This window comes from Canis lupus, chromosome 23 (genome assembly GCF_048164855.1).
Source record: "Canis lupus baileyi chromosome 23, mCanLup2.hap1, whole genome shotgun sequence".
Taxonomy (NCBI): Eukaryota; Metazoa; Chordata; class Mammalia; order Carnivora; family Canidae; genus Canis; species Canis lupus.
This window is the reverse complement of record NC_132860.1, coordinates 19,101,629-19,244,860: the sequence shown is the minus strand read 5'-3', so window position 1 is coordinate 19,244,860 and position 143,232 is coordinate 19,101,629. Positions and strand designations below refer to the sequence as shown.

Below are 143,232 nucleotides of genomic sequence, written 5' to 3'. Positions count from 1 at the left end.
TGGTATGGGTCCTGTGTTCCCCTTTTCAACACAGAGCCTCAAACCAGGTTGACTTTTTAGCCTAAAGAAAATCTCATAAAGAGAAAGATGGGAGGCATGGAGGTGCCACTTGAACTTACTTCAGAGGCTCTCAGGAAGGAGGAGGAGGAGGGGTGCAAGGAGTGAACCCCAAGGGGATGACTCTGCATATGACTCTCATGCAGGTTGAAGACTTCTGCTCATTGATCTTTTGCAGCTTGTGCATCTTGGGCGCTATGAGCTGATGAGCTTCTCCTTCCTACACCCATGGCCCATAGACCATCGAGGCTGCAAGAGTCCTTGAGCTCTCATTGCCCTTCTTTTACCGGCAAACTGAGGCCTTGGGGCAGGGTCACACTGCAAGTTCATGGCAGAGTCAGGACTAGAACCCAGGCCCCTACTCAAGGCTCTTTCTCTGCACTGCAGGCCAGGGCGCCAGCCTTGCTGTATGGGAGTGTGTGGTCTTTAGGTTATGACCTTGCTTTATGTGAATGGAGGCTCTGGGCACACTGTGACTGTACATCTACAGCTCCTGGGCCTCCTGGGTTTCTGGGATGACCCATTTCTGGGATCTGGTGCCTCTTACACGGGACTCTCCCCACCACTCTGGCTCTTCCATGTTTAAAGGTTTGCCAGTATCCCTTAAAAATTGTGTAATTCAAGATGGTGCCAACGATCATGACATTTCACCTGTAGCCAATCCTGTAAGGGCACACAGGCTGTAATTAGATGGACAAAGGAGGCAAGGAGCCAGGCAGCCTCAGGGATGAAGGCTGACTTATAAGGATATATCTCTGCAGGTTGGGAATAGTCATAATTAATGGCAAAGTCAGATGATCCAGCCATGCAGGGACTCAGATACAGCAAGAGAATCTTGTCACAGTGTTTTTATCCTAAGTTCTACCATCATACCAGGAGCTTCCATGTCTATGAAGACAGCTCCTCCAAATTCTGGTTTCTGAGTTACTTGCTGTCTTCAGCTCACTGACTGTCACCTTTACTTGGGCAACCCATTACCATGATGTTGTCATCATTTGAAACCATTCCACCTCTGAAGTTTTAATCTCCATGTACCTCCTATGTCTCTGTTTCCCTCGCCTCCACCATATCTGCTCATAGAGACCTTCAGGCTCCTGCCTCTAACTTTTTGCCCTCACCCTGCATCAACTCTTGTTCCCTTCCAATCTAGATGCTACTTGAACTGCTCACCATTCACCACCTGGCCCCTTAGCCTCCCACTCTACCCGTAGAACATGATAACTGCCTTCTCCAGTTCTGGCTAATTATAGGGCTGAGATGGGGGGTGGGAATCCCTTCATGAATTGACACTCATCCAGCTTCATGGTCCATGGCCTCAACTGCGCCCCCAACAGTGGCCAGCAGTCCTGTTGCCTATGTCTACTCCAACCCCCGCACCCTTGCCCAGCTATTTCAGAGCTCTCACATACCCCTCTACATTTCCATCACCACAGCTTCCCCACTCACTCCTAGCAGCTGACCTAGACTTTCTCTTTCTCTCTCAAGTAAAGGAAACTTGTCAGGAGGTAATTTCTTTAACCTCTGCCCTGGGCTCCAAACTGACCTGCATCCATGCGCATCCATGTCTCATACCCATCTATGCCTCTCGCCACCATTATTACACTGAGAGATAGGTGTAGCTCTTCCAGTTAGCCTCTCCACCAGATATCTGGTAACCTTCCCCTTGACCCCTGCCCGAGTACCTCCTCTGTTGCTCATTCCTTGTACCCTGTGTCTTCATCGTCTCCACTTTCCTGGCTCCTTCCATTGTAACCCAGTTAAGAAACAAACCAAAATATCTTGATTTTACCACCTCTGATTCTACTCTTCTCAGCCAAGCCTGTTGAAATAAAAATCCGTGTTTATTATCTCATCTCCTCAATTCCTGCTCAGTCCACTGACTTCTGTTCCCAGTATCCACCGGTGCTCCTCATGCCCATGTCTCCATTGATTCTTTCTATAAATCCTGCTGCAGCCTGTGAGGCCCTAGTTTATCTCAGCAGCATTTCATGTAGCTAAGCATTAGTCTGCCTTTTGAAGCACTCTTCCTCTGAGTTCCATGACCTCACACTCTTGCCTTTCTGCCTCCTATTCTGATAGTTATTTCTCTGTTTGCTTCTTGAGAGTTTTTTCTCTTCACCCTGGCAGTGTTGAAGTGGCCCAGCATTCTGTCCTGATCTCTTTTCTCCCTTACACCTGTTTCTGCTGATCAAACTGATTGCCTTGGCTTCAGCTTCCATCTCTAAGCTGATGACTACAGCTGCTGCCTAGGCATTTCTCTTTCGTTTCATTTTTTTCTTTTCAGGTCTGTCACCTTTTGCATCATGTATTTTGAAGCTCTCTTCTCAGGTGCATAAACATTTAAGGCTGTTGTCTCCTCTCAAGAAGTGAACCCATTCATTTATATGAAATGTTCTTTGTCTCTGGTAATATTTCTGATTGGTCTGTGTAATCACTCTGACTTTCTGTTGATTAGTGTTTGCATGACATATCTTTTTCTATCCTTGTACTTTTAATCTCTCTGACTTTATATTTTAAAAGGGTTTCTTTTAGATACCATGTCATTGTGTCATTGTGTCATTTCCAATCTGACAAATTTGACTTTTCAACAGGAGTGTTTAGACCATTTACATGTAATGTTATTATCAATATGGTTGAATTTAAAACCACCATCTTGCCATTGGTATTCTATTTGTCCTACTTGCTCTTTGTTCCTTTGTCTTCTTTTTTTTCCTTTCTTTTAGATTGGGTGCTTTTTAATGAGTTTTGTTTTATCTCCATTCTTAGCTCATTAGTAGTAATTCTTTTTTTGTTAGTTTTTATTAGTGGTTGCTCTAGAGTTTACATTATACATCTTCAACCTTAAGATAATGTTATACATACATGAATTACTAAGAACCTTACAATATACTTTATTTCTCTTTCCTTTCTTTTGAACTATTGTCATGCATTTTGCTTTTAGCTATGATATAAACCCAACAATACATTATTATTTTTTAAAACTTTAAACAGCCAATTATCTCTTTTTTTAAAAAAAATAACATCTTTCTTGGGATGTAATTCATATAGTATACAATTAATCCATATATATTGTACAGGTCAATGGGTTTTAGGTTGTGCAACCATCACTACAATCAGTCTTAGAACATTTTCATTATCTCCCCCCCACCCCGAAAAAAGCTGCAAGCCTGAAAAAAGCTGCAGTCACTCCCCTTTCTTCTACCCACCCCCAGGCCTAGGCAACTGCTATTTTCTCTACAGATTTGGCAATCGTGGACATTTCATATGAATGAAATCATATAATATGTGATCTTTTGTGACTGACTTCTTTCCTTAGCAGAAGGTTTTCAAAGTTCATCTATGTTGCTATATTCTCAATAGTTCATTTTTTTTCATTGCCAAATAATACTCCATTGTATGGACATACACATTTTGTTATCCATTCATCAATTGATGAATATTTATCTTCACCTTTTCACTGTTATAAATGATGCTACTGTGAAAATTTTGTGAACAAAATTCATTTCCAAGAGAAATAAAACCTAGGAGTAGAACTTTTGGGAATCTAATGTTCAGCATCTTGAGGAATAGTCAGACTGCTTTCCAAAGTGGCTGCACCATTTCACATTCCCACCAGCAATGTATGGGGTTTCTAATTTCTCTACATCCTTGCCAATAAATGTTTTATTTGTGGTTTTTATTATAGCTATCCTAGTGAGTGTGAAGTGGTATCTCATTGTGGTTCTGACTTCTATTTCCCTGATGACTAATAATGACAAATGATGTGCCTATAAGCCATTTGTATATCTTTGGAAAAGTGTCTATTCAGATCCTTTGTCCATTTTTATAATGGGTTGTCTTTTTATTACTGAGTTGTAACCATTTGTTAGGTATTCTAGATACAAGTCCTTTATCAGATAATGATTTGCTAATGTTTTATCAAATTCTGTGGCTTTTCACTTTCTCGATGTCCTTTGCAACACAAAAATTTTAAATTTTGATGAAGTCTAACTTACCTATTTTTGCTTTTGTTGCTTAGGCTTTGATGTCATATCTAAGAAATCATTGCTTAATCCAAGGTCACAAAGATTTATGCCTACATTTTCTTCTAAGAGTTTTATAGTTGTAGCACTTGCATTTTGGTCTTTGATTCATTTTGAGTTAGTTTTTGTATAGAGTGTGAGGTAGAGGGTGCCAACTCCTTCTCACTTTAGATATTCAGTTGTCCCAGTGCACCATTTGCTGAAAAAAACTTCTTTATTCTATCACATGGGCTTGGCATGCTTGCCAAAAATCGATTGTTTTAAAATGTGAGTTTATTCCTGGAGTCTCAATTTGCTGCCTTGATTTATATGTCTGTCCTTATACCAGTGCCACACTATCTTGATTATGGTAGCTTTGTTGTGCGTTTTTGAAGTCGGGAAATGAGAGCTCTCCAAATTTGTTCTTTTTATTTTTTTTTTAAGATTTTATTTATTTATTCACGAGACAGAGAGAGAGAGAGAGGCAGAGACACAGGCAGAGGGAGAAGCAGACTCCATGTAGGGAGCCTGATGTGGGACTCCATCCCGGGACTCCAGGATCACGCTCCAGGCCAAAGGCAGGCACTAAACTGCTGAGCCACCCAGGGATCTCAAATTTATTCTTTTTAAAGATTGTTTTGTCTCTGCGGGGTCCCTTGAATTTCTATAGGATTTTAGGATCAGCTTGTCAGTTTCTGCAGAGAAACCAGTTGGAAAAAAAGGGGGGGTGGATCCCTGGGTGGCTTTCGCGCCTACCTTCGGCCGGGGCACGATCCTGGAGTCCCGGGATCCCAGCATGGAGCCTGCTTCTCCCTCTGCCTGTCTCTCTCTCTCTCTCTCTCTCTCTCTCTCTGTGTCTATCATAAATAAATAAAAATAAATCTTTAAAAAAAAAGAAAAGAAACCAGTTGGTATCCTGATGCAGATTGTGTTTAATCTGTAGATAAATTTGGGAGTATTGTCATCTTAAAAATATTTAAACATAGAATGCCTTTTTATTTATTTGGGTAGTCTTTCATTTCTTTCAAAGAAGTTTGTAGTTTCCATTGTAAAGTCTTGCACTTCTTTTAAAAAATTTGTTCCTAAGTATTTTACTCTTTTTGATGCATTTATAAATTGTTTTCTTAATTTCATTTTTTGGATTGTTCACTGCAGGTGTAAAGAAGTATAACTAACCTTGTGTCCTGTAAGCTTGTGGAACTTGTTTATTAGCTCTAATAGGTTTTTGGGGTAGATACCTTAGATATTCTTTATAAAAAATTAAGTCATCTATGAATACAGATAGTTTTACTTCTTCCGTTTTAATCTGGATGCCTTTTATTTCATTGTCTTGCCTAATCATCTTGGCTAGAACCTCCAGTTTGATGTTGAACAGATTTGTCAAGAGCGAGTATCCTTGTCTTGAACTTAGGGGTGGGTAATGCATTCAGTCTTTCACTATTAAGTATGATTTCAGGGCAGCCTGGGTGGCTCAGCGGTTTAGCACTGCCTTCAAGCCCAGGGCTTGATCCTGGAGACCTGGGATCAAGTCCCACGTCGGGCTCTCTGCAGGGAGCCTGCTTCTCCCTTTGCCTGTGTCTCTGCTTCTCTCTGTGTCTCTCATGAATAAATAAATTTAAATAATAATAATAAGTAGGATTTCAGTTTTTGGTTTTTCCAGGTGCCCCTTACCAAGTTGAGGAAATGCCCTTCTATTCCTAGTTTGTTGAATGATTTTATCATGAAGAGGTATTGAATTTTTTCATCTACTAGACAATGATGTAGATTTTGTCCTTTCTTCAACTGATACTGTATATCATATTAAGACTAATTTTTAGATAAGGCAACTTTGCATACCTGGAATAACTCCTACTTGGTCAAGATATATTATTCTTTTGTATATATTTCTGAATTAACTTTTGTGGGTTTTTGATTCTTTGTGGTGTTTTTGTTTTTGTTTTTTAAGTTTTATTAGAGAGAGCATGCACAAGCTGCAAGGAGAGGCAGAGGCAGAGGGAGAGGGGGAAGCAGATTCTCCCCGAGCAGGGAGCCAAAGGTGGGGCTCAATCCCAGGACCCGGAGATCATGACTGGAGCCAAAGGAAGCAGCCCAACGGAATGAGCCACCCAGATGCCCCTTTTTGTGTGTTTTTTTTAGTGAGAAAAAAATTTTTCATAGGCACCTACATAGTTACCATTTCCAATCCTCTTCGTATGTATATGCAAATTATCCTGTAGCATCATTTTCTTTTTCCCTGAAGGACTTATTTTAACATTCCTTATAGTGCTGATCTGCTGGTGATGCATTCTCTCAGATTTTTTTTTCAAGATTTTATTTATTTATTCATTAAAGACACATGAAAAAAGGCAGAGACATAGGCAGAGGGAGAAGCAGGCTTCTCGTGGGGAGCCCGATGTGGGACTTGATCCCATGACGCTAGGATCACCACCTGAGCCGAAGGCAGATGTTCGACCACTGAGCCACTCAGGTGCCCTGCATTCTCTCAGATTTTATTTGTGTTTTACAGTCTTTATGTTTCTTTCATTTTTGAAATATACTTTGAACAGAAATAGAATTAAAATGGACTGGGCTTGTTTTCCCCAAGTACTATAAAGATATTGCTGCACTGTCTTCAGTTTAGTGTTGTTTCGTGAGATGTGTGTTGCCTTTCTTTTCTTTGTTCCTGTTTGCAGTGTGTCTTCCCTTCCCCTTTTCTGGCTGCTTTTAAGATTTTTTTCTTTATCACTGGTTTTCAACAATTTGATTATGAGGTGTCTCGGTGTTGTTTTCTATTTCTTCTGCTTGATGTAGTTTTCTTTATATTTCTTCTGCTTTATATTTCATCTTTGAAGTTGTTGGAACTATGGGTTTATAATTTTCATCCAATTTGAAAAGATTTGGGGCATTATTTCTTCCAATATTTTTTTTTTTTTTTGCGTCCCCTCCCCAGGTCCTTTTCTCTCCCCGGAATTCCAATTACATGTATATTGGACAACATGGTACTGTTCCACAGTTCACTGACAGCTTTTTCCTTCTGTCCTTTTTTCCTGAGTTTTATTTTGGAATATTTCTCTTGCTGTGCCTTTGAGTCCATAACCTTTTCTTCTGGGGTATCTAGTTCCACGCAGTGTTATCTTTTGTATTTGTATTTTTCAACTCGAAGTTTGATTTGGGTCTTAGCTGCATCTCCATTTCTCTCCTCATTGTAGCCCTATTTTTTTCTGCCTTCTTTCCTATGTGGAATATGTATATAACAGCTCTTTTCCCTTTCTGGTTTCTGCTACCGTTACCAACTTTGTCATCTCTTGGTATTCTCCTCGTGACTGGTTTTTCTTCTCATTATGTGTTTGATCCTCCTGCTTTTTTGCATGCCTGGTAATTTTTGATTAAAGGATGGATGCTGTGAATTTGACATTGTTGGGTGTTGGACTTTGTTTTATTCCTTTAAGGAGTGTTGCACTTGGATGCCTGTGTGGCTCAGCGGTTGAGCATCTGCCTTCAGCTTAGGTCCTGACCCTGGGGTCCTGGGATCGAGTCCTGCATCAGGCTCTCTGCAGGGAGCCTGCATCTCCTCTGCCTATGTCCCTGCCTCTCTCTGTGTGTCTCTCATGAATAAGTAAATAAAATCTGGAAAAAAAGTAGCATTTGGCTTTGTTCTGACACAGTCAGAGATTATTTAGAATTTGGATCCTTTTTGAGGTTTTCTTTTCATCTTTGTTGGGGTAGGTCCAGAGCAACCTTTAGCCAAGGACTAATTTAACCTCACCACCAAAGCAGTACTCTTGTGAGGACTCCATCTGATGTCCTGTGTATTAGGAGGTCTTTATACTCTGATAGGAACACAAAGTATTCCCAGCCTTCCATGAGTTTCCGGAATTCTTCTCCCTAGGCCTCTCTGGGAATTTGTTACCTAGCCTTACACAGTCTCCTTACATGCAGGTCAGCCACTCAGCCGAAGACTTGATCTCTTTCCCATCTGCACCCATCCTGCAAACTCAGGCTCTGTCTTCCGTTTTAGGGCTGTACCTGTGGTTCTTTCCATATCTTCACCTGGTAAACTCCCTATCATCCTCAGAACTTAGTGCCACCTCTGCCAGGAATCCTACTCACTCATCCTCAGTCACACTCTATGCTAAAAGTGCTAAACTCTATCGTAAGTCTTAGTCAACTTTATATCTAATCATGGGTTATATCTAAATGTGCTAGTTGGCTATGACTCTAAGGGTAAGGACCTGTCTTGCTTGGCTCATACCCTTAGTGGAGGGCCCTGCATAGAGTAGGTGCTCCATACAAGTGCAGTGAATGAATGAAAACTGGGTATGGAGGCATGGCTGGTGGAGACCCAAGGCCAGCTGCCTTCCAATAACTTGGATGTCTCCAGGGCTCTCGGGCTCAGAGCAGAGGGGCTTAGTGCAGCAGAGCCTTCCTTCCAGAGGTGGACAATACTGGACTTGAGGGTTTATACTATCTCTTTGCTCTGCTGTGTAGGGGTGTAGGGGCTAGACTTATGTGGGATTTCCAGTGGCTACATTTATACCTGCTTCAGAGAGAGCTCTGTGACATCATCCCCGCAAGTGTGAGCTAAGCCTCATGGAGAGCCTTAGGGAGACTAGACTTTTGGTTCCTCTTCAGAGAGTTCTCCTGCATGCCAGTCATAAACTGTGCCACAAGAAGCTTGATGTGTCACAGGAAATTCTTATTGGAGGGGATTTTTAGAACAGAGTGTGATGAAAGGCCTTGATGACTGGGATGTGCTGCCATAAAATGTAACTCTACCAGGAAAGGTTCCACTTGCTCAGCCACTTAAAAAAAAAGTATATAGTTTACTGTGATTCAGTTATATGCTCCATGAAGGCAGGGGCCATGTCTATCTCTTTTGTTGCTGTGTCCTCAGCTGGCAGTGTATACAGTAAGCACTCATAAATAACTGTTGAAGGGATAACAAGAGCTGAAGTTTACTGAGGACTCACAGCACACCAAGATGGTTCTAAGCCATTTACATGTGTCATGTGTTAACTCCTACGATAGTAACGACCTCCTTCCAAGGTGGATAATGTTACCATTCTCATTTTGCAAATGAAGAAACACTGGGACATGGAGTGGATAAGTAAGTTCTCCAAGGTCAAGATATCACATAAGCAGTAAGGCAAGTTTTCAAAGATTGTACTCTTAACTTCTGTTGATTGAATGAATGAATGAATTTTGATTTATAGCATCTGCAAAAGGAGACTGTAATGGATAAAAGTGTATTTCCTAAAACCATCATTAAAACATCAGATTTTCCATAACTTGGGCTATTCATACTCAATACATTTCTCTATACCAAATATATATGTCTGAACTGTTGCAGCTTCAGCTCCCCTTTGGTTTGTGTGTGTGTGTGTGTGTATACACACACACACACACATATAGTTATATAATTATATATAACATATAATATTATATAGTTATATGTAATATTAAACATACATATGTAGTAATACTATAAGTGTTGAATATTGCATAATCCTCACACATAGCATATATCATTACTGTTAACATTGTGCTGTTACTACATGCCAGGCTTTATATTAAGTATTTTACATACATTATCTTCTTTCATATTGGTAATTTTCTGAAATAGGTGTCAGAATTCCCGTGAGATAGCTAAGGCTCAGAGAGGTTAAGCCCAAGGTCACGGAGCTTATGACAGAGCAGGACCTGAGCCCTTGTCTATTTAACTCCATGTCTGTGATCCTAAGGGCTTTGCTATACCCCTGTCCTGTAGTCTGGCTCAAGCTGGGCTACCTTGGGCTTTCCGAGCTTTCTGCCTCTCCCAGGGAGCCCCCAGATCCTAGGGCATAGTCCTCATTTCCCATCCCTACCAAGGAGGACTGTGGGTGCCCATGCAGGCTTTCCCAGCTCCTGTCCAGTAGGGGGAGCTGAAGCTGCAACAGTTCAGACACTGTGGCGTCGTAGTCCCAGTATTTTAGAGCTTGAAGGATGGCATATTGGAGCCCATCCTAGACCAGCTGAATCCCAGTCTCTGGGAGCGGGGCCCCTGATTGGAATTTTTAAATAGCTACCCAGTTGACTCTGGTGTCCGGACAGATTTAGGAACCTTCTTGTCCAGGCCAACCTCACACCATTTTTAGAAGCATGGTGGCATCATGGGATATGAACACATATTGTAAAATAACATCAAAATATTTTTTAAAACATTGTAGTAAATTTGGAATACATGAAACAATATAAGAAAGAAAAATAAGAGTATCTATAATCTTCAACACCTAGAGATAACTCCTGTTAACTTTTTGATTTATTTCTATCTTTTAACCTTTTTTTTTTTTTTAAGATGTTATTTATTTATTCATGAGAGACACAGAGAGAGGCAGAGACACAGGCAGAGGGAGAAGCAGGCTCCATGCAGGGAGCCCGATGCGGGACTCGATCCCAGGACTCCAGGATCACACCCTGAGCAGAAGGCAGATGCTCAACCACTGAGCCACCCAGGCGTCCCTATCTATTAACTTTTTGAAGTAATATATAATATATAAAAGCACAGATTGGGGCACCTGACTGGCTCAGTCAGTGGAACACACAACTCTTAATCTCAGGGTCATGAGTTTGAGTCTCATGTTGAGCCTAGAGTTTACTTAAAATGAAAAATAATTTTTTTAAAAAAGCACAGATTTTTAGTGCACAGCTTATAATGTATTTTCACAACTGAATACAGTCATGTTAACAAAACCAATACTAAGAAACAGAATGTTGCCAGCACCCTAGAAGCTCCCTTTGAGCCTCTTCTGTTAATTGCCCCCTCCCAAAGCAGTTATCATGACTCCTAACATCATCGATTAATTTTGCTCGTGTTGAGGTTTTATATAAGTGGAATAATGAATTATTTGAGTGTGTCTTATGTTGCTCAGTATTATATTTGGGAGATCTACCTGTGTTAGGTATATAGTTACACTGTAGTTCACTTATTGCTACTGTATAGAATTTAATTGTGTGACTATAGCACAATTTATACATCCATCCTACTGTTGATGGCATTTTGAAATTTTAAAGCATTTAGCGATTGTGACCACGTGCTATTAGGAATAGACTTGTCCGTGTCCTTTGGTGCACACATGTGTGCCTTTCATGGGGCATGTACCCAGTAGTGCAATTGCTGAGTTTTATGTTCAGCTTTAGTACATGCTACCAGAGTTTTCCAAAGTGGTTCTACCAATACCTTTTCACCAGCAGTACCTAATGCTGGTTTTAGTCTTTTATTTGTACATCCACCCTGGTAACCCCTAGTTCATTAATAAAGAAAAAGAAAGAAAACAAGGTAAACCATAAAGCAAAAATGCCCAGGTGAAGTCCTATGCCATTTTCCCTTTCAGTAAAGTTTGTCATCTTAAAAGTCAATTCTATCTACCTTAGACTTTAAAGAAAGTATATGCTCTGCTGCTGTTCTTCTGTCTCTTAGCTCTTTCTTTCTATGCTTTTCTCACCCATTTAATTTTTACTTGTTCCATCAATAGCACTGATATTTTAGGGAAGGATGCGTTTTTAGGAACTTTGCATGAATGGTTTTCAAAGGAAGGCTGCTGTTACAGAGGAGAAGCTTCAACTCAGGGTCAGGAAGGAAGCCTCAGGTAGCTCGTGCCCAGAGCTTATCACTGGCGCTGTGCTGCTGGGAACGGTAGGGAGCTGCTGCACAGAGTAGAGTGGAGTTGTGAGCTCTGCAGAGTAGATGCCAAAAGTAAGGTTGTTTTGTGTTGTTACTTCAGAAAATTGTTCATTAGGAAAAAAATGGGTTTCAGGGGCGCCTGGGTGACTCACTTGGTTAAGTGTCTGACTCTTGATCTCAGCTCAGGTCTTGATCTCAGGGTTGTGAGTTCGAGCCCTTATTGGGCTCCATGCTGGGTGTGGAGCCTACTTAAAACAAAAATGGGTTTCAATTCTCATAAGGTAGTATTTTGGAAAAAAATCTCTTTGAGTGTTATCTGGAAAAATGTACAGTATGAATTTATTCACAGGTGGCAATGACATATGTTAGTGCATGCCTACCTTAACAAAGTTGTGTGGCTGTTTTGTTGTCTAAATTTTTCATGGAGCATTTTACATATCATTAAACATTGTTAGATGAATATTGTTTTAATGGCTATATATCATGGTTTTTTAATGGACTTATTGGAATTTGTTTAACCATTTTCCTATTTGGGTCATTTCAGTAATTTCAGAATCCTTCGCAATGAACGTCTTTGTACATAAATTTCTATACTCACCTGACAACTTCCTTAAAATAGCTTCAGAGAAGTGAAATTCTTGGCTCAAAACAAATGCCTCAAAGATATCCATTAAAGGTCTTTGGTGCGTTCCCAGGATCACATTTCCTTTCAGAAAGACTACCTATAAGAACACACCGCCCCCCCCACCCCACACACACACTGCCTCCCTCAGTGCTGTTTGCCACTTTTGCATTCAATTCCATTCACAGCATCTCTTGCCACACAGGAGACTGTTGTTTTTATTCTAATAAAATCTGTATGGCTTCTGGATTTAAGAACATCCTTAGGAAACCTCCTACACACAATTAGAAAAATATTCTCCAACATTTTCTACTTGAAGTCTTCTTGTTTTGTTTTGCTTTGTATAAAAAGTCTTTAATCCATCTGTTACGTGTTCTTGTGTGTGACATGAGGGAGGGATATAACTTTTGCCCCCCAGGTGGATAGCAAGTTGACCTGGAAAACATTTACTAAACAATGCAACGTTTCTTCAGCATTTTGTGAGGCCGTCTTTGTCATAACCCAATTTCTTGTGCAAATGTGGGTGCGTTTCTACATGGCATCGGTCTGTTGGTCAGTCCTGAGCCATTGCCACTGTTCTGATTATTTCAGGTTCATAGTACAATTTTATAGCTAATGCAGCAAGTCCTTATTCTTTTTCTCTTACCACATTTTCTTGGTTATCTTGGAGAATTGACTTATTTTTCCAGATGCATTTTGGAATAAATGTGTCCCGCTGAAAACAAACAAATCCTACTGCACTTGTGATTAGAATGACATGGAATCTGTAAATTCATTCAACAAAATTACAGTACCGTACGGGAACAGAGGGGGCGTCTCTTTATCGTAGCTGTTTGCATAGGTAAGATTTCTACTTTGTTTTATTAGCGTTTTTAGTGTTTTCGTGTCTGTCTGGGATGCTTCTTGTGAGGTTTTCCAGGATCTGTTCTTTCTCCTCTTGCTTTTGTGAGTAAGATCTCTTGTTGTTATCTTTTTAACTAGATGTTTCTGATATGTTGGAAGATTATTTAGAGTCCGTGTGTCAGAGCTGACAGGGCTAGAGTGTAGCCGTGCCCTCACTGAGCCCCGGGGACACCCACACCAAGGATGTGTCATGGCCAAGCCAAGTCTGGAGCCCAGACCTAGAGGCCCAGGCTTTGTCCCCTGGGGACTCCCCAAGCTAAACAGAGGGAAGGACTGGTAACTCATCAATCAGGGACCCAAGTGCTGTTGCCATGGAAACCTGGAAGCAGTGTCTTCTGGGAGGACCAGAATGAGGAGTCCAGAGGGAACATGCTGCACTAGGGTGGGGCCCATCTAGGATGGCCTGTCTCTAGGCCGTGTGTGTGTGTGTGTGTGTGTGTGTGTGTGTGTGTGTGTGAGAGAGAGACACAGAGACAGAGTCAGAGTGCAAGCGTGTGCACAAGAGCGAGAACAATCACACACTTTCTAAAGAGGAAGGTGCCCACCCCACTACCATCCTTTCAGGCCTGGTCCATTACTCCAGATCATTGCTGGGTGGTGCTGTAAGAAGGGGCAATGTGCCACTGAGATGGCTTCCCTGTGTCTATCAGGGCTGCTCTCAGGGTGAACTAGAATTGCTCTGGACAGAAGTGCTGGCATCTGCCTGTCATGGGCCTTGGAGCCCAGCTGGCATCTGCTGGACTCTGGCTCCTTCTCCCTCAGAGGATGAGGTGGTCCAGGAGAGAGGCCCCCAGCCCGGCCACATGGACAGTGGGGTTGACGGGAGCAAACACAGACCCCTCACCCAGGACTCATCTCTGCTGCTGATGGGCCAGGAGGCAGGGACAGAACAAGAGTATAGGATGGTGGCCAGAGAGACTGGATGGCTCCTAACCTCCAGATGGAGCTGGAAGTTGGGACAGCAAAGAACAGGATGTGCCTCTGCCACAGTCTCAGTCTGGCATGATACAGAAAGGGGTCATGCCCTGGGGTTCTGAGAGTATCTGTGGGGTTTGTAATTCAGAGCCTTGACTTCCCTGTTTGCCTTCCTACCAGCTGCTCTCCACCAGGACCCTGTGCCTCTTGCCTTCTGGTCCCTTCCACAAGCCCAGGAGAACTTGAGCTGAGCATTTACTGCACCCTGAACAAGGCCCACATATCCCCATAGAGGCCTCCTGTTGCTGGGTGTGAGAGGAACTTCCAGAAGCAGGGCGGCTTCTTTGTTTGAGAGTGGGGATTCTGGGAAAAGCAGCAATGGGGTGGACTGCTGGGGCCCCCCCCATGGTGCCTGAGGTTGGGCCTACAGGAAACCAGGGCATTTAGCTAGCAGGTCATGTCCCATTCCTCCTCCCCACCCCACCTCTCAGTCCTCTTATTTCCCCCTGGATCTCAGGCCAGAACCTGACCTCCAGGGAAGCAAGCTGTCACCCCAGGGAAGCTCACTCTAGCTCTCCCAACTCCTGCTACCTGGATCCCCCTCATGATCCTTGATCAGGGAGTAGGTTTAGGGGCCGGCAGAGGGTCTTCTGTCTTGGAACATGGGGGTAATATGGGAATGTGTTGAGTGTGAGAGCTCAGTGTATGGGGTGGCATGTGTGGATGCCTGTGTGATACATGAGTGTAGAGAGAAAGAGAGGTAGGTGGTGGTATACACGCATGCATGGCGTGTATGCATGTTTGTGGAAGGCAGGAACTCTGTGTGGTATGTCTGGAGTGATGGGAGCCATGTGCTGGGTAGGGTAAGGTGTCCGCTGATATGTGAAATGCCTTGAATTGAAGGGTGATAGGTACTTGGTGGGGGACGTGCATGTTTGAAGTATGTAAAGGAGTTTCAAGTACACATGCATGTGTGAATGTGTGTGGTGGTTTGGGTGGGTGAGTGTGAGATGCAGTTGGAAGCAAGTATGTTAGTGGAGTGTCTGGGGTAATATATGGGAGGGAGCTGTGTACATGTGAACTTGTCTGTGCCTGCTAGAGGAGGGGCTGATATGTTAGTGTATGTGCGTTCAAAACATGTGCATGGTATGTCTGAGGTGCTGTGTGTATTTGGGTAAGTGATGCAAACGAACTGGTGCATGAATGTACGGAGTATGTTGCAGAAGGGACATGTGGGCATAATCCTCCCCTACACCTTGAGAGTTGGTGGGCGTGATTTTCCCCCTAAAAGTTGAAGAACCTGAGGCTCATAGAGGGGACCCCAACTCTGGCGGCCCACAACCTAGACTCTAGAGGGCAGGGGTACGGAATTGACCTGCTGGTGGCTCAGTGGGTTAAAGCAGGTCGTGTTCAGTTCTTCTGGGTTCCTGGACTGAAGCTGGTCCGCATGGTCTCAGGGGCAGTAAAGAAAAGCTTTAGTGAGCCAGTTGTTAAATATAGCTGCTATTAGGAATTAAACTCTAGGGCAGCCCAGGTGGCTCAGCGGTTTAGCACTGCCTTCGGCCCAGGGTGATCCTGAAGACACAGGATCGAGTCCCACGTCAGGCTCCCTGCATGGAGCCTGCTTCTCCCTCTGCCTGTGTCTGTGCCTCTCTCTATCTCTGTGTCTCTCATGAATAAATAAAATCTTAAAAAAAATAAATAAAAATGATTTTTCAAAAAAGGAATTAAACTCTATAAACTTAAATTTATTTTTTAAATTTTTAAGATTTTATTTACTGGAGAGAGAGAGAGAGAGACAGAGAGAACATGAGCTTGGTGGGGAGGCAGAGAAGAGGGAGAAGCAGGCTCCTCGATGAGCAGGGGGCCTGATGTGGGGCTTGATCCCAGGACCCTGAGATCATGACCTGAGCCGAAGGCAGATGCTGAACTGGCTGAACCACCCAGAGACCCCTTAAATAAATTTAAAACAAAGGTAATAAATACACAAAACTCACTCACTTTTTTTTTTTTAAAACTACATTTGACTACGTCTGTGTTCTTGAGATGTTTCATGTCTGTTGTATCCGTGCGGTAGAAATACTCTTTCCAGCTCCATGTTGTGTCACACAACTGGCCAGAGAGGGTGTATTTATTCTGCCCTAGTCAGGAAATGCTACAAATCAAGACTTGATTTATTTTGTTAATTGTTTAGACAATAGTCGTACAGCTAAACTTCAAAGCTGGTCATGTCTGTGGCTGCTGTGTTGTGTTCACTTGTGTTCAGTGCAGCTCTCTAGCACAAAATATTGAAGAAATATTCTCCCAGTATGCAAAAGCTGTTAACCAAGTCAGCAAAGAAGTCACTCAGCTCACTGATGAATGAGTGAAGCTCTGACATATTTTCCTTGTTTTGCTTTCATCTTAAATGAAAATATCAACAAACGCTCAAGTTGGAACTACACTCATTTGTCATTGCAGCCGTAGGTGGGCTCCAGATAAACAGTGAGGCAAAAATCAATGAACACATTGATTGCTGGGACAGTTAATGGGCTATCTGGTATTTTTATTTGTAAATTATGTGCTATCCATTCTTCAGATTAGTAAAATTTATAATAAACCTGCATATGTATGACTGCAAACATTATTTGGAGAGCCGGGTATGAAGCATCACTGTTTCTTTCTTTTTTTTTTTTTTTAAGATTTTAATTTATTTATTAATGAGAGACAGAGAGAGACTATCAAAGACACAGGCAGAGGGAGAAGCAGGCTCCATGCAGGGAGCCTGATGTGGGACTTGATCCTGGGACTCCAGGATCACGCCCTCAGCCAAAGGCAGACACTCAACCACTGAGCCATCCAGGTGTCCTAGCATTACTGTTTCAAGCTCTCACTAGGCCCTAGTTACCCACAACTCCCGAAAGGTCTCCTTTATCCTGCAGGAGAGGAGGCAAAGGAGGGCAGGTACAACTTAGAGGCACGGGAGCAGCTTCTCAGATTTCCAGAAAAGCTGTGGCTTGTTACCCCAGCTCAGTTGCGACTTCCTCCCTGTCCCGGGCCAGGTGTGCAGGGCTCACTCTTCTCTGGGCCTGGTGCTATGGATTCATGGGTAGGGGAAGATGTGCTCACTGCCTGCATGGAACTCGTGGGCCAGAGGAGGAGACACCCAGTCACAGCCAGTTAATCCCTGGAGAGCGTGGGGCAGGCAGGAGATGCTTTGCCCAGCTGGAGAAGGAGGCAGGATGGGACAGAGACTTAGAATGGATGTTTTCCACCTGGAGCAGTCATCCTTGGCATTGAGTGTGCAGCCTCTTTGGGATCTCTGTTAAAATGCAGACTGTCTCCAGGCAGGGCAGTGCCCAGGAGTCTGCAGTATGCTAGGGGATGGGGAAGCAGGTGGCCCTCAGGCCACAGTTGGAGAAACACTGTTCCATCGAGATGAGAAAGATAATGAAGTTGCGTTGGGAGGTCAGGGCAGCTGGAGCAGAGTTGGGCCAGCCTGGTGGGTGGGCAGAGAGGAGCAGGTGGCGGAGGAAGGCGGCTCACACGGCCTCGCAGCCCTGGTGAAGGGGGTTGCATTCTATCCTGTGGAATGAGGGGCTGTCGAAGGATCCTTGTCAGCGGACAGATGATAGGTTCAGTTTGACTTTGGAAAGTGTGTGCCTTTGGAGAGGGCAGGACAGCACAGAGGAGCCTGGAAGAGGCTGGAGACACAGGGCCCCTAAAGCCAGACAGAGGTGGGGACAAAGGGAGGGGCCCAGAGAGGGGGCTGCAGGTCCAATAAACTGGGCTAGGAGGAAGGGGAGGTAGGGTGGATCTGGGCTTCTGGGCTAGTGACAGAGTGCATGGCGGGGCTGTAATGTTGCCAGAAACAGGAAGAAGAGCAGATCTGGAGTGAGAAACATTCTGGTTTAGACCTGGAGCCTTGGTGGTTCTGGAGGAGCCCAGAGGCCTTAGGAACTCAGGGGAGCCACCAGGAAGTAGATTTGGGAGCCCTTGCTGATAGGTGAGGGAGTTGTGGGGTGGACAGGTCACCTGGGAGAGCACAGAATGAGAAGCGTCTCAAACAGCTGTCCAGATTTGGTCCCAAAGGGCCAGGAACTCAGGTCTGTCTTGGTCTCATTTCTGGAAGGGGGGCCCAGTTGCCAGGTCCCTGCATGCAGGAGAGCCAGAGAGTGGGCTGGAGAGGGTCGAAGGAGTTCAGAACCACGGGCAGGCGGCGGGCTGCCTTCAGTGAAGAGCTGGAAGCCACGGTGGTTAGGAGTCATGGGGCCCCGTTTCTAGCTCCAGTCCTGGCTCTGCTACCAACTTGCTGTGTGACCTTTGACAGATCACTGCTCATTCTGGGCCTCCGCTTCTTCATCTGCAAAAGAGAAGGTTGGACCAGACCAGTGACTTTGAATTGACATTTAGAGTCCCAGGGTCACCCAGAAGTACCCCTGGGGAAGTGCTAGGCAGGGAGGGGTGCAGCCAAGGTTAGGGTCCTCCAGCCCCTGCCCCACCCCCAGCTTCATCCCAGCTGCTTGCTTGCTTTCTATGTTGGCTGCCGGGCTAAAAACCCCTGGGTCAGAGGATGCCAAGTCTGTGAAGCCTTGTCAGCATAGACACTGATGGAGACGGAAGAGTAATAAGACATAGTGAGGAAGCCAAGTGCCCTCCTGCAGACTCTCGTGGGCCTCAGTACTCCTTGCCCATGAGCTGAGTCCAGGGCAGACCCACAGTCACAGAGGACCCAGCTCTGCCTGCTTGTAGAGGATTTCAGTGGTTGTCACCGGTGGGTTCTGTGTGACATGTCCATGCTCCACTGCTCCCCGGGCACATGCAATGTGAGGCTGGCTGTAAGCAGCGAGTCAGCCTCCTACTCCCTTGACGTTCTCTGCCCGCGGTCTCTACAGAGACAGAGCAAAGGGTCTCAGAACAGGACATGAAACACATCAGTGTCTCAGTGATGATGCCCACTGTGTGCTGGAGGCCTTGGCAGGGTCACACCCTGGCTGCCCTCCAGCCCCACCAGGCTTCCGCCAAACATCCCTGACCCCTGACAGAGCCAGGCACTGTCCACACGCTAGAGGCACGGCTGCGTCTGGACCAGAGAGGGGAGGCCCCGAGGTGGGAGCAGGCCACCAGAGTGAAAACGGGACCTTTAGGCCTGGGTGACTTCACATCTGCAGGAAGCCCATGCCTGGTTCTCCTCCCTCTGGGTGGGACCTTGGAGCTGTGGGGGGACCGCCTTAGGGGGTGGGTAGCCGGCTCTGCCGTCCTGCCTCCTGCGATGAACTCACAGGGGCCACAGATCCCATGGCCACTTTGGCCCAAACTCATGTCCCACCATATATAACCCTCCCTTCACTCGGAAGGTGGCTCTGCCCCTGCCCTTCTCCCCATAAGGGATCCAGTTCCCTCAAACCAGGGCACATGGGGTCCCAAATCCCAGGTTTGAAGTGTGCCTTTGGGGAGCCCTAGGGTCTCTTGTGCCTTAGGAACAGTTTGGAGAAAGATCTCAGCAGAAGTGGCTCCCACCCTGTCCTCTCCCCAGTATCCTAGATGGGCTCAGAAAGTTTCTCCAAGGCTCCTGAGAGGAGCCCCCTCCAGGGGTCCCCCCCCCCCGTCCCCTCCTGTGCGCTGGGTTCCCCAGGACCGTAGAGGCCACATGGATCGGTTCTCACTTGGCAGGGTGTTTGCGTGGGGGCAGGGGTGACGACTCTCGGTGTTTCCTGACAACAGGCTGGGGGACTCAAGCACCAATGTGAAGCTGAAGAGTGTCGTGGAAACAGGGGGCGGTGACACCGAGTCTGCCCAGGCCATGCCCGTGGCCGGGGTGTGGCCCTGGGCCTGGGGAGGGTCGCTGTTTGAGAGGAGGACGCAGCTTTATAAAATGACTCCGTAAGTATGGCCTGGGCAGGCGGGCCCACAGGCCCCTACTGCTCCCCCCGGGACGCGGGCACAGACCAGGAGCACCTGCAGCAGGCCACCCTGCAGCGGGCAGTGGGGGACCCCGGAGAGCTGGGAGGCTACCGGTGCCAGGGAAACACAGGTGCTTGGGCCCAGGCAGAGGCTGGCTCTGGGCCTCTGGGGAATGAGGGACCTGTGCTCTTAGGGGCCCGTGGCAGACCCTCCCTGATATTCTAGGCCACCGGGCTGGGGTCTTCCCTTGAGCACTGTGTGTGTGTGTGTGTGTGTGTGTGTGTGTGTGTGTGTGCGCGCGCGCACACTCACAATGAGGGGCTGTGGTCTCTGCCATGATTACTGACTTCATTGGCCCAAATTAAGAACTCTGTGAACTCAGGAGCTCAGGAATGCAGACCCGTGTCTTCTTCCTTGGGCATCAATGTCTCTAGAAAAGTGATTTGTCTCATGTGAACCTCTGGGGAGATTTTAAAAATACATATTCCCAGGCCCGACCAGCAAAGAGTCTGGGATGGGGCCCAGGATTCTCTATTTTTAAAACCCCCTCATGATTTCGATAGATAGTTTAGCTGGGTGAGAACAGCATTGCTGTAGGGGGACGCCTACCCCGGGCCAGTCTTATTGTAGGCATGTGGAGGGCCAGAGGCCCCTGCCTGCAGTACCACCATTAGGCACTCATGCCTTGACCCTTCCAAATGGTTCTGACCATCCGGAATCTCATGCAAGGGGAAGACCCAATGTGCTCTGGGGCACGAGAGGAGAAAGAATGGTGAACCGGGTGGGCCCTTGAGGGAGAGACTCCGGAGGGAGAGGGATGCAGGCCTAGAAGCCTAAGGAGGAAGGGCCCTTGCACATCCCGGTGTATGGAATCCATGCACAGGCCTGTGGCTGAGTGCGAGGCAGCAGGAGCCACACCCACCCCCACACTACCCCATCCAGCCCCATGGGTGAGCCTGGCTTTTCTGTACACACGTCATGAGGAAGGAGAATAGGGGTCAGAGAGCGGACTTCTTGGAAGGCAGGCATGCCAAGGGTATTTGTTGATGGAGTTGCTTTTTAACATTTTTGATGTATTTTTTAAAGAAGGATCCACTTAATTTAAAATGACCCTAAAGGCCCTCATCATTACCACACAGGCTACTGATTTAACTGACCTGAAGTGACTGCGTGGGCCTTTATGCGATGCAGCTGGAGTCTGAGCTGGCCCGAGCCAGTTCCTTTCCAGTCCGGCTGGGCGCCCCTTCCCTCCGCCTCCTGGCTGTGGAGCATCCGCGGTGCTTGCTCGACCCAGTTCGCTGCATCAGTCCCCAAGTGCTGAACCTTTGGGCTCTTTCCAATTCCTTGCTATTATAAATATCACTGCTATGAATATCTCTGTACAAATTACTTTCTTAGTGTTTTACTGGGAAGCATTCCCCAAGTGGAATTACTAAGTCAAAGGGCATGAGCAATTTTATAGCTCTTGTCACATCTTACTAGATGGTTCTTCAGAAATGTTGAACCTGTTTACCATGACACCAGTTATGTACGGCTGTCCCTACAGCCCTCCAAGAGTAAGGTCCATTGTTTTTCTTTATTTGGAGCTGCATGATTTTGTTTTGACTTTTCCCATTGCCATGTTGGTCAGGAGTGGTGCTGTAAAGTTGTTTGCAGCGTGAGTTACTGTAATGACTGCTGAGGCTGAGTGTCCTCTGAAGGACTCCAAGAACCTGATGGGCATCATTTGCCCCATGAGGATTATGATGGGGTCAGCTCTGAGTCAGAGGGCTGGGCTGGCGCCAGGAAACAGAGTTTGGTACTATCAGCATCCTCAGTCCCTAGCCCCTGCAGTAGACCAGCACGCACCTGGGGCCACTGTCCCAAATGCTCTGATCCTGAGTGCACTTTGGAAGCAGAGGCACTTATCCAGGGGAGAAGGCTGAAATGAAGGAGAGAGGGAAACCCTGTGGCTCCTCACTCCTCCCTGGCCTGGCACACTCTGCTGGGGGACTCCATAGCCACCTGCCCAGCTGTGGCCTTCTGGGCACACAGATTAGCCATGCTGTGCTTGTGGCTGTGGACATTGAGGGAGCCCAGATTTGAGGCTTTGTAGTTGTCTTGATCCTGAAGATCATTAGGGTTGCTGCACCAAGAGTTTGCCCATTGCCTGTCAAACCAGGGCTTTGACTAGAGGCCAGCTGGGTCAGACCAGGAGTGTTTATTGAAGTCTGGGCCCTTGTGTCTTGCTGGGGTCCAAGCATGGGGAGTTTGGAACAAGAAGGGTGTTAAGGAACATTGCCTCAAGTCAGGACCCAACACAGTGGCCTGCAGATCATGCAGAGAGGGGCCAGCAATGCAGTCAGGGACTCGAGGCAAGTGGTTCAGGGACATGATACCCAGTCGTGAAACCTGGCTGCCACGGCTGTTGCAGGCAGGGCTCTGATCTCAGAAGAGACCGGCCAGATGAGGGAGGAGAGTGCAAGCAGACGTGGCTGGTGGGCAGGGGGAACCAGCAGAGCAGGAGCAGGCTGAGGTAACAGGGCCAAAGGACTCGGAAAACTTGAGAATGGAGAGGCAGATATGGACATTCTAGGGTGTTCTGGGCAGGATGGAGCAGTTTGTACAACCAAGGGGATTTAGACTTCTGTACCAAGAGCCTCTCTGTGTGGAAGCAGGCTGCTGGGGCAGGGGTGGGTCAGTATATGGTGCAGACAGGAGGGCTCAGCCTCTTGGAGGCGAATTGGCAGAAGGGGGTCAGGGGATCCACATTCCAGCCCAACAGCTGCATTTGGCCAGGGCTCGTGTGTGCGCGGAGGGCAAGCCCAGACCGAGGGCATCAGGCTGAAGGTGAAGCATGCATGTTGTTCGGTAATAGGGAGCTCTTATGGGCCCACCTAGGTCCCCCAGGCTTCAAGCAGGCAGCAGATCCCCTTTCCCTCACATTCCTGGCCTGCTGCTCACGGGGCCAGCTTGGGAAGGGCTGGGGCAGGTGGTCATGGACGGAGGAGACAGGGTAGATGCCCGAGGACCCCCAGACGGCAACTAGAGAGAGTTGAGAAGTGGCTTGGTGCAGCAGAAGCATGGGCTTGACATTCACACGACCTGGTCCCGTCCCGGTGCCACCTGTTACAGTGTGACCTCAGTGCAAACATCGCTGAGCCTCAGTTTCCTGTTCTATAAGATGGAGATACTCAGTGTAGCGTGGCCGAAAGATGAAGTTAGAAAAGAATATGGGAAAGCGCTCAGCAGAGTTAGCTGTTGCTCAGCAAACGCCAGTCTCCTTCCCTCTGCCTCCACAAGCGCCCAGAGCAGGGTCAAGCGTCCGTGTGCGCCCAGGTATCTTCCTCCCCGGGTCTCCACGGTCCCTGCGCTGGGGAGTAGGGGGGCAGCATGCCGTCTGCTAAGCTGGACTAGAACCTCACTGCTGGGTTAGTTTGACCTGAGGGTCCTGGTAGGTTCACCACACGGGAAGCAGCAAGTTGGTGAGTTAAATCCTAGCAAGTTTCTGAACCTCTGTTTCCTTACTTTAAAAAATGGGTATATTCAGCCTTCACTTCCAGAGGTTGTGTGAAGAATAGAGACTACATGGAAAGCACTAGCACCTCTCATGCACATACTCTTGTGACGGGGTGGTTTCTGTGGCTGCTGGCACCCCTGTTGACTGCGGAATCATATCCGCGTGGGGAGTTTCCCTCTGTGACCTCAGAGTCCAGCCTGGGGTTTCACAGACATGGAAAAGGGCATATGCTGTGGTTAGTGCTCTGGTTCAATCTGTGCCTGATGGTGTCATCCTAGAGTTGGCTGAGGAGGGAGGGCCCAGCAGGAAGCCACCCTGAGGGCCCTGGGACCTGTGGGTGTGTGCTGGGGACACTCAGTAGTTCTCCTTTCTTACACAGGGCCAGGGGGGTGTCGGACAGGGGCAGGTGCCTGCCAGTCTGCTCAGGCACCAGGCTGGATGGCTTTTTCCCTGCAGGAGCCATTACCAGAGGCAAAGAGATGAGAGATTCAGGGGGTGCCCAGCCCGGGTCAGAAGTGGGTGAGGATGGAGGGGCCTAGCAACTCCATGCAGTCTCAGGGGAGCTGGCTCCAGGTTCGGTCCCTGGACAGGTCAGCTGCCTGTGGCCCAGCCCTGATCCCAGACCTGATCCCTCACCATGCATAGGGGTTGGACCTTAACCCTCTCTGGGGGCAGGAGGACCATGCAAAGGATGCAGACACTGGGGTAGAGTCAGGCCCTAGCTGCTTCAGCCTTTCCCCAGGGCCACCTGCTCTGGGCACCATAGCTGTGGGCCCAGAGGCTTCTTGGGTTCTCAGTCCCATTTTGTCCCCTGCAAGCTGGAGACCTGAGCTACTCTAGCTTTCTGGAAAACGCCCTCATGTGTTAGGTGCTGTGCTTGTGCTAGGCGTGCAGCAGGGGGCAGAGTTGGACCTGTCCCATGGAGTTTGTGCTCTAGGAACTAGACTACTTGTTAACACCAATGATGCTGGGGGTGTTTGGGGACTTTAGCCATGGTTAGAGAACTACTCTGAGGAGGTGTAAAGCCACCTGCACAGGCCTCACCCCTGCCCGGCATACAGTCCTGCATCTTGCAAATGGCTGAGGACCACCCAGAGACACTGCCTGGATCCCCTGGGCAGCCCCCACCCCTCCCCAGCATGTGTACACCCATGCACACCCACACACTACCATCACAGTGTGAGGACGGGCCTCTTCACTCTCCTTCTGTTGCCAATGTCCGTTCTGGACCTCAAACCGCCACGATCTTTTCTCCCGCTTCATCTGCTCCCCATTCTTCCAGCAGCGGCCTCACAAGACACTGGTCTATCAGCAGCCCCACTGAGTCTGACACTAACTAGGTCCTGCTTCTCCGGCTCATGCTTCTGGCTTCTTCTTCCACCAACAAGATTAGTAACACTCACTCTTTACTGAGCACTGGGGCACTAGCACAGCAGGATTGTTGAGGAGCTGTTTTGTTTTTCATTTTTCCCAGTCTCCTTCCTGCTCAGCCAGTGTCAAGGAGAGCACCTCCAGGGATCACAGAGCCCTGGGTTCAGACCCTGGCTCTGCGCCTTACCAGCCATGTCAGAACTCCGGCAAGCTGTGACACCTTTTGGAACCTGTCTCCTCATCTGTAAAATGGGAACCTTCCCTGTAGGGCTGCCCTAAACATTAAACGAGACCTGGCACGTGCAGCTTTTAGCACATAATAGGTGTTCAGTACACGCTAGCTTCTGTTATTACTTTGTGCCTAATATTTGGAGTAGATGACTGCAAGAAAGATGCTTATTTATTCACTCAGCAAATTTGTATCAATCTTCTGCCTTGTTCCAGGCACCATCCCAGGTACAAGGGGACATAGCGGGGAGCAAAACAGGGGAAAGGCCTGACCTCGGGGACCTCAGATTCTTCTTGCTTCCACAGCTACAAACTCCAGCCTCTGCCGTGAGCCCTCCCCTCCTCCTAGTCTGCACCTTCCCTGCAGGACCCCTGAATTGCTGTCTCCTAACCCCTCCTCTCACTGAGCTCTGAGGGCCTGTTGAGTGTGTCCTAGGGAGGCTGGAACCTAGCACCACCGAGCAGGGATTCAAAGTGCCCCCCAGAGGGGGTCTCAGTGCCCTCCAGTTCCCCCCACCCCGCACAAGTGCAGCCACCCTGCATCACCGTCTTTACCACGGCATCACTGCTCTCACCGAACTCGAGCCCCGACAGGCACGGTTCTGAAGCCTTTCGTTTATTAATCTCTTGACATGCCTAAGAAATAGTTCCTTTTATTTGCATAGGAGGACACTGAGGCCAGGATGCTTAAATAAATACCAAAAGGCCCTGCCACAGCAAAGGGCAGAGCCAGGGCGAGAAGCCCAGGCAGTCTGGCCTCAGAAGCTGTCTCCAAAGGCTGTGCTCTCCCTGCCCCCGGGTACCCCTGCCTTGTGTCCTGTGGGCTCACCTGGACCCCTCACCCTATCCCCTTCTTTGCCATTGGCCTGGCCACCCTGGCCTGGGCTTCTGAGGAGCCCTCCTGCAGCATCCCTGCTCCAGGTGCTGCCTGTGAGCTCCTCCCTCACAGGGCGGGACCCTGTCCTTTCCCCAAAGCCAGCAACCCCAGGACTTCCCTTTGTTAGGAGATTCAAGGCCAAACACTCAGCCTGGCACCAGATGACCTCCCCTTCTTCCCCCCACTCAGTTCCTGCTCACTGGAGGGTCCCAGTCAGACCGCCCACCTCACATGCTCCTGCCTCCTGTGCCTCCCCCTGGACCTTTATAAACCAGTCCAGGCCTCGAATGCCAGCTCTGCTGCAGAGCCCTGCCCGACCCCCCACCCCCACCCCAGCCAGGCCAATCCCCACTGCCCTCTCCCCTGCACCCTCTCCCCTGCACTTCCAGGCTGAGTGAGCCTCAACACTGAAATGACCGGAGCCGGCCTACGATGTCACCTGGTGATTTGGGGCAGGAAAGGCCCAAATGTCTTGCTGTTCTCCCGTGTAGTCCTGCCGCAGGAACCAGAGGTGGGGAGTGAGTCCCGCACTGTCAGATCCCAGAATGACTGAGCTGAAGGGCCAGTGGAGGTCATCTACGTCAGTCCTTTATCTTTGAGGCATTGGATGGAGGCCCTGGGAGGGGAGAGCCCTGGCCGAGGAAAAGCCGAGACTGGAATTCAGACCCCAGCCTTGTGCCCAGAGTCTTTGTGTGGTCCCTGAACTGCTCTGTCTTCTCTTTGCTCTTTGTCTCCGTAAACTACGTGCTGGGGTAACAGTTACTGCAGATCAGCCCACGGGCTCCTCGCTGTGCGTCCTCCTCCTCTCCAGATCACTGTGTGCACACTCCACACCTTTGTGATCCCCGTTCTGCATTCTCATTTTCTTATTTAGCATTCTTTTTTGGTAATTGACATTTAAATTCAGTTCTTGTGGAGAATGGGGCATATTTCTGGGTCGCTTATTTTCTTCCCTCAATGTGTGATTCATGGCCATCACCACACAGTTTTAGTTGTGGTAGCTTTATAATATGTTTTACTGTCTGGTGGGACTGGTCCTCCTCTCACTAACCATCATTATCAGAATTTTCTTTGTTTTCTTACCTACTTTTGTTTTTTTCTTCCAGAATATCTTTACCTAGGTTACCTAGAGGAATGAAGGGCAGTGAATAGTTTATCCCAGGCTGCCCTTATCGTGGCTGTTGACATAGGTCAAAGGAATTGACCATTCTTAACTCCTGGCTCTGACAATGGAAGAGGCCCTTTGATGGGGTGAAATAGGCAAACAGGGAAGTAGTGTCACCAACTCTTCGTGCCCCCCCCCCCACCTCATCACTGTCCCCAGTTCTGCTGTCCTGGGACTGTGGCTTTCCTGAGACTAGGGCCCCTTGGGCAGCTTTGAGTGTAGGGGGCAATCGGGGAGCAGGCCTGGCTCACGGGTGCTCTGAACCGGCACCACTGTGCCTGCCACATTCCCTCCTGCCAGCAAGAACCCAGGCTTCCTAAGGAGTCTGTCTCCACCCCTAGATCTTTTTGCTTTGGTGGAAGAGTCTGCCTCTCATTGGCCACTCTCCCAGAGGGTTGTTACCTCAAAAATACCTTACCTCTTCTTAGCCCATTTACTCCTTAGAAACAGTTGAGATACAGAGTAGACACGTCATCACATCACTGACCCAACTACTCTGTGAGACAAAATTTAGGAACACTGTTGACTGATGTCTGCAAGTCAGGGTGGTGCCTTCGGCTTTCTTCTCTTAGAGCCCATGTTCACAGACCAACTTGTGCACCTCCTTTCTTTAGATCATCATCCCAGGGAACCTTATGAGATCCCTGTACTTTATCAAGTTTCAGAATCCCTGTGGTATTTTGCTTTGAACTAAATGGAATCTAATTTAGGAAGAATCACTGTCTTTAAAATAGTCTCCTTATCACATAGGAATATACTAGGAATCTCCACTTATTCAAGTTCTTTTTCTAAATCTCAAGTATTTTATCATCTTCATATGAATCACAAATAAGTCTCACTAAAATTATTTTAAAACACTTCACACATAGTCTTCCCATTGTAAGTGAGATATCTTCTTCATTTACATTCTGTAAAACATTATTATTTTATAATAATAACAGAAATGTTACCGGATAGCTCCTTTTTATCTTTTTATCTGGCAATTTCATTGAACTTTCTGATTCTAGAGATTTTCTCATTGATCCCCCTTATGTTTTCTCGATCCTCCATATAGTGAATCACTTATAATATAAATTGTGGCTCCTCCTTTCTACTATATATAGCAGACTACTGACTGTTCATCAGTGTTGGCCACAGGAACTTTTTAAAAATGCAGGTAGTGGCACCCATTCCATCCCCATGGAACTCCAGCAGTGGGCTCTGCATCAGGGCTGGGGACTGGGAGCAGCGGGGTGGGAGGTAGCTTCCAGACCAAGGAGATGGCACCTGCAGAGCTGGAGAGGGCGTGAGCATGCCTTGTCTGAAAGCAGACCAGTGGGGAAAACAACCTGATCGGCTTTGTAGACACTTAAAAATTTTTGGTCTATGAGCAAGTGAAGTTTTGAAGTAGCAGGTGCAATGGCAGATTTGCACGGTGAAAAGATCACTCTCGCTGCCATGTGAGAACAGACTGCTGGGCGGCCAGAGGGAAAGGGGGTGCACGTCATTATGTAACAACAGCTAAGTCATACACCTCCTTCTGGCGTACCAGGTGCTGTTGGCAGTGGCTCATGTATATTAACTAAGGAGGCCCCAGGCACACAGGTAGTTTGTGGTGGAGCCTGGCTTGGAACCAGCAGATCTGGCTCCAGAGGCCCCTCTGAAGCACCCTAGCTCATCCCATGCCACAGATGGAGTAGTTAGGAGCATGGTGTTGGCATTGGAGGTGGGGAGAAGGGGACCAATTAAAGATACACTTAGTCTTTAACAGGACCTGGCAATGGATTGGAAACCAGGATGGGGGAGAAATCAAGGTTCCCATTTTCCCACACATTTGTGGCCATTTGGAATTTCTCCAGGACTTGTCTCTTCCATTGGGCTGTTCATATGTGCACATCACCTCTATTCTTGTTCACATGGAAGGTGGAGGATACTTCAGACTCACCACTCAGGTGCATTCTGCACCTTCCATCTGTCCCCTGGGTGTGTGACTGGGTAAGGGATAGGTCTCTGCTCATCATACCTTTTGTTTGGGGTGTATGAGAGCAAGGTGAGCCTGATCCAAGCGTCTTCCACTCTGTTCTCCAAGGGCAGTTGGGGTAGGAGGTGTGCTTTTCATGTAGATTATCTGATAAGGCTCTAGATAATAGAACTCTAGTGATACTGGGGGCCCCAGACATTAACCCACCCCTCATCCTATAAAGTGAGACATTGAGCCCAAGAAAACTGGGGCAGGACTTGTCTATTGTCATGTAGGAGGCCAGGGACTGACACCTGGCTCTCAGGTTTCCCAACATCCAGACATTAGTGGCATCTTCAGTGCCAGGGAGGGTGTGGCCAGCAAGTGTCTGGCCTCCTGTCCTGGTGGGCCAGGGGAGGATCCTGCTGTGTGTCACAGCCCTGAGGTGGGGTAAAGCAGAGCTAAGAACAGGCTGGGGGAGCTAGAGGAAGGGGTACGGACAGATAGCTGAGTTTGGGGAGCTGGGGGATTTGGGAGCAGGAGGCTGAAGCAGAGTGGGTGAGTGACTGGGCATGCCCAGGGTCCCGGGCCCTGCAGAACGGAGGCCTCCGAAGTTCATCTGAAGAGTAGGCCCAGCTTGCCCATCTCCAGGGAGACCCCAGAAGTCCTGAGAAGCGTGAGGGCCAGAACAGGGCCAACTGGCCTCCGATGACCAGTTCGGAATCCAGGGCCTTGTCCTGCTGAACGGAACCCCTGTCCCCAAGGCACCCCTCACTGGCAGCCTCAAGGTGGCCCCAGGGAGGGTGGTGCCTGCAGAGGAGCCGTGCAGGAAGGTAGGCTGTGATGGGGACCAGGAATCAGAGAGATGCAGAGAGGTCTGAAGCAGCCCAGAGCTGGAGAAAGGCCCAAGTGGACCCCACCCCGCCCCACTTACCGGCCCAAGGCTCATCCGGGGAAACCCAGACCCGGCTCAGCAGGGCCTCCTCCCTGTGCCGGAGCTGGTGATCTCTACAGGGGGGCAGGCGGGCGTCCTCCCTCCTAGAGCCCAGGCAAGGCAGTGCCCATCCTCAGCCAAGACGGGACCCTCTGGCCGGGCCTGGGGAAATCCTGGCTGTGGGGGCCGGGGTGCTCCTGCCTCCTGCTGCCTACTGGCTCCGCAGGGCGCTGTGAGCGGTCAGTGAGATCACACTTAGCACAGTGCCCATGCCAGGCACCGCTCACCCGGTGGAGCTCCACTTGCTCATCCTGTCACCTCCGCGGTGCTCTGGACTTCCTACAGGGGGACACAGGTCCACACGCCCCCCTCTCAGTTCAGCCGCACACACCCCACATATTAGGCAAGATGCGCATTGTCCCCACTTAACAGGTGAGGAAACTGAGGCAAGTCTGGGCCAGTGGTCCCTGGCCACCTAGTGAGTTGGCAGCAGAGAACACAAGAGTTCAGCTCTCTTCTATTTAGCATGCTTTCACTCTTGTGTGTTTCTTCCAGAAAATACAAGACTTCTATCCTTATTTCGGATTTGAGCAAGCCGTAACTGTCTCTTATCTCCTAACAGCCCTGCTGTAAAGCCAAAATACCAGAGAAATTTAGTGCTGGGAGGGAGCCCTTAAGATGGTTCCACCCCCTGATTTCCATGAGACACAGAGGAGGCCACATCCTCACTCAAGGTCACACAGCAATTCGTGACAGAACCAGCCCTGGAACCTAGGCCTAGTGACCTTTCCTCTATACTGATGACTTAGAGGCCTTGGAACTTCTGTCCCCATTTCAGAGATGGGAAAAACTGAGCCAGAGAGGCAAACTATTGACTCCAGTCCCATAGCACTGCCTTTCAGGACGCTGCTTCCTCAGTGACCTGGTGGGTCTAGTGTGACGTTTATGAACCATCCTCAGCAAAAGGGAAGGCCAGGGAGCGAAATATTGGCATATTGGGAATAATAAACCTTGCAAACAGTTTGAATTGCATTTCAGGGTCTGATTCCTCTTGCTAGAGAGATTGGTTTATGAATTCAGAGTAGGATTGTTTAAAATGCATTTCACATTTTAAATAACCACGGTTTTCTTGGGTGAGGAAGAATAACAGGTCAAAAATGCACACTCATAGGCTTTTCTGAAAGGTTACAAAATAAAATGTTCTTTGCTGGAGGATATGAAGGCCCTGGCTCTCTGTTTGACAAAGGAGAGGACTCTGCTAGATAAATCCTGCATTATGAACAAATGAGAGCTCTGTCCCTCTCTTCCTGATCAGCTTAATTCCTTGTTGCTTATCTGCAAATCCAATAATGCTGGTAAAACAGACCCCTCCCGCAGGCTGAGCACAGGCCTGGCCGCCCATCCTCAGAAGCCTTTTTGTGTTTATAACCTCGGCCCCACTCCCTGGAGAGCAGGGCCTGGGAGCCTGGTCTGGAAGTGGGCGGGAGGACTCAGTCTGGGAGTGACAGCCTCTCCAGGACAGGGCCTCTGTGCTTTGGCACCGGGCCTCCCTGCCCCCAGTCCGGGGCCCTCCCACCTGAAACTGAGCAGATTCTAGAGTGGAGCCCACGAAGGGGGCGCAGGGCAGGTGTTAAGATTCAGCCAATGAATTATTGAACGCTACACCTGAAACTACTGATGTACTATATGTTGGCTAATTGAATTTAAATAGAGAAAAAAAGGTTCCCCCACATCCTTCCCCCACATCCCGTGTGCCCCTCCAAGGGGAATAACTTGGCCCCAAGTTGCAGGTGTTGTCCAGCTCCCGCACACGTTACAGCGTGGCCACTTGGGTATCGTCTGGGTGTCGTCTTGGTGATAGCTCACACTCCACTAGGTGACTAAAGATATTTCAACTGCACAGCCTTTACAATATTTATTTGCTTACTTTCAAAATCTGTACACAGCATTTGTTTGCTGGCCCTCTCCCCCGACCTGGGGTCAGGGGTGTGGTCTGGGCTCTTTAGGGGTTATTAGGCCCTCACAGGAGCCAAAAAGAAAGAGGAAGCCCAGCACCTAGAAGGAGATGCCACCTGCAGAGGGGATGTGGCCCTCGGGTGGTCTGGCTGATGACACTGAGCCATGTCTCCCTCATCCCAGGCAGCCTTTTATGAGACCACATGTGCATGTGCCAGCACGTCGGGCTTCTTGAGAGCACATTATTTCCAGCAATGTCGTATTCCAGCTCATAAACCTGCTCCTGCCTCGTTAAAACCTCCCCGTAAAGGATGCTTAATGATCCATCCTGTGAACACAGAATTCTTTACTTAAAACCACGTCCCAACAGATAGACATCCTGTACCCCCTACTCCTGCCGATTTCTCCGGCTAGAAATAAAGCGATGGGGATGATCTCTGTTCGTAAACTTCTGACTCTGTTGTGTATTTCCCTTGGTTAGATTTCTAGAACAGGAATTAATGAGTCAAAGGGCTAAGGCTCTCATCTGGTTTTCTCTAGAGGTTTGCAGTTAGGCCTGTGGCTAAAGAACTCTCTGGTGCCTGAGATTGAATTTGAACTCTCCCACTTATTGTCTGTGTGACTTTGAGCAGGTTATATAACCTCCCACTTCACCTGTAAAATGGGGGTAATAATAGTACCTACCTCATAGTGGTGTTGTGAGCAGAGCCGTGTGTAACTGTTAGGTTGAATAGGCATGACTCATGAGATATAATCATAAAGCAAACTTTATTTTTGTCTCCCATGGTCTCTTTCATTTTATTCTGTGGGGCTTTCTTCTACCCCCCACCCCCCAGACCTAGATGAAATTGAGGGGAAGTGCCAGAACTTCTTTGGCCATTTCCAGGTAACCAAAGTTTATCCTGTCAATAATTAATGTGTTTTGTCTATTGTAATAAAAAATCTTTAAATTTCAGAGTTATATCAACTCTTCTTGCCTATCATGGTGTGCTGTGAGCCAGCTGCCTGTGGGAGAGGGGCCAGCTTATAGTTCTGACCCTTTCCAGGGTCCAGTGTAAAGGGAAGGAGGGAGGGGAAGAAGAGAGGAGAAGAGTGGAAAAATCCTACCTCTCCAGTCATGTTGGTGCTTTTGAGGTTCTTGGAGACCACTCCATCACGTGGGGTATCTCCATAAGCTCCATTCCCTTGATGTGGGTGATGATTATTCTCCATAGGACACTGAACCCTGAGGCTCTCTCTAAAATTCTCAGGCCCTGGGAAGCCTGGGCTCATCTCCTCTGCCTACTGTCACCTCCGCCCACAATGATTGCTTCTGGGTTAAGATCTAAGATAACCACATCTAGCCCTAATGCTGGGACCCACATTGATCCAGAGGAAAAACTCACGTTTCTTTTGCTCACAGACCTGACCCTGAAACAGCCATCAAGGCGGCCACCTGCCACCTGCTCTTTGGATTTGTAGGCATGGATCCTTTGCCTGTGCCCTATGACCTCAGGACCATTGTGGCCACATATGGGCCACATATGGCCACATAAGCCATCCTAGGGGGTCTCTTTCAAGCCCCACTCTCTGGATTTGAGGCAAAGGCCATGTCCCCTTCCATGCTTCCACTGAGGGTCCACTGGACCCTGAGGCTCTCTCTAAAATTCCTCTTTAACCTCTAACAACCAGCAGTAGGTGCCTGGCACAGAGCATTTACTCAACAAGTGATGGTCACGTGTGATCCCATCCACAGCCCCCCACTTGCACTCACTCCATCATAATTATATTTGGCTTTAGCCCAATTTTATGTTTCCTTTAGACTAATGCTTGTTGTGGTGATGGTGGAGGTAGTGGAGATATACTTTTTTTATTTTTATTTTTTTAAGATTTTATTTATTTATTCATAAGAGACACAGACAGAAGAGAAGCAGGCTTCATGCAGGAAGCCTGATGTGGGACTCGATCCCGGGACTCCAGGATCACACCCTGGGCCAAAGGCAGGCTCCAAACTGCTGAGCCACCCAGGGATCCCCGGTAGTGGAGACTTTAATTTGCTATTATCTCCTGCAGTTATTTGGAAAATCGATGTATTGCTTTTAATTCTGCGAGTGCTTAGCCTACATTTTTTCAAATATATCAGTAAGCCTACTTATCTCACTTGAGTCATGTAGAAATGGGGCAGTGGTCTTTGTATTTTCTGCAGTTCTTTAAATGGGAATTTCACTGGGCACCGTCTGGCCACTGACACTTATGTTACCCTTTTGCCATCATGTCTGCTCCACAGCTTTGAAACAGCACTGAGCTCTGGCTTAGGGCCTGCTCATCTCTGTCCTGGACTTTTCCAAGAGCCAGCCAGCAGCTGTCAATATGTCTGGCCTTGTCTCCCTCTGTCCTCCATTTCGTTCCCTATTTATATCTTTCTACAAGTACATCTGGGCAGGTGACTCTTGGCTTGAAACCCTTTGGTGGTTCCCTGGTGGTTATAGATAAAAATCAGACTCTTCAGCCTGGTGTTCAGGGTGCTCTGTGATCTGGCCCTACCTTAACTTTCTAGGCCCTTCTGCCTCTTGGAACCATTCACCTACATGCTATCATATGGGTTTGCATTTTGGTTAGCAACTGCATTGGTCACTTGTTCTCATATCCCCATGGCTTGCTCACGGCATCTTCTCTGTCTAGAACGCCCTTGGGTAAGAGAGCCCAGCTTGGCACTGGGCCAGTTGTAGAATCTCAGTAACCGGTAAGCTTCCCTCTTCCTTTCTTATCAGTCTATTAAGATCCACTCATCCTTCAAGAACCAATTCCAATGTCGTCTTTGTCACTCTCAGGAGAGACCTGCCCTACCCTGACTTCTCTCCCTCTGGTACCACTAGCTGCGCCTCCTCTGTGCCCCCCAGCACGTTATACACCTGTGTCGTAACCCTAGCACCTTGGAGTTTTCCATCTCTCCTGCCAGGCTGAAGGCTCCCTGAGAGCAGAGCTGGGCCTGATGTCTGCCACAGCCCTGCACAGACCTGTGCGCCCAGGCTGGTCTAGTCCACGTCTGATTGACTTGAATCGCCTTCCTCAGCCTGCAGAGTTGCAACACTAGGCAACCAGGCAGGGCCTCTTGGGACTTGGTGCCCAATCTGAATAGATACTTATTATCCATATCCTGCTGCTTCCAAAATGGATTAGAGGTGGGCCACACTCAATAAAACTGTTAAATTAGAAACAGAAAAATCTAAGGCTCCACATGGAAGTAGCAAGGAGCCAAGAGAAGGTGCTAACCTCCTTCCTTGGGTGAAATAGTCTTGCTGAGAGGACCTCAGGCGTCCTCTAGCTGGGGTGGCGGATGTGAGGGTCTCTTTTGGGCTAAACTCTTGCACTCCCCTCACAAACTGTGATCATGTTTGAAAATGCTAAAAGGCAACAAGGAGAATTTAATTCACCCTTGGAGGATTTGGAGAGGTGGTGAGGCGGGCGTTGGGTTTGCCATGTGGCAGCACTTTGGTAAAGATCACCTCATTCTGCAGGCTAAATTTGAAAAGCTTAGGCCTTTTCTCAAGGGTCACCGCATAGCACAGCTGTATTTTAACCATGGCCTAGTACAGTATACCTCATGTGGCTTTCTGGAGTGACTTTTCGATGGACACCAAGGGCATACTCTTAAAATGTCAACCACGGAAGCTATTGGAGCAGGAAAACCCATCGCCAGTTCTGAGTTGAGTGGGAACACTTACACACCCCTAGAACTCATGGAAGCACATACTTAGATCCTCCCCATGCACACCAACACACCATCCAACAAATGTTCTTGTGCAGACCCATTCGGATGCAGGGACGCCCCTCACACACATGCTCATGGGTACATGGCACACAGTCCCAGTGGCTCTCACACATCCCATGGGCACGCGCAGCCTCTGCAGGAGGAGACATGGGGAGCTGTCTTATTTCTGCACCTCACTCTGCCTCCAGATTTTGCTCCCTTAGGACAGAGCCTAAAGTTTCTATTTAATAGATTCAATTACTTTAGGCTCCTGAGACCTTCCAACTTGATTCTGATTGCTTTAAGGTGTCAGATCATTTGGGAAGAATTGGGGAGAGCAGCCTCAAATTCTGGAAGGGGAAGTCTTCCAGGCTCTAGGTGTCACGGAAGTGGTAGCTGCTGACTGCAGTTTGGGGAAGGATGGTCTGGAGTGTGGACCAGCCTCTTGTTGCTAGGCCCTAAAGGACAGAGGCCCTGAGGGTAGTGCTTTGGCCTCCAAGGCAAGAACCAGTCCCTTTCTGCTGATCTTCCTGGGAACCCGACAAGTGGAACCAAGGCCCATGCCAAGTGTCCCAGCAGGCAAGGAAACAGCTCTGGTTTTCTGCCCTCTGCACCTCATTCTGGAGTGATTTCTTTGGTCTGCTCTCTGTCCCCTTGACAGTGATAGCTCTTGGAGGTTGATAAGTAATCTGAGGTAACAGCCTTCAGAGAGTATGGATGTTGTGCCAGGCAGAGGTGGATCTGTCCTGTCCTGAGCTCCGGAAACCTGCAGAATGAGACCGGGTGTGTGGCATGTGCACTATGTGAACCATGCTAGGCAGAAAGGAGGCTAAGGGCAGGGGCTGTGGGCCCAGACTGTGTGAATCTTAGCTTCACCATTGGACAGCTCTATGACTTTGGGCAAGATCTTTGCCTTCTCTGTGCCCCAGTTTCTTCTGCTATGAAATGGGTATGATAATAGCATCTACCTCCTAGGGTGGTTGTGAGGATGAAATGAGTTATAGTGTAGAGAGCACCTGGACTCAGCAAATGCTCCAAACATTTTGGTTATTGTTTTTACAGTTAATAGCAAAGGCCAGGTGGGAAGGCAGGGAGAGTCCTGGGGTGAGGAGTCCTGGCTGTGGATCTAGGGCAGCAGGATGGGGCCTTCCCTCAGCCCAGCTGGTTCTTCTCTCACCCTCTCCCACCCGGTCGTGCAGTCATGCTGGCCTATTTTGCACCAGAGTATCCCCACATGGACCCTCTCTGGCATGGTTGCAGGGGGCGCATGAGGACACACACCTGGAGCATGGGGACTGTGCCCCTCGGCAGACCCCTGGCCCGTTTCCTGTCCTCTCCTCCCCAGCTGGGGATTCTCTATCTCTCAGCTATCATCATGCCATAGCTTGCTTTAAAGTTGGTGTGAGTCACAGCCAAGACCTCCTTAGTACTCAGAGACTTTAAGATGACCTTTGTTAAGTTTTTTTTGCCTCCTTTTACGTATGGCCCCTAGAAAGCACTTTGGAGGACAGAGACCTTGGTTCCATTTCAGCTCCATCGCTTTGTAGCTTTAGGTCCTTGGGCATCTTAGCATTACTGACGCTTTATTCTCCGGAAGTAGGAATAAAATACATGCCTCTCAAGGCTGTTGTGGAGCTTAAATAATATGAATTTATGAGGGCTGGGAATTCAATAGACAGCGTATGTTATTCTTCTCTTGACTGCTACGGCTTAGGGGGGGAAAACCCGCTGCTGCGAGGAAGCAGCTCCCTTAACAAAAAAAAAAAAAAAAGCCAAAGGTTCCCCCGCCCCCCGGGCCCGTGAAGACGGGGGTGGGGGAGTGGAAGGGGCAGGGCGGGGAAGGCCAGCCCAGCCTCCAGGCTTCGGACCTGCAGGTTTCCCGGGACCTCTCTCCGGTTCCTTTCAGGCCTCAGCCCCTTTCCGCCCCGAAAGATCCCACCCCGCTGCCCCGGCCGTCCCCCATCTGAGCCGCGGTTCCCACCCCTCAGGGGAGCTAGGTAAGCCGGGGGGCAGGTAGGAGTTAGAAACAGCCCCGCTGGGCGGGGAAAGAAACTGGCTGGGCGGTCGGCGCGGCCGCAGGGGCCCAGGGTGGGCGCCGCGGGGTTTGGGGAGGGGGCGGTGCGGGGCGGGCCCAGCGCGGCCCGGGGGGTCTCGGCCGAAGGCGGGCAGGGGCGGGGCGGAAGCCATCCCGGGGGCGGGGCCTCCGCCGCCACGCAGCGCTCCGGCCCCTGGGCGCGGGCTCGAGCCCCTCCGGCGGCGCCGGGCGGTGCGGTGCGGTGCGGGCCGGGCCGGGCCGGGCCGCCTCCCGGGCCTCCCCGCCCCCCGCGCCCCCTGCAGCCCCCGCCCCCCGCGCCCCCTGCAGCCCCCGCCCCCACGCGCGCACACGCCGCCGCGGGCCCGCGCACTCCGCCGAGTCGCCCATCGCGCCGCGCAGGCAGCCGCTCGCCGAGCCCGCGGCCGGGGCCCTGGCGTGCAGTGCGGGCCTCGGCGGGGCCCAGCGCCCCGGCCCGGGAGGATGCGGCCCGGGGCGGCCCGGGAGCTGAGCAGGGCCCCCGCGCCGGCCCCCGCGGGCCCCGGCTTCCAGAGCCGCAGCCGCCGCCCCGGCCCCGGGAGACATGACTTCCAAGCCGCATTCCGACTGGATTCCCTACAGGTACGCGGGCGCCCGTCCCACCTCCCCTTGAGCTCCGGGGCGCGGGCTCGGGGCGCCTCCGCCCGCGCATCCCGCACATCCCGCACATCCCGCACTGCGGGCGCGGGCTCGGGGCGCTGGGCCTTCCCTCCCCAACTTTGGGCCCCGGGCGGACCGAGCCGGGCGCGCCCCCGCTCGTGGGCCGGGGTCGCCGGTGTGGGCCGCGCTGGGCCGGGCAGCGCCATGTGGCCGCCGGGGGGCCGCGCGCAGCCACGAGCCCCCCGGGCCCAGCGCGCCGGGCCACGCGCCAGTATAGCCGAGCGGCACCCTTGCGGCTGCAGGCGTGCACCCCCCAACCCCCGGGGGTGCGTTCGGGCCGGAGATGCGCCTGCTGGGCTGTTCACACCTCAAAGCATGAATTCCTGGAGACCGTTATTCTGAACCAAGGGCACGGGCTGCTCATACGCACATGCGCCCTGTACGCCCCCACAGACGCCCGGGCTCACACAGGTGTACTCCTACTCTCTGTGCACAGACACGACCTGTGTTTGGACAGCAGCTGACGCCCCTCCCCACTCACAGGTACCATTCACATCGGAGACTCCAGTCCCCTCCGTCTATCCCTGGACGCACACCAACTCCCCGCGCCAGACTGCCTGTACAAGCAGAGGAGCACTCACGAAAGCACCGCTGCCCTGTGTTCCCAGACTCTGTGACCTGTCCCAAGGATAGATGGGCCTTGCCAAGTGCCTGGGGGTCGGGGTGGGGGAGGGGTGTTGGGGGGCTTCTCACATAGGTGCAAGCCTTTTCCCCATCCACTCTTCATTCTCTCCATTACCCCTGGAATAGAGCTCATCGTCATGGCAGCACCAGATCCTTGGCCACCTATTGGCTCCTGGTTGCCACGGGCTACGGGGCTGTCGCTAGGCCTCCCAGAGAGGCATGTGTGTAAAATGGGTGCTGAACTGCTAAGGGCCACTATGTTATTGCCGGCAGAGGTGCACATGCCTGTGGGTTGTAGGAGCAGACCCTCAGGACCTGCCCTGTAACACAGCCAGCTCTTGGGAAGGGACCTGATTGTACTCACGGATGGAAAATACTTCTGACAGAGCTCCTTTAGGAGTCTGTCCAGACAGCATCCAAAATGGAAACCAGCCGAAACCGCCTGAAGCTTGTTAAAAGCAGATCCTTTTGCAAACAGGCACCTGCCACTGACCTGAGGATTCAGGGTTTCTCTTGAGAACTGTTGTCTCTAAGCTCTTTGGGGGTTTTAGGGCTTCCTAAGTTAGAATTCGTGGGTGCCCCTCCTGCCAACATACACACGTGCACACACACACGAGTTGCCCATAGGGTTTCCAGCAGACATCATGCAGTCACATCTCCGAGTCTCCCATAGATCAGGGAGGTATTCCCATCGGGAGACTGGGGCTTTGCTGACTCAGAAGAGCTGCTACCCTGCCCCCGGCATCCAGGGCTAGGGGCGCAGGTAGTTTCTGGAGCATCCTGGCTTGACACATCTGTGCTGAGGACCTCCTAGAAGACCGTGCAGCCCCATGGAGTTAACCTTTTCTAGCCACCCAGCAGAAGTGCCTGTGTGGCGCCTTTGGGCTGAGTAGCCTCCTATGCTGTGGAAGTGCAAGTGTGGGGGAACACGTGGCAGGGTGGTGGCCACAGACTGACTTAGAACAGAGGGAAGGGATGGCACTTGTGGCTGTAGATACGATGGCGTGTTTAGGATTTGGCACACTAGGGGCCGGGCCAGATCATGGTTCAAGGAAGCCTCTTCCAGGAGCCAAAGACCAAAACGATGTGTAGATTAAGTGCACAAGTCTTAGAGAAAGCCTTCCTCTAGGAAAGGGGTCCCTTGGGAGGTAGAGTGGTCTCTGAGAAATGGCTTTGTCCTTCAGAGGTGCCCAGTGTACTGGCATCCTTGAAGGAGGTGATTTGGCACTTGTCTCAGCCTAGGCCCAACCACCTTGTCCCCCCATTCCTTTCTTGGGCCCATACGTGCCCCCTGGAACACTGAATCTTATCACCATGGAAGCCCATCCCTGAGGAGCAGCTTGGCACCCTGTGATCCTACCTGCTTGCTTTCCCATTGCTGTCGCCCCTGCCTTCTTGCTCTATGGCAAGGAGGATGGTTCTCAAGCTGGGGGCAGGCCATGGTCCGAAGTTGCCAGAATCTCTCCTGCCTTGCTGGGGTCTTTCTGAGCCTGCACTGGACTTTGGGTGTAGACTTCCAGAGTGGGGAGACCTGCCTGAGCTGAGAAGAGGAGATGCAAATTGCCTCTCGCATGAACTGGGCTGCTGATTGCAGTATAAGCCACATGCCTATGTGATCACAGAAAACTGGGGCAGAAGACAGGCAAGGCCGTTTACTTGCAGCTGAGGGGGATGGGCACGTGTGCATGTGCTCTGGTATGAGGTGTCCCCAGTGTCCCAGCGTGTCAGAACTGGAATGTGGCATTTGGTTGAGGGGAGAGAGGTCGGTCGATTTCTCGTTAGCTCTCCTGGTGGGGATTTCCCTCCCTCTGGGGTGGCTGCACCTGCGTTCACTAGGCCTGGCTCATTTTCTTTGAAGCAACTGCCAGTTGGTGATAATCTTCTTAAGGGTAATTGTGGCTCAGTTTATAATGATCATGGATTAATCTCACATTCTGACTCAGAAGGGAGGCATTTAGTTTATAAAGTTGAACAAATGAAATTTTGTTTTGCCTTTTGTTTTTTTTTTCCTGTTATTACGACTGTTAATAATTTTCACTTTTGCCATTTTTCTCTTCATCCGAGTTCTTCTTGCGTGTTAAATGCCCCTCATTCCTGGCTTCACAACCATTTAGGATTTGCAGGTGGAGCGTTAAGAGCAAGGGAGTGACGGGCGGCCCTGTCCTCAGTGCTTTGTCTCCATGGTCCTGTGGCCATTGCCCCCCACCAGGCCCTGAACTCCTGGAGAGCAGGGACCCCTCTGGTCCTTGGCTATGTGCCTGGCGTGACCCAGCATAGACAAGATGCTTACTACTTTGAATCAAAGAGACATCCCCAGATAGCTTTAAGGGCTTTCTGGCTTTCCCGGCTCCACACCTGGGTTCTCAGCACACCCAAGGGATGTAGTACTCTGCCCTCAGAGAAAGGAGTACTGCTGGAAAAGCATGGCCCTCGTCAGAGAATGAGAATCTCAGCTCGAAGGGCCCTTCCAGGCCATCCAGGCCCCTGTGTGAATGCTCTCTTCCATCACATGGCTGTGACCATGAGGAAGCTCTTCCTTGGGGTGAGCCTCAGCATGCCTCCGGGTTTTCCCTCCTCTAGGCTCTTGTTAGGGTCCTCCCACCACTTCAGACTATGCTTTTGGGGAGTAGAAAGACTGCTGACCAAGCAAGACCTGGCTCTTTCAGTTCTGCTGTGTGGGAAACCTCGGGGTACCCTGGATGCAAGGCCAGCCGCTTCTCCTCTGGCAACAGGGAGGAGGAGCAGAATCACACTACTCACGTCCCAAGCCTGCTCCTTCCCGCAGGAGGAGCAGGAAACACAGGGTTGGTAGAGAGGCCTCGGGGAGCAGGGGCCCTGTGGGTACCCTCGGGTTGGTCTCTGCCCTTCTCAGGCACTGGTCTGGAGCCACATGCAGCATGGGTGGGGGGAGGGGGGGGCTATTACTTCCTTGCTTGGCTCCTGTTGTTGACCTTGAGTCCTCAGTGTCGGCTCACTGACTAGTCACCTTGAGGCCTCTGTAAACAGAACCCCAAAGCCTCATCAGGCTGATGTCAAGCCCTGTGTCCCCCACTCTGCCTGTGTAGGGAAGACCTGGGTTTGGGGATCCATATGTAAGACAATGACCTCCTCCTTTTAGGTTTCCATTGGCTAGACTCTGCTAGCTCTCCAGTGTCTTCTGAAGTTGTACTTTTCTCATGAATGGTGGTTTAGTATCACTTCTATTTCGTGTCACCTATAAGTCTGCTGAGAGACCTGCCTTGTCTTTAGGTGATCAATAAACACACTAAGCAAGGGTCGCTGGAAACCTCCGATTATGGCATGCTTTATTGTTGCAAAAACCTTTGAGCGTCATCTCATTGGAGGGGCGTGCCATTCACATTGCTTTATCTTGCCCACAAGTGAGTGTCACTGGTCCTTGCGATTCCCTATGGAAGCCTGGCCATGCTGTCCTCCCAGTTTCCCCAGAGAGGTGTGAGGGCGTGTACCTGGACTTGCTGGTGGACTGGGCTTGCTCCTGGGGACCACTGGGTCTTCTAGCTCTTCAGCTAACCTGTGTGATCTTACTTGGGGCCTACTAAGACTGGTTGATCTACAGGCTATGATTTCTTCCCCCATCCGAACAGAAGGCTGCATTTGCATACTTTCAACAACTCTCAAGTTTCCTTTTTGTTCCTTAGAGAGCACCAGCTGTGGCTCATGGTCCTCATTTGCATGACTGAACATTAAAATTATCTATGTTTCTGGCTTTAAAAGAGAAAGTGAGGTGAGGGATCAATTCTGGGATAACTTCCCTAGCAGTTCTGAGTCACCAAGTCAGGGCTGAGAGCCCAAAGCAGTTGTAATGCACTGGTTTGGGAGCCCGTGGCTGGAATGGGCTCATCTTGGGAGGCGGAGACTCCTTTCAGCACTGTGGGCTTCTCCCTTCTGGGGTGCTCCTGTTCCCACACCTGCTGTGTTCCCTGATGTTCCAAGCCGTCACTAGGCACAAATCTGGGCATGCTGGGGTGAGGAGGGGTCTGGCACAGGTATGGGGTTGGGCCTGACCCTCTGGGTGGCCTTCCCTGCTCTGACAGGACATTTGCTTGCCTCCCTGGGTCCAGCAGGGGCAGAATCTTCTGTGAGTGGAAAGAATGAGGGCATAAAAGGGCAGGGTGAATTGGGCATGAAGTCTGAGCCTGTCTCTAGGTAGCCTGGCCCCCAGGCCTCTGGTTGGTCAGCTCTGGTGGCCTAGCCGAGCTCACAGGGTGGAGTCTCGAGAGGCAGGGACCCGGCTTCCTAAATGTGTTGTCCGTGTCTGGCTTTTCCATCCCGGGAGAGGAGTGCCTCTGCTCTCATTTGTTTTCAAGCATGGTTTTCTCTCCAGACATCTGTTGGGCAACTTGGCGGAAGCAAGGGGATACGGAGGGGCTGTCTGCTTGGGAGGCCAAGGGGCCACCTCGTTGGCCCTGGGCAGGATGGCTGGATCGATGGACACAGCAGACGGAGTTTCTGTGACCCCCACAAGCCAGTGGCCGGTGCTTCCCTGGATCTCCCCGGTCTGGTCGCCAGCAGGAGGCGACTGTGATGAAGATGCCGCCAGGGTCAGCTGGAGGACCCATCCATCAGTGCCCTGTCTCCTGTCCGAGTCTCCTGGCGGGGCTGCAGCTGGCAGCCTGGGCTTGGCAGTGATTCCATAATTGGAGCCCGAGTTGTTAAAAAGCCATTACTGTCTCCTCTGTGGTTATCATTTAGTGCTGCCCAGAACGGTGCCCATCGGCAGAGACAGGCCGGGGAGTGTCAGAGAGAAAGGAACATGCTCTAGTGGGAGCTGAGGGGCAGGGCCGCCCGGGGGGCTGGGGCGGGGGCCTTCGCAGCCGGTTCTCCGCAGCCGCTGGGGCTAGCAGGGATTTGTTACCCGCCGGGGACAGACGTCCGCTTCAGACACAGTGCTGACAGGCAGGCCAAGCTCGTCCCCGCTGGGAGACCGTGGTCTCCTCGGACTCTGGCCGCTTTCCTAGAAACCGGGCCGGAGCAGGAACCTGCCCCACTGTACGGGGCCAGCGCACGCAGGTGCATGGACTCCCGGCCCTCCTGCGTGGGGCCTGCTCAGCCAGGCACGTTCTTACTCCCTGGGCACAGGTTGCTTCTCCCAGCTGCGCCCCCCAGCCTGCATCCCCACCCCCAACCCTGCTGCTCCAGTGTGCCTGGGGGTGAGCGAGGCGGGGGTGGCTCTCTAGGCACTTCTGGGGTCTCTTAGTTTTTGGACTCTCACCGGAAGCTTACCCCTTGTTCATCCATCTTTCTGTGAAGGCCATTGGTGAAGTCCATTCCACCTAAAATCCTTCCAGATAACCAGCAGTACTGAAACCCGCGGCTCTAGGTCTTTCTGCCCCACCAGGGAATGGGGGTGGGGCCAGAGAAAGAAGAAAGCAGCCTTCTTGCCTAAGCGTGACAGGTGGAAAGTCCATGGCAGTGAGATAGTAGCCTGGAGTAGGAATGTGCCCCCCACCCACCGTGCAGATTAGGACACTAGAGGCACTGGGCAACAAGGCCACCACGGCTGGAGCCGCCTCTGTCCCATCGAGCTGCCACCGTGACCCGGCAGTTCTGGAGGCGGCTCTGCTCATGTCAGCGTAACTCTCAGGTGGATGTCCCCTGTCCTGCATGCCCCTAGATGTTTGCGTCAGCACCATAGAAGGCGTCGTCTTTGCCCTGCTCACCAAGCTCAGTACCGGGATGACCCAGACGACTGGCCCTGGCCCTGCCCTATGAAAGTGCAAGTGACTCACATGCTCCCAGTGCGCCCCGGAGCGGCCTCCTGCTAGCAGGAAGCGGAGCTGGCAGGCTCGTGGAGGTGACATGGGCTCCTGTGGCCCGGCCACTAGCACATGACTGGGATCACGGGCTACCGTGTGTGTACCCAGCCCCAGAGCTTGGCAAGCGGAGCGTGGTTGGCTGTCAGGCCCCGTCCTTCCTGTCAGCCAGGTGCCGCGTGGAGTTCAGACGGCGGTTCCTGTCCATGTCCTGCAGGTTTTAAATGCATACGTGTTGCTCGTGCAGCAGACCCCGGCGGGCGGTGGTGTTTGCAGAGCCTCTGAAGTCTGTGGGAGCAGATGATTTGCCCTGGCGTCACTCAGTCGGGCCAGTGACTTGAGGTGGAGACACCAGTGGCAGGGTTACAGCCCTCAGACCTGGCGGGGCCCCCGGGCATCTTGCTCCCTCCAATAAATGCATCCTTCAGAACTCTGGCTGCCGCCCTCCGGCCTGTGGCGTCTGCTTTCCCTGATGCGGCACTCACTAGCCCAGCCAGCCTGAATTTTGAGGAGCCGGTTCCCTGTCGCCTGGTCCTGGCAGTGCCCTCAGGGGGTCCCTCGTGCAGCTCTGGACTCTTTTAGGTGGACTGGGACCTTGACTTAGAAGCACGTCTGTTTAGTAGCATTTTCTCTCGTGTTCTGGCAGCCAAGCATTTTGGAGAATAAGCCTGGGAACAGCCCCGGATCACAGGCGGGCGGGACTCCTCTTGCATGCAGAGCAGCCCATGGGTATCGGGGAAGGTGTCCAAGTCGGCGGCACAGCTGCCAGTTACAAGTATCCAGTTGTCCTAGGTGGTGGCCCGGGAGGCGGGTGGTGGGCTGAGTAATCCGACTTCCTGCCACCCTCGGCTGGCTGCCCCAGCACGCGGACACACAGCTAGTTTGGATGAGCTGAAGGGACATTGCAGGTCAAGGATCCTTCCGGCCAGAAAGAGCCGCTGTTGTCAGGAGGAGGCGGAACTGGCCATTACCTTGTCTTCAGGGCTGCTTGCCCTCATCTCTCCTCCTTACACACATACCGTACTCACCTGCTCACAAGCACACCCACCTCTTGCGCAGGTGTTCGTATGCATAGACATGCAGGTGTGTGCTCACACGTGTTGATGTACTCCTATATCTGGACACCTCCCAGTGTGTGCACACACATGAGATATACTTAGGGCTTCACGTACAGACCTGATGTACTCCGGCTGCCTGTGCAGGTACCTACACAAGGCCTGGTTCAGGGGCAGGCTTCAGTATAACTGGGCCAGGGGTAGTCTGGGGGTTCCCAGGGCTCAGATCCTCAGGCTCCATCCCTACTCCCTAACCTTGGCTTTTTAGAATTTGGGCCTACGTGTCTCGTGTGTGTGTCTTGGATTAGAAGGAATGCTAAGTGGTTGGAGCTCCCTAAATGCGCTTGTCTTCCTGGGAGGCAGGTCCAGTCTATGTGAGATGACACTGCCCGTTCCAGGACCTTTAGGGACTCAGGAGTTTAATGCCTTGGTGCCCCCACACCATATTGGCTGGTTGCTGGGCAGTGCACTGAGGTGCTGCGTCTGCCTGCAGACATCCCCACCCAGCCCTAGTCCTGCCCGCAGGGACTGGCTGGTCTTTTAGCTTCACTCTCCCAAATGAGGGGCCCTCTTTTAGAGGGGACATTCCACTACCTGGAGAGCCAGGAGGTTGACTACAAAAGAGTCTGCCCGAAAGGATCCAGCCTCCTCCAAAAAGGATGGAAAGACAAGGGAGGAGCTGGTGAGATCGAGAGGGCCTAGAGCAGATAGGCACCTAGGTCTGAAGCCCAGCCTTGGAGCTGGCTTGCACCTGATGCCTCTGGACAGGCTTCCCTGGATCTTAGTCATGTCCCCGCTCATAGGCCCAAAGGGAAAGTCTCCTCCTGTACTTCCAGGCTGGGCTAATTCCATGGATCAGTGGGATTCCCAGCAAGAGAAAGCTCCTAAGGTGGCAAAGACATAGCACACACCTCTGTCTGCAGCCAGATAGTGGCTCCACCCTTCTTGCCTCTCCTGTGTACCTGGGAGTCATGATGAGAGGGGTTTAAGGAACCCAGATGTGCCAGGGGCGGGCTCTGGGCTCCTTTCTGGCAGCCTACGGGCAGGTCCTGAGTGCCCCCCTCTCCCTCCGCAGTGTCTTAGATGATGAGGGCAGCAACCTGAGGCAGCAGAAGCTGGACCGGCAGGTGAGTGGGGCCGGGGCGGCGTGGCTGGACAGTCAGCACTTACCATTCTGGCCAGAATCTCCAAGGGTGGAGAGGGAGGACTGTCTCCTTTCGGGGAGGTGACCCAAGCTGGGGGGTGGAGGGGTGGGCAGAGACAGGCTTTTGCAGAAGAAAGCAAGCTCTCTACCAGCTCAGCATCAGCACTGCCCCAGAAGCCAGGGCTTTTCCGGGCAGGCAGCTGGGTCCCTGTAGTCGGAGCACTGGACGTCTGTGCCGTGGTCCTGCCAGGGCAGCTGCCTGGGCCGACTTCTGCCTCCTTTTCCTGGACCCTGAGTCTCCAGGTGCTGAGGGCATGAAGCCGTGGCCCATAGTGGGCCCATCAGATCTAGGACTGATCTGAGTGAGCAGGGCCTTCTCTTTGGTCCCCGTCGGGAGCCTGCCCTCTGGGTGGAAGTGACAGGCTGCCCTCTCAGGGCCCGCCAACTTCTGTGCCTGTCCGGTGCCTCTGTAGCGGGCCCTGCTGGAGCAGAAGCAGAAGAAGAAGCGTCAAGAGCCCCTGATGGTGCAGGCCAATGCGGACGGGCGGCCCCGGAGCCGGCGGGCCCGGCAGTCGGAGGAGCAGGCCCCCCTGGTGGAGTCCTACCTCAGCAGCAGCGGCAGCACCAGCTACCAAGGTAAGGCCTGCCCTTGGGGCAGCCTGGGGAGGCCCCGGTGCCCTGGCCTCACACCCTGGCACTGTTTTGGGGCCCCCCCGGGATTTCCTGCCGGCCGGGGCAGGTGAAGGGCTCCTCCATTCCCCATCAGAGAATGCTCGGGCCCAGAACCCCTCCGAGCCCAGGCAGAGGGCTGCGGGCCCAGGGAGGCTGGGGCCCCTGCATGCGCTCGGGCGTCCGGAGGCCTTGGGAGTCGCAGAAGTCACTGCTGTGCAGTTGCTTTGACAGGTGTCTCTTGAGCACCGACTGTGTGCCGGGGGCAGGGCCAGGCCTGCAGAAAGACTGCAGCCCCTCCGCAGAGTGGGTACCACCCAAGTCAGGAGACCGTTTCTGGTCACGCCCCTGTGGGGCACCTGCTCACTCGTGACTGTGTGCAAGTCCCCTCCCCTCTCTGGGCCGATTTTCAAGTCGAGGAAATTTCTGTTTTGGGGCTTTGCAAACTGAAGCTGCCATGGTGTGTTCCGCGGTCCAGTCAGCTGAATGCTGATCCCCGCCGAGACTCCAGGCCGTGGGGGGCTGAGGGGGCTGGGGGGCTTGGGGGGGTGGTGCTGCTCCTGCTCCCCCCCCCCCCCCCCCCCCCCCCCCCCGTGCTGACCTGAGCACTGCCCACCCCCACCTGCGGCTTTAGCCGCCTCTGCTCTGCCCTCTGCTGGCTCTTGGTGTTAAACACAAGGGCACCATTTCCAGAGGATGGTGGGCGAGTTTGACCTGAGTCAGAGCGGTTTACCCCGGCAGGCAGTTTTTCATTGACCGTGCTCGTTCATATATTCACTTCTTAAATATTTGTTGAGGGGTCACTTTGTGTCAGGCTCTGGATTAGAGGCTGAGGGTCCTGGGTAAGCACAAAGTGTGGTCTCTGTTCGTTCAGGGACCTGAAGGTCTAGGAGGGGGGAGAGAGTTAAACAGGTAGTCACAGGTGTGCTTTGCAGGAAGAAACCAGGCTCTGTAAGTGAACAGCAGAGAACCTGCTCCCAGACTAGGGCCAGGGAAGGCCTCCCTGAGGAAGTGACGCCTGAGCTGGAATCTGCAGGTCGAGTGGGAGTTTAGTTGGGGCCAGAGGGCCGACGTCAGTAGGACAGCCCAGGCAGTGGGACAACTAGAGCAAAGCCCCGGTGGCAGGAGGGAGTACAGTGTGAAGAGCCTGGTGGGGCTGGGGCTTGGAGTACTTGAGAGATGAGGGGTGCGTAGTTAAGGCCAAGTGGAAGGGAGCTGGAGGGGCCAGACTTGCAGGAGAATGTTGGTTTTCATCTTATGAGCAATGAGAAGTCGTTCAAAGACTTGAAGCAGGTTGGAGTTCTGATGTGTGGAGACTTTGGAGGCCACCCAGCTGTGACTCTGTGTGTGCAGCCCCTTGTAGCCCGGAGTTGGTCTGCTCAGCTGGGGGGGGGGGGGGGGGTGCGGGGATAGCGTGGCATCCCAGGCTCCCCTGGGCCTGTCCCATGTGGGGCAGCACGGGCTCCCTGGAGTGCTGGCCATACTAGTTCTGGGTCTTCTAGGAGATGCAGCCTTGTCTGTCTTCACCACCGTGAGTGGCCCACATTCTCCCAGGCTCAAACAGTTTGCTGGCCCAGAGTTTTGACTGTAGTGCTTCTAGGTTGATCCTGGTGTGGGCCAGCCTGTTGACTGGATCACACCAGGCTGGGGGAGCCACCTCCTTCCAGCCCGGCCTGCCTTGGGCACCTTTGCCTTGTGGAGATGGGTGGTACAGAGGCCCCCGTAGGGCTTGAGTGGTGGTGGGGCCCTCGGAAATGTGCTGAGAAGTGAGTTCCACTTGGAGTTCTGGTCTCACCTTGGGCCCATGTCTGTCTCTCTTTCTATCTCTCCCTCTCCTTCTTCACCCCCCCTTATCTCTCTCCCCCCTCCCTCTCCCTCCTTTGGGCTCTCTCCTGAGCAGTTCAAGAGGCCGACTCGCTTACCAGTGCACAGCTGGGAGCTGCCCGCCCAACAGCACCAGCCTCAGCCAAGAGAACCAAGGCAGCAGCGGCAACGGGGGGCCAGGGCGGGGCCTCCAGGAAGGAGAAAAAGGGGAAGCACAAAGGTTGGCTGGCCTCTACTACAGCCCTCCTCAGGAGGCCTGGCTCCCACTGGAGGGTTGGGGGGAGGTTTCCCCTCCAGACTTGGAGGTACAGGATGGAGTGGGAAGCCTCAGTGCAGGCACAGATGGCACCAGGCCCTCACCCAGCTGCCTCACAGGCTTCATGTGGCTCCTGGGGTTCCTGGGCTGGCTCCCCATGGTGCCAGGAAGTGAGGTGCACATGACTGTGTACGGCCCAGGAAGTCCCTCTGCCACCCCACCTGAGCACCCCCCTCTCTCTGTCCTGCCCCGGGACACTCCTTCTGGCAGGTCTCCCTGCCTCCCTAATAGCCTGCCCCACACGTGTGCGGTTCTCACCGTGGCCATGTGGGTTTTCTTGACTCTGTTCTAGTCCTAAGTCTGCTTGCTGGGCCCCCAGACCAGTCTATTCTCTCTCTTCCTCTCTCTCCAGCAAAGATCCCTAGAGATTAAGGTGGCTCCTGCCACAGGTCCTGTCTGTGTCCCCATCCCTTAGGCATGGGCAGTGACTCCCAGGCCTCTGGGACTTGGTTGGACAGTGCTGTGTCGGGGTTCCTGGGCTTCTGGAGCTCCCCGCAGCATTTGGGGCCTAGCCTAGCCAGGCAGGGCGGCTGCCACCTGTGTGGGCCAGGCCTTCTGTTACGTGGGCACCTTGGGCAGACGGAGATGGGATGAGCGATCTTCCATTTGGGAAGGGGCATGGATGCCGACCCCCATCTTTTTCAAGAGGCCCCCATATGTTTGAACGATGTCTGTGAGTTACGGTTTGTGTGTATTTGTCCGTGTGAGAGACGATCAGCGCTGACAACCAGGAGCTGGCCGCGTCTGCGAGCGAGTGGTGGCCTTGGCCGTGGTCGTGATCCATCCTTGTTGGCCGTCTTGTCTCTTTCACCGTGCAGTTGGCTTTGTAGATGGCTGTCTTCTGCCTGGGGATCGAGGCACTGCAACCCTCAGCGACTAATCTGGGGGGACAGCAGAAGAAACGAAGCCCGTGTCCCTTTGTAGCTTATCAATCATTAAGAGGCTGGCGGCAGTCATTAGTTTTTTAAAAATCTTTTGCAAATAAAATTTTGCAGAGGATTCCCCCCACCATCCCTCACCCACTGCAAGGGTGGGTGTCTGGGAGTCTGGGCTCTCCCCCTCCCCCACCCCACCCCCTCCCCCACGGGACTCAGGAGTGTCCGTGGCCTGCAGGCACCAGCGGGCCAGCAGTACTGGCGGAAGAGAAGTCTGAGGCCCCAGGCCCGGTGCAGATCCTGACTGTGGGCCGGTCGGACCACGCCCAGGACGCGGGGGAGACGGCAGCCGGTGGGGGCGCGCAGCCCAGCGGGCAGGACCTCCGCGCCACGATGCAGAGGAAGGGTGAGCCCCGTGGGGGTTCAGTGACACCCCCAAAGCTCAGTCCCAGATTCTCAGGTGCACCCCTCTTGGGAAACATGGCCCTGGTAGGGGGTACAGTTGGAGGCCCGTGAGAAACGGGCGTAGGGGCCCCTGATAAGGCCACGTTAGGGAAAGTGTGAACTAGGGAAAGCAACCAGTGGGCAGCCCGGCCCTGTCTCGCCGCCTCCGTCTCCTGCCCCCGGGGACGCGCAGGTTTGGAGGCAGGGTTCCTTTTCCTTTAGTTCCTTTGAAAAAGGTCCTCTTGCAGAGTGTTTCCCCAACATCTGCTGAGCTCGGGGAGCCGGGCAGAATGCCAAGGGACAGGGCAGGTCCTCCTGGGAAACCTGCTGCCCAGAGTTTCCCCACCATGAGCCCTGCCCCAGGGACCCACCAGCACAGGGTGGCAGGGGGAAGCCCGGCAGTGCCACAGGTCTCAAGAGGTGAGGTCAGGGCCAGCTTCCTGGAGAAAGGGCCACTGGGGCAGCGTGAGGCTGGGGGCAGCATTCCAGGTGGGGAGACCTGTGGAGCCGAAGGCTGCAGGCAAGCTGGGGAGGAGCCCGTGGGCCATGCACTGCAGGCTGGGCGCGGAGGGAGCTGGCGCCTCCAACCGGATTGCACGGCCCGGGCCGCCGGAGCCTCTACTAGAAATGAAGCCTCCCAGCGCAGGGTCCGCTCCACTCACGCCTCGCTACCCAGGAGATGGGCACTGACTGCTGCAGAGGGGGGTCTCCTGGGAGGACTGAGCTGAAGCTGGGGAGGGGAGAGGGGGTTACCCCCTAGGGATGGTGACCCACAGCTCATGCATGCCCTTGAGAACGTGTCATTGCATATATTTGGATGTGTGTGTGTGTACGCACGTGTGTACATATGGCCATGTGTGTGTACGGGTGACTCAGGGCTTCTGAATGGGTATCTGGGCATGTGTGTGTGACCACTTGTCCCTTCCCATTCCTCTGCCTGGCCCAGGTGTCTCTAGCAGCATGAGCTTCGAAGAGGAAGAGGAAGAGGAGGATGAAAATAGCTCCAGCTCCTCCCAGCTAAACAGCAACACCCGCCCCAGCTCGGCTACCAGCAGGAAGTCCACCAGGGTGAGGCACTTCCCTGCCCAGCAGGAGTGTGGACAGCAGGCTTCAGAGGTCCGATCGTCCAGGTTGGAGGGGAATGGGAGTGAAGAAATGGAGAGTTGGCTCTCTCGGCACCGGGCCTAGGTACTCTCAGGAGCTTTTCTGGGTGGGTCCCTCCTGTCCTCCTGTCCTGCCTCCCCTTCTCTTCAGCCTGGCCAGGAGTGGACAGGATGGCCTGGAGAACCTGCTCACGTCCTCCATCTCTGCCCAGGGATTGCTGAGGTGGGGGGAGGGCCAAGGAGCTAGCTAGCTAATGGCTGACCCCAGGGCCAGGATGGCCAGACCCACACCCCAGGAACCCTGCAAGATGGGTTCCCACCATATCAGGGGGCAGCTTTGGGTCCCTAACCACCAGCTGCAGTTGCTCGGGGTCTTTCCCCTGTAGGAGGCAGCCTCAGCCCCAAGCCCGACAGCCCCAGAACCCTCGGCAGATGTTGAGGTCCAGGATCTCGAGGAGTTTGCACTGAGGCCGGCCCCCCAAGGTATCACCATCAAGTGCCGCATTACGCGGGACAAGAAGGGGATGGACCGGGGGATGTACCCCACCTACTTCTTGCACCTGGACCGCGAGGATGGGAAGAAGGTGAGGTTGGCTTGAGCCTGCGGTTTCACCTAGGCAGGCTTGAGGTGCTGTGGGCTGGAATGTGACTGGAGGCCTCAGGTCCAGCACTGTCCTTTCAGTTCACCAGGGGGACAGAAGTCTCCGTGCCTGGCCAGGGCATACCTTTGTGTTTACTGGGGCATCCTTGTGCATGTAGGACACGTGCATACGCTCAGGAGCCGAAGCAGGGGAGAGGCATGGGTGGGAGTGGCACCCAGGATGGTACCTGACTAGAGGCTGGGCCTGGAAAAGAGGTCACCTTTGGGAGGCAGCCCGAATCTCTTCAAATGACCTTGCTCCATTCCCCAAGGTGTTCCTCTTGGCGGGAAGGAAGAGAAAGAAGAGTAAAACTTCCAATTACCTCATCTCTGTGGACCCAACAGACTTGTCTCGAGGAGGGGACAGCTACATCGGGAAACTGCGGTACTAGTGCTCCCCCAGGAAGCTGGTCGGGGGGAAGGCAGGGCCACACTCCAGAGAGGGCATGTCTTGTCCCTGAGGGAGATCTAGGTCGGGGTCAGACCCTCTCCTAGAATCCTCTCTGTCCATCAGCTCCAAACATAGGCCCAGGTCTATGCCGGCCTAGAGCACACTTGGAGATGAAGCTCACATACCCTACCGAGCTGCTTCTAGACAAGTAGGACACAGGCCCACCAGGAGGGACAGGTCAGACCTCAGGAAGTCACTGAAGATGTAGGCCACCAGGGAAGAGCTGCCTTGCCCTGTGCCCCACGGTCAGTGCCAGAGGGAAGGGCTGTGAGTGAGCCCTTGAGGGAAGAGAGAGCAAGCTTGGGGTTGAGGGAAGGTTCTGAGTTAGGCCTCGGGGAACAGAGTGCCAGATTTGGGGAGCATAAGTCCAGTTTGGAGGTAAGGATCTAATGCTAGAGATGGGGCTGGATCAACGGTCACAGGCTGGACCCGAGACAGGAGGTCATCTCCACTTTCCATGGGATGGTGAGTGTCCTCTACGGTCTTGCCAGTTGCCCTTCTGCTTGCTCGCCTCCCAGGAGGGGAACACTCCTGTTCCTCCAGGGAAACCTGTGGAACCCAGATTTACCTCCTGGAATTTCCTTCTCTGAACTAAGATGCCCACTGATTCTGTTCAGAGCAAGTCCAGGCCTTCTCCCCATGAAGCACCTTCAGAGATGGAATTCAGTGTGCAGTGGGCTCCCGGTCTGCTCCTGGCCCAACCTAGAATTTTGCAGGCTCCTCTTGGGACAGACTGAGCTGTTCCCTGCCCCAGGGCAGAGGGTGCATGATCATCTATTGATTGCCTGTCCCTTCAGGTCCAACCTCATGGGCACTAAGTTCACTGTTTATGACAATGGAGTCAATCCTCAGAAGGCATCATCCTCGACTTTGGAAAGTGGAACCTTGCGTCAGGAGTTGGCAGCCGTGTGCTACGTGAGTTGTGCATTCCTGGGTCTCTGGTCTCCCAAGTTAGACATGACACTGAGGACTTGCCCACTCTGTGAGCTGTCCCATCGGTCTTTGTGAGTAGACAGCACTTTACAGAGCTGGGCTGCCCTGTGTTGGAGTGGCCCGTGCGTGTCCTCAGAGCTCAGCCCACAGATGACCATCTGCTCCGGGAGCTCCGGGGAACCTGGCTGAGCTCTATGCAGCCCAGACTGGGAATCTCCAGGAAAGGAAGCAGGAGGCCTGAGTTCTTGTTGGTACATCCTTCTACCCCTCCCTTCAGTGCCTGGGCCCTGCAAGGACCCTACAAGGCCCTGTGCATAATCATCTCACGGAATTCCTGACCTGAGAGCTCAGTCCTATTTCCTTCTTTCATATAGATGAGGAAACTGAAGCTCAGAGGTTGGGTCATTTGCCGGTGTCACAGCTAAGTGACCAAACTGGAATGTAAATACAGGGAATTTCTCTACCTTATTTTAAAATGAGACATCGGTACCCCCATTAATCGGTACCCCCATTAACCTGGGCATGGGTACTTCTTGGAGGCCGATTGGAGAAGCCATAGCTGTTCTGTGTGAGCCTCTGATGCCACCTGCTGGTCACCTTTGGGAGGCAGCCCGAATCTCTTCAAATGCTTCTTGAGCCCCAGCTAATACTGTTTGAGGCACCAGGAGAGGGGTAAACAGGAGACATGGATTTATACCCTTATGGGACCTAAACCCCTAGTGAGGGAGACAAGCTAAAAAAAACAAAAACAAAACATTTATAAGCAAAATAACGTTCCTGATAAACGTGAAGAAGAGACCATAAAGCAGGGGTGTGAAATGTTCAGGTGTGTGTGAGCTTTTCGTGCAGATGGCAGGGAGGGCCTCCCTGAGGTAGCACCTGGGAAGAGCCAGCCACGGAGGCCTAGTGGGAAACACGGCCAGTGCTGATGGCCTGTGACTGGCATGCCTGGGGAACCATGGGGTGGGGGGGGTGGCAGGCAAGGGGGGCAAGTGCCGAGGAGAGGAGAGGGGCTGTACCACAGAAGCCTCACAGTCAAGGTAAGACCTTCAGTTTTTAACCTGAGTGAACAGTGGAGGCAAAAGCTGTGACAGCGGGCCTCCTTGCTGCTTTGTGAACAGACGGGGCCGGGGCAAGGTCAGAAATAAGGAATCCCGATGATGGCTGTTACTGTGACCTCGGGTGGAGAGGTGCTGGTAAAAAAGTGGTCGCATTCGAGAGAGTCTGAAGGTAGAGTTGACATCATCTTCTGATGGGTCAGAAGTGGGTTGTGAGAACGACTCAAATACATCACCTGAGCACACGGAAGAACTGAGCTGTCAACTGAAGCCAGGGAGACTAAGAGGAGCTTAGAGATTCGGGAACTCGGTTCCAGACAGGTAAACTTTAGAGGTGCCGGTTAGACGTTCAGGTGGCAGGGGTACAGACTAGCCCATCAGCTTTAGTCCCTTCCACCTGGTAGGTAAGTAGAGTCCCTGGTAGGTAAGTAGGGGCGCCACTGTTGCATTCTCTATTTCCCAGGAGACAAACGTCTTGGGCTTCAAGGGGCCGCGGAAGATGAGCGTGATTGTCCCAGGCATGAACATGGTTCACGAGAGAGTCTCTATCCGGCCCCGAAACGTGAGTCTCCCCCCACCCCGCCTGCTGCCGCCCCGGCGTCTGGGTGCACGTCTGGGAGCAGAACTGAGCTGCTGGGGGCGGGGCGGGGGCACATGGCGTGAGAGCCCGAGCTCTAGGTGGAGGTCTAGGGAAACTAGGGATCCTACCCCGGGTGGCGGTGCTGCCCCGGCTCGGGGCCGGGCCTGACTGCGGGAGGCTGCCTTCCCAGGAGCATGAGACGCTGCTGGCCCGCTGGCAGAACAAGAACACGGAGAGCATCATCGAGCTGCAGAACAAGACCCCGGTCTGGAACGATGACACGCAGTCCTATGTACTGAACTTCCACGGGCGCGTCACGCAGGCCTCCGTGAAGAACTTCCAGATCATCCACGGCAATGACCGTGAGTGCTTCTGCCCTTACTCCTTACAGTCCCCGTGACACCCAGGGCCTTTAGCTCAGGGGTCAGGTCACCCAGCTCTGCCTTTATAGGCCAAGCTCAAGGACGTGGGTTATACGGCTTCCATCGCAGGTCAAGGACTCTGACCCTGGGACGGTGGGGGGCCCCTGGAAGACCCTTGCTTAGAGCCCTGACCCTGGATTCCGTGGACTCAGCAGAGTCTCAGGTGTGGGAATACCCTCTGAACGGACTTTCTCTCTTCTCTGTCTCCTGGTATTCCTGTGCCTCTTGTTCTCCTTTGTGTTCTCCCTCTTTCCCACCACTTCTCCCACTTGTTTGACCTCCTTTGGGCATCTCTGCTCCTCACCTTCGCTTCCCGCTTGTGATTTGAGTGTGTGTCCCTCCTCCCCTGCACCATCCCTGCTCTGTCCTGTGTGTGTGTGCATGCCCGTGCCTGGCTGCAGCGGACTACATCGTGATGCAGTTTGGCCGTGTAGCAGAGGACGTGTTCACCATGGATTACAACTACCCACTGTGTGCGCTGCAGGCCTTTGCCATCGCCCTGTCCAGCTTTGACAGCAAGCTGGCCTGCGAGTAGAGGGCTCCTTGGGCCCTTTGGGGTTGCCCAGCCTGGAGTGGAGCTGCCTGCCTGCAGAGACAGCCCTGCCTACCCTCTCTGTACATAGGCCTCCTGCCAGATGAACCTTCAGCTCTCGGTGGCTCCCTGGCCAAGGGAGATCTGGCTCCTCTGCCTCCACTGCTGGGACAGAGGACGAGCTGGGGGAGGTGTGTGTGTGAAGGGACCAGAGTGCATTCTTCCCATGCCCCAAGGTCCGCACACACATCCCCACTCTTGAGTTAGTATCTTGCTGCGATCATGTTTGCCAAGCTGGGCAGCCTTTACACTGGGAAGGTGGGAAGTATAGAGGGAGAGGAAGCACAACGCGGGGCTGCTGTGGCCCAGCCCTCTGCTCAGCCTAGGGGTCTGGAACGGTAGGGCCCCCACAGTGCAGGGCACGGTGTGCATGTGTGTGTGGGGTACATCAATTTTACGTAGAAGGGCTAGGATTAGCTAGCAGGTCCTTTGCTAACTATAGAAAGTCTTCTGATTTCAGAAGGCCTCAGCCAGGCTAGGAGAAGTTATGGGGGTCTGGGAAAGGTAGATGAGTGGCAAGACCTTGTCAGGACCGTGGGGGCCTGGCTCTGGCTATGGGAATTGGTCGGCAGCCGAGGGTTCCCACCCATTTGATTCTCTAGGTTTTCTCTGCACAGAGGCAGTTGAAGCCAGAGGTTTTAGAGGATAGGCCCCGCAGGACACAGGCTCAGCATGCGGAACAGGCTCCTGGAACAGGTCCCCTGGACCAGGGCTATGTCAGGAGTCCTGTCAGCTGCCTGAGGAGCTTTCTGCTGAGCGACTCCCACACAGTGCCCGAGTCACCAGCCTCAGAGTGCACCAGGTAGGCGTGCCTGGGCCTCTAGCTGGTAGAGCACCATCCCTAGGACCATGTATGCTCCAGGAAGAAGTTCTAGCTCCTGGTGCTTCAGCACCCAGGGTGGTCAGCCTAGGTCGTGGTTGCTGAGGGTTTGTATATGTGGTTCTTCCAAGGTGGCAATGGGGCAGGGTAAAGAAGAGCAGGGAATAGTTTAGAAAGGAGAGGTGGCAGGAGCCTCAGAGTCCAGTGTGTCCTGTTAGGTGAAGCACATTGAGAAAACTGGGACTTGCACGGCGTCACGTCACTGGTCAGCGGCAGAGTTCAGAACTTCCGCTCCCTCAATTTCTTTGTTCCTCCCCTCCCCCTGGGAAACTACTCTCTGGTTCTCTGGCCTTCCTGGGACCTGGTCTGCATGCCCTCCCCCTTTTGCCTGATGACAGAGACTTAGAAATGTTGGAGCTGATGTAGGAAATTGAAAACCATTTTGGTGGGAAATGAGGTAGTTCCCTACTGAAAGCTTCTTGAGCATCAGTTTGCTCAGAACTGCTCTGGGTGTGGCTTCTCAAGGGCAGGCCTTCCTGAGGCTGTGGCCCCCTTCTCTATTTGGGTGTGATGGGTGAGGTGTAAGTGTTCCAGGGCTGGGCCTGACCTCTCCCATCCATCCTCTTCCTTGGGTGGCACCCTCTGCCCGAAAGATGTAGGAACGCTAAGCCCTGGCTGGTCTGTCACTTACCCTGGCGGAGGCTCCTTGCCCAGACAGAGGTCAGAGATCAGTGGGAGGCAAGCGGGAGGCAAGCAGTTCCTCCTTTCAGAGGAGATGTACTTGGAAAGGCTGTGTGGAGACTTTTTCAAGTCTACCTTAAACATTCTGTTGAGGCTCTGTATTGAGGTGGAGTTGTTTTGATCTAAGTAGAAGTAGCGTGTTCTCATTTCCTTATAATTGAAGATTTGCTGTGTTGAGTGCTTAAAGCAAGGATCTTTAGGATCTGTGCTTCTAAGCATGGATCTGGGAGAGGCCCCTCCACTGGTCTAGTCTCTGGACCACTCTTGGGGTCATCTGAGGGCTCTAGACTTTCTTATGCTGGGGCCAGTCCACTTCCCGGCGAGTGTGCCATCCTCCTTCTCACAGCCCTAGGCTGGCTTGCTCTCTCTTCTGACTGGGAAGAGACCTGAAGTTTAGGATGATGGAAACTAGATGTCTAAAGTCTGGGTCTATAATTTTAAAGTGGGACAGGCTGATTTTAGAGCGTACTGACAGGGAGGTAATCCTGGGGCAGCATGGAAAAGGTAGAAGCACAATGGCAAACTTTTGGACCCTGCCCTCTGTCAAGTACGCAGGAGAGCAGGGCAGTTGGATAGCTTGGTGGGGTCAGGAACATGGGTTGAGCTTCCCAGCCTGGCTATGGGGAAGGCAGCTCAGCAGCAAAACTCTGTTGGGCACTGAGTGACAGGCAAGAGCAGTTGAGTCACCTGCTCGAGACCCATCTTCACAAGGTCTGTTCTTCAGACTCCCTTCCTGGTGATGCTGGTTTTGCCTGACCACTGGCCTCCTAGCCATGGGCCCAAAGACTCAAAAAGCTGCCAGGGCCCTGGAGACCACCTGGGCTCAGCCTCTCCCTGGGAAGAGCTCTTACCCTTCATACCTTCTACCCAGATGCTCCTTGAGTGGGCAGGGGACTGGATGATGGGATGAGTAAGCCCTAACGGTGGCGGGCAGCTGGGGCCTGGGCAGCTCCTCTGTCACTGCCCCTGGGGCCACACTCCAAAACTCCACACCCTCTTTGCCCAAACGGCTCTTCTGTAGAGCAGTGATGTTCACTTCCCCACTCTTCTCCAATTCTAGCTTTTCTTTCCTTCTGGCTCCAAGGTGCTCTGTGTCTGTCTGTGTGTCTATGTGTCTGTGTGTACTTGGGGAAAAGGGCAATCTGCAAATCACCAACTGAGGTTTCTTACTACGATCATATTTCTAAGGATGAGTAGGAAAGGAATAAGGATGTTATCACCTGTGGATTTTGTTCATTTCATGCTCTTTGATCAGAAAGTAAACCTGGGAAAGTACCAGTTCTTTCTCCCAAGGGTTCTGATTAGGAGGATACCATCCAAGAAATTTTAGTTTTTCAGTTTCATTTTGCATTACCTGAAGAAATTGGTGTGTTACACATGCATGCTTTTGGATGGATTTGAACATACTCTAGTGAATGTGCCTTAAAAATCACGACACTAGTTCAGAAGGAGCAGGTAAAGGTCCAGAATCCTGCTGGAGACAGGTGTGAGAAGCCAGAGAATGTGAAAATCACTAGCTGAAGAGAACCTTTGGAGCCTGTATCCTTCAGTAACAAAAAGGGCAACAGCACTACAGAAGCAGAAGCTTGTCTGGAAATGGAGCATTTACCTCTAAGTAAGTCTGCATTTAGAGGCCGTTCTAAATTTAATAAGCAATGGTGAGGATTTCAAACCTAGTAAGTGCACGCTTTCCTCACAGCGGGGTCTGCAGTGAGCGGAGATGCTGGGCTGGCCAGGGCCATGGCTGTTACGCAAGCACAAATTCTATCTCCTAGCTGGAGTCCCTAGTTTTCCCTTACGCAGTAACACTGGCCTTCCCCCTCCCTAGGATTCTTTGCCCCAGCTGAGACCTCAGGATGCCAGGTGGCCCTCAGAGCACACTTTTCCAGATAGCTGAGTGAGTGCTGTGTTGTGGTGCCCAGTACTGAAACGTAGCCACCCCCAGGAACAGGCTGAGGGATGGGCTCTTGTTTGAGTGTACTGGTTACCTGTCTTTCTGTACCTCCAGTTTGCAATTTTGTCATCTCAGGATATGGGGGGAGAGGCATAGCAGAAGTGTTGGGATAGATTTAACTTTCTGACCAAGTTGAGAGGCAAGTTGTCTTATAGAGAGCACTATTGCACTTAGTAGCTATGTGATTCTGAGCAAACCACATGATTTTTCTAGGTTTTTTTCATCTACAAACTTGAGGAGGTGGGGCTGTCAAAGCTTTCAGTAAGAATCAGGGTGAATGAAAATTGATCCTTGCTTTCATCACTATCTTTTCTGGCTCATCACTGTGCCTTTTTTTTCTTTCCTAAGAAACACATCACATCTCTTTCTTCTGTCCTCCTGCCCCTTTCCCTTTCCCCATCAAGGTCCAGGCAGATTAGGCCAAGATCCAGAGTTTCCTGGAGTGTAATTTCGAGTTGCTTAGAAAGGGAAGCCTGACTCTGGCCTCTTTAATCCTGCAGAGTTTCAAAGGGGACTTGGTCAGGGTGGGCGGCACTTCTCTTGCTGGGAGCATCCATTTAGCCAGTTTTCCTAACGCCTAGAATGTGTATGTCCATTTGCACAAGATTGTCTTTTCCTATTCTGGAGTGGTCAGACATTTTATTTTTGTTCAAAATTATCTGGAGTTTTAGACAAACTTGCAAAACTGTGCTTTTATTAAGTGACTTTTTGAATAAACTCTTTGGTATTCTTGAGCAAATGTATTTATTTACTGGTATGTGCAATGACAAAATTGGTATTTTCCCATGTTGACATTACATATGTTGTAGAACTTAGTGTTTGTCTAAGTACAGACCATATAGCAACAAATTAAACTTGAACTGTTTCAACACTGCTGTGCACTTTTTTTTTCTCCTACAAAAGAGAAAACATTTCTTACCTATAAGTTTTTTCCTATACCATTCATTCCGTCTGTCCTAAGAGCCTGCAGGAGGGCGGGGGGGGGGGGGGGGGGTTGATTGGAAGGACTGACAGCTTTAGAACCACTATCACGTGGGCTGAAGCTGTCCTCCCTCTGGCCACATACCAGGCTGAGAAGGGCTGAAGAATAGTTAAGGATAGAAGATACTTAGGAACTAAACCGCTCATTCCTGCAGAGGGCTTCTCTAACCGAAGTATGCCCGGGGGGTGGGGACTGGTTCTTAGGAACAAAGTAAGCAGTTTTTTTTTTTTGTTTTTTTTTTTTTACCCTCAATTTGGAGTTTTTATGTGGCCAAGATCCTGCCATTACCATGGCCCAAGTCCTTGGCTCTGCCTCTGTGGGAAACCATATGCAAGTTTTTACCAGAGGTTTTTGTTGGGTTAGTGGTCAGGTTAAAGACAAATCTTTTAAATAGTCATGGCCAGGGTGACCATATATCCAAGGCAGTCCTGGTTTATACTTATTGTCCTGGCATAATTATAATTAAAGTTCTAACCTTTTCTCAAGGTGTCTTAGTTTGGACCATGGGTTATTTGATCGCCTAAACCACAGAAAGTAGAGAGAGAGTGGTTTTCATAGACCACTTCTTCTAACAGTTAAAAATACCTCCATTCTTCAACATGCCTTCCTTCCTGGGCCTAGTTTGTGGTTTTTTGGTTTTTTTTTTTTCTAAGATTTATTCGTGAGAGACAGAGAGAGGATCAGAGACACAGGCAGAGGGAGAAGCAGGCTCCATACAGGGAGCCCAACTCGGAACTCGATCCCAAGTCTCCAGGATCAGGGCCTGAGCTAAAGGTGGTGCTAAACCGCTGAGCCACCAGGCTGCCCCTGGGCCTAGTTTTTTAGAGCATGTGCACCAGTAGTCCTGGAGTTCACAAGGCACTTTCCTTATGCTCCTATTATGACCAGGAAAGAGGCTCTCCTGACTGGTTCACCCACCTAACCAAGCATGGTTCCAGGAAAGGACCATGGACAGGAAAATAAGGTGAGGCCCTTAGTTCCAAGGCTATTTATCCCAAGAACTAGGACAGAGCACTGTGCACGGTGCTCAAAGATCACTGAGGACCTAGTACCTGATCAGGCTCACAGTTCAGACCATTTCTGAGAAGAAAGACATTAAGAAAAGAGCACACATGACAACAAAAGCCAGTCCTATGATTTTGGTCATCCCAGGTTGTATATACATATAATTGTTCTCTCTGAAGGACAAAATAATTTTGGAAAATCCAAAAAGTACTAATCTAAATGACTGATGAATACATCAAAATTTCTGAAATAGAAATACGCTAATATATCCCTGCTGTATGAGCCAGCCAAGAGCTTGGGCAGTGAGAGCCATCTAGAGCTCTTAGTACTTCTGGCAGGACCTAGTTCCATAAGCCAGTTTCTCCCAAAGATCAACATTCAAAATAAAGACTTGGTTATACAACACCTTATGTACCAGCCTCATAAAAATACCTGAACATCCATATACTTTTCACACTTGTCACTGTTTCATCCAATACCACCTTTTCTGCCAAGAATGACCATTCTGTTCCTCAGCCACCTGGAGAAGTTCTTAGCATGCCTGAAGATCAGCTCCCCAGGAAAGCTTCTTGGAAGTACTTTGGCAAAAATGATCTTTGTGTTCTTGTAGATCTGGGTCCACATCTCAATTACAATGTAAAACTTTGTATAATAAGAGTAAATTAGCTAACAGTGAGTAGTTACCACGTAGAAGGTAGGAGGGCAAATGCTGTTTTACTGGCACTGATGATTCACATTCATTCCTCCTACCCACCGTGTGAGAGCTGGACTTCTCTCCTGCATCAGATGGGAGAAAGCCAAGGCTCAGCACAGGTAAGGAGCCGACAAGAGTCTACCAATAGAAAAGGCAGGGATGGAATCCTGACCAACATTTCTCTGCCTGCAAAATTCACAATCTCAAGCCCTTTTATAGTTAATTCTTCATTTAAACAAATTGGACAAAGCTCCCACACTAAACTTTTGTTCCTTAAAAGTAGGAATTGAGCCTTTGTTCCTACCACCTAGCTCTGGACAGTGCCTGCTAAATGAATAACTGAATGCATAAGTTAGAAACAAACACACATCTCTAATAAGGAACCATACATACTAAGGCAAAAAAAGGAACCAGGGACCCAGGACTCCTTACAAATCAACTGCTTACAGTGAATGAAGGGGAAATAACAGGGAAAACAATTTATCGAAACAGTAAAGAGCACCTACATTATTTTTTTACCTTGGGCATTACATTACATCTAGATCATTTCCAGTACATTTTAAGCTGTACTCTTTAAAATGAATCAAAGGTTCTACACACGGATGCAATATACTTCTACAGACTCAATCTTCAATGACTTCTCTGTAACAAGAAATGTTAATTTTATTAATAAGAAATGCCTACTAGTCACTGATGTGTTATCTTAATATGATCCCGTACCTTCTGAACAGCAGTCTCTATGCTTATATGTGGGATTTAAACTTTTCCTGGCATCTCAGTTGACCAGGAACAATGGAATTCCAAAAGCCCTATCTACCTTTACATCATTTCTTAGTTTTCAAGTTTTCCACATTTCATGACTAGGGATGATCCTGGAAATGTGTCCTCTTTAAATTCTCAGGTCTTACATGTAAACTGAATTCACTCATCCTTACTCGACAGGATATATGGGTGCCATCTTATCTCAAGAAGACACATGACAGGTGGCACCTTAGAGATGAGAGGCCTTTAGTTTGGTCAAAATCCTCCCAGTCTTAACCTACCTCCTGCTTCCCTCCAGCTTTCTCAAAAGACCCAGTTACTTGAATATAGAATAGTCTCTTCCTCCTGGGAACTGCTATATTGGTTCTCTGCAACAGACATCTGCAACTTTCCTTGTGGGCTGGTGCTTTGTCTATAAGCTCAGTCCTCCTCATTTCTGTTTCAATTCATGTGGTAAGAATAAATTTCCCAGAGGGCACATTTAGAAATTACTTCTAGGCAAGGCTTGTGATTGAGTACATGGATTCTCTCCCTAGCTCTGACCCTCTGGTCTGAGGGTCTCACAGAGGAGCACCACCCTTACACAGGCTTTCATGTAGCCTTAACAGCCTCCAGCATTGGCTCTGCAGGGCAAGGACTGTGTCTATTTAAAGCTCCCTCTGGCCACTGAAGGCCAGAGGTACAAAGGTGCTTCTGGGCTGACAGTTCTGTGAAACAGAACAGGGATAAAGGAAGCTAGAGATCCAGCAATACCAGAGTAACAGTCTCCCAACAGGTCTCTGGACACATTCCCTGGTGATCGGGGCAGCAACAGTGCTCCTAAAAAGGCCCTCACTGAGAAGGGGCTTCAGTTCACACAGCGGAGGCTTACACTGCCTCTGGCCCCATCATACCCACTAACAAAATGTTCTCTTGAATCAGGGGACCACTAACCTGCTCAAGGCCTGCAGAGTAAGGCATCTCAGACTCTGAAACCTTCACTTTTGCAACGTTAAGTCCTCATGATGTATAAACTGATGTTTGTTCACAGGTAAACCATCTGCTACTCCTAGCATGAAGAGTCAGACCTCTGCCCCTGAGTGTACAATAGCTCAAACATATTTACTCAGTGGATCAACTCTGGTGGAGGGAAAGCATGAAGAGACAGTGAAGCTGTACTGTATTCATACTAATTACTATGGTGTTTTACAAGGTGACAGGTGTGTGAGCACCAGGAAGGATATATGATATCCATGGTAGTGGCCTGATTAGCTAAGATACTTAAACACAGAATGAAGTTCAGGGCACAGGGCCAAGGATGAAATCAGAGGAGAGAGAGGTCACCTTGGGACTAGAGTAATGGATACTTCCCCAAACCAGTAGTTTTCAACTCAAAACCCTGGGGGTTCCGCTTCCTCAAGGTGGCACCTGTATGTGCTTTATCAGGGCTGATGCCTAGGCCTTCATCTCTGAAGTCTTGGGCCCATACTTCTTTGGTGATTTCCTCTTGCTCAGTGTAAGTGTCTGCTCTGAATCCAGCATTCTCTGCCAAGACTGCGGGATCCTCTTCTTCATGAGAACAGCAGGAACAGGTTTCTGGCTTTGGGTCACATGAGGTAAGAGAATTCTCTTCCTGGGCTCTGGGGTCAGTGGGTATTTCCCAACCCAAATGGTCTGATTCTTCACCTTCTAGGACTCCCATTCTTTCTGCTATTTCTTCAGCAGAGGGCTCCCTGGGGTCAGGGTAATCCACCAGGATTGTTTTTTGCCTACGCTTGATGCAATCTGAAAGGTCATAAATTGGATAAGTCTCTTCAGGGTAACCTAGAGAAAAAAGTAACACAAATTTTTACAAAGAACATCTCTTCAACAAAAAGTATCAGGCTGTAAGAGGCTTCTCAGGCAGCAGCTATCCTATCCCAACAAATCCAGCCAAGAAACCTCTAAGATGACTCTAGCAGTTCTACAGTTTTACTTGAGTAAATCCTTAGTGCTCTGGAACACTATCCCAGTGTTTTCTGAAATACAACAGCTCAGAAGAAAATTCCTTCTTAAATGCAGGTTGGTTAGGACAGAAGAGACATCTCACCCCTCTGGCTTCTGCAGTAGTGATGAAGATTAAACAAGCAACATGAGTCTTCAGTTAAAAAAAAAAAAAGTACTGAACACCAGATGGAGAGAGCATAGCTCAAGGCTAATGTTTATAATTTCTATTTGGATCCATTTCCAAATCTTCCTGGGGCAGGGAGAAGATGACGACTAAGCTCTTTGAAAAGAAATACCATGAAGGCTTCTACTAATCGAAACAACTGAAATGGCTCCCAAGTGTCAGAAAGAGCGAGCACACTTCAGCAAGACCTGCCCAAGGTCCCGAAGGACAAGCCCCACGCTTCCATAAGACAGAATTCCCATTGTTGGCTTCTTAGTCTTCACAAAATGGGACAAAAGACGACAACAAACCGGTAAACAAAATGAGTAATACTGGTGCTGAATCCCAGCTATGATAATGAGGAAAGACAAAATGTTGCCAAATTAAAGAATGAAATGAAATAAATCTGTGTCAGCCAAGCTGCGCCCGAGCAGCAGATGGGCCTCGCTGGAGCTCATATGCCAGTGCTGGCAACAGCAGCTATGCATCCTACACAATGTAAAAGGCAGGAGAATTTAAAATCCATTTGCGCATTATGATAATTGGCAAGTTCAACCCTAATGCAAACTACTCTTTGCCTGCAAATTCTGAAAAGCAGAAGTCTTTTTTGATGCAGTGTAGTGTGTGTGGAGAGACATATTTTAACAACATTTACTGGTTGTTTTTTTTTTTTTCTGATTATAAAAGTCATACAGACTCATTGTAAAAAAAATTTTAAAAACAAAGTTTTAAAAAGAAAACACAAGTCACCCAGAATCCCATCACTGATAACAATTTGTCATGTTACTTCTAGCCTTTTTATCATATATAAACATACTGTGGCGTAAAATGTTATACCCTGATTTTTTTTCATTCAACTTCTATCATGAGCATTTCTCCATACCATTAGGCATTTTAAAATTGGCTACAAAATATCCCATCGTACGGCTACATAACTGACATGACTGGCCATGCTTCTTATATAAAACATGTAGATTGTCTCCAATTTCCCCTTATTCTAAATAACATGGAAGTTAAGATCTCTGAATATACATCTATGTTCATTTCCCTATTTCTTTAAGATATACCACTAGAAATGTAAGAACCGATGGGACTAGACCTTTTCAAAGCCTGTTTTCACACTCCACCAAATTACTTTCCAGAAAAATGTATACTTTTAGTCCTACCAGTGATGTAAAAAACTGTCCATCTTATCACACCCTCATCATCACTGCCAGTAGCATGTGAAGAATCTCACTGAGTCAGTCTCAGTTCACTTGCTTATTAACTCACTGTGGACAGAAAGCTAGGTAAAACAGAGCTTAGCCACCCAAGGCCCTCACAGCCTCCTTGGTCAAGGGCAGGGGCTGGAGAAGCTTACTTGCTGGACTTGCTGCAAAATGGACTGAATACTTAAGAGAAGTCCATTTTCTGACATGTTCCTGCCTTCTCCCCATACCACGGACAAAGCTTACCTTTGAAGTCCCATGGCTATCTGCTTTGGCTTAAGAGGGGAAGATCTGCTGAAGAAAACCAGTGACTCACAAATGGGCTGCTGAGGTAGCCCATTTTCAGCCAACATCACTGGTTATTCAAGAACTTCATTAAAAATATGAGCAAGCTACAAAACTCATTGATCCTATGAAGAAGTCAGCAAGGGAACCAAACTAAGCAAACTATGTAAACAGCCCCTAAAATAAAAAAGTCAATGTTGGAAACAGGAATTAATATCAATCAACTTGTAATTGATATTCCCAGCAATCAAAATACTACCAATACTGAAAAAACCCAACCAGGCTTCAATATAAAAAGGGGAGCAAATAGAAAATGAGAGTTATTAGAAATAGAAAATCTTTAAACTTGAGAAAGGTAGAAAATAGATTAAAATGGGCATGGATGGCTAAAAGCCAAATTAGTATATTAGAAATCCAACTATAGAAATTCTTTTTTTAAAAAAATAAGAAATAAATAAAAATTAAAATTAAAAAAAAATAAAAAGAAATTCTTTCAAGACAGAGGTAAAAATGACAAAGAAATCGAAATTGTGAGAAAAAAACAGACTACACTGAAAACTGTTCCAGGAGGGATCCCTGGGTGGCGCAGCGGTTTAGCGCCTGCCTTTGGCCCAGGGCGCGATCCTGGAGACCCGGGATCGAATCCCACATCGGGCTCCCGGTGCATGGAGCCTGCTTCTCCCTCTGCCTGTGTCTCTGCCTCTCTCTCTCTCTGTGTGTGTGACTATCATTAAAAAAAAAAAAAAAAAAAAAAACTGTTCCAGGATATCCAATCTCAGAGTTACCAGAATTCCAGAATGAGGGCATAGTAGGTTAAATGGAAGCAATAACCAAAAAAAAAAAAGAATTAGAAAAGATCCTTTAGCTGAAGAAAAACTCGTCTTCACATGGAAAAGACTCACTAAATGCTAGGCAAAAATACTATGAAAAATCCACACACTCATACACACTTAGATATAGGCCAATGAACTTGCCCAAATTCAAATGTTTAAGTATTAAAAGATTATAAGTTTCCAGCCAGAAAACAAATTAGCTGACTAAAAACAGATTGCCTATTGAGAAAAAGAATCAGACTGTGCTAAGATTTCTCATTTTCAACATCAAATGAAAGATAATATAGCAATGTTTTCAGACTTATAAAAAAAATTGCATGATCAAATAATTATTTGTATAAAAGTGAAAAACGGTATGTGTAGATATCCAAGTACTCAAAGTATACCAATCTATAAGGGGTTACATGAGAGGGTAGGAAGTGGAGGTACTTAAGAACACTGACAAATACAAAAAAAAAAATAATTTGAGAAAAAACATACCATATGTGAGAAAGTGGTGAACAATGAAGAACTACCAATGTAAACTAATTATTGATAATGTGATTAGAACTTTAATGCCATTGTTGAATACTTAAAATAGGCTATATAAAATTCTATATAATTTCAACAACCTTAAGAGTCAGACAGAAAATAAATGTGATGAAGATTTTACCTTATTTGGGAATAAGGTTATATAAAAAGATTTGCAATTTGGAGGAGAAAAATTCCAAATTTCCATTTCTTTGATTACTAAGAGAGACTGAAAGACTTTTTAATGTTTTACAGTAGGGTGCATTTTTTTTTCTTTTCTGTACTGCTTACAAAGGAGGAGATCAGTTTATAAAGTATAGAACTCCTTATATACTAAAGATACCAACTTTTCAGTCATTTGTCACATATATTTTTTTCTAGTTTAGTGTTGGCTTTAAATTGTATGGTATTTTCTAGTCTATAGAAAGTAAAGGTTTTATATATTCAGGCTACATTATCCTTTCCCTTAAAATTTTCTTCATTGCTTTTAAAAAATGTATTTGTAGATTCACCTATAGTTGTAAAAAAAAAAAAAATCCTGCATGCCCTTTACCCAGTTAATATCTTTCTAAACTACATGACAGAACCACAACTAGGACATTAATATTGATAGTTAATACACAGAACATAGCTATCACCACCACCAGGATCCTGTATGCTCTTTCACTGCCACACCTACTCTGGCCTACCCCTATTTCCTCCTTAAACCTTTGACAACTACCAGTCTGTTCTCCATCTCTATTTTGCCATTTCAAGAATGTTATATAATTGTGCAGTATGGAACCTTTTGGAATTAGACTTTTTCACTCAGTATAATTATCTGGAAATTCATCTAGGTTGTTGCATGTATCCATAATTTCTTCTTATTGCTGAGTAACCGTTCACCTGTTAAAGGATGTTTGGGTTGTTTGCAGTTTGGGGCTACTACAAATAAAGCTGCCATAAATATTCATGTTCAAGTTTTATGTGAACCTCAGTCTTCATTTCTGTAATAAATGCCCAGGAGTGCAACTACAAGGTTGTATAGAGTTGGAGGTTTATGAAACTGCCATAATATTTCACAGAGTAAGTATACATCCCCACTAGCAATGTATGAATGGATCTAGTTTCTCCATATTCTTGCCAGCAATTGATGATGTTACTGTTTTTTATTTTAGCCATTCTGATAGAGATGTAGTGGTATTTCACTGTGATTTTAATCTGTATTTCCCTAGTGGCTAATGATGTTTAGCATCTTTTTGTGTGCTTATTTGCCACCTGTATGTCCTCTTTGGTGACAGTCTGTTCATATCTTTTGCGCATTTCCTAATTGTTTTCTACTGTTGAGTTTTGAGAGTTCTTGTATACTCTTAAAAAAAAAGGACTTATATCTAAAGATTTTATTTATTCATGAGAGACATAGAGAGACAGAGGCAGAGACATAGGCAGAGGGAGAAGCAGGCTCCATGCAGGGAGTCTGACGCAGGACTTGATCCTGGGACTCTAGGATCATGCCCTGGGCTGAAGGCGGCACTAAACCACTGAGTCACCCAGGAATCCCTAGATATAAGTCCTTTATTGGATATGTGATTTGCAAATATTTTCTCCCACTATGTAGAGCTTGTCTTTTCATTATCTTAACAGGGTCTTTTACAGAGCAAAAGTTTTAGATTTTGATGACATCCAATTTATCAATTTTTCCTCTTGTGAACTGGATTTATGATGTCAAGTCTAAAAATTCTTTGCTTAACCACAGATCCAATATTTTCTATGTATTTTTCAAAAAAGGCTTATAGTTTTATCATTTACATTTATGTTTATGATCTATTTTTAGTTAATTTTTGTGTAATATGTAGAACTTCATTTGAGGATTATTATTTTTTACTACAAATATCTGATTGCTAGAGCACCATTTGTTAAAAAGGCTATCTTTCTTCTGTTGAACTGCTTTTGTACCTTTGTCAAAAATCAGTTGTACATGTTTGTGTGGTTCTGGGTTTTCAGCTCTCTTCCTTTGATTTATAGGTCTATTCCTATACCAATATCACACAGTTTTGATTACTGTAGCTATATATAGTAAGTCTTGGAATCAGATAAGCTAATTCCTCCCACTTTCCAAATTTATTTAGTGCTTCTATTTTCTCTGCCCCTCTCTCTATATTTTAGAACAACCTCATCTGTATCTACCCCAAAAAAATGTTGCTGAGATTTTGAAAGGGGTTGCATTAATGCATTTGTCAATGTGGGAATGGTATTTGTACTATGTTGAGTCTTCTAATATATGAACATGATAGATCTCCCCCTTTAGACCTTTGATTTCTTTCATCAGGGCCATATAGCTTTCAGCAAACACATCTCATACATGTTTCACTAAATTTATACCTAAGTCTTCCATTTTTTTATTAAAAATTTTGAATCAAATTTACAATTGATATCAATGCATTCATTGCTAGCATGTAGAAATAATGATTTTTGTATATTTATCTTGTAACCTACAACCTTGCTGAACACTGGGAGTTTTTTAAGTAGGCTTCACACCCAGCATGGAGCCCAACACAGAGCTTGAATTCATGACCCTGAGATCAAGACCGGAGCTGAGATCAAGAGTCAGATGCTCTTAACAAACTGAGCCATCCAAGCACTCCAACTCTGGGACTTTTAAAAATGGATTCCTTGGGGTTTTCTACATAGGCAATCATGTAATCTTCAAAGATGAGCAGTTTTGTTTCTTCCTTTTTAATCTGTATGCCATTTCCTTTACTTGCCTTACTGCATTACCTATAATTTTTAGTATTATGCTAAATAAGAGTAGTCACTCTTGCCTGTTCCCAATCTCAGGAGGAAAGCATTCATCTTTGACTATTAAAAATAATGTTAGCTATAGGTTTTTGTAGATTCTCTTTACCAAGTTGATAAAATTCCTCTCTATTCCTATTTTTCTGAGAGTTTTTATTATGAATGGATCTTGCATTGCTTTTATGCTCAAGAAATCCTTCCCTGCTAAAGAGCCAGTATATATTCACAACCATTTTTCTATTTTTTAAAGGTTCCTCTTCTCCATCCTTAGCTACTTAGTATATCTGGAATTATTTCACTGTTAAATGTGTAAGCTCTTACTTCTGCTCAAGCAATGATGGAAACATGGGGACCTCTTTCTTTAAATAACTAGAAAACCAAATGAAATATAGGAAGCATCAATTTTCAAACATTAATAGGTAGTATAGCATGGTCCCTGAGAAAAGAGAAAAGAGCCCAGTGGTCTCAGACTAAAATTAAAATGTAAAGGAGGCCAGGGCAGCTAGAATTTGCAGGGAAAATACTAGAAAGAAAGGAGCTTTGTAGAGAAAGAGTTCCAGGGATCTTCAGATAGAATTCTTCATATTTTTTTTAGCTGAATTCTGCTCTATGCATATATATGAAAGAATTACCAAAGGCCAAGAAAAGAACTACTGAAAGCATTAGGCCTAAATATTCTTGGAGTTCATATATAACTGGGAATAGCTCCCGCTTCTACTAGCCAGAGTAGAAAAACACTGTGGAGCATCAGGCTGACTCCTAAGAAGGGTATCGTCTTACTAGTGGGGCTAGCTTAGCCAGATTAAAGGCTGCTCTGGACCCAGTCTCACTAATCTTAAAATTAAGCCTTAAAGGAATCTAACTAATTTCTGGTAACCTAACTGTGTGTTAAAAAGAAGTCCAACAACTACTTATAGTACTAAAACAAAATCCAGAATCCAATAATGTAAAGTTTGCAATATCCATCATCCAGTCAAAATTTACTAGGCATGCAAAAAGGGCATGAAATTAGGGTCCACAGTAAAGAAAAAAATTAGTCACTACAAATAGGCCCAGATGATAAGATCAGCAGCTAAGTCTATTCAAAAGCTATTACAAAAAAAAAGCTATTACAAATATGCCTATTTTTAAGAAGGTATAAGAATATATGAATATATGAGAAATGAAATATTTAGAAATGAAAGATATAAAAAAGACCCAAATAGAACTCTAGAAATGACCATACATGAGTTAAAAATACATTAAATGAGACTAAGAGCAGATCATATACTGCTGAAGAAAAGATTAAACCTAAAGACACAGCAAGAAAAATTATCCAAAATTAAGCATGGCATGAATAAAAGATCAGACTATACATGACCTGTACGGCAATTTCAAAGGTCTAACAAATGTGTAACTGGAGAATCAAAAGTGGGGAGGAGGGAAGACAGAGAGAGAGAGCGAGCGAAAGAGAAAGAGAGAGAGAGAGAAAATATATCATTAATAAAATAGTGGCCAAAGTGGTTGAGGGATGGAAATCAATCAAGGTTCTAGGCTTGTACCTTGAGAAACTAGAACAAGAAATAGCAAATTAAACCAAAAGTAAGCAGAAGGAAGGAAATAGTAAAGAACAGAAATCAAGGAAATAGGAAACGGAAAAGTAGAAAAACAACAAATAAAGCCAAAATATAGTTCTTTAAAAAGATATTAACCTCTGGCTAATCTGATCAGGAAAATATTCAGAGAAATAACAAATTACCAGTATCAGGAACAGAACCAAAAACATCCCTACAGACCTACGCATGTTAAAAGAATAAGGGAATATAAACAACTTTATACTAATAAATTTGATGATTTAGATGAAATACATAAGTTCCTTGAAAAGAAACAATCAAAGCTCAGTCAAGAAGAAATAACTTGAAGCACTATATCTGTTAAGAAAATCAACTAGCAGTTCTATAAGTCTTACTAATAAGAAAACTTTAGGCCCTGACGGTATCACTGGAAAATTCCATACTTAAGAAAAAAAAAATAGCAATTCTATACAGAGTCTTCCAGAAAATATAAGAAACACACTGCAATGCATCACCATGAAATCAAAACCAAAAAAATTATAAAAAAGCAAAATCACAAACCAATAGCCTTCATAAATGCAAAAATAAAGTCCTTAGCAAACTAGCCATATACAACATCATGACAAAATAAAGTTTATCCCAGAAATGTAAAATTGTTTAAATATTCAAAAAGGAAATCAATGTAATTCACTGGGTTAACAGATGAAAACAAAAATATGATCTCAGTTAACAAAAGGCCTTCTCCAAAATGCAATATCCATTCATGATTGAAAACTGTTAAAGTAACACTAGAAGGAAGCTTCCTCAACCTAAAAAAGAGCATCCATGAAAAACCAACAGCTCACATCATACTAATGGAGAACGTGAGTGCTTCCTCCTATCAGAAAAGCAAAGATGTCTGCTCTCAACACTTCAGTATTGTGCTAGAATTTCTGACTAGTGCAATAAGGCAAGAAAAATAAAAGACATATAGATAGATTGGAAAGTTAGAAGTATATCTGTGTATTCACAATTTGACTATATAGAAAATTCTCTGAAATTTAATCATAAGAAATCCAAAGAAAAAAAACTACTAGAACTAAGTGTGTTTAAGAAAGATGACCGGAAATGAGGTCAGAATACAAAAATAAATTGTATTTCTATATATTAGCAGTAAGCAATTAGAAATTTAAAAATAAACACATTGTCTTAAAAAATATGAAGTACTTAAGCATAACATGTACATTACAAAACATGTACAAGACCTATATGCTAAAAACTATAAACTGAGAAATTAAAGATCTAGTAAGTGGTGATATATAAAATGTTCGTGGATTGGAAGATTCAATATTGCTATGATGTTAATTCTTCCAAACTGATCTATAGGTTCAATGTGATGCCAATCAAAATGCCACTAGGCTTTTTCATAGAAACTGACATACTGATTCTACATTTATGTGAAAATAAGGGCCTAGAATAACCAAAATATTTTGAAATAAAAGGAAAAATAAAGTTGAATTTGTAATACCTGATTTTAAGACTTAATATACAGAGTGATAAAGACATTGTGTCATTGGCATAAGTAAATATAGACAGGATTTCACTCCTATGTGAAATTTAAGAAACGAAACAAATGAAGAAAAAAGGAGAAACAAAAAAAACCAGACTCTTAAATATAGAGAACTGGTGGTTGCCAGAAAGGTGGGTGGGATGGATGAAATAGGTGAAATCAAATTAAGAGTATACTTATCATGATGAATAATATATAGAATTATTGAATCATTATATTGTACACCTGAAACAACACTGTATGTTAATCTTACTTGAATAAAAAAATTTTAAGAAAATCCAGAATAGACCTACACATACATGGTCAACTGATTTTCAACTAACATGCCAAAGTAATTAAATATAGTCCTAATGCCTCACACCATATATAAAAACTAGTTCAAAATGGCTCCTAGGCCTAAACATAAGCTAAAACTATATAACTCTTCTAGAAGAAGAAAACATAGGAGGAGTTAGGCAAAGATCATAAAAGAGAAAAATGATTAAACTTCATCAAAATAAAACTTCTGCTCTTTGAAAGATGCCACTAGGAAAATAAAAGAGAAAGCCACAGTGTAAGAGAAAATATTGGCAAAATACATAGCTGATAATAAACTTCTATCCAGAACATATAAAGAACTCCTGTAACTAAAAACAAAACAAACAAAAAAACAACAAAAAATACCATAATCAACCCAATTAAAAAACTGGCAAGCAATGTAAACAGACACTTCACTAAAGATATATAGATGGTAAATAGGGACATTAAAAAATGACCCTTGAGACGCCTGGACGGCTCAGTGGTTGAGCGTCTGCCTTTGGCTCAGGGTATGATCCCAGGATTGAGTCCCACATCAGGCTCCCTGCATGGAGCCTGCTTCTCCCTCTGCCTGTGTCTCTGCCTCTCTCTGTGTGTCTCTCCTGAATAAATAAGTAAAATCTTAAAAAAAAAAAATTCTCATTAGTCACTGGGGAAATGCAAATTAAAATCGTAACTGAGATACCACTATACACACTAGCACGATTAAAAGTAAAAAGACGGACAATACCAATTGTTACCAAAGATGTGGCATAACTATAATACTCATAAGTTGCTGGCAGAAGGCAAAATAGCAAAGCCACTCTGGAAAGCAGGTTGACAGTTCCTAAAAATGTTGAACATACACTTAACATAAAAGCCCAGAAATAAATCTCACTCCTAGGTATATACCCAAAAGAAATAAAAATATATGTCCAAACAAAGATGTGTATGCAGAAGTTCATAGCAGCTTGATTCGTAATAGCTCAAAACTGGAGACAACACAAATGTTCCTAAAATAGTGAGTGGAGAAACAATATATCCATATAACAGAATACTACTCAGCAATTTAAAAAAAATACTGATACATTCAACACAGGACTCTCAAAATCATTATGCTAAATCATTAGAAGCCAGAGACCAAAAAAATGTGCAACATGATCCATTTATATAGAAAAGGTAAAACTGTCAGGACAGAAAGTGGTTATGTTGATGCCAGGGCATCAGGAAGGGATTCACTGTGAAGGGGAAGGGAACTTTCTGAGACAGTGTAAATGTTCTAGATATACCACTCTACATATCTGTCAAAACTCATCCAACCACACACTTAAAACTGGTTAATTTAGGGCATCCAGGAGGCTCAGGTGGTTAAGTGTTTACCTTCAGCTCAGGTCATGATCCCAGGGTCCTGGATTTGAGTTCCACATTGGGCTTCCTGCTCAGCAGGTGTCTGCTTCTCTCTCTACCCCTCCCCCTGCTGTGATCTCTCTCTCTCATGCTCTCTCTCTCTAATAAAATCTTTTTAAAAACTGGTCAATTTTATTATATATACATATAACTTTTTAAAAGCTTGTAAGTTCTCTTTTCTGGGCTGACAGCTAACCAACAAATGACAAGACACTGTTTACCTTCCCAGTCCTCCATGTAAGGGGCCTCTTCAGCTTCTTTCTCTGGAGTGGGTCTGTCTGTGAATTTTCCTTCTTTCATGACCCTGGTGATTTCTCGGAGCTGATGCAGCAACCGTTTTTCTTGGTCGGAAGTCACAGTCTGTGCTCTGCTTAGAAATATCAGACAACCCAGCCATTTAATAGTAAATGAACTCCTGGGCAATGAACACAGACATCACTAAGATCTGTCTGGATCCTAGAAGAGGAAGTCCAACAGCAGCAGGTAAGTGTTCTAGGAATTGGTCCTGGGTATGCATAGCTGATAACTGGATATGTTAATTCAATGTTCTGATTTTATAAGGTGGGGAAATGAAGGCTCAGGAAAGATCAAGTGATTGCCCAAGGTCGCATAATGAATTAAGGTCAATAATGGGACCAGACCACAGATGCTTACACTGTCAGTTCAGCGGTCCTTCAGTATACCTCACTGCCCTGATTGTCTCATCTCCAAGAGATTTCACTATTACTCTTATTACCCATTTACTATAAGCCACTTTTCTCCAAAGCAAGGTCATCAAAAGAAAATATGCTGAGCTATTAGCCTCAACTACAGAAAAATATCCTATTAGCCCAACCCTGGAATTGCCAGACTACATCTACTTCTGCAGAAATAAAGAAATACCCTAAAATTTCAAAGCTGAATCATTCTGACAAATCAGTCATTTAAACCAGAGAAACTGAGGTCCATAGAAGGGCAATTCTACATTTATTCCTATTGCTAGTTAATGTCAGCACTTGAACTACAACTAAAGTCTGACTTCTGACGGCAATTCTTAAAATGCTCAAGTTTCAATTTAGAAAACCTGGGTTTGAGTATCAATTTAGCTGAAAAACTGGGCAAAATGTCTACAAAAATAAGATGAGACTCAAGATTAATGGTAGGACTATTTTGAGAAGCATGGCATCTCAGTCACAGGCAGAAAAAGCTCTACTCAAGAGACTGAGAACTGGTTTTATCTAGTGGCAGGATTTAACAGAAGCTACTTATGCACCTCTTAGAAATCCAAAACATTTGAAGGCAATGTAAATTCATGAAGGAAAAAAGACATTTAATATTAGCCTTGTGGAGATGCCATCAATTTTTCTAAGCAGCCGGTCTCGAGCCTGTGTTCCTTTTTATGCTTAGCCTACAAACTTAAGCCTTAATGACTAACAGAGGAAAAACAGAGGAAAGAAGTATTCCTCCCTCCAATGTTAAGATGGTAAGTGAAGAAAAAGAAGGTACAACATTTCTACAGATCTCAGTGAGAAGACAACAAAAGCACCATGAGTTCCAGTTCTTCCATACTAAATGGCCTCAAAGCCATAAACTGAAGAAGCTGGTCTGTTCCACATTCAGCTAAAATCTTACATATATTGGGCCTCTTATAGTTCTGTTTTTCCTATCAGTACAGGAGTCCTGCCTTGTCACAACTGTTCATCTGCTCTCTATAATTCCTAATACTTATTATTCTTACTACAACCCACCTTGTGCAGGGCTTCTGATGCAGCTAGGGCACCCCTAGATAAAACAGCCTACTTGCTAGTATCCAATATATATAAAGAACTTATCAAACACCCAAAAGATAAATAACCCAGTTAGAAAACATGAAACAGACATTTTTCCAAAGAAGATGTACAAATGGCCAACAGGCACATGAAAAGATGCTCAACATCGCTCATCAGGGAAATGGAAATTAAAACCCCAAGGAGATAGGACCTCATATTTGTCAGAATGGCTAAAATCAACAACACAGGAAACAAGTGTTGGCAAGGATTTGGAGAAAGGGAAACCCTCTTACACAGTGGGTGGGAATGCAAACTGGTTTAGCCACTTTGGAAAAAAGTATGGAGGTTCTTCAACAAGTTAAAAATAGAACTAATCCATGATCCAGCAATTGCACTACTGACTATCCAAAGGATACAAAAATACTGATTCAAAGGGGTATATGCACCCTGATATTTATGGCAGCATTATCACCAATAGCCAAATTATAGAAAGAGCCCAAATGTCCATTGACTGATGAATGGATAAAGATGATGTGGTATATGTATCAATGGACTATTACCCAACCATGAAAAATAATTTAATCTTGCCACTTACAATGACATGAATGGAGCTAGAGAGTATTATGTTAAGCAAAGTAAGTTAGAGAAAGACAAATACTATATGATTTCACTCATATATGGAATATAAGAAACAAAACATGAACATAGGAGGAAAAAAGACAAACCAAGAAACAGACTCTTAAACTATACAGAACAAACTGAGGGTTGCTGGAGGGGAGGTGGGAGAGATGGGTTAAATGGGTGATGAGGATTAAGGATGGCACTTGTGATGAGCTCTGGGTGTTGTATGTAAGTGATAAATCACTAAATCCTATACCTGAAACTAATATTACACTGTATGTTAACTAACTGGAATTTAAATTAAAACTTGAAAGGAAAAAAAAAAAAAAAAGAACCTACGTGTTTATCACAAAGCTCTGGCCTTGGGCTGCACATGTTACTTCTCTGGGCTGTCCTCAGTGCCTTCTCATTTTTACTGAATGAAACAGTCTTGACTCTGTTTCCTAACTCATGGGAAACCAGAACCCCTGATTTTAAAAGGGATGGCTAGGAGAAGCAGAAACAGGCAAGTGAAGCATTCGCAGAGAATTCTAAGTTAAAGCATCCTCCTTTACCTCTGAACAAGCATATTCCCATTGTCCATATCATACATTAGGCAATTAATCATGGTCTACCTTACATCTTCTGGATTTATGTAATAAATATTTTTTATAGATTCCTTATTGTCTCAACTTGGTTTGACAGTCCTTGAGGGCACTGATATAAGTTCAGGACAGTACAGGCACAGTGCAATGAACATTACAAGTGCTCAATAAATATGTGCTAATTTAATTGGTCCCTATTTCTTTACCATCTATTTTCTCCCACCTCTCTTCTCTGAAATCTGCCTTCTACTCCATTTTTACCAAAACTTGAAAATCATCAATAAAGCTTTACTCTCAAGTCCAAGAATCTTTTTTTTTTTCCACATTTCATTCTTCTTGACCTCTCTGTACTATGGGCCATCCTCTCCTTAAAATGTTCTCTTCCCTTGACTATTGAGACCTTTGTATTCCTCCCACTTCTTTAATCAATCCTTGGATCTCTGATCCTGGCTCACTTTCCCCCATCTGCCTCCTAAACACATGGCTTTCCTGAAGGCTCAATCCTTGGGCTCTTACTGGTCCACTCTTACAGTCATGCCCTCAGAAGCTGACCCAGTATCACAAATTAAACCACTGCTTCTACATTGGTGATACCCACACTCTACCTCTAATCTTGACTTTTCACATGAAAACCAGTCTTATAACTCCAGTGATCTAGGCATTTCCACTTAGAGGCCTTGCCATTACTGATGGTAACCTTAAATTCACTCTTCAAAACCAGATCCCAGTTGGCCCAGGATGAGGAACAGCTGCATGAGCAGCCACATTTTGTAAGGTTGGGTATGGCAGATTCCAAGATGCTAGAAAAATAGAAGGTCAAGTTAGAAGATTTCTGATCAGACTTTTGAATGTTATAAACCCAGAGGAATCATCAAGTTCTGAATCCAAAAGTAAAGTATAGAGAGAATGAAATAGTTTCTTTCAAACACTATTCACGATTGGAACAGAATTCAGATCAGCAAAAGATTGCAGGCTACTGCCATACAGTAGGATATGTCTCAAGAATTTGATCTCACCTTTCTACGTGGCTCTGACCTCCAGCCGAATGACTTCCAAACTTGTGTCCTTAGTCCTGTCTTCAGTACCCCAATTTCCTATTATTATTTTTTATCATACATAGATATTCTGATGGCACCTCAAACATACTCAAAGCTGAACTCATGATCCTTATACCAAAGCCTTATCTTCTTTCTCCTATTCTCCTATTCTGTGTTTTTATCTTGGTTGATATAATCTTGTAGTCTGGGCCACAAATATCTAACTCATCTTTACCTCTTTCTTCTCCTTCATTGCTCTTACCTAGCTTTCCTTTTGGGGGAACTAAACCCTCTTCTGCTCATAGTGCAGAGGTTAGAGTGAAGCTATCCAACCCCTTACCTCTCCTTCAAGAGTGGCCATGGCCCATAGCCAATCATATCACTCCATCCTTTGGCTGCAGTGACTGATTCAGTGATATATACAGGATCCAAACTGGGCCAATTGTACTTTTTCCTAAAACTGGGTCTTGAATGCAGTGAAACCAGATCTGAAAACTTTTCATGTTAATTCATTCTGACAGTAGTCCTTGAAGAACCTGTCCATTTGTTTCTCTCCTCTGAATCCTCAGAGCTGCTCTGGTTTCCCCTCTTTCTGAAACCTGGATCTTTAGCTATTCCTTTGATACTGTGAGCTATCCCATAAATGCCTCAAGAATTTGATCTCCAACAAATTTTCAATAAATTTTGTCTTCCAATAAATTCTGTCACCTTCTCCAAATTTCTGCTACCTAGAATCGGCTGTTTGCTACCAAGGAATCCTGAAAATAGCCTGTGATTTTTAACTTTATATTTATTCATTTATTTAAACCTGTATACCCAACATGGGGCTCAAACTCACGACCCTGAGATCAAAAGCCACATGCTCTTCTGACTGAGCCAACCAGCTTGCGATTTTCTTCCTCTTCCATCAAGTCCCCTTGATTTGGCCCCTCATTTCCACTCTCACTAGCCTATTTATTACCTTTTGCTAGAACTTTCCCTGTAATCTTCTAGCATGTAGCCACTCTGTATATCACACTAGAAGACTTACTTTTCTAAAGTACAGCAGATCATGACATTTCTCCTCAAAAGCCTTTAGAGGCATCCCACTATAAAACAATGAATTTCAAACTTCTCAGTCTACCATTCAAGACCTTCCAGTCTAGGCCAAGCTTACTTTTCTAGTTTTTCTCCCTTTACCTACCTCCCTATGCATTTATCCCAGCCCTGATACGTTCTATTCCAGTTACTCATGACTACCTGCTGTTCCAAAAACATGCCATGACTTTTTTTTTAACCTCATTTGCTGCTTGTGCTACTCTGAAATGTTTTTTCCCTGCCAAATTGTGCCTAAGGTGTCCTGCAAGGCTTATTCAAATCCCTGCTTTTCTACAGAGCTTCTTTGGTAGACAGAATAACGCTCCCTTCCCCACTCCCCAAAGAAATCCACATCTTAAGTCTTGGAACCTATAATGTTACCTTACATATAGGGGACTTACAGTTGCGATAGATTTAAAGTACAGATCAGCTGGCCTTAAAATACAGCTTACCCTGGATTATCTATGAGCGCACATGGAATTACTAGGGTCCTTAAAGATGGAAGACAGAGGCAGAAGAGGTCAGAGTAATAGGATGTAGGAAGGTCCCAACCCACTGTCATTGGCCTTGAAGATGGAGGAAAGGGTCCACTGAGCCAAGGAACGTGGGTAGCTTCTAAAACTTGAAAAAGGCAAAGAAGAGCCTCCAGCAGGGAATATAGTCCTGCCACCTTGATTTTAGCCCAGTGCAGAATGTGTAACAGAGAACTGTGAGATAATAATTATGTGTTGTTTTAAGGTAATACGTTTGTGTAATTTGTAACATCAGCCACAGAAAACTAATACCATCTTTGGAATACACTTGCTCTGAGATACAGTTTCTTAGAGAGAAAATAATACCTGCCATTGACCTCCACACAGGGCTACACAAAGCAAAATCAAACTGGGTGCCATAGGATATTCTTATTGCTGAAACAGCCTGCATTATCTGAAGTACTTTATCTACCTCATTCATTCTTTCAACATGTACTGACACTGTCAATGTACCAGCACCAGGAATACAAATTTGAACGATGAAAATTTCCTATCTTTAAGATTACAGGGTGTTTGAGTGCACAGAAAAGTTAACAGAAGATCAGAAAGTAATACGATGCTTACAATATCAGTGAATGCAGGTGGCATGGGAGCACATCAGAGGAACACCTAACCAAGTCTGAAGTTCAGGCTAAGATGTTAAGAGAAGATAATGCCTAAGGGATACCTACAAGAAAGAGTTAAAATAAGGGTGTGTGGGATAGGGGTCGAAGAGACAGGCAACAAAGGAAAAAGTTATATGCAAAGTCCTAGAAGCAAAGGCAGATGGGCATTTTAGAGAAGTAGTCCATGTGGATGGAGCACAGACAGAGTAATGAAGATAAAGCAACAAAGGTATGTAAGGGCCATGTCACCCAAGACCATGTAAGCCAAGTTAAAGAATTCTATACTTTACCGAGAGTAACAGAGACCGGTTACAGGGTTAAAGCAAAACAAAACACCATAATCCATTTGTTTGGAAGAGAAAATGAATTGAAGAGAGGCAAAATTAGAGAAAAAAACACATGAGCTACCACACGAGACAGTCCTGACCTAGGTCAGAAGTAAAGACCTCAGGGTAAATATCCCTGATGAACAAAGATGCAAAAATCATCAACAAAATATTAGCAAACCAAATCCATCCATACACTAAAAGAATCATTCACTATAATCAAGTGGGATTTACTCCAGGATGAAAGTCAATATCCACAAATCAACATGATAAACCACATTAACAAAACAAAGGATAAAATCCATAGGATCATCTCAATAGATGCAGAAAAATTATTTGACAAAATTCAACATCTATTCATGATAAACTCTCAACAGTGAGCTTAGAGGGAGCATAACTCAATATAAGCAAGGCTATATATGATGAACCCATCATATATAGAATGGGTTAGATGTTAGCTAACATTCTCAATAGTGAAAAACTGAAAGCTTTTCCTCTAGATCAGGAGCAAGACAAGGATGTTCTTTCATGCCCCTTTGTTCAACATAGTACTGGAAGTTCTAAGCCAAGGCTATCAGACAAGAAAATAAAATGCATCCAGACTAGTAAGGAACAAGTAAAACTGTCACTCTTTGCAGAGGACATGATACTATACAACGAAAACTCTAAAGGCTCCACCAAAGAACTATTATTATACCTAATAAATGAATATGGTAAAGCTGCAAGGTACAAAACTAATATATAGAAATCTATTGTATAGAAACCTGCATTTGTATATAGTAATAATGAAGCAACACAAAGAAAAATTAGAACAGTCCCATTTACAATTCCACTAAAAAGAATATATACCTAGGAATAAATTTAGCCAAGGGAGTGTGTGTGAACATGACTAACACTATCTTGCACAAATCCACCATGATGACCACTCTGTGACCTGAAGCCTCCTTCAGTATAGCACTCCCCGCAATGCATGCTCTTTTTTGTTTGACCACACCCTTAAATATACCTTTGGGGTATAAGGTCCTTGATCTTCTCTGGAGTTATGACTGTGATTCTGAAACATTTCCTCCCAGGTCTCCCAGTATGTATTCCCCAATATCTAGGGCTATAAAAGCAGAACTCATGACAGGTGGGGTTATGGAGATCTACTTGTTTTGCAGATACCCACAGCACACTTCTGCTCATAAAGTCCCTTTATTAAATCACTTATTGACAAACAGGATTCTTCAGCCTTTTTTCTTCTATCTTATGGCTCTTTAGGGCTTTAGAAATCATTTTGCGTATACCCCCCTTTCAGAGAACAAGGTAAAAGACCCATACTCTGAAAACTATAAGGCAGCAATGAAAGAAACTGAAGATACCACAAATGGAAAGATATACCACATATGTGGGCTGAAAGAATATTATAGATCTACAGATTCAATGCAATCTCCATCAAAACACCAACAGCATTTTTCACAGAACTACAACACATGCTAAAATATGTACAGAACCACAGAACACCCCCAAATAGCCAAAGGCATCTTGAGAAGAAAGAACAAAGCTGGAAGTATCACAATTGCAGATTTCAAGATAAACTACAAAGTTGTAGTTATATACTTTGGTACAGTAAGGTACTGGCACAAAAACAGACAAACAGATCAATGGAATAGGAGAGAGAGCCCAGAAATAAATGCACACCTATGTGGTCAATTACTCTACAACAAAGGAGACAAGAATATACCCTGGAGAAAAGATGGTCTTTTTAATAAATGGTGTTGGGAAAACTGAAGAGCTACATGCAAAAGAATACAACTGGACCACTTTCTTACATCATACACAAAAATAAACTCAAGATGGATTAAAGATAATGTGAGACCTGAAACCATAAACTCCTAGAAGAAAACATAAGTAATGTCTTTGACATCAGCCTTAGTGGCATTCTTCTTGCTATATCTTCTCACGCAAGGAAAACAGAAGTAAAAATAAATTATTGGGATGACACTGAAATAAAAAGCTTTTGCACAGTGAAGGAAATCATCAACCAAATGAAAAGGCAATCTACTGAATGGGAGAAGATATTTATAAATGATATTTCTGATAAGTGGTTAATATCCAAAATATATAAAGAACTTCTAAATTCAACACCAAATGGCCCCCAACAAATAATCCAATTAAAAACAGGCAGAGGACTTGAACAGATATTTTCCAAAGAAGACAGACAGATGGCCAATCAACACATGAAATGATGTTCAACATCACTAATCATTGGGGAAATACAAATCAAAACCATAATAAGGTATCATCTCACACCTATCAGAATGGCTAGAACCAAAAAGAAACAACAAGTGTTGGCGAGGATATAGAGAAAAAGGAACCCTTGTACACTGTTGGTAGGAATTTAAATTGTTGCAGCCACTGTGGAAAACAGTATGGAGGTTGTTCAAAAAATTAAAAATAGGACTACTATATGATCTAGTTAATTCCACTACTGGGCATTTACCCAAAAAGACCAGCAACACTAATTCAGAAGTATGCACCCTGTGTTTATTGCAGCATTATTTACAGTAGCCAAGACATGGAAGCAACCCAAGTGTCATCCACTTGGGATGAATGGATAAAGATTTGTTGTGTGTACACACACACACACACACACACACACACGCATGTGCATGCACGTGCACTGGAATGTTATTACTAAGCATAAAAATGAATGAGATCTTGCCATTCACAACATGGATGGACTTACAGGGTATCATGCTAAATGAAATAAGTCAGACAGAGAAAAATACTAAAATACCATGATATCACTTACACGTGAAATCTAAAACAAACACACACAGAAATAGACTCAAATACAGAGAACAAGCTGATGGTTGCTGGTGGGGAGAATGGGCAAAATAGGTAAAGGACAAAAAAAAAAGGACAAAAAAAATAGGTAAAGGACAGTAAGAGGTACAAACTTTCAGTTATAAAACAAGTAAGTCACATAGGTAAAAAATACCACAGAGAATATAGTCAATAATACTGAGATAATGTATGGTGACAGATGATAATTACACTTATTGTGGTAAGCACTATGTAAGATATACTGAAACTAACAGAACACTGTATGTCAACTATAATTTTTTTAAAAAGGCATTCATTCTCTAATGCATTCTTCCATTTCAACTAACACTTTTTTAGAGCCTACTGTTGGCCTGTGCTAGGCTCTGGGAATAATACAGATAATCCCTATCCTAGCAGAGCTTAGAGTCTTTTGCAGGGAGACAGACTTATTAACTAGGAAGAAATAACAAGACAGGGTGATTGATGAGATATAGGAAGTGAAGAAAAAGGTAAATCAAGAATAATATCAGATTTCTGCTTTGGGCAATTAAGTAGATGGTGGGAGCCACTTGCCAAGATGGAGAATATTAAAGGTGGAGTAGAGTCAGCTGGAGACAGATAATGGTTTTCATTTTGCACATTCTTTCAAAAGACATTTATCAACTGAAGAAGGGCAGATAATCTATGAGACATAGGACCCTGAATATAAAGGTCAGGAAATGAAGAGAAGGATCTTAGCAAAGAATGCCATGATTACCTCTTCTACCCATGATTCATGTACAAATGCTTGTCTCAAAAGTGAGTATCTACCCTTTTTCAACAATAAGAACTTCCTTAGTATCTACTATGTGAACAATGAACTAAACAGACTAAGTCTGTCCTCAGTAAGTTTATATCCCAGGAATGCATGCCATAAATCTACAGTTTCATATGCATCCTCAACATGCCTTCTCTGGCTGTTTTCTGCCTGGGTTGCACCCCACTTCTCCCTCAGGCCATGCCATGCTTCCAGGAGGTGAATGATTACAACTAGACATGCTGCTTCAGTTGTAATTCCTAGGTTAAGTTTCAGAAACCACATATTTCTGGAATTTTAAGAAAGCCTTATAATTATGGAATTAACATTCCCTAAAAGGATTTAGAAGGCTGTAAATGAACATAGTTTCTGTGTCTTTAATCCCCTCCTAGACTCTCAGAGCCTGGAGATGTGTTAAATTTTGATCTGCTATAAAAATACCGGGGTATTTGAGGCTCTTCTAATAATCACAGAAACACAGAGAAAAACAAATGCCACAGACACTAAGGTTAAAGGATATAAGCGTAAAAAAGGAAATCACGTAAAACATGGGGCTAGTTAGCCCTTTGAGTTTGAGGGTGAAGTCCCATAAGGCCTACCTGTAAGGATAGAAGGTACTAGATCATAAGTGACAGGGAGAAAGTCATCTTTTTAGAACTGGAAGATGAGAGATTTGAGAAAGGGAGCTACAAGCTATGTTCTCTAGAAGGAGAGTCAATCCGCAGTTTCTGAGAAGTACTGTGGGAAAATGTTTTACAATCATTGCCATGTGGCAAGCTGGATTCAACAGGTTCTCAAGGAGTCCATACCTTACTTAGCATCTTACAAAGAGTAAACATTCTGAGCTAGGACCTGTGGCCCCAGAAACAATGAGATGGCACAACTCTAGCTGCAGGGTGGGGACCACTCATCTACCTTACAGAGAAGTAATCCTGGCACAAAGCGTAAAGTAGTTAAGAGTCACAGGTACTACATCACTGGCTTACTCAATGGACAGATGATATGCACAGGTTGGAAAGCAGAGCTATATGATTTGAACTAAGGGAGTGTGAACAGCAGTAATAGAAAATATCTTCCTCTTGTTTCTTACTTCAAGGCCCAGGGGTTTAGTCTCCCCGATGGGAAGCCCTGCCCACAGGTTTTCATCTATGGTTTTCATGACTCTTAGGTGTGGCATGGGTCTTCAAATGGACCAGGGCACAGATACTCTTTGAGGCTTGAGGGTCCATAAAAGGCTGGTAGTTCCCCACCTAGACTGTGAGTAGTACAAGTTAAGGGCAGAAAAGACCAGAAAAGTATAGCTGTACAAATTGGTTTAGTCACACTCCGACAAATACTTCTACATTAGATAATGATATAAGGTATTTCTCTCAGAGCTTTGTTCTTCATAAGTGCTCAACAAGTATCAAGTTTTATTACACACTTCCAGAGATATACTCATGTGTAAGTATGTACACATTCCTCTACCTCTATGGGAACAGTCTGGATAGTCATTCTGCCTTCTGAACCAAAAAGTGAAGGCTCCTGGGTGAAGACAGGCAAGGTTCATTCTCATCCTCATTTCAGCATCATTTTAGATGTTGTAGGACAAAGTCAAGCTGAGGAGCTGCAATCTGAGAATGTTTACTCTTGCCTTATCTAGCCAAAGATGCACAAGGCTGGATCCAAGGAGCTGAGAAGGATATGAGGCACTAGCACCACCAACATGGCAAACAGAGGCCATGGTGCAGCAGCAGTTTTCTTGGAAGCAGAGTCTCCACAGTGAGCCCACAGGACAGACCTCTTAACACCTGGGATTTTGCCACTCACCCTCAGTCTTTCCTCCATCTTTGTCAGAAGGTCTTGCTAAGACTGAATCCCTCTCCTTTCTCAAGCTGACATTCTGGCTTTTCCTCCCTGGCCTTCCTACATCTATATTTTCTTAGTTTTTTGTCCACTTTCATCAACCTCCTGAAGCCACCTTTTCAGATTCTCAGCCGGCCCAGTAGCAGGAGGGTGGTCTTCCCTGTAAGGCATCCTAAAGGGCTAGCTGAACTTTGGACCCCACTTTACATGTCTAATCCTGTTCCAGAATAGAAAACACAAAATACAAATGCCTAATCACCCTTGTCCTCTTCTTTTTGTCTCAAGCAGATTTAAGAAGGCATAATTTAAAGTAAAACCAAATTATTAGACAGCTATGAAATTATCTTCCTTAGAACCTGGTTATTTCACTGGGCAAGACTGCTCATAAACTTCCCCTCACAATAATGATAATGTGTACAATACTCAACAAAGACTCTTGAAAGCAGATGGTATGAAAATGGAAATACTTAGTAAAAACTAATATGTAAATGACAAATAAGTTGACAATTATATAAAATGAAAATAAATGGTCCAGAAATCAAAGTAAAGCAAAATTCTAAATGGATTCTCTAAATGGGAAATAGTCTGAGTCCTGTTATGTGAAAACCTACCTCTCACCATTAGGTCCCACTCTGTTGATTAATTTTTCCATGGCTTCCTCTGTCTCTTTCAGTTTTTCTTGCAGTTGAACAAGCTCGAAATTGGCTGAAAAACAAGCATCAATCTAAGGAACCATTATACATAACTCCCAAAGCTCTTTTCTGAAACTGTCTGGCTCTGATACCCTACAAATAATCCTAGCTGGTTTAGAGATTCAGAGAAGAGCCTCATGTCTCTCCAGCTGGTCCAATCAGGACACAAAAGGTACCAAGGTGTGGCCACTGAGATCTAAAGTATATAGGTTTTGGGAGTAATAAACAAATCACTCTCTCTTACATGGAAACACAGCAGGACCAGCTAAAAAACACCTAGGAGAAGAGAAAACAAATAAAAAACCCCACTCAACATGATCACCCAAGAAGAAATGAAGAAGATAAACATATCCTTTCTAATCCAATGATGCTTGAGGGGAAAAGTACCAAACACACAAGGTACTTTAGAAAAGGAGGTAACACCCTGAAATGAGCAGTATTTCACCTGAACCCAAAGTCTGAAAACGTATCTAGAGGATCATGATACTATCCTTTCTTCACAGAGGAAGTCTTGAACTAGGGCTGAAGCTTCCCTGACCAACGTTTCCTACCCTCATCATTTGGGATGAAGTGGTGTACTTGGTCCCCAGTATTCTCAACAAAGGTCAACAGAGATCACATCTATCTACTGAAATTAAGACCCTAAAAGTAGAGTAGAAAAAAAATCAATTAGTACATGAAATGAACTTTAAGGCAGCAGGAAAACAAAATGCTGTTCACTATGCAGATAATCCAGTTTTTCTGTTTCACACACGAGTATCCTTCTAACCAGATATATTTAGAAGGCCACTGTAAAATATAGTATTTCAAAGGCCTTTTAATACTTTTAGAACAAATTCTTATGCATGCGGTTAACATCTGCAGTGTCTAGAGGACTGTGCCACATAAATGCTTAGGTTATTTTAATTGTCTGCATTATTCAAAATGGAAGGATAAGAAGCAGATATAACTGCTATATTACAAGACGGCTGTTCTTAAGAATTCATTTTATTTATATCTGTTTTAAATGCATTATGTGACTGGATACAGAACTTGCTATTCTTTGAGAGTCCAAAAATCTTTTCAAAATTATTTTACTGATGCATTTACCATCACTGTTGGTTAGACATTATCTCAATTAAGAACGCAGGACTAGGGGATCCCGGGGTGGTGTAGCAGTTTAGTGCCTGCCTTTGGCCCAGGGCGTGATCTTGGAGTCTCGCATGGGGCTCCCTGCATGGAGCCTGCTTCTCCCTCTGCCTGTGTCTCTGCCTCTGTGTCTCTCATGAATAAATAAATAAAATCTTTTAAAAACAAAACAAAACAAACAAACAAACAAAAAAAAAAAACTCAAGCGCTTTCCTAAAGGATTCCTTGAATATTTAAGATTTCTAAAAAGGATGCAGACTATGACTGGGATATCTACTTCCCAGAGAATTCTGAGTATATCCAAAAAGCAGTTACGGCCAAGGACAGATGCTTCAGTGGCTCAGCCTCACTTCACTTTGCTGCTTTTTCTTAAAAACTTCTGATGAGGCTTCATTATCCACAGGATAAAGCAGTTTGGCCTCCAAGGCCTTCAGTGACATGGCTTAACCTACCTGCTCCCCCAGCCTTCTTTCCCACAGCCATCCTGTATCAGGCTGTGTCTTCCTTAAGCCGTCTCATCTATCTGACAAGACCCAGCTTCATGTCATTTCCCATAAGGCCCTCATCAAGTCCCCTTCTAGATAATAAACTTTGCACAAGTTATTTTTCCTAACATTCATCCTAGACTATGGATTCTTAGAAGAAAGAGCCATGCCATACACATTTCATTTCTCCAGAGGGCACAGAATACTCCACTTGGTCAGTAAATATTTGATGACCGTGTTATTTCATGAGTCAAAAGTGTTAAACCCGGTCCCTAGATTTAATAACCTATTTTGGCCATGACTTGATCTTTCTTCCTTAGTTTTCCTGTCTGTGAAATAAAGGTATCTGCTACAAATATTCTAAAGTCTGGAATGAGAAGTAACCCATTCTAAATGTGAAATATTAATTTGCTAATATATAAAAAAGTAAACGGGTAGTTTTATAGTTTTTGGAACTCTTTCTCTTAAAAGCTCAACATCAATTTGGAAACTCAAGACTTCCCAGAGCTTAGGTAAAAATGGCATTGGATTAATTTGGGGAAATTTTTAAGAAATTCTTTTAAGACATATCCATAGATTGCCCCTCTGACCATATTATGGCAGTCTAACTCAATAAAACCTGTGCATATACTGAGAAGGGGCACTTACTAATTTTCCTGTGGGTGTTTCCAGCTGTGGCAGTAGAGCATTTCCGATCCTCTGCAGTAGTTTTCCCCTTTGAAAGCTGAGAATTGAAGGAGGTACAGCACATCAACAGCAGCTCAGAACCTCAAAGTCATGGAACCCCTCATATTAAATGAAAAAAAAAAAGGTTGGGAAATAAAAATTAAGTCAGAAATCAAATCAAATACCAATATCAGAGAAACATTTCAAAAGAGAGAGGGGAAGGGAGGGGAGGGGAGGGGAGGGAGGGAGGGAGAGAGAGAGAGAGAGAACCAAAAGAAGGCCCCCAAATGAAAACCCATCAAGTCACAAAGACAAAAAAAATCTCTTTCCAGGTCATCTGCTTTTCCCACACTCATCTAAAAGGGGATGTACAGCCCCCAAGGGTGTTCTTACAGAGGCAACTTGGGTCCCTTACAGAGTTCCTGAGCAAGAAGAAACTTGCTTCTTACTGTGATTAGAAGGGCACAGTGAATATTTAAGATTTCCAAAAAGGATACAGAATGTGACTTCTGTTCCACTTCATGTCTAGGCCCATAGCTCACTGAAATCCACCTGGAAGGGGAACTTAACTGGGAGTTGCTTTTGAAGAACCCAAACCATGTCTCCCCAGAGCTACGAGACATCAGGCTTAGTTTCAGAATTGGCAGTTTTGTTTCAGCAAACTACAGCAGATGTTAAAAACATCACTTCACACTCCTGGAGGGGGAAAAGGAGGACAAAGTGGTGTTGGTATGGTCATTATTTGGTCTCACAGTGGGCTACTTGAAAATCACTGTGCCAATCCTAGTAATAAAGTTCTCCTTAAAATAGCTTTACACCTTTTCAGCTTGCAAAGGCATCCAGTCAAAGAAACAGAAACAAAAAAACTGGAGTGGGAGGAGTTTTGATCTTTATTGCTCACTGCATTAGCAACTAGAAGACCCAGGCTCAAGACGTGATTCTACAGTTCTAGTTGTGACTTCTAGGGCAAACCATTTAAGCTTTGAGCAAAAATCTCCTCTTCTATAAAACCGAGGTAACAATTATCCTAAATACCTCATAAAGAGCAAGCAAGGTTTAAAGAGAATTTGAATAAAGGTTATGAACTGTAAAGAGTTTTAATGCCAACAAATGATTTTTATTAGGATACCAAATTTTCTTGATATAATATGATCAAGATGATTCCACTTACCTTAAATAGAATATATAATATATATAAAAAAATCCCAAAACCATAGATTGGAATAATCTGTCCCATCAGGCCTCTTCCACTACCTCCTCCTCCAGTGCCTCCACCAGATCCTTTGGCCTTTGCAAATGCCTCTGCAAGGTGAGACCTCTGGAAACGAGCCCCAGGGGTCTGGCCATCTGCGGGTGGCTGGTGATGATGCATCATCGGTGGAAATCGACCCAACTTTCCTGAGAAAATAATCAGTATTTATTTCTTCTACTATTTTAAAGATAGCTCTTATGAAACTACGTCATACACTGAGGCATAAAGAACAGAAGCCAACTCAAACAAGTTAAGAAAAAACATGAACTTGACTTTAAGGATACAGAGGTATCACACAGATAGTAAATATGACGTAGCAATCTACCTGTTCTCCAAACCCTTTTAGGTCCATAGCTTGATAAGATTTTTCAGCTTCCTATGCAGTTAAAGGTAGTCATGAGATAGAGTTCTAGCCAGAGGAATGGGAGTGGTGTGTGCTGATTCAAGGCCTGGCCTATAAAACTTCTCCTGTATTAAACTCCATCATTTCCCATCTGCAGGCTTCATACTGACCTAGGGAGACCTTTGAAGTCATGTGATAAAAATGGCAGAGCCTCCATTAGTGTAGGTTTCTGAATAACTGTGTGGCACAGAGCCCTCCAATGCTGCTACTCCACCAACTTAGAACCATCTGGACCTGTTTATGTGAGCAAGAAATAAACTTCCATTGTGTTAGAGCCATTAAACCCTTTCGAGTCTGTTACAGAGTTAGCCACCCCTAACTAATACAGAAAAGGAAATGCAATTTGGTCTCAGAAGAGAAAAGAACCAGAAGCTGGAAAGCCATCAGGATCCAGGACAGCTACTCTCATGTTCTACAGTCTCCCTCTCCATGGGGCCAGAGGCTTCTTCCTGTGCTTCTCCATGCCTATATTCTTTATTCTCCCTTCTGTGCAGACCATTTCTCTAGCTTCTTTGTGAACATGGGGAAATATGGGTCACCCCAAAACCCCTCAGTCTGCATGTCCTTCAAGAGGCCAACAGAGACTAGTCACAATTCCAAGTTCCTTGGAAGATTTGATCACTCTGCTTGGGTAGATATGCATCCCTTTCCCCATTGGCTATCACTTGCGCAGACAGGATTCATACAGCACAAACAGGGTCACCAGGTCCTGTGAGTAGAACCATAGGGCTTAGAGAAAGGAGTGTGCAATTTTCTTGCATCTTTTTCCTCCATCAGGGGCAGTCAAACATTAACACCAACTGCCAAGCCTCCTGAGAGCCATAGGTGAGAAAGGAAAGCCCTCTCTTCAAAAGGCCATGTAAATAGGTTTGTGGGGGAAAACCACTGGGAGCTAACATTACAGAGAAGAAAGACTTCATAAATCAGACTCTAAAAATACAAACTATACAGTGAAATACTGTTAGATTTGACTTCAACACAACTGTATATTTCTGTTCAATACAGAATACCACAAAAAGAGTTAAAATAGAGGACAAAGAAAAGCTCCTGCAACATCTAAAGTTGCCAAGAGACTAAATGTCTAGAATAGATAAGGAATCTCTATAATTTGAAATAAAAATCACAAGAAACCCGATAGAAAAATAGTCAAAAGCTACAGGAAGGGAACCTACAGAAAGAAGGTGAAATGATTAGCAAGTAAATGAAGAGATGATCAAACTCAGAGTAAAAGCAAATACAAATTCTAAAAACCAGATAGCATTGTTCATACTGTTCAGAAGGGCTTAAAAGTTAGAATGGTGGTTACAGTAAAGGTTGGCAAAGATGTAAAGAAGTTAAGTGGATACAGCCATTTTGCTAAGAGTCCTTAGTGACATGAAGTATGTCTGTGTCCTATGTGATGCAGTGATCCCACTCTGGTGGATAAATTCAAGAGACATTCCAAGTAGGATGGTCTAGATACAAGTTATACACATTAGAGACCTATGTAAGAATGTCTGCTGTGATGATAATGTAGTAAGGAATTTTGAAGTAACTTTGATTTCAATAACTGGAAAAATGGAAACTCAAAATGGAGTGGATACAAATATGGAATTCTATGTAACTTCTAGAAATCACTTTAAATGTACCTACAGCAATACGAATACATCTTAAAAAGCACAGCACTGAGTAAAAAATAGACAAACCACTATGTAAGCTGAAGACACCATAATTATGCTACGTATTTCTCAAGCAAATCACAGTAGGCACATATAAATGGGGAAGGGAATGGGCATGTGGATTGAAGACAAAGGGTTAAAAAGAAAGGAACAAGAAAGGAAACTTGGGTTAGCAATGTTAATAAGGTGGTATAAACTAATGACTACCTTTAAGTCAACTGTGCTCCTGAGCTAAGAAAGAAGACAGGAAGGTAACACAGCTAGACACAAGGTCTGGAAGCTGCCTTTGCCTTGAATCCCCTCGCTCAGCCAACTCCACTCCGGTAATCCTCCTTTCCCTCCCATTACTGACTTTGAAGGACATGGAAATTATGGGAAGAAATGCTTTTTAAGAGTAGGTTAGCAACAAAAGCAGAGCTTCATACAGTAGAAGGAAATCAGGTCAACACTCTTTATTCTTTTATTCTGGGTTCTGGTGACTATATAGCTATTAAATTGTCAAGGATCTTAATATATTAAATGGTGAGTAATGGCTTTAAGGCTATAATGCACCTTCAAAAAATGCCCAGCCAGCATCCAAGAAGCTAACCTTTCTCTTGAGAGAATCTGATATATCAGATGGCTAGTGTTCAATAAATTAGATTTAATATTTTGTAGTAGTATATGTTGTTAAACTTCATTTTACTGTTGTACTGAGAGCACAGTCTCCAAACCTTGGTATAAAACAAAAAAATTAAAAATCAGGTAATGGCACAAAAGGTATTATTTTGCATTTCTAAAATTAAAAAATGATGACAATGCTAAACACTACATCTCTCCCCAAAACTTTTATAGTCTATCAGCCAGGAAGATTTACTGGACAACTATTATGTCCAGGACTCTGCTATAGGTAGGAGTGAGCTATAAATAAAATAAAAACAATAGTTCCCACATTGAATGATGCTTTTAAAAAGCACTATAATCAAAACAACAAAAAAGGACAGGGTATCATGGACCTTATTACTAGACTAACTAAATCTCTAAGCATTAAAAGAATGCAAAGAAGGAAAAAAAAGGAGTCAAATGGGATCAATCACTGAGGGGAAGGAGACACAATAGCAAAGAAGCAAAAGCATGGCAGGAGGAAAGAACACCTCTGCAACAAGAAAGAGAGGAGAACAAAGAAACAAGAACAAAGAATAAAGAAGGCTAACTACCAATTAGTTTGGCTCCATTTAGGGAAATAAGAGATAAGGAGAGAGAAGTGGAGGTGGAGGGTTTAAATGCTAATTTGTGATGTATAAATTTGATACTGTGGGTCTAAGATCAGAGAAATGACTTCATGAGAAGGGTGCCTGAGAGGGATTAAATCTAGTATTTGAGTATAGGGTCTAATGCAGAGAGAAACTAGGGTTTAAAAAAATCAGCAAGAAGGCAGTAATTAAGCTCGGAGATGAGGCGCTGGCTCTAGAGGAAGAGGAAAGAGGAAGCAAGAGATCCAAAAGCTCTTGGCATGGAATGATCAGCAGCATTTCATACTGGACAGAACATAGAAATAATGAGGAAAGGGGTCAAAAAACTCCAAGTTTAGGAGTTTAATAGACTAAGAAAAGATAATGACAAAGACATGACAAGGGGAAGACCGAGTACCCATTTTTCACACACATTCAGAAGAAATTTTTATTAGAGACTACAGTCAGGCTTGAGAAGAAACTATAAGCTACCTAAATGGAAAAGCTAGTTCAAAAAATAGAGTGAGTGAAGTATTCCCATACTAGAAGTATTGGTGGGATAGGTGTACTTATGTGCAAAAAGAGGGAGAAAAATGGAGCTGTCAAAGATCAGAAGCAAACTAGTATCCTAAAAAAGAAAGGCAGAACTGAAAGCAACTGAGAAGTCTTGAAAAAACTGATAAAGGACTAATGGCAATCCCTGTTTTTAGACACAATGTATTCTTGGGAAAAAAGATGGCCATCCTATGAAATCTTGACTATCCACCTATTTAGACAATAGCAGAAACCAATGTACTACAAAGCATCATATAATTTTCAGAGTAAGAAGAAGCCTTAAAAATCATCCAGTCTTTTAACAAATAGTATGGAGACAACTAAATGTCTACCTGTAAAAGAATGCAGTTGGACCCCTACCCACACTATTTTTAAAAATTAAGTCAAAATTCATTAAAGACCTAAATGTAAAAAAATTATACAACTCTTAGAAGAAAACAGACATAAATCTTTGTGACCTTGGATTAGACAATGGTTTCTTAGATAGGACACCAAAACCACAAATAGACAAAGAAGAAATAGGTAAACTAAACTTCATCAAATTTTAAAACTTTTGTGCTGCAAAGGATACCACAAAAAGTTAAGACAACATACTGAATGGGAGCAAATATTTGTAAATCACAGATCTGATAAGGTTCAAGTATCCAAAATATATAAAGAACTCTTGCCACTCAACAATAAAAAAATAACCCAGGATGCCTGAGTGGCTCAGCAGTTGAGAATCTGCCTCTGGCTCAGGGCATGATCCCAGGGTTCTCCCTCTGCCTGTCTTTCTGCTCCTCTCTCTGTGTCTCTCATGGATAAAATCCTAAAAAAAAAAAAAAAAAAAAAAAAACTAAAAAATGGCAAAAGGTTCTAAATAGATGTTTTTCTAAAGAAGATACACAAATGGCCAATAAGCACATGAAAATATGTTCAACACCATTAGTCATCAAGGAAATGAAAATTAAACCCACAATGAAATATACTATATTACACCCACTAGAATGCTATAATTTTAAGGAAAGATAATAAAGTATTGGCAAGGATGTGGAAAAAAATCAAACTCTCCTACTCTGCTGATGGCAATGCACAATATGGTAGCCACTTTGAAAAACAGCCTGGCAGTTCTTCAAAAGGGTAAACACCTATTGACCCTATGAGCCAGTAATTCTACTTTTAGCTATATACCCAAGAATATGCTCACACAAAAATTTGCACAAAAATGTTAATAGTAGCATTTTTCATAATTACCGAAAAACTCCATCAACTGACAATAAGTGGGTAAGTACAATGTGGTACACCCATGCAATAGAATATTACCTGGCCATAAAAAAGAATGAAGTACTGCTACATCCTATAGTAGGGATGAACTTTGCAAACATTATGCTAAGTAAAAACACACAAGAAAAAGCCAATCATACAAGATCATATATTACATGATTCTATGAATATGAAACGTCCAGAACAGGCAAATCTTTGGAGACAGAAAGTAGATTACGGCTTGCTTGAGGCTGAGAAGTGGGGTGGGGGTAACTGCTAATAATGGGTATGGAGTTTTTTGTGTGTATGTAGAAGAGGTGATAAAAAGGTTCTAAAATAAAAAAAAAAGGTTCTAAAATTGTAGTGATAGTTGCACAAATCTGTGACCATATTAAAAACCACTGACTGTACATTTTAAGTAGATAAATTACCTAGTATGTGAATTACATCTCAAAGTTTTTTTAAAAGTCGTCCAGTCTAACCACCTGTGTTCAATATCCTCACACCTTCCTTAAGTGGAGGTCCTGACCTTGCTGAATACCATCAAACAGGAAATTCAGTATTGTCCCCGGGACGCTCATGCCACCTCTGAACAGTTCTGTTAGAGTAGTCTTTATTTTTTTATTTTATTTTATTTTTATTTATTTTTTAAGAAAGATTTTATTTATTCATGAGACACACATGGGGAGGGGTGGGTAGAGACTACAGGCGAAGGAGAAGCAGGATCCATGCAGGGAGCCTGACTCGATCCCAGGTCTCCAGGATCATGCCCCAAGCTTAAGGCTGCGCTAAACCACCGAGCCACCCGGGCTGCCCAGTAGTCTTCTTTATATTGAGTTAATGAGTGAGTGATGGGAGTAAGAAAGGAAATAAAATGTAGGGTTTCAAAAGGCAACACTGAATGTGACATGGTAAGAAGTGGGGAAACATGACTGATAAAGAGCTTGTCAGACTGGAATCAAAGAGGAGCTGAGGGGATCCCTGGGTGGCTCAACAGTTTAGAGCCTGCCTTCGGCCCAGGGGCCGCATCAGGCTCCCTGCATGGAGCCTGCTTCTCTCTCTGCTGGTGTCTCTGCCTCTCTCTCTCTCTCTCTCTCATGAATAAATAAATAAAGTCTTTAAAAAAAAATAGAGGAGCTGAAAAGTGGAGGAATGTACTATTTTCAAAGGTAAGAAAAGGAATTGGAGAGCAATGGAACAGATAGGCTAGATGGTAAAAATAGGTTTTATATCCTAGGAGAAAGCTCAGCATTTTGTATTTGGTATAATACTTTACATATTTACTACCAAACAACAACTTAGTGCTAGACACCAATTAAAATGATAAAACAGGGGCGCCTGGGTAGTGCAGTCTGTTAAGCATCCAACTCTTGGTTTCAGCTCAGGTCATGATCTTGAAGTCATGGGATTGAGCACTGCAACCTTCCCCATCCATGCCCAGCATGGAGTCTACCTGAGATTCTCTCCTCCCTCTGCCCCTCCCACTCATGTGAACTCTCTCCATCCCTAAAATAAATCTTTAAAAAATAATAATAATAAAACAGTCCTGGTCTTTAAAGAGTTTACAGAGGAGTAATATAGTCCCAGCAATGACTTAATTGTGCCTTAACCATCAAATCTGATAGTTTTTTCCCCTCAGGTCTCACTCTTAAGACTATCTCTGGGGTGCCTGGCTGCCTCAGTCAGTTAAGTGTCTGCCTTCAGCTCAGGTCAAGATCTCAGGGGTCCTAGGATCAAGCCCCGGGTCAGGCTCTCTGCTCAGCAAGGAGTCTGCTTGTCTCTTTCCCCCTGCTTGGGCACTCTGTGAAATAAGTAAAATCTTAAAAAAATAAAAAATAAAAAATTAAAAATTAAAAAATTAAAAAAAGACTCATCTGCAACACAAGAAAGTGATTTATCACTTATTTCCCATTTAACAAATATGGAACTAATCTGAAATCCCTGCCAAACTCTCCTGCCTTAATTTCAGGCACACTACTCTCCTGAGCTCTCTTTTCCTACTGACTGGTCTTTTATTTATTCACTTTTTAAAAAGATTTTATTTATTTATTCATGAGAGACACAGAGAGAGTGAGAGAGAGGGGCAGAGACACAGGCAGAGGGAGAAGCAGGCGCTACGCAGGGAGCCTGACGTGGGACTCGATCCTGGGTCTCTAGGATCAGGCCCTGCCCTGAAGGCGGCACTAAACCACTGAGCCACCCAGACTGCCCTGATTGGTCTTTTAATCTATTCTTTCTCAGTCTCTTGCACCAGTTCTTCATTCATCCCCTCCCTGATATTTTTATATCAATGTGTTTCTTCTTTATACTTTTTCCTTTCACAAATTCATTCATTTTCATGGATCCATTATAAGTTCCAAAATGTACAGCTCTACTTCTGACCCTTCTTCCCAAGCTCCTCTTATCTCTAAATTCCATTAGTATGTATGTCCCTTTGTCAGACTATCATGTCAAATCCAAAAATGAAACTCATTTTTCACTTTACAAAACCTGCCCTCCTCCTGTGTATTTTTTCTTATAGAGTCATTCTCTCAGACTGTTAGGCTTGAGACCTACAACCTCAGCCACTTGTGACTGAGGAAGTTCTTGACAGGGTAGGCTGGGGTCAGAATACTCAATTTGGAAGAGATGTTCCCCCCCCTCACAAAGTTAACTGTCCTCAACAGGGAAAAACCTCACCTCTTGTATCTTGGTACCTACCATATTTCTTAGAACTGAAGCCAGGATGTTTGAAAATTCAATGGCTATAAAACATCTGGAAGTGTCTAGTTGAAAAAAAATTTTTTTTAATTATTTCAAGTGAAATACTTCAAGTGTACAAAAAAGTATAAATGATAACATAGAAGCACTTGTATACCTCTCAACCACATAGGTGTAATTGGAAGACCTGTGTCCTCTGTCTCTCCCTGAGATAGAGCTCTGAATTTGGCGATTATCAGAATGTGCGCTTTATACTTTACTAAGTATGCATTTATAAACCATGGATATGGTCTTTGAGTTTTAAAATTTTATATAATGGATAGTAGTGACAGTTGTATAGCAATACAAATATACTTAATGCCATTGAACTGTGTACCTAAGGTTAAAATGATAAATTTTATAACTAAAGCAAAAACAAAAACAAAAAAAACCTGGGCGGCTTAGTTGGTGAAGCGTCTGCCTTTGGCTCAGGTCAGGACCCCAGGGTTCTGGGATCGTGTCTTGCATCAGGCTTCCTACTCAGCACAAAGCCTGCTTTTCCTTCTCCTTCTGCTTGTGCACTCTCTGTCAAACAAAACCTTTAAATAAGTAAATAATTTTAAAAGTCTTTATGTTATGGTATTCTACCGTACTCATTCTTCTGCAACTTCCCTTTTCTGCCCTTTTTCTGGGTAAGGATTAATATTTTGGCCTAGAAATGTAACATGTTGATTTGATATATGTAGCTTGAGTTCATTTACTCAAATTGTTATGTAGCATCTCCTTGTATTTCCATTATCACAATTTATCACCTCTGTAGCTGATGAGTATTTAGGTTATTTTCTCTTTCATTATTATAAACGTTCTACTTTATAGCTACATTACAATGAAAATCTATGGTTTTTAAAAACTTTGCTTAAAAAAACAGCTTAAGAGGGGTGCCTTTGCTTAAAAAAACAGCTTAAGAGGGGTGCCTTTGCTTAAAAAAACAGCTTAAGAGGGGTAACTGGCTCAGTCAGTTAAGTGTCTGCTTTCAGCTAAGGTCATGATCCCATGGGCCTGGGATTGAGTCCTGCTTGAGGCTCCCGGCTCAGGGGTGAGCCTGCTTCTCCCTCTCCCTCTGCTCCTCCTCACCACCTTGCACTCTGAAATTAAAAAAAAAAAAAAAAAATCTCAAGAGATCAGTCTATTAAAGTTATTATAACATTAAAATTGTGCTTTTCAAAATAAAACACAGCTGTGTTCACTATCTCTCTATACACTTAAGTATTCTCTAAAATGGGACTTGACTAAATCTAATTGTTCAGTGAAAGCTTTCCCTATATTTAGAATTATTAAAATTTCATTTAGCATATCATTTAAGCTTGACTATAAACTTAATGGACTTTACAGAGTGAAGCTCTACTTGTCCTTGTCAATAACCATCCTTACTGCTAAAAACAAAAACTCTAGCACTGTTAATAAAAGAGCTTTCTGAAAGCAGCATTAAACCATCTGCAACACTTGATTCTTAAGACAAATCAATAGAGAACTGTATGTGTTTATACTTGATTACTGCAGCTTAAGAAAGATCCTTACGGGCCAATTCCTTAAGATATATACACTTCTCCCTAAATACTGAGGAAATTCTACAGGCCAAATTTAATTTGGCATTACTTAAAATGGAACCTGGGACCACAGCTGAGTGGTCCTCATCTGTCTCCTTCAAGGGCCCTCTTCTCGTTACATTCCCCTCCTAACTGTGCTCTGCCTACCACTGCTTTGATGTTTTCTGCTAGTTTAACCATATCTTTTCTTCACCTCCCCACTTCCAAATCACCCTATATACTACTAAGAGATACTTACGTGTCTAAGTTGCTTAACACAGAGCCTAGTCTATATACTCTACGCATGTTAATTACTACTGTTTTGTTAGGAGTCATCTTCCTAAAGCATTATTCTAACTGGTCTTGCCATTTCTCTGATCAAAAGCTTTCAATGTGCATCATTTCTAGTTACAGGTCTTCTTCAACTTACAATGGGATTATGGCCCAATAAACCCATAATACATTGAAAAAAAAAAAAAAAGCTTTCAATGGTTCCCACAGAGGACAAGAGACTTGTTACACAGTAAGGCAGCAGAGTAAAATCAGTACTATCTTTTTAGTCAGTTATTAGTTAAGATACTGGCCAATACAAAAAAAAAAAAAAAAGAGAGAGAGAGAGAGATACTAGCCGGGCCTCCAACTATTTAAGTGGATGTTAAATGAGCCTTTCTAAAGCTCGTTTTCATCATCTGTAAAGTGGATATAGATGGGATCATTAAAAGGATTGTTCAGGGTTGTTACAAGGATTACAGGTTAAAAATCATATACAAAGCACCCTGCATGCACAATGGGTATTTAACAAGTTCTGGTTTTGCCTTTCCTCCAAACTGAATTTCTAAACAACTGAACTCTATAATCTAGCCCAAAAGTACCTCTTCACATTTCTTTCTCATTATATACTCCTGATTCAACCTAACTAGACTTCTCACCATGCTCTGAGTCAGCCTTGTAATTTCTTACTACCAAGCCTTTGCTTTTTGCTGACTCCAGTGGTTTTGCTTTTCTCTCCAACTCTACATGTTTACATCCAGCTTATCCTTCAGGGCCCAGGCCAAATACTGCCCTCACCCCCAATGCTTTTTCTCACGTCACCCCCATGCACTTAGAACATACTGCTTGAATCTCTTTAATTGCACTTATCACAACTGGCCTTATTCAAGAGTTGTATTTATGTGCCTTACAGCCTCTACTTGAATGGACTGAGAAACAGATGAAATCTTCCACTAAGTACCACTTCTACCCCATTTTATTCAGTGCTGACCAAAACTTATAAATCCTATCAGAGCACCAGAAAAGATGCCTGTGACATCAGAAGCTGGCCTGGTACTATCAGCTAGGCCTTGGTGTTGGTAGGAGCTGGCTCGGTACTCACAGTTAGGTTTTGGTATCTTCCTGTTAAACGTCAGCAATTTCAGAGCATTAACATTAGACAAGGCCATTCTGTGACTACCGTGGATCAAGACAAAGAGTCAGACCACTCTGTAATCTGCCTGAACACAGATAAAACATGAATATTGTCTAAGGTAAAAAGTTCCAAATAGCCCCCATTCCTGGATAATGAGCGACTGCTGCTTCTTCACCAACTATAGCTTCAGCCTTTCTGTAGTCTGCTCTCCCTTTAGATAAACTCTATTAAGATACTCAGCCATAGAATTTGCCTCCCTACCGGATGGCATCCAATCTAGAGTGAACCCCCACATCCTTAAGCCTTCTTCAAATTCACCTAACACATGTCCATACCCTATAATAAAGCTTTTCTCACATTCTTAATGTGATGCCACAAGCTTCCTCATGCTGTGCATTCTCCCTTGCTACAAATAATAAATCCAACTTATTTAACTCTAGGTATTCCTTGTGCTCTGTGGCTGAAGTTCAGTGTTTTCTCCATGCTTGGGTCCCTTCAGGGTATGCTCTGGGTCTTGCATGCTATATACTCTGCTGAATTGATGTGGATGACTTGTACAGGGCCTGCTGGCCTTTACTGGAATCTCAAGACCCAGCACAGTTAGTTATGCTCAGAGCTAAAAATAATTTTTTACATCATTATCCTGAATGGTTTTTAGTTTTAAGAATAGAAAATGACAGTCAGAGTAACTGGTAAAGGTGCTCTACACCCACCACTCTGCTCCATACTCCCTCCTCTAAAAGTTTCTGAACTTGAAAGAGTACCTAATCTTCATGCACTCACAGGCTCTCAAATGGTCTTCTCCCTTCTCTGACATGCTTTCAGAGCAGATACTTGAGGTTTCATTACGAGAAAAGAAAAGGTAAGGGACCAAAATAATACACTCATCCTCAAGCACTTATATATCAAAACATAAAGAGCTAAGATTACAAAGAATTACGTATATGTGTCACACACACACAAACACACACACATATATGGACACATAACTATACATATAGGAGTATATATTTCCATATCTCAGATAGCTCAAGACCCAGTGGGCAGAACTCACCTGAGGAGAACGTGGTGACATAAGAGTCTGAGCTATTTCAGAGGAATGGGGCCACTGGGAAGGTACTCATAAGGAACACTACCTATAATACTCAAAGTAAGCCACTCACTGGAAAATATGGGCAGGTAGGATCAGGAGGAGAGATGCCAGATATCACATTATCGTGGAAGCACTACAGGATCCAGCTATGGAAGTGCTGACCAGGGCTATCCTGAAGCTGACTCAAGCACAGAAGCAGCATACAATTGTCATCTTGGAAGGCTTCACCTACTCTGGCACCTGTCCAAAGTCTCAGTAAGCTAACTTTAGAATGGCTGACAAGTTCCTCATCTCATATGCTGGTATTTCCACATTACACAGGTATATATGGTAAGAGTAGGGGAATTGCTACTTTGGCCAAAGAAAAAACTGGTTTGTGTAATGAAGAGAACGATAGGAGAAAGGGACCGTGCCAACTTAGTATTTGTGGCATCAAGGTAGGGGTTGTGTGGCACAGGCTCCAGAAAGGCAGAATTAAGTTCTGAAAATAGCCCCATGGCATGAAACACTTTTTAAGAGGAAAGCTCTTAAAATGCAGTATTGCTTGGGCATTTCAAAAATTGTCAAGCAGGTAGGAAAGGCGGAGTGGGGGGAAGCAGATGTACAGGTAGCTCCTCTAAAAAAGAAAAGATGAACAAAACGACACATAAGTGAATGAGTGGCAAGACTTGGAAGAACCACTTGAGGCCAAGGTCCAAAATAAATTAAGATTTACAAAAAGGCTAGCCAAAGCAAAAGGGGTATTTTTAGAGTAAAAAAAAGGGGGTGGGGGATTTACCGGATTATAAAATGTAATGCTAAGGAAGCAGAATTTCTGAACTTCTATTCTGCTTCCATACTGTCTATCAAAGGGAATGAATTTTGGGTTAAATGAAAGAGAATCAGCAATCCTAAGGACAAATATAAAGTCCCAGATGGGTGAGGAGGATAAGTCCATCCACCAAATAATTTCTACTCTCACTGGAAAACTTGCAAGAAAGGTCATTAAACTAAAATTTTAAGAAATTATGTTGATAGAGGAAAATTTTAAAGAGTGGAATAGCTGACTATTGTTCCAGTTTGCAAAAGGTGGATGGTGGACTTTTCAACTACAAAGAAGTGAGCACACTGTATAGCTCTTGGGCTAGATTCTAAGAAGGATTCTTCAGGAGATTGTGAGGAAGATGGCAAAGTAGGTGAATCCTGAACTTAACTCATCCATGCACATGGAAATAACAGCTGTAACTGTGCTACTAACTTTGAAAATGCCCAAGAACTGGCAGAACAGTGCTTCCACATTTAATCCTAGGGAGAAATTGAGGAGCAAAGCCACAAAGATAAAGGGCGGAGGCACAGAGCAGAGATTGGGAAACAAACCCAGATAGGACTAACCACAAATGGAAAGATGCCACAAACATCCTTAGAGACGTTAGAGGATCACACCCCACCCCAGGCTATGGGGACCCACACTGGGAAGATGAGCCATTAACATCTATCTGGCTTTGAAAAAAAAATCAGTGGGGCTTATTTGGCTTTAAAAATCAGCAGGGTTTAACTGTGGGTACTTAGAAAAAAAAAATCAACTGGGCTTAACTCAAGAGAGCTGAAGGGAGATAGGAAACGGAGTCCTCACCCTAAAGCATAATAAATAACCCGACTTTAAACACAGCATAGAAACAAGTTTGAAAAGTGTCTGAGGTATATGTGAAGAAGATGTATTTACTACTCTCAAAACATGTGCTGGAGGCGCAGGAATCTTCAGGATACTTCAACAACAAAAGTGCTGGCAAGCGCCATTTCTCTTCCCTTCCCTAAACCTAGAAAGCCAGACACTTGGAAAAACCAGCATAAACGCTCTCCACCTATTTTGCTAGCACCATGTACACGGCACCAGCTTCCCCTGCACAACGTTGGCAGACATCTCTGTAAAGAGTCTGCAACCCCACCATATTCTGTAAACACCCCAGCAAAAACCAGCACCAATTCAAAGTGAATCCTGTGCTGGAGAGAGTGAAAGATAACCCCACACACCAGCACCCCCGCAGTTCCAGCAACCAAGCCTTTTCACTGGCCACAAAAGAAGAATCCCCCACCTTCTGTTGTGTCTGCAGCTGTGAGAGAGAGACTAAGTGCAGAAATTGAGGCTGAATGCTATACTTCCCCCCACCTATGCTCCAAAACAAGTGAAAAGTACAAAATGGACAAAACCTAGATGAGCAGCAAAAAAAAAAAAAAAAAAAAAAAGTCAGCTTAGGATTCTAATATATCACAAGGTCAGTAAGTAAAATGCAAATTATCTAAAGTAATCCTCAAGATGCACAAAAAAGAAGTAGAGAATTTTTAAAAGGAGGATGGGGGAGGCATCAGGTTGCTCTTTCATGATCTAATAGGCTTCCACTTGCTATCATCTGCCTTCTAAGAAGGCTGTGTTGAGATACTTGAAACTAGGTCATAGGAGGAATGGATGAACTCCTAGAGAAGTCAACAAAGAAAAAAGACCGAAGAAAGGGACATGCTGCTAGTCTTCATTCCTGAACTCACCATTTTCCCTTTGATCTACTGTTCCTCCATTCCTATTGTGATGAAGGGCATTACCAACTGCCTACTCACCTAAGCCAATAACCTGAGACTAATCCAAGATGTCTCCCTCCCCTTCACCTTCCAATTCTTCTTAAAAATGGCTCACATGGGGTACCTGGATAACTCAGTTGGTTAAGCATCCAACTCTTGGTTTCAGCTCACTATCTCAGGGCCATGAGATGGGGCCTTGTGTCAGGCTCCACTCTTAGCATGGAGCCTCCCTCTCCCTCTGCTCTTCCCCCCACTCATGCATGTGCACACACACACACACACACACACACACGTGCACTCTCAAATCCTAAAGAAATGGCTCTTAAAACTGAAATTTCTGACAATGTTAAATACATCTCAAATCATTAAATATGAAAATAATACCAGAGAAATATAATAAAAATAGCTCTTAAAATTGTTCTTACCCGGGCAGCCCAGGTGGCTCAGCGGTTTAGTGCCACCTTCAGCCTAGAGCCTGATCCTGGAGACCCAGGATCAATTTCCACGTTGGGCTCCCTGCATGGAGCCTGCTTCTCCCTCTGCCTGTGTCTCTGCCTCTCTCTCTCTCTCTCTCTCTGTCTCTCATCAATGAATAAATAAAATCTTTAAAAAAAAATTGTTCTTGCCCAATGAAGACAGCCCCCCTGCTCTCCTTCCTCCAGTACCCCCATATCCCTTTGGGAATCATTATCAACTTCAGAGTGATTAATCAGCATATTCTTTCCACCCAAAACACTGCAAGTAACTTAGTTCAAGCTATTAAGATGCATGGATAAGTTAGCTGGAACTACTAGGGAAGAATAAGGGGGTAGGGGTGCAGGGTGGATAAGAATGAGGTGGGAGTGAAGGAAGAGTTTAAAAGAAAAGATATGCTCCTTCTCTGAACCATGGAATGTGAGAAGTGATGTCTTGTACTGTTGCAACCATTGTTGCTATCCTGAGAGAGCAGTCAGAGGACAGAGCCAACTTGAGAAGGAACTGGGAAGTTTGTTTTTTAAAAGATTTTATTTATTCATGAGACACACACACAGAGGGGCGTGGGGGGCAGAGACATAGGCAGTCATAGGCAGAGGGAGAAGCAGGCTCCAGGCAGGAAGACTGATGCGGGATCACGCCCCAGGCTGAAGACGGTGCTAAACCTCTGGAGCCACCAGGGCTGCCTGGAACTAGGAAGTTAAATGAACACAGAAAATCAGAGCTGGAGCCCAGATGAGATTGGGAAGCTCTGGATTAAACAACACTGAAGGCCAATTCTAACACAGGGTCTTTTCATTTATACAAAGCAATGCATCCCTTTTTTGTCATAAGGCTATTGAGGTTAAATCTTCTGCCATTTGTCATGAAGATCCTAACTGATGAGCTCAACAACACTGACTTAATGATGCTCCTGTGTTCCCAACTGGAGTACTGTAAGTATCTTCACTGTAAAGAAATCCTCACAATGCATCTCCTATACTGCTGCCAGGATGTCTTTTCTAAAACCACACTGGATGGTCCTCTTCTACTTACCAACTTACAATGGCCTCTTCTACCTTTAGAATAAAATCCAACCTCCTTAAGTATTTTTTTTTCTTAAGTATTTTTTTAATGTTTTTTTTACTGGAGTGGAATTTTCCAATATATAGCCTAACATCCAATGCTCATCCCGCCAAGTGCCCCCCTCAGTGTCCATTACCCAGTCATCCCTGGACTGGGTCCACCTCCCCCTTCCACTACCCCTTGTTCATTTCCCAGAGTTACAACCTCCTTAAGTATGAGAGGGAAAAACAGTTCCTCACAGTTTGGCCCCTGCCAACATCTCTGGTCTCCTCTCTCACCACAATGAAAAAAAATTTTTAAAGGACACCAGCATGAAAACGAAGACAACCCACTAAATGCAAGAAAATATTTGTAAATTATGTACCTGAATAGAGACTTATCTGGAGAACTCTTAATAAACAATAAACTCAACAATAAAAAGTAACCCAATTTAAAAATGGGCACAAGATCTGAAGATACTTCTCCAAAAGTGATATACAATTAGCCAATACACACACAAGAAGCAGCCAAGGACAGTAGTCATAGGGAAATGCAAATAAAACCACAATGAGGTGTCACTTCATACCCACTCAGATAGCTATGATCAAAAAGGCAGACAATAGGTGTTGGCAAGATGTAGAGCAACTGGAACGCTTATACACTGCTGGTAGGAATGTTAAATGGTGCAGCCACTTTGAAAAACAGTCTAGGGATCCCTGGGTGGCGCAGCGGTTTAGCGCCTGCCTTTGGCCCAGGGCGCGATCCTGGAGACCCGGGATCGAATCCCACGTCGGGCTCCCGGTGCATGGTGCCTGCTTCTCCCTCTGCCTATGTCTCTGCCTCTCTCTCTCTCTCTCTCTCTCTCTCTGTGTGTGACTCTCATAAGTAAATAAAAATTAAAAAAAAAAAAGAAAAAAAAGAAAAACAGTCTAGCAGTTCCTCAAAAGGTTAAATATAGAGTAATCACATGACCTAGAAATTTCACTCTTCATTCCAGCCACTAAAATGCTCATATTTCCGAAATGTATACACCCGAGAAAAATGAAAACATGTCTACATAAGTTTGTATTCAAATTGTAATAGCATTATGCATAATAAAAAATATAAACAATCCAAATGTCCATCAACAGATGAATGAATAAAGTATGGTATATCCACACAATGGAATATTATTCAGCTATAAAAAAGTAATGAAGTACTGGGATGCCTGGGTGGCGTGGCTGGTTAGGTATCCAATTCTTGGTCTTGGCTTAGGTCATTATCTCAGTGTCATGAGACTGAGCCCTGGGTCGAGCACCGTACCCAGGCTCTGCACTCAGCATGGAGTTGGCCTGGGTTTCTTTCTTCTTCTCTGCTCCTCCCTCTCACTCTCTCTCACTCTAAAATAAATCTTTAAAAAAAAGTAATGAAGCACTAATACATGCTACAACATGGATGAGTCTTGAAAACATACAGAGCAAGAGAAGCTAGTCACAAAAGATCATATGTCCTATGATTCCATTTATATGAAATTTCTGGGACAGAAAAACTTATATTGACAGAAAGTAGACTAGTGGTTACCTAGGGCTGAAGGGGGTGGGGCAGTTTGGAGGGTGATGGCTAAAGAATATCGGGATTTCATGAGGGAAATGTTCTAACATTGACTGTGGTGATGGTTGCACAAATCTGAATATAACAGATTCCACTGAACTGTACACTTTAAGCAGGTGACCTGTATGTGAATTATATCTCAAGAAAGTTGTTAGGGAGGAAAAAAAGACTCTCCTGCTCTAGGACACTTTTCTTGTCCCCTTTAAAACTGACTGTTCTAACCATGAGTCCCCATTGTTCCCTGCAAGGACTTTGAGTACATGCAACTGACACACACTTACTGTCAGTTTTCCTCTACTAAACTATGAATCTCAGGCAAGATTTGGTTCATTTTTCTTAGAATCCTTGGTTATCTGTATACTGTGTATATACTATGTGAATACATCATAAGTATTTAGTAAAAGAACGTCTTAACAACTGTCATGTGGAAAAGGGACTGTAGTTGTTTCACATATTCCAATGGGCAGAAATGAAAGTTACAATGACAGATTTCAAGAATTTTCAAGTAACTGAGGCTGTCTCTTTCTCCAAAACAAGGGTTTCGGGTTATGTGAATTCTCTGAATTGATACTCAAACTCTGAATGTCAGCATAAATGGTATGTGAATTTTTCTAGGGAGAAACTCCATAACTTTCATCAGATTCTCAAACGGGTAAATAACCCCAAAAAGGCTAGGAATCACTACTTTTAAAATGTCAGCATACCAGCCCAGGGATTTTAAGCAATTTGTTTTTTTTTTAAAGATTTATTTATTTATCTATTTATGATAGAGAGAGAGAGAGAGAGAGGCAGGCAGAGACACAGGAGGAGGGAGAAGCAGGCTCTATACGGGGAGCCCGATGTGGGACCCGATCCCCGGACTCCAGGATCGCGCCCCTGGCCAAAGGCAGGCGCTAAACCGCTGAGCCACCCAGGGATCCCCAAGTAATTTGTTTTTATTGAAGATACTTGGCATACAATGTTACCTTAGATTTAAATGTATAACATAGTAATTCTACAGCTCTATACATTATTATGCTCACAATAAGTACAGCTACCATCTATCACCATATAACGTTATGACAACACCATATACTCCCTATGTTGTGCTTTCATCCCTGTGACTTATTAATTTCATAACTGGAAGCCTGTATCTCCCACTCCTCTTCACCCATTTTGCCCATTCCCCCACCACACCTCCCATTTGGTAACCATCAGTTCTCCATATTTATGAGTCTGTTTTTGTTTGCTCATTTATTTTTTAGATGCCACACATAAATGAGATCACATAGTATTTGTCTTTCTCTGTCGGACTTATTTCACTTAGCATAACACCTTCTAGGTTCATCCAAGGATGAAGAGTTTAGTTAGCAAAATTTCAGTTACTGAAATATACCATACAAGAGAAGTTTTTGCCTAGATTATATTCCTTTGGTAACTAATGCAAAAAGAGAATTCCCAATACTAATAGCTTCATAAGCTTAAATTATTCATTTAAAAATATCTGTCGACTGCCATTTTAGACAGGTGCTCAAGAAACAGTGGAAAACTAGACCAAGTCCCTGCCCTCATGAAACTTCTATTCTCAAAGGTAGAAAGAGAAAAAAATAAGAACATTTCATATCATATAGTAATTCCTTCAAGAAGGGAAACGCAACATGAAGGAATAGGGAAGGAGGAGGGTGAAGTTAGCTAGGGTCTGTAGGGACAATCTCTCTGAGGTTACAGCTGATCAGAAACTTGAGTAACCAGAAGGAAGCTGAGGGAAGAACAAGAACAAGGACAGAAAGTGCAAAGATTGTAAGACGAGAACATTGAATATCAACTCTTGAGTTCTCAAGGGAAAGTGCCACATTTAATCTCCATACAACATTCAGAAGAGTATCTCCCATGCACATTCAATAAAGCTTAGATAATTCAGCATAGGGGATCCCTGGGTGGCTCAGCGGTTTAGCGCCTGCCTTCAGCCCAGGACATCATCCTGGAGTCCCAGGATCGAGTCCCAGGATCGAGTCCCACATCGGGCTCCCTGCATGGAGCCTGCTTCTCCCTCTGCCTGTGTCTCTGCCTTTCTCTTTCTCTGTCTCTCGTGAATAAAATCTTTAAAAAAAAAAAAAAAAAGATAAGTCAGCATAATGGAATTCAATTCAGTAAAATACTGTTTTAAAAAAAAATCTTCACTGTTAAGGTCATCATGAATTAATCTTCAAGGCAGACAAGACGATATCAATTAGACAAAACGAGTAAAACCTTTGGCGTTTTGTAATAAGAAAGAAAATAAAAACCCCACATTTTTTAGAAGTCTCTTCCAGGTAGTTTTCCAAGCATAAAGTTTTGATCAAGAGAATTCTGGGTTCAATCTGCCCTCTATCCCTAGAGCTTGGTGCCTTGCATCTACAGGACTCCTATCTATGACGCGCAAGAGAGGGGACTAGAGTCGGTGCGCACGAATCACAGGGAGGCGGATTCAGCGCGACAGGAGCTGTCCAATCATCAACGTGCTGAACATTAGTGGAAGCGCTTGGAGGCCGTAAAACCATCCGCAAGGGTCATTATCAGAGACAATTTACAGGCGAAAGTTACCCGTGGAACTTCAGGAGCTACACGGAATTGCTCTAGTTCCTTCTTTCGGCCTGGACATCCATCCCTTTGGACTCCTTATGTAAAAGCCCCTGAGCGCGCCAACAGGGTGGATTCGTGAACACCGCGAACACAACCACACGGTAACAAAGGACTGGCAAACACTTAAGTACGGGGGGGAAGGAAACGTAGCATCTGTTCATCTCAGTAATTGAAACTGGAGTTAAAAATCTTCTATTTTAAAAGGCATTAAAAAAATAAAGCCTTAAGTGGGGGCGCTGGAAGTACACAATGACTCGAGGTTAACCAATACCAAGGCCAATGGACTTCGCTTCATACAAAAAAAAAAAAAAAAAAAAAAAAAAGCCCGGCACGAGGCATCGGGGAACCCCGGAGAGGGGAATCCAAGTGGGAGCCCTCCGGACCCGGCCCAAAGCGCCTGAACAGAGCGGGCAGCGGAGTGAAGCCAGGGAGGGGACGGGCTGCGCACGAGGCAGGCGTGGGGGCCACCCGGAGGGCGCCCGGGCACCACGCACGCGCGCGCCAGCATCGCCGCCCTCCCTGCCGAGGGGGGTCTGAGTCGTCGCGGCGCTCCCAGCCCCCCCCCCCCCCCCGGTGGAGGAGACCTCGAGGGCCCCCGCCCTGGAGCAGCAGCGCTCTCCGTACGCTGACGGGGACCTAGCTAGCCGCCGCCTACCTTCCGGCGCAGGTGGCGGCTCCTGCCGCTTTCCGCGAGACAGGAAGGCCTTGGGCAGCAGCAGCGACACGGCCAGCACGAGCCCCGAGGCCAGGGCCACCCTCCGCACGGTGGAGTACGCCATGGCCGCCGCCCTCGCCGCAGGTGCCGACGCCCGCCGCAACCGGAACCGGAACCACTGCGCCGGCGGCCGAACTGCGAGCTGCGCGGACGGCGACGCGCGAGGGACAAGCGCGTGAGGCCCCCCGCACCGCGACCGCGGCCGCGGCCTCCGTTCGCCCCGCCCCCACCCGCTGCGCGCGCCCTGGGGTCTGGGCCGCCTGGAAGCTCCTCGCTCCCCGCGCCGAGCTGCTGAAGGTGGTGCCCCCGGTGCCGCCGCTTCCCCCACCCGCTGGCGGCGCTGCCCGCCGCGCCCCCAGACCACGCGTGCGCTCCCCTGCCCGCCCGCCGCCCGCCCCCCGCCCCCGCAGCCAGCCCCCCCCCCGCCCCCCCTCCCCCGCCAAACCGCGCGCGCCGTGACCTCGCGCCTGGGCCCGAAGCCTTTCGCGAACACCTCCTCTCCTCCCCAGCCCAGCCCTCAAACTTCTTTCCAGGACCTCGGGGCCCTGAGCCATGTCTTCACAGAGCCGCGTGCAGGCGGAGCATCTGCCCTTGCCCTGGCGTAGTCCTCGCCTCCAGGGAAGCTGGGCTCGTCCTGTTCCCTCCCCCGGGAACTCCCAAGGCCGCCTCCCCCGGCGGGAAACTCGGAAGAAATGAAAAATACTAACTTCACGAAACCTCTCCAGACAGCCCTCGCCTCCCTCCGTATTCCCACAGCCCGTCCTTCCGGTCTTTATTTTATGGACATTAAATAATAAACGTTTAGTTCCTTCGATGCATCAAATCCAGAAATGGCCCTACAGGGTCTGATGAAGAAGAGGGAGTTTCCTACGGGGCAGGGAGGTATCTGAACAGGAGAAGGCGGGGCAGCCTGGGTGGCCCAGACGTTTAGCGCCTGCCTTTGGCCCAGGGCCTGATCCTGGGGTTCCTGGATCGAGTCCCACGTCGGGCTCCCGGTGCATGGAGCCTGCTTCTCCCTCTGCCTGTGTCTCGGCCTCTCTCTCTCTCTCTCTCTCATGAATAAATAAATAAAATCTTTTTAAAAATAAAAATAATAAAGAAAATGCAGGAAATATTCTGAACTCTGGAGCAGTCAGCTCAACTGGAAGGAGAGGTAGGTCAAGAAAAAGCTCCTGAAAGTAGGTGAAATTTGGGATTTTGAAGAATAAGTCACTAGACAGGTGGGAGGAGTTACTCAAAGGATGCAAAGAAAGCAAAGGCATGAAAGCCCCTGTGTCCTCCAAAGATTACAAGTGATTCATTTTGGCTGGGCCGTAGGGTTGGTGACAGGGTAGAAAGTGGTAAGACTACAAATACAAGCAGGAGCGAGAGTGTGAGAAGCCTGGGTATAACTTACAGTTCAACATGGCAGATGAAACACACCCATTTATCTTTCCTTTTCCAGACACCTCACAAAAAAATGAAAATGAAAGGGTATCCACTAGCAGACTAAGGAGAAGGAGTGAAAATAACAGCAGACAAGAAAGGTCAACAGTAAGATGCAACATTATCCAACAATGACAGTCACATATGTAATTTAAAATTTCCCACTAGCCACATGAAAAGTGAAAAAGGAGAGACATTCATTTAATACATCTTATTTAACCTAATATATCCGAAATATTATTTCAACATGTATAGCACTCATCAGTCACATTTCAATGGCTCAATAGCCACATGTGACTAGTGGGTACCATACTGGGCAGTGCAGGTGTAGAGCATAAAAAGTGAAGTTACCTACTGAGGGAAAGCCCAGAAAAGGCAAACTAATTTGCCCCTCAGAACCTAGGAGGTCTTAAGAATTGGAGGCATAGAGTTCCTTTAAAGGCAGAGATGTGAGACTGAATAAAGGATGGGCTGAAAATCTAGTTAAGAAGCAGATGCTGGGATCCCTGGGTGGCGCAGTGGTTTGGCGCCTGCCTTTGGCCCAGGGCGCGATCCTGGAGACCCGGGATCGAGTCCCACATCGGGCTCTCGGTGCATGGAGACTGCTTCTCTCTCTGCCTCTCTCTCTCTCTCTGTGTATGTGTGACTGTCATAAATAATAATAATAATAAAAGAAGCAGATGCTATCCTCCAACTCTTGTTCCTCAATTATTGCAGCTGGGTGGTTGCCCCTACCAGCATTGCTCGGGCATCATCATTGTTGATATCATCAGCATCACCAAAGGTTATTGAGTACTTACTATGTATTCCAGGTATTTTACATAACAGTTAATTCTAACAATTTTATGAAGCATTATACTCATTTTACAGATGAGAAAACCAAGAAACAGCTTAAGTAACCCCCCAACAATCACGTAGTATCAATTGAAAGCTATTATTTGAACCCAGGCATGCTTACTCTAGAGCCCTCTTAACCAGCAGTTTTACTCTCTGGAATCAGAGAGTAAAGCTCTGGACTCATGGACAACAGGTGCAGCTCATGGAGGTGGTGACTGATGGGATATGGCTTCTAAGAGGTGCAGAAAAAACTGTGATGACCCCTGAAATTCTGGCTTGGGTGACTGGATAGGCACTGATTCCATATAGCAGCATTTTGAGAACAGAAGAATCAGGTTTGTGAGAATGACAAGGAGTTCAGATTTTGAGTAGTTAGATTTGTGTCCCATGAAATATCCAGGTACGGCTATCCAGTTGGATATAGGGGTCTGAAACTCACAAGAGATGTGTGGGCTGCAAATATGGAAGCAATCGGCCCTTCAATAGTAAGTGAAGTCTGGGAGAAGATAAGATTAGCAAGAGTGCTCACATAGAGTGAGGAGATGCCACACGAGGAAATCTAGATTACACCATTATGTTGAAGTTCCAACTATGAGGACAGAAATGGGGTATGAAAGAAGATGGGATCTGAGTGTTAAAATCTTGAATAAAGACTTACTGAGAAGTTAGAAGGTGACAGAAACAGAAGGTGTAATGAACAATCAGAAGGCATGCTCTTGTAAGGAGAGGTAGGTCTTGTGTTTGCTTGTTTTGAGACCAGTTGTAGCGGTGGTGGCAGGTTCTCCTTAGCATACTCCTAAGTCCTTTACATACGGAAATGCATTGATGATAATACAAGACTCTGAATAAACGCCTGCCCTTAATCATTAAATGCTTAATCTCATTATATTTTTTTATTGTTCTATACTCAAATAGACCTTTATTCCTCTTGTCTGCCATCCCATTGCAGTGAAACCTGTAAATTGCCCCCTCGAAGCTTTCCCCCATGTTGCTGGCATTCTCCCTATGCTAGTCGCCTTCCCAACATTCCTAATTTACCTTTGTTCCACTTATCTTGTCATTCAATTTCAGCCCAGAAACAAACTGCTCATGGATCACAAGACCCAAAACAGAGAACCTGCCTTTCTCTAGTGTGCAGTAGGAAGCAGAGAAAGGCTCTTCCAGCCTTAAACACCAAAGAAGAGAAAGACCTCTATTTGTCTCCTTCTCCTTGGAATCTATTTCTACTCTGCCTTTTAATGACCAGCAGGGCACCCTGATATGAGGCCCATGAGGGCCTACAGCTGGAGCCACTGACCTGCAGCTGCTGCCAATAAAGTCCTTCCCTCCACTCCTTTCACAGCTGACGTTGCCTAAGACAGAAGGCCCAAATAAACCTGAACCCCTTCCAGGAAGCTCTGCAGGTCCAGCTCATGCCAATTCTCCTTTCATTGAATTGCTGTGGACATTGTTTATTATGGGTTTATAGGTTTGTTGGGTCTTTTAATCTGGGTGGGAACCCCAAGAGGATAGGGTTATAGCTTCTTTCCATAACAAGACTGAGCACAGAACTGATTCACGGTAGGTTCTTACTGAAGTATGAGGCTGCTGGTTTCACACACACACACATCGATTTTGCCACTGCTCCAAGAACTATACATTTTCCTAGGAATCAATAGAGTTTCCTTGACAGTCACCCCAGAAGATATATAAAATACCAGTTATAAAAATAAATAAGTCCTGGGGATATAATGTACAGCATAGTGACTATAGTTAATAATAATGTGTTGTATATTTGAAAGTTGTTATGAGATCCTAAAAGTTCTCATTGTAAGAAAAAGCTTGTAGGGCACGTGGGTGGCTCAGTCAGTTAGGCATCTGCCTTCAGGTCAAGTCATGATCCCATGGTCCTGGGATGGATCTCCATGTTGGGCTTCCTGCTCAGTGGGGAGTCTGCTTCTCCTTCTGCCCTTCCCCCCTGCTCATGATCTCTCTCTCAAATAAATAAATAAAATCTTTAAAAAAAAAAAAAAAGAAAAAAAATGTAGTGTTAGATGTTAACTAGACTTATTTTGGTCAGCATTTTATAATACATGCAAATATTGAATCATGTTGCACACCTGAAACTAATGTGTTCTTTTTAAAAACTAATATGCTGGGGCACCTGCCTGGCTCAGTATATGCCTTTGGCTGAGGTCATGATCCCGGGGTCCTGATATTGAGTCCTGCATCAGGTTCCCCACAGGAGCCTGCTTCTCCCTCTGCCTATGTCTCTCTGTCTCTCTCTCTGTGTCTCTCTCTCTCTGTGTCTCTCTCTCTGTGTCTCTCATGAATAAATAAATGAAATCTTTTTAAAAATACAAAATAAAAACTAATATGCTCTATGTCAATTTCAATATTCTATATTTATATTTCAATTTAAAAAGACATGGCTTAAAAAAAAAGTTACCCCAGAGAGTCTCATTTCAACAAGTCACTGATTTTGCCTACCATAGGTCACTCTACCTCATCCACCAAATCTCCTAGTGACCATGATAGTTAATTTTATGTTTTCAACTTGACTAGGCCACAGCACCCAGATATGTGGTCATACATTATTCTGGATGTTTCTATGAGGGTGCCATTTTCTGATGAGATTAAATCTGTGGAATTTGAGTAAAGCAGATTGCCCTCCATAATGTGGATGGGCCTCACCCAATCAGCTGAAGTTCCCGCACAGAACAAAAGACTCATCTCTTCTAGGTTAGAAAGAATTCTGTAGCAGGAGGTCTTCTGACTTGAGCTGCAGAATTGGCTCTTCCCGGATCTCTCAAGTCTGTCAGCCCACCCTGAAGATTTTGGACTTGCCCAACTTCTATAATCACATCAGCCAATTCCTTAAAATAAATCTCTCCCTTGCTCCCTCTTTTTCTCTCTCCTTCTTCCCCCATCCCCACTCCCCATCCTGACCATACTCAACATCCAATTGGTTCACATTTCCAATTAGATTCCCCCTGTGACTGAAGCTTCTCCATCCCAGAGGAGATTCCAAGGATGCACCTTGGTCTCTGAGAACAGATTTAAAGACGAGCCCAAAGGAACTATAGTCAAGAGTCATGGACACTGAGCATCCCCAGTGGCTCAGCAGTTTAGCGCTGCCTTCAGCCCAGGGAGTGATCCTGGAGATCCGGGATCAAGTCCCACTTCGGGCTCCCTGCATGGAGGCTGCTTCTCCCTCTGCCTGTGTCTGCCTCTCTCTCTCTCATGAATAAATAAATAAAATCTTTAAAAAGAAAAAAAGAGTCATGGACCCTTAATATAGGCAGGAAATTGGGCTGGTTCACAGGAAATTAAGACCCAAATATCCAGAACACTGAGCATAAGGGAGCATGGCCTGTAACTCCTAGACCAGATTGAAGAAGCTAAAGAAGGAAGGAAGGAGATGGCGCAGGATAGACCCAGAGCAAATACTGGACCTAGGCCTTGAAAGAAGGGTGAATTTCCATCGAGGATGAAGGAAATGTGATAAACACCTATTAATTGTGGATGTCCAAAATATTTTGAATACCTTTTTATTTTTTTATTTTTTTTAAGATTTCATTCATCTATTCATGAGAGACAGAGAGATGCAGAGACATAGGCAGAGGTAGAAGCAGGCTCCCTGCAGGGAGCTTGATGCAGGACTCAATCTTAGGACCCCGGGATCACAACCTAAGCTGAAGGCAGACGCTCAACCATTGAGCCACCCAGGTGCCCTGAATATTCCTTCTTTGATGCTGTCCACATCAAGAACCTCACATTCTCAGTGTAGAATCCAACAAACTATACTCCCCCTTGCCACTAGGTAGAGGTCTATGACCACTTCCTCAGTCAGACCTACCCATGCCTGACTTTGGTTAGGAAGTTATCTGTGAGAGTAAACAGCAATGCCTGGGGTGCCTTTTAATGGTCCTAGGTAGCAGCAGAGGTGGGATGTTCCTGCAGTTGGTGGCTGCCACAGCAGCCTCCGGAGAGGCAGAGCTGAGACCATACAGGCCTTGGGGCAGTGCCTGCAGAGATCCCTCAGGAGGCCAGCTCTGTGGCATGGTTCTGGGGGTTGCTCCAAGGTCTGGGGCCCCAGTTTTCTCACCTGTGAAATGGATTTTGTGCTGCCTCCCCTCCCTGAGTTACCAGATGTGATGGAGCCTGGAAGGCAATTGGGTGTAACACAAAACAACAGCCGTAGCTACAGCTCAAAGCAGGTAACAGGAAGAAAACCAGAATCAGAAAAGGGGAGACAGTTTCAGGAGCAAACCTATTGGGAGGAAGCTTCTCTAAGGCCCCTATTTGTCATGCTAAAGCTTTCCCACACTGGGAATGGGTGGGCAGAGGCTGGGGGCATGAGGACCCAGGTTTCTGGGTGGAGTATGGTCAAGGTAAGAGTGTCCTTACCACTCTCATACCACCTCTCCTCACTGGCCCCTGCCCCCAGCGGATGCCAAGCAGAGAGAAGTCACAGTTGGATACCTTGGGCCTTTCTGCCTCAAATGAGAAGAAATAGTCTTTGGCTCCAATTAATTAAGCAAACTGATAGAAATTCCCTGCCTAAGTCACACTTTGCATATCCATAATCTCTGAGCTACATTTTCTGTATACTTTACCCCTGGGTAAAAATTGGTGAGCATTTAAATGCTTCCTCACATAATCTTGCTAAAGCACACTCTTGCCTATAAATATTCATACCACTGCCAAAACATTTGCAAGCTTTCCCCAAAGGTGAAATGTGTGTAATGTACTTTGTCTTCTGGGTATAAATATTATCCAATACATTTTGGTTAATATGAATACACTAATTATTCCTGTAACCCTTTTAAAAAGGGTCATCTTCATGATGTGAATTTTTAAAAAATGTAATTACAGTAATTGGATACTTAATCTAATTAAAATTTGCTTTATCTTTAATGGGAATTTTTCTAAAGAGGGAGAATGACAATTGCCTTTTTGATAACGACTATTTTCTTCCTGCAGGGGGATCAAGATGGTGAAAACTGGAGAACCAGGCAGTTTTGTGTCTGTCAGTGCCCTGGTTGCTGGGAAAGCCACGCCAGTCTTTGCCTTAGGACTAAGTACTTATATAATGAATATGGGTTTTAGTTACTGAAGAGGGTGGAGGAAAGACTAGTGGAAGCTTTTCTATTCCAAGAGATGTTTCTGTATCCTAGGGATGGTGGAAGACTTATCTTGGCACAGGAAAATGCTTCTAGGAATCTTCTGGCCCAGCAAGGCCGAGAAGGGTCATCTGGACTGGGTTGAGGTTAAGACAATGAGACAAGGGGCTTTTCGGAGTAAATTAAAGTGATGTTTTCCTTCAATGAGAGGCTGTTATGTTGTAAAGTTTGAAATTTCTGGAGGCTCAGAGACAGGAGTTTGACAGTGAGGGACTAGGAAAGACAGCAAGGGTTTGAAGGCTCGTGGTTTGTGGAGGAACATGCCTCTTAGAGAGTCAACCAGGAAGGAGCTCCCTGTGATAAGAGATGCTTAATGGGCTATGGGTTCAGTAAGGTGATAGTCAGGCTTTCCTCCTGCACTGCATTCCTCTGATGGTTTCCTCCAGCCTCTAGAAAAGCCTGTGACATGCAATGGGTGGTGCCATTGGTGCTAGGGAATATGGGAGGGGATTGGTTCCAGCTTTTCTCACCTCCTAACACCAGGCCTGAGGGAGCAGCATTGAATCAGTAGAGAATGCTAATCCCAAAGACCAAGGTTACAAAAAACAATGTGCATGGAAGGCTGTGGGGTGGCTGGGTGAAAGCAGAGAGGCTGGCTGCAGCATGTTTGGTAAGAATGTACTTGGGACAAAGGCTGCTTCTCCCAAATGCACTGGAAGACAGCAATCCTGGAAGGGAAAGGGGCAGAAGGAAGGATTGAATCCTACTATTATGTGGTTTAGGGTCCCAAAGCAGCCAGAGTTTGTATATACGGTGTCTTCGCCTTTCTGGACACATCTCCTGGGATGTCTCTGCTTCCAGCTGCAGCCACGTTGGCCTCCTTCTCACACTCACACAGGCCTGGGCAGCGCCACCTTGTGTCCTTGCAATTGTGTCCTCTGCCTGGGATGCTCTTGCCCCAAACATTGGTATGGCCCAACCCCTCACCTCCTTCAAGTCTTTCCTCAAATATCACCATACTCAGTGAGACCTTCCCTGGCCAACCTATGCAAGGTGAAGCACTCCTTTATCTGCATGCTCTACTTTATTTTTCTCCATGGCACTTGTCTTAACCAGTTCAGGCTGCTATAACAAAGTACCATAGATGGGTGGCTTATCAACAACAGAACTTTATTTCTCATAATTCTGGAGGCTGTAATCTAAGAACAGTACACCAGTAGATTTGGTGTCTGGTGAGAGCCTGCTTCCTGGTTTATGGAAGGCCATCTTCTTCCAGTGTCCACAGTGGAAGAGGCAAGGGAACTCTCTAGGGTCTCTTTCATAAGAGTTCATGACTTAATCATGAGGCTCATCACCTTCATGACTTAATCACTTCACAAAGGCTCTACCTCCAAATACCATTACATTGGGGATTAGGCTTCAACATATGAATTTTGGAGGGGCACAAACATACATTCTATAGCAACACTTATCATCTTCTATAGCTTATTACTTTGGTTTCTCTCCTGTTTCTCTCCTTTGGAGTATAAGCTGCATGAGGGAAGGGAATTTGGTCCGTTTTGCTTACTTCTGCTTCCCTAGTACCTAGGACAGTGCCTGCTGTCAATAAATATTCTTTGAATGGATGAGTGAAGATGACGACGTATAGATTCTACAGATAAAGTGCTTTGAAAAGGCTTCTAAACTGGCTGGAAATAAGTTACGTGCATATTATATAGCAGCTGAAAACCACAATTGGGTAAATGAAGTGGGAACAGATTTCCATTGAATGATTGATCATCCACTTTCTCATGTTTGGCTTAGATGGTGTTTACCATGCTGGAGCTGAGTGGTTTTTAAATGGTGTTCTGTAGAAACTCAGGTGCTGCAGGGCTCTCTTCAATGTTTGTTCTTATTTTTTTTCAAATATATTTTAACTATATTTAGAATAACATACTCAAATGCAGTGTATATTAAATTTGAATATATTGACAACTCCCGATGTGTTAACTAGTACTGTCATGCTGGCTCATTTTTTAAAAAGTAGAGCCTAAGAATAAAGATTCTTCTTTCATTTCTATAAATATATTTGGATTACTTATAAATATGTGCATAAAACATGATAAGTTTGGAGTTCTCCATTTGCAACACTTTATCTAGTAAGGAATGCAAGCAAGCAGTCAGATACCTTTGGTGATTCTCTGTTGGAAACAAACACACCAGTTTTCTGTTCTCTTTCAAGCTTCTGAGGTAGATTGAAGATTACCTTGAGGCTGCAAGGTGAACTTAAAGTATGTTGCCATTTGCACTACATTTTTCTAGGTATTAGAATCTTCTCAATACTGTGACCAAAACAAAAGGTAGAAATTGACTGAGTGCCAAAACTGATAAGTAGCAGAAACTCTCCTCAATAGCCTTCTCTTTGAAATGGTAATTATTTTGCATTTGTGGTACTTTGGGTGGTCTTTTATTTTTTGGTTTTATTCTGTTTTTCTTAGGAAACTGATGCAGTTATGTTAACAAATAAACTAGTGTCACCACAAGGGTACAATTTCGAGTCTTTAAAAAGTCTTGGGAACCTGTAGATCCAAGCATTATTCTATATTTTGTCCCCCTCTGTCTGGGTTGATGCATTCACATCAAGGTTTTGAATGTGGAAAGCTGAGGGTTCACTGGGGATTCTTTTTAAAGTTTTTAAATTTACAAATGTAAAATTCACTTTCTATGAGGTTTTATACATACCTGGATCCTTTTTTTTTTTTTTAAAGATTTTATTTATTTATTCATGAGAGACACAGAGAGAGACAGAGAGAGGCAGAGACACAGGCAGAGGGAGAAGCAGGCTCCATGCAGGGAGCCCAATGTGGGACTCGATCCCGGGACTCCAGGATCACACCCTGGGCTGAAGGTGGTGCTAAACCACTGAGCCACCCGGGCTGCCCCATACCTGGATCCTTTTAACTACCACCTCACACAGGATACAGGAAAATTCCAACAACCCAGAGAACTCCCATATGCTGTACCTTTGTCCTCAGATCCTTTCCCTATACCCATTCCAGGCAACCACAGATCTGTTATCTGTTTCTGTATTTTTGCCCTTTCCAAAATTATGAAATCACACAGAATGTAATCTTTGAGACTGAGTTCTTTCACTTAGAAAAATGCATTTGAGAGCCACCTGGGTGGCTCAGTGGTTGAGTGTCTGCCTTTGGCTCAGGTCGTGATCCTGGGGTCCTGGGATCCAGTCCAGCATCAGGCTCCCCACAGCAAGTCTGCTTCTCCCTCTGCCAATGTCTCTGCCTCTCTCTCTCTGTCTCTCATGAATAAATAAAATCCTTTTTAAAAATGCATCTGAGATTCATTGAAGATGTGTGTATTAATAGTTCATTGCTTTTTATTGCTGAGTGGTATTCCATTGTGTAGATATAGGCCAGTTTATTTTTATTTTTTTATAAATTTATTTTTTATTGGTGTTCAATTTGCCAACATATAGAATAACACCCAGTGCTCATCCCGTCAAGTGCCCACCTCAGTGCCCGTCACCCAGTCACCCCCACCCCCCGCCCACCTCCCCTTCTACCACCACTAGTTTGTTTCCCAGAGTTAGGAGTCTTTCATGTTCTGTCTCCCTTTCCGATATTTCCCACTCATTTTTTCTCTTTTCCCCTTTATTCCCTTTCACTATTTTTTATATTCCCCAAATGAATGAAACCATATAATGTTTGTCCTTCTCCGATTGACTTACTTCACTCAGCATAATACCCTCCAGTTCCATCCACGTGGAGGCAAATGGTGGGTATTTGTCGTTTCTAATGGCTGAGTAATATTCCATTGTTTACATAGACCACATCTTCTTTATCCACTCATCTTTCGATGGACACCGAGGCTCCTTCCACAGTTTGGCTATTGTGGACATTGCTGCTAGAAACATCGGGGTGCAGGTGTCCTGGCGTTTCATTGCATCTGAATCTTTGGGGTAAATCCCCAGCAGTGCAATTGCTGGGTCCTAGGGCAGGTCTATTTTTAACTCTTTGAGGAACCTCCACACAGTTTTCCAGAGTGGCTGCACCAGTTCACATTCCCACCAAAAGTGCAAGAGGGTTGCCCTTTCTCCGCATCCTCTCCAACATTTGTTGTTTCCTGCCTTGTTTATTTTCCCCATTCTCACTGGTGTGAGGTGGTATCTCATTGTGGTTTTGATTTGTATTTCCCTGATGGCAAGTGATGCAGAGCATTTTCTCATGTGCTTGTTGGCCATGTCTATGTCTTCCTCTGTGAGATTTCTCTTCCTGTTTTTTGCCCATTTCATGATTGGATTGTTTGTTTCTTTGCTGTTGACTTTAATAAGTTCTTTATAGATCTTGGAAAGTAGCCCTTTATCTAATACATCATTTGCAAATATCTTCTCCCATTCTGTAGGTTGTCTTTTAGTTTTGTTGACTGTATCCTTTGCTTTGCAAAAGCTTCTTATCTTGATGAAGTCCCAATAGTTTGTTTTTGCTTTTGTTTCTCTTGCCTTCATGGATGAATCTTGCAAGAAGTTACTGTATAGGCCAGTTTATCTTCTCACCTAGTCAAGGACATTTGGATTGCAGGTTTTGGCGATTACAAAATATTGCTATAAACTTTTGTGCACAGGTATTTGTGTAAGCATAGGTTTTCATTTCTCTAGGATAAATACAAAGAAATGGGATTCACAAGACATAAGTAAATGTATGTTTCATTCTGTATTTATTTTTACTTTTTTTTAAAGATTTCTTTTATTTTTAAGTAATCTCTACACCCAACATGGGGCTTGAACTCACAATCCTGAGATCAAGAGTTGTATGCTCCACGGACTGATCTTGCCAGGTGCCCCATGTTTCACTTTTTAAAGAAACTGCTACACTATGTTTTTCAGAGAGCTGTATCATTTTGCATTTCTACCAGGAGCATAAGAGAGTTTCAGTTGCTCCTCTTCCTCATCAGCACTTGGTATTGTCAATTTTGTTTTTTAACTTTAGCCATCTGATGTGTATATACTCATATGTTTTTGCAGTTTTCATTTACATTTATCAAACGATGAGTGATGTTAAGCTTCTTTTCATGTGCTTATTTGTCATTAATATGCCTTCTTTGGTGCAGTATCTATTTAAACCCTTGTCATTTAAACAACTGAGTTGCTTCCTTATTGTTGAGTTTTGAGAGTTCTTTATATTTCTGGGTACAAGTAATTTGTCTGATAATATGATTTGCAAATATTTTCTCCCAACATGTGGCTGATCTTTTTATTCTTTTAACAGTATCCTTCACAGAGCGCAAGTTTCAATTTTGATGAAATCCAATTTATTAGTGTTTTCTTTTCTGGATTTGTGCTTTCTTTGCCTAACTCAAGGTCAAGAAAAATTTCTTCTGTGTTTTCTTCTATGTGAGTTTTACCTTTAGGACCATTATCCATTTTAAGCTGATTTTTGTAGATGGTTGCTTTTAGTTCTTGACATTCAAAACCATTTGTTTTAATTGTTTGAATTCCTTTTTTAAATATAATGATTTTGTTGTTATGAAACTAACACTTGCTTACTATAAGGAACAATACAGGACATAAAGAAGAGAGTTATTAGTTATTAGTTATTTAGGAGTTATTCACTCCTAAACTCTACTACCTGAAAAGAACCATCTATAACTCTTAATGAACATTATTTCAGAAATCTTTGAGCTTATATATATAGATAGACTGGGGCAGGGGAGAAGAAAAATGTGCAAAAGATAGGTAAGTAGGTATTTTAAATTTTTTTTGGGCGGGGGACATTTTCATGTTAAGAACACCAATTATATATAGAGATTTCTTTAGTCTTATCTATCAACCTCTTCATAATCATGTTTTTACTTTTATTTTTGTTCCACTTTATCTTGCGTGATTTCCTAAATTCTGATCACAAGGACTGTGGCTGTATTTTCACTCATTTTTTCCCCCTGTTATTTGTTGCTTCTAATGTGAGACTGCTCTCTATAATATTGCCTCACTATCTCTTATTTTCTTTTGCTTCTATTTATTCTCTTGACTTTTGCCATTTTACTATTTGCTATCTTATAAGCTCTTCTCTACACCTTTGCTTCTCTGTACTTTTCTTTAGAAAGAGAGATCATGTAATCTATAATTTAATGAAGGCTCTAAAAAATTGTTTGTGAATCCTTCTTTTGGAAGGATTTCTGAATCCTTCTTTTGTTTGCTTAATTCCTCTTGCAATATATGTCCTTCATCTGCTTTTTTGTTTATGTTCTTTTTTTATGTTCCCTACCCTTTGCTAAATTCCTGTGTGACTTCCAGCTGGTTGTATCTTACCCTATAGCTGAACGGGTTGTTGAAAAATAGTGCAGGGAGAGGTGAGAGAAGAGAGAGCTGAGACAGTTAACAGCTTCAATTCTAGCGAGTCGTGGCAAACAGCCTCTCAGCAACATTATTTCTCCTGCCCTGGGTGCCTGTTTTCCATCAGTTTTCAGCTTTCAAGAGATCCAGAAGGCTTACAGCAGGGATCTTAAAGTCACAGGTTCTCCTTATTATGATCTCATGACCCCCATTTAAGCTCTGCCTCTATACTACTTCACCTCTGGCTAGGAGTTTAGGTAGCAGATAGTGATAATTGCAAGTAGTGTCTTTTTTCCCGCCAACTCATCCACCCTGCCCTTCTTCCATGGCAAACTGGGTATCTCAAAGATCAGTCATTTCAGCTCCTGTGACCTGAGTCCTGAGTTCTTGTTGCTCCCATGCCCTGGTTGCACGTTTAAAAATGCTAATGTCTGGACCCTACTTCCTACAACTCTGAATTAATATGTCTGTGATAGGACTTGGGCACAGTATTAAATAAAATATCTGCTAAGGGATTAGAATGTGTGGCAAGGTTGAGTCCATTGCTAATCAAAGGTGTGTTGAATTGGATATTTTTAAAAAATATTTATATCTGCTATGACAAAACAGAACAATATTCTGCTGGATGTTTGACTTATGTCTTGTTTTTGAGGGTACCTCCTCATTTTGCTCCAGATTATTCATAACTTTTGTCAGGTAGACTTCATAGTTGATACAGTGAGATTGTGGATTTTTCTCTGTTCCAATGAAAATGGCATTTCTCACCTCTATTTTTCATTATGTTTTTTTTTTTTGTGGTTGTGTGGTGTGTTTTGAACAAGAAAAGTAGAATTTTTTATACTACCAGCTTTAACTAGATTCCTTGTAACTTTACAGTAATAAAATGTTTCAACTTTAAAGATAAATGTATGTATACTAATAAGATACTTCTCAATCTGCTTATATATTAGATTTCTTCATAGATTTCATTTGAGAAACAAAAGGGTTCTGCTGTGAAAACTGTGAAAAATACTAGCCTACTTCAAAGATGCTAAATCTAATCTTAGCACCCATAAGAAGCCACCGAATTTGCTTAAAGGCATTCACCTCTGCCATTTGAAGGCCTTGCAGGTTTCCTGGCAGTGAGATATAACCAGCCCAGGTCTAAGCTATTTCTCCAGATCTGAAGTTGGCAGCCTCTTCTGCACGGTCAACTAAGCCTTCCTGCGATTACCAAGCCTCTCTACAGTCACCAGGGGTTGGAACACCCTATCTACAGGGAAGAGCTGACTGCATTGCCTTTCAGAAGTGGAGTGGAAAGAGGGAAATTCACCCGTGGGAAGCAACTTTCCAACAGAAGAAATGGATTTTTCTCTTTCAATGTTCTTTCTCTTCTTTTTTGATTCCTTCCACTTTCCTCCCCTCTTCTTACTCTTTCTCCTCTCACTCTTCTGTTCACTCCCCTGTTCCCTTCTCCATAGAATGATGGGTGCTTCTCCATTTGGTGCTTCTCCATTTGCCTGCCTAATGTGTGGTAGATTTTTTTTCTGCCCCCAGCTTCTCTTTTGTCTTTAATTATGGCAGATTTCATTAGAGAGGAGATTTTTACCTTGTCTGTAGCCTAATTTATTAACCTTTTCCTTTAAGGCTTTGAGGTTCTATTTTATGCATAAGAAAGCTTTCTCCAATTTAAGAATTTGAAGAGCATCCACCAGTATCTTATCTTGGTACTTTAATGCCTCTATGCCCAACATTTATATCAGCCCCATCTGAAATTCATTTTGCTAAACTAGTGAGGCAGAAATACTGCTTCTTCTTCCCATCTTCTGCCCCAGAAAAACACTGGCTGGTGACCCAGCACCATTACTGAATTGATTAAAAACACTATTCTTATAGTAAATCCACACACGTATTTTGATTTTTCTCTGAACTCTCCATTATGTGCCAGTGATCAGTCTATTGTCTCTGTAGTATACTGTTTCATTTACTGAAGACTTGTAATATGTTTTATTATCTGGGAGAGCTAATTCATTATCATTTCTTTCTCTTATCCAGAATTTTACTGCCTATTCCCACAAATATATTTTCCAGACTAACTTTAGAATCACTTTCTAAGGGGCAGCAGCCCAGGTGGCTCAGCGGTTTAGCACCACCTTTGGCCCTGGGTGTGATCCTGGGGACTCGGGATCGAGTCCCACGTGGGGTTCCCTGCATGGAGCCTGCTTCTCCCTCTGCCTGTGTCTCTGCCCGGCCCCCGTGTCTCTCATGAATAAATAAATAAAATCTTAAAAAAAAAAAAGAATCACTTTCTAAGTGGACTAGTAGGATTGGTAATACAATGAACGTATAGATCAATTTATTGATGATTGCCATCTTTATAAAATTGAGTTTTCCCAGGGGTGCCTGGGTAGCTTAGCTGGTTAATGTGACTCTTGGTTTTGGCTCAGATCATGATCTTAGTTAGGGTTATGATGTCAGGGTCATGAGATTAGGCCCTGAGTCAGGCATCGTACTCAGTGGGGGAGTCTGCTTGAGATCCTTTCCCTTTCTCTTTCCCTCTCCCTCTGCTCCTCTCTCTGTTCTGCCCCCTGCTCTATTGTGCTCTCTCTTTCTCAAAGATAAAATCTTTGATTTTTTTTTAATTTAAGAAGAATTGAGTCTTCATAGCTAAATACCAGTTGTGTCATCATTTATTCTAATCTTTTAATTCTTGAGAAATTCATAGGTTCAGGGGTGTCTGGGTGGCTCAGTTGGTTAAGCATCTGACTCTTAGTTTCCACTCAGGGATTTCATGAATCGTGGGATCAAGCCCTGAGTCAGGCTCCAAGCTTAGCAGGGACTCTGCCAGAAGATTCTCTCCCTCTGCCCCTCCCCCTACTCGCTCTCTCTAAAATAAATAAATCTTTTTTAAAAAGTTCATAGCTTCTGAACACTTTCTCTTAAATGTAATTCTGTTTTGCTGCTATTGTGACTGTGAACTTTTTTCCCTATATTATTTTTTAACTGGCTATTTTTTGTACAGAAATCATCTAATTTTATGTCAATTTTCTAATTGATATTTGTTTTTCCCATCAAGTTATTTGGATCTTTTATATCTTTTAAAAATAATCAGGAACTTTCTTCTTTCCAATTTTATGCCTTGTATTTAGTTTTTGGCTATTTACAGTAGTCAGTAACTACACACAATATTACATAATAGTAGTGTAAGAGTATGTTCTGACCTTGTTTTTGGTATTGGTAGAAATGACTTTAACACATCAGCATTAAAAATGGTGCTAAATTTTAGTCTAAGAATATACATCCAGGTGTATTAATATGATAAATTACATTTCCTAATTTTAAATCACTTTTCCATTTCTGCTATGAATTTTACTTGATAATTATATAATATATAAAAATATGCTGCTAAGTTTTATTTGCTAATATTTTATTTAAGATTTTTGTTTTGTTATTCAAAGTGAGATTAATCTGTAGTAGTTGTTTTACCTTGTCCAGTTGTGCTATCACTACTTTACTAGCTCTGTAACAAATAACTTGGAGATTTCCTTTCCTTTTTATGCACTGGAACAGTTCAACTCCAGAATTACTTGTTCCTCAGAGATTTGAATGAATTCACTCGTGAAACTGTGTGTGTATGTGCGTATATACATACAACGAAATCATTAAAAGATTTTTTTCTCAGTATCTTCCATGACTATTAACACTCTTCAGCCAATTTTGGTAATATCATTTTCCTAGAAATAATGACACGGTTTTTAAAATACATTAACACAGAGTTGTGACACTCTAAAATTATAATTAATTTCCTATATATTTGTAGTTATTTCCCTATTTTGTCTACTTATGCTTCTTTGCTTCTCTTTAAATCTGATTAACTCCTAATTCATCTTTTTTTAGTCTTTTCATCAGTTGGGCAGTTAATAAGTTGTTCTTAATGAGTGATTTTCTATTTCATTATTAATTTCTTCTTACTCCTGTTCATAGAATGATTTTCTTTTTTTCTAGTTTCTTTAGCTGGATCCTTAAGTCATTTATTTTAATCGTTTCTTGTTTAATGTTTAATGTGTGGCTGAGACAGTGCTCAGTGGATATATATGTGCTATTCCCCTACATATCACAGCATCTCTTGAAATCTGGGATCATCCATGTGACTAGATGTAGGCAATGGTTTGTGAGCAGAAGTGGTGTATATTTTGTCTGGATTGAAATAGTTATGAGCCGGTATGTTTTCTTCCTCCTCCTCCTTCCACTTTACCACAGTCTTGTAGACTATGTGTTCCCCATGTGTTCCAGATGGTCCAGCTACAAGACAGAAGATTCTCTATCAGTCTGCATCCTTAAGTGCCTATTTGAAACAGTCATATAGCATGAACAAGAAGTAATCTTTATTGTACTAAGCCACCACAATTTTAGGGGTTTGCTTGTTGTACCAGCTATTGGTTACTTATCTTGTCCAACAATGCATCTGAGTCTATGACTCTTCCTCTGAGTATGGCTTTAGACTTATCCAAAGGTTTTGATACACAATTAACATAATGATTTTCCCCCCTGCACAGAGATACATGTGTCAGTTCTCATTGCTGTCTGGCAGCTGCAGGATACATCTGCTCAGTCCAGTGCTTCCAACCCCAGTCTAGCCACAACTCCAGGCCCTCCCATTCACTTAGGGCAGTCTGTAAATACAAACTGTGATTGCCCACCGGGCCTCTCCAGAGCCTCTGCATTTGCTCCTAACATGCTTCTGCTTGAATGCCACACCCCACCAGGTTACCAGTTCTTGGCTCCATCTCTCCTTCACAAATCTGCTTCTCTTCTTTTGGTCTTCGCATTTGCAATCATCTCTCTGGTGGCTTAAGGCTTTCCTACAGATTAGCTTGGATTCAGCTTACTCCCTACAGATGGCTTCAGGCAGCTACTTCCCCAGCCCAGCTTGGGAAAGGGTGTGGGAAAAATACCATCCTCAGATGTCCCTGCAGACCCCTACCTTCTCTCATCCCTCTTTCTCCTGTTCTCTCTGTTGAGGGGCAGATGTATATGCTGCATGGAGTGGGTGCTTTGGGAGACCCAGGTGGTCTCAGTCCTCAGCCTACCATAATGAGGGCTTTCCAAGCCCTGCCAGGAGGCCCGAGGGGGGATGGAGGCATGCTGCCACCGTCACCGTTTTTTACAGCTTTGCAACAATCTGTATTCTTGGGTCTTTTCCTTAAGAAGGAGTGTGGGAATACATATGATTTATAATGTAAACAATATACACTGACAGGATGTGAATGAATAAAAGATGAATAAATAAAAGCGTAGGAATAAATAAGCCTCCTACTTTGGCCTTGCTCTGAGCAGCAAAGGCAAGGGTGGGAACACCGCAGCAGGACAGGGCAGCTGGTGGCAGCTGCCTCAGCATTCTTCTTCACCAGAAGGCCAGACGGTCTCCCTGCCTACCCTCTGCCCCTGAGCCCTCCCGTGTGCAAGCAGAGCCTCCATTAGGAGCTGACTTCTTCCAACTGGGTCAGTCTGGTGCATGGAGAGAGCATAGAGCAGATACTAACGAGTATCACAACCTGCAGCAGGTCGGCATCCCTCTGTCCTCGCTCTGGGAATTGGTGTCCCATTTATAAGTGAGAAGATTAGACCAGACATCCTCTGAGTGCTTTAGGGATATGCTTTAACAGCTCCTCTTACCAAGAGGGGCAATGTGATGCAACCTATTTTTGGGCCTCAATTTTTTCATCCATGAAATGGGGATTCCAATGGGAAGTCTCAGAGGATCAGCACTCTCTGGTGGTCTGCTAGGTGGCTCTGCAACCCTGCCTTCCTCCCAGAGGTCACGAGAGGGGCATTCTCTATTCCCAGTGCAGCTTCAGTGCAGCTAACTCTGGAACAGGCCTGGTTCTCTGGGCTGAGAACCCTCAGGCAGACTGGAAACAGCACATCCACGTAGCCTCCCTTCCAGACCTATGACAAGTCAGGCCCCATGTCTGCCTCTTTCCTGCCTGGCCTGGTCCAGAATGATGGAGGTGATGGGTAGCACCTTCTGCCCGAGAGGCCATGTGCCCCAGGGGTCCTGCTTTGTGCCTGTGCCTCCGTGCTTGGGATGGAATCCATCCTCATGGAGCAACTCTGTCAGGTGAGGAGTTGGGGGAGAGGAATCCATGCCAGAGAGGGATCCGTACCCTGATGGGGTGTGAGAGAGGGCTTGGGAGGCCAGAAGAAGCAGGGAGGGAGGGAGGGAGGGAGGGAGGGAGGGAGGGAGAGAGGGAGGATGAGGACCGATTGGCTGGAACTAGCAGGAAAGAGGGGCTTTCCTAGGATGGATTCTTCTTGGGCTCAAGGGCCAGGCAGCCTCTGGGTTGCTCCTCCATCTTCCCAGCAGATGGCAGTGTGTGTATGGGAACGAAAGCTATGGCTTCTAGACTCCCCAAGCAGAGGATTTTGCAGGGCTAGAGAGCAGGGTCTTGTCAACACTCAACTCCATTGACCTGTTTTCCCATTGCCCTTATTAGTACACGCCTTATCCTAATCTCTGCATGGAAGGAGCTGAGTGCTACTGGGGACAGTTACCCAAACACAAGGACCAGAACCGTATGAACAATGCTGAGCCCTCAGCACTGTCCATCCATCCCTCTGCTGGTCCCCAGTATCTCTGCTTCCTGCTTTCCACAGAAACAATTTCAGAATTGACTCCTTGTCCTCAAATCTTTCTTCACTTCATTCATATCAGAAAACCCTAAGAAATAAGAAACTTCATAGGGAAACTCCTTTGATGCTCTTCTCTTCTCTGTCATTTACAAATTGCAACCTTTCTCTGTCAATTGGCTCTAGCTGGTTCTCAAACGCCAGCTTTTCTTTCCTCTCCTAGTGAGCCACTTTGAAGACAAGTCCATCCCACCTGTCTGTTTAGGTTTAGCCTAGAGGGGACACAGCCACATGGCTGACATGTGGGTCTGGGTACCATGTGGAGCTCCTATCCAAGGCAGGACAGGGGCAAGCTAAATCAGACCCTATTTTAGGAAAAAGCAAAGATCCACTAGAAACACCCAGAACAAACTGGAAGCCTAAAAGGACAGTGGCAAGATCAAAGTCTGGTTTGTAAAGCAAGAGCACAGAGTCATATTGAGATGGTGTCACAAGGAAAAGCCCATGAGGAAGGAGCAAGGAAGAGTGGGTCTGGGTGGTTTCTTTGAGCAGCCTTGAAAGCAGCCTTGAAACATCCAAATCATCTTTCATAGCCTTGGATGCCATATACCAAAGGGGCAGGTGTATAGATTGTCTTAAATGTCCTGGAGGTATAGGGCAAGACCAGGAAATGAGGCTATCCTCAGCAAGGAGGCATATGTGGCCTTTTACCCCGCTTTCCTGGGCTACTCCTCTGATTGGTACATGTACTGAGCTGTCCGTAGTACAGCTAGGAAGTAGCCTTCCTTTTCTGGGTTATGACAGCTGGACTGAGGACAGGTGAAGGGAGAGGACAGAGCTGGGGGATTGTAATAGGATGTCTTCCGTTACCAGGATATCCTGCAGGACAGTGTCTGACACACAGCAGGATCTCAGTTAATTTGTTGAATGAATGATAAATGACTCAGGACATCATACAGGTGTAATCTTATCTGGAAGAAGATTTGTCTATTTGTTGCTTTTTTTTTAAAAAAAAAAGATTTTATTTATTTATTCATGAGAGACAGAGAGAGAGAGGCAGAGGGAGAAGCAAGCTCCACGCAGGGAGCCCGATGTGGGACTCAATCCCAGGTCTCAAGGATCATGTCCTGGGCTGAAGGCAGCGCTTAACCGCTGAGCCCCCCGGGCTGCCCTCTTTGTTGCTTTCTTCCATCCAGGTGAGGCTCTTTGCACGCTGACTTCATGAAGACTCGTGTTCTCTGTGTGAGTCCCAAAGGCCAGATGAGTTCTACCCTGTTCGTTCCACACCAGATCAATCCTGGCAGAACAGGGTTCTCCTCCTCTCTCACCACCTCATCCCAGGAGGTAGTGTGCTTTTGTGGGATGAGTTCTGGACTCAAATTGAACACCGATGTTGCAGTCCCTTCATCATCACTGACTTGTTGAGTGAGCTTGGAAAGATCACTTACTCTTGGGGCCTCAGTTTTCCCTGAGAATAATGATTTCTGCCCTTAGAGGTTTGTTGCAAAATTAAACACGCTAACGAAAGTTTTATGAATCATCAAACAAGGTGCATGGGGTTAGGACTTGTGATGGTAATGATATTGAGCATGGCATCCAAGATAAGGTCCTAGCCAGGCAAAATCTGCAAGCTCTTTGAGGGCAAAATATGTGGGTTTGTGTAGTCTCCAGGGTTCAATATGGACAGTATGGAAAAGGAAGTCATTGAATGAAACTGAATTTCTTTCTTTCAGAAGACCCTTCCTCATGACCCAGATCTGGAGGTTTTAGGCCCAGGAAGGTGAGGCTTTCTAGCACCTACCATTCCCAAGGGATTAGCTGTTCCTCCTTTTGCACCCACTCATCCATTCCCCTTGGTCTTGAGGAAATAGCCTGGAATCTGAAACTCCAACTTCACCAAATTTTTCCTGTCACCATGGGCTTCTATAACCATCACCATGTGCAGTGCAGCTGCTGCCCAAAGGGAGGGCAAGGTGTGGTGTCAGCACCTATTAATCCATCACTTTCAGAAATACTACTCAATGCAAAATTGAAAGCAACAATTATGCTAACTACATCCATTTCTTGTTATTGGAAGCTATTCAATAGAGGAACTATAATTATTGTGCATCTATGTGTCATTTTACAGTTTTCAATCTCTTAGTTATGTTTGGTCAAAAATTGACAAATACATAAATTACAGTACAACCCATTGATTCATACCATGCATGGGATCATGAGGTGCCTTCTCTTTTCCTTTCTTCCATGGCTGGCCTTTAAGTATGCCCAACCTCGGTCTCCTGGGCATGGTCATAGGGCAATGTTAAGAGAAGCTGAGGTTTAGGTGGCTGTGAGAGGGAAGATTTGATTCAAGCCCAGAGACTAGACCTGAGGCTCAGGAAGAAAGGACTCTAAGTGCTCAGGAAATAACGCCTGTGACACAGGGACTCTCTGATGTTAGTGGACATTTTACATCTGCAGGAGGAATCCAGATCTGGGGAGGCTCTGCTTCTTAGCCTAATCACAGCTGTTCATGGCATGATGGTTCTGTTTACCCTCTTTCCTCCACTTCTCCAAATAACCCTCTGTCCTATTGCTCTGCCTTGACAGCCAGGTAGCTGCTGGGTCAATCTCCCCCTACCCACACCACCTTTCAAGCCATGTCTGGCCCCACATTTCACTCTGGAAAAGAACCTGGTGTGTGTATGGGGGGCGGGGGCAGATGAAGAGAAGAGAATGTGAGGATCCTTGGCCAAGTACTCGATGGCTCAGTAGTATCCAGCCAGCCCATTCCTGTGTACCATACTGATAATAGGGCCTCAGGCACCCTGTAATCCATCCTTTATCTATTTGTTCATTTAATAAACATTAACTGAGCACACAATATGTACCAGTTTCAGTTTAAGTATGTCCATTGAGCAAAACATGTGAAATACTTATGGGAACATTTTGGTAAGAAGCAAAGTGTCAGGGCTAGATGAGTATGGAGTCAATGCTCATGACACCTGGCCCTACTAACTTGTTCTGTAATTTGGGTAAATTATTTAATTTCTTTGTGCCTTATTTTCTTCCTGTGCAGTATGGAAAGGGTAGTAACAATGGTAAGGTAACACAGAGCCTGGAAGCCAGGGCCCTGGACAAGCCGTCCTTTCTCTGCATCTTTTTCTCTTGAAAGACTTAGTATGGTAAGGATTAAATGAGATATTAGGTTGAGTCATATGAAGTGGCCACCAGCTGGCTATTTTTGAACTACAAAAACATTAATTTCATATGGTTTAGTCTAACAAAGTGCTTAGTATGGGCCCTGGTTCAGAACAACTGCCCAGTGAGTGGCAACTTTGCTTATTATCCGGATGGTACAAGCCTAACAGTGAGTGAATTTCCCCACCTTGACTGTCTAGTGCTAACACTTAGAGATGAAGCTCTTTCTAGCAATCACCAGGAAGGACTTGACTTGAGATTTACATAGTCAGGGCAGCCCTGGTGGCTCAGCGGTTTAGCGCCGCCTTCGATCCAGGGTGTGATCCTGGACACCAGGGATCGAGTCCCACGTCGGGCTCCCTGCATGGAGCCTGCTTCTCCCTCTGCCTGTGTCTCTGCCTCTGTCTCTCTGTGTCTCATGAATAAATAAGTAAAATCTTTAAAAAAATATGGGGATCCCTGGGTGGCTCAGGGGTTTAGCTGCTGACTTCGGACCAGGGTGTGATTCTGGAGTCCTGGGATTGAGTCCCACATCGGGCTCCCAGCATGGAGCCTGCTTTTCCCTCTGCCTGTGTCTCTGCCTCTCTCTCTCTGTGTGTCTCTCATGAATAAATAAATAAATAAACCTTAAAAAAAAAAAAGATTTACATAGTCAATGGCTTAGTTTTACTCAAGCCTGGGCGACAATCATGTTAGAGCAGACAGTGACCGACAATTCATGACTAGCCAAGGAGTTACCTATTGTGTCTGGGAGCTGGCATTTCCTTAGATTTTATTCAAAGTGGTACACATCAGTTAAATATAAGGTTAACTAACTATTAATGCTAATTAATACTCTCTTAATTATTTCAACAGAGAGTTTTGTTTCTAGGAAGTCATAATGGAATGGGAATCGTCTCCATACTTAATCACAGATAATGTGTCCATTAATCACAAATCTATTTTTTTAAGTGCCAGGAAGAGGCAGAGTAGGAGCATGTTGTCTATGAGCTTTGGAGAATTCAGTCTTCAGTCCTAGGGGGCAAAGAGGGGAGTGGAAGGTGGAATAAGAGTCTGTTTTCCAGAAAGCTTAACTCCGGGAGGAACACAGAGCCTCGAAGCCAGGGCCCTGGACAAGCCCTCCTTTCTCTGCATCTTTTTCTCTTGAAAGACTTACTCAGGCAGCACTATCACTGGAAACATCAAAGACTCTATCCTGCCAGAAACCAGCCCACCTAACCTTGTGTCCAGAGCTCCTCCCACAGCAGCACTGGTCTCTGCTCCAAAGCTCAGAGGTGAAGAGATAGCCCATATCCATAAGGTTTTCCCTGTGCACCTTGTGGGCAAAAATAGGCTTCTCAGGGCTTTGCAGAATTTCCTCAATGCCCCTAGGGCTTCTCCTTGCATTCCCTCCAGCCAGGGCCCACTTCCTGGTTTTCAAGGGAGTGAGGCGAGGCTACTCACTCTGTAGTCTCCCAGGGCCTTCTGGTTTGACAGAGCAGAAAACGTACTCCTACCTCTGCAGCTGCAAGCCCCTTCCTCGTTTCCCCCAATCTCTCCTTCCCAGCATGTTTCTAGTCCTTAGAAAGAGCATGACGGAGACCTTGAGTTCCCTTTGGCTCTTAACAGAGAGGCTGTATTTTTATTTACAGAGTCAACAAGATGAGAGGCAAAGAGAAAACAAAAATACATTGTGTTTTGCCAATCATTGCCTTAGTGCAGGAAAGCCCCACCCCACATGTTGCACTGATGCAGTGGACGCTCAGAGACGGGGAGGGGCTCTGCCAAGGTCACACAGTGAGTCTCTTTTCCTTGCTCTAACAAGCTTTTCTTTCCATGATTTTACATTAAGTGCCAAACTGTAGGCCACCCCCAGAGAAGAACAAGAGAACCAATCTCAAAGTCTGCATCTCAGCCATAGAACCTTCTGTGTTACGAGGCCCTAGGGAAATGCAACCCCCCAAAGTTTGAAGTGAGGAGGCCCCCTCTTGAAAAATCAGTTAAAAGGCCCTCCTTTATGCACATGCCAACTTTGACTTCAAAAAGACTTTATTCCCAAGGATAAACAACCCCATGTTTGTGTAATATAATTAAGTGAAGGCATCTTTAAATGTCATACTAGCTTGTGCCCATTTCAAATTGTTATGCATCAACAGAACTTAACGAGATAGCCAAGCCTTCTCCTTGCTGTGAGACCGAGATAAGCCACAGCACTGTGGGCCCTTTAATAGATTGCCAAAATAAAGCATTTTCTATGCAAATTATTCATGCAGTGGGACAGCTAATCGCTTGCCAAGAGCCCGCCCACTGCCTCTCTGCAATTAGTCGTGAAGTTGAAGGAGCTCCAAACTCCGCAGGCGCACTCAGGGCCCTCCTGCTCCTAAGGCTGGCTACTTTTCAGGTGAGCAGAAACTTTCTTTCCTTTGGTGGTGGAGGCTGGACTCCCAGGCAGTGGAGACAGGTGAGGGAGTAAGGGGCAGGAGGTAGAGAATCCAAGAGGGACAGAGGGCTGTTTCTGGAGTCCCAGCCCAGCACCTGACTCGATATGTATAGTCTGTACATGGACCCCGTTCCCTTGCCTATAAAGTCAAGGTGGACACTGGTCAGAGGCTCCCAATAGTCTGGTGTTTCAAGGGTAAGAGGCAGAGGGGATAGAAAGAAGCTCAGCTTTTCCTCTATTCAAGAACGAGCCCACTGTGGACTTGCAGGAAACCAGAGACTCAAGATCAGAATAGGGACTTGGAGTCAAGAAAACCTCCAGGGTCCCAGCCCACCACCACTTATCCTGGCGTCTGTCATCATAGGTGTAGGAAGTCTCTGTGGCAGCCAAGGGAGAGTCCCAGATGATTTAACTAATGACTAGAGCTCCCCTTCACTCTTACACAAACTAACCAGCACTCTTGATGTCTCTCCCTGCCTCTCCAGTCTCTCAATGTCTCTCTCCATGTCTCTGTTCCATTGTTGCCTCTCACTGTCTCTCTCTCCTACCACCAGGTGGCTATGGGAGCCTCTCCAGCCTCTTCAGTAGCCTCCTGAAGCATAACCAAAACAGATTCAATCTGGCAGAGGAGGATGGGAGTATCTTTCTCTTGCATCATCTTGTGCAGGGCAGTACCCCCAATCTCGGATCACATACTTACTCCCCAAAGACTCTAGACCATTTTTGACCCCAACCCCAAGATCTGACAAGATGAGCCAAACTCAAGGTGTCCAAAGGAACAGACTTGCTCAGTGAGGGACCCAGGAGCCCTAGGAGGGCGAAAGACATGTGTGTGCACATTTGTGAGAAAAGGAAGGGACTGTTTTTGACATTCTGGGAAGCTTCAGAAGCTAACTTGGTAGATTAGGGTTTGGGCTAATCCATGGGCTCTCAAGTCAATGTTCTGCTTCTTAATGGAAGGTTATTTTTCTCATTAGGGTCTGTTAACATATCAGAAGAGCAGTCATTTAACCTAGCAGAGTGATGGATGATGGATAACTGCCTTTGATGTTATTCAACAGCCTTTTGATACACCAAAGAGCCCCAGGGAGGGCACCAATGAAAAGATCATTGAGCATGAGCTATGTTCCTTCCCTTGCTGAGCACTGGTGAATCAGACAGAGCTAGCTGCTGAGCCTCCCCAGAGGCCTGGGGCAGCTGTTAATCCTCCCACACAGGAGTCAAGGCCGTAAGGGCACCTGTTCCTCAAGACAGAAATGACCCCAGAGGAGCAGCACCTAGAGCCCTTGCTGTGGAGTCACATGAAAAACAAAGGAACTGCTTAGATGAATGAATTGCTGCCTCCCTGGCTTCTTTCTTTCCTGTCTCATCAGCCACTGAAGCCACCTGTGGCCTCAGGGTGGCCCAGGAGATGTCACTCTGGCCTCATTCAGTATCACATCCGTCCCTGCCTCATGCCCCAGGGCTGATCACTTCATCATAGCTGGTTCAAGGCCCCTTTGGGTCACCTGCTCAAGGATGCCATCTTCCTAAGCTTAGAGCTGTCCTCTGCTCAAACTTTGCCCACTGTGGCTGGGGCCCTGTTGCCTGCTGATGCTCAGCCCTCCTTGCACCCAGCCTTGGCTCCCTGGAGAGCACAGCCCTGAATTCCTGCCATCAAGCTCTGTGATCTATAGATTCCTCCCCCACTTCGTGGGATCAGGGGCATTGAGCCTGAGCTGGGTCATGCCTGGGGTGTTTGCTTCTCCCCATGGCCTCCCAGGTCCTGTTTCTTGATGAACTCTCACATAGGACCTGAGTGAAGGTGGGGTATAATCAGGGGGAGGACTCTCCCCACTTCCTCATCCTAGGCTGCCTCCCAGTCTGCATCCTATCAAAGCCCTCTACCTCAGGGACCCAGGCTTGCTCTTTCATGTGTGGAGACACCCACAGCTGCTGCCTGAGTGCTTGTGACTCTGGACATGTGGGTCTGGGTGGGGGGAAGGCTGGAAGAGATGAGCTATGGGACACTGAGCCCCACCTGACAGGGCAGACCTGGGGGGATGCAGTGACGGGGGGGTGGGCCAGTGGGGTGATGAGAGAAAGTAAGAGCAGGATGGGAATGCAGGATGCAGAGGAACCCGTGGCCTCTTTGCTGGCTGGTCCTAGTGTTCCTAGAATGCCCTGTGGCCCCCCCCCCCCCCCAGTGCTTTCCGTGGGTGAGGCAAAAGGGACTCTACAGCAGGACCTAGCAATGTATATAATCAATTCTTCCCCGTCCTGGGTAATGCTAAGACGCATCCAGAGCGGGAACTCTGCTTTTGTCAAATGTTTCTTGAACCTGAGCATGCATCAGGACCATCTAAAGGAGCTTGATGAAACATAGATTCCTGGGCCTCACCCCCAGAAAGTCAGATTCAGGAGATCGGGGGCGGGGGGGGGGGGTGTGCGGGGGCAAGAATTTGTGTTTCTAACAATCTCCCAGGCAATGGATGCCTCAAGACCATGGACTACCAGAGTAGCAAGGGTCTGGTCCACCCTCTCCACAAAGCAGGGCAGGGGACGCTGCTCAGCCACACAAACACCCAAGTCTATGCGGGCTTGGGTTCCCACTTGAGGAGGGCAACAAAACTCAAGCCAAACCCAAGTGGGTCACATCGCCACGTGTCCGTGGCCCAGCCCAGATGGCCAGGGGCATCAGGAGGGTTAGCCACCGTCATTGGCTCGCCCCTCATTGACAGGTTGTCATTGACGGCAGACACTTGGCCAATGGCAATCAATCAGGGGGCCCGCGCTGCCTTAAATACCAGCAGAGCAAACAGCCTCAGACAAAGCTGCGCCATATATCAATTACCCAGAGGCTGCGTGCTCCTCGGGGTGGAGGGAGGGTGGAGGGAGCCCGAGCGAGCGGCCAGGGCTGCTGCCCCAGCTGATAAGGGCCTGCATTGTTCGGGGACAGCTGGCGGCCCGATAAGGGCCTGCTCGCCCGAGATAATGGCAGTGGGCAGGCGCCTCGCGGCAGTTTAGAATTTCTTGGGTCTCCAAGAAAGGTTCTATTAAGCCCACTGACCCCAATTGAATATTAATTAGCTAATTAACGGATTTATTGTTCCACGCCATTTCTGGAGAGGCCATTTTTTTCGAGTGCCATTATTTTTGTAAATGATTTTTCGCATTGTGCATAATTGAATCTTTGCAGCTGCCAGCATCTTCTGCATGATTTGGCAAAAAAAAGGAAGCAGAAGCACTTAGGGCTTTTCACCCCCCCCCCCCCTCGGAACAAATGTTTTCAGCCCCTCCTGCTAATGCCCGAGCGCCGGGGAGGGAGGGGGCCTGGCTCTGTTTCACAGGTTTGCTTTCTAAGCCGAACTGCAGAGTCCGCACTCCTGTTCCCTTGTCTTCGCAGGCGCAGGCGGCTGAGGGCCTGGCACCCGCGGTCCCGCGCCAGGCCTTTGTCTGGCTGCCTTCAAACGGGCCCCAACTCCTTAAAGCCTTCTAGCGGGGGGAGGTAGAAGGAACAGGCCCCAGCTTGTCACACCCAGAGCCCCCGAGGGAGGGAGGCCAGCTCTGACCAGGAGGGCAGTGCCCAGTGAGGGCCGTGCCTGATTCTGCCCCTACGTACCCCAGCCCGGCCTTCCCTAGCTAGAGCCTATCTTGGGTCTGGTTTGCTCTGAGGGGAACAGAACCCCAGGCCTGCACATGTCAGCTGCTCTTTAATGAGTCCTCGCTCCAAATTCCACACCAGGGCTGCCGGACTCCCTGGAGCTGGCATCTGCCCATAATAAGTTGACCCGGATGGTCCCACAGGCAAATGGCTGATTGAATCAAACCCATTCCTCAGCAGAGGGTCTGGAGTGGGGGGCTGGGGTATGTGTGCCGGGGTGGGGCCAGCATAGGCTGCTCAGCAA

At 45.7% G+C, this 143,232-nt stretch overlaps 2 protein-coding genes and 1 long non-coding RNA gene across 14 annotated transcripts; 2 read left to right on the top strand and 1 right to left on the bottom strand.

The window, feature by feature from the left end:
* The first annotated feature begins 32,808 nt into the window (after positions 1 to 32,808).
* TUB (TUB bipartite transcription factor) lies at positions 32,809 to 61,340 on the top strand. Of its 3 annotated transcripts, XM_072794182.1 has the most exons (13): positions 38,241 to 38,372; positions 38,934 to 39,097; positions 46,979 to 47,030; positions 47,521 to 47,683; positions 49,617 to 49,760; positions 50,970 to 51,137; positions 52,122 to 52,243; positions 52,665 to 52,862; positions 53,191 to 53,303; positions 54,167 to 54,284; positions 55,824 to 55,922; positions 56,131 to 56,302; positions 56,764 to 61,340. In XM_072794182.1, the coding sequence occupies exons 2-13, from the start codon at positions 39,084 to 39,086 to the stop codon at positions 56,895 to 56,897; spliced, it is 1,497 nt and encodes a 498-aa protein (XP_072650283.1). In that variant the 5' UTR covers positions 38,241 to 38,372; positions 38,934 to 39,083; the 3' UTR covers positions 56,898 to 61,340. The 3 variants fall into 3 exon arrangements, with proteins under 3 accessions (XP_072650281.1, XP_072650282.1, XP_072650283.1); XM_072794180.1 differs by lacking the exons at positions 38,241 to 38,372; positions 38,934 to 39,097 and adding an exon at positions 32,809 to 32,875; XM_072794181.1 differs by lacking the exon at positions 38,934 to 39,097 and having other exon boundaries at positions 38,225 to 38,372.
* A 732-nt stretch (positions 61,341 to 62,072) lies between these two features.
* Positions 62,073 to 114,085, bottom strand: RIC3 (RIC3 acetylcholine receptor chaperone). Of its 10 annotated transcripts, none has more exons than XM_072794183.1 (7): positions 113,982 to 114,066; positions 113,386 to 113,587; positions 92,559 to 92,785; positions 91,370 to 91,445; positions 89,028 to 89,121; positions 76,658 to 76,806; positions 62,073 to 65,715 (listed from the first exon to the last, which is right to left on the bottom strand). In XM_072794183.1, exons 1-7 carry the CDS (start codon positions 113,997 to 113,999, stop codon positions 65,243 to 65,245), a joined length of 1,239 nt encoding a protein of 412 aa, XP_072650284.1. In that variant the 5' UTR covers positions 114,000 to 114,066; the 3' UTR covers positions 62,073 to 65,242. The 10 variants fall into 10 exon arrangements, 9 of the variants coding, with proteins under 9 accessions (XP_072650284.1, XP_072650286.1, XP_072650291.1 ...); XM_072794185.1 differs by having other exon boundaries at positions 76,658 to 76,803; positions 113,982 to 114,061; XR_012015604.1 differs by lacking the exons at positions 62,073 to 65,715; positions 76,658 to 76,806 and adding exons at positions 76,869 to 76,892; positions 89,660 to 89,750 and having other exon boundaries at positions 91,370 to 92,083; positions 92,642 to 92,785; positions 113,982 to 114,083.
* On the top strand, positions 112,541 to 114,268 carry LOC140614847 (uncharacterized). The gene is made up of 2 exons (XR_012015605.1): positions 112,541 to 113,742; positions 113,955 to 114,268. It is a non-coding gene; the product is annotated as an uncharacterized lncRNA (long non-coding RNA).
* Positions 114,269 to 143,232: the final 28,964 nt, after the last annotated feature.

What these genes read in the sequence shown, in the direction of transcription:
- TUB (XM_072794180.1), top strand. Translation starts at nt 32,832, where the DNA reads ATGAAATTGAGGGGAAGTGCCAGAACTTCTTTGGCCATTTCCAG. An exon ending in ACCGCGAGGATGGGAAGAAG is followed by an intron (nt 52,863 to 53,190) that starts GTGAGGTTGGCT and finishes CCATTCCCCAAG; the next exon opens with GTGTTCCTCTTGGCGGGAAG. An exon ending in AGCTACATCGGGAAACTGCG is followed by an intron (nt 53,304 to 54,166) that starts GTACTAGTGCTC and finishes CTGTCCCTTCAG; the next exon opens with GTCCAACCTCATGGGCACTA.
- RIC3 (XM_072794183.1), bottom strand. An exon ending in GCCGCCACCTGCGCCGGAAG is followed by an intron (nt 92,786 to 113,385) that starts GTAGGCGGCGGC and finishes TTATTTTCTCAG; the next exon opens with GAAAGTTGGGTCGATTTCCA. An exon ending in TTACATGGAGGACTGGGAAG is followed by an intron (nt 65,716 to 76,657) that starts GTAAACAGTGTC and finishes TTTTTTCTCTAG; the next exon opens with GTTACCCTGAAGAGACTTAT.